At 43.3% G+C, this 109,283-nt stretch overlaps 3 protein-coding genes across 4 annotated transcripts in view; 2 read left to right on the plus strand and 1 right to left on the minus strand.

The window, feature by feature from the left end:
* Positions 1-3,860, plus strand: part of LOC150022771 (uncharacterized protein C2orf72-like) — a 7,121-nt gene extending 3,261 nt beyond the window's left edge. The window contains exons 2-3 of the mRNA XM_090269323.1: positions 1-91; positions 3,659-3,860. The exon at positions 1-91 is cut by the window's left edge and continues 23 nt beyond it. Of these exons, the coding sequence (XP_090125449.1) occupies positions 1-91; positions 3,659-3,798 (231 nt within the window). The 3' untranslated portion in view covers positions 3,799-3,860. The remainder of the gene's footprint in view (positions 92-3,658) is intronic.
* An 8,270-nt stretch (positions 3,861-12,130) lies between these two features.
* On the plus strand, positions 12,131-92,106 carry PSMD1 (proteasome 26S subunit, non-ATPase 1). Its single transcript, XM_090284934.1, has 25 exons — positions 12,131-12,209; positions 16,074-16,117; positions 16,560-16,633; positions 16,817-16,986; positions 19,938-20,143; positions 22,110-22,253; positions 23,404-23,630; positions 28,971-29,031; positions 29,929-30,057; positions 32,507-32,595; positions 33,061-33,139; positions 33,642-33,815; positions 35,422-35,533; positions 36,093-36,289; positions 37,482-37,577; positions 38,627-38,691; positions 70,294-70,408; positions 73,841-73,957; positions 76,936-77,038; positions 81,078-81,247; positions 83,079-83,171; positions 84,813-84,899; positions 85,416-85,562; positions 89,897-90,067; positions 92,066-92,106. Exons 1-24 carry the CDS (start codon positions 12,194-12,196, stop codon positions 90,041-90,043), a joined length of 2,862 nt encoding a protein of 953 aa, XP_090141060.1. The 5' UTR covers positions 12,131-12,193; the 3' UTR covers positions 90,044-90,067; positions 92,066-92,106.
* HTR2B (5-hydroxytryptamine receptor 2B) lies at positions 42,625-57,833 on the minus strand. Of its 2 annotated transcripts, XM_090269336.1 has the most exons (4): positions 57,756-57,833; positions 56,230-56,834; positions 46,547-46,747; positions 42,625-43,823 (listed from the first exon to the last, which is right to left on the minus strand). In XM_090269336.1, exons 2-4 carry the CDS (start codon positions 56,576-56,578, stop codon positions 42,952-42,954), a joined length of 1,422 nt encoding a protein of 473 aa, XP_090125462.1. In that variant the 5' UTR covers positions 56,579-56,834; positions 57,756-57,833; the 3' UTR covers positions 42,625-42,951. The 2 variants fall into 2 exon arrangements, with proteins under 2 accessions (XP_090125462.1, XP_090125470.1); XM_090269344.1 differs by lacking the exon at positions 46,547-46,747.
* Positions 92,107-109,283: the final 17,177 nt, after the last annotated feature.

Genomic DNA, 109,283 nt, shown 5'->3' on the forward strand with positions numbered 1-109,283 from the left:
AGCCTCCCAGAGCTGTTGGCGTGCTTCTCCTGGGGTCCCTGGAGCCGGAGGAAGGACCCATATGCCACCTCCCCCAGTGGCCCAGCTCAGGGTGAGTGTGTTGCTTCCTGGCCTCCTGGCCTCTGAGAGCCGGGTGCTTGTGATTATGGGAGCGGTCACCTGCACAGGGACCGTACGTAGGGAGAGAGAGGGCCAACATCCGTGGAGCCTGGCCGTGTGTGCAGGGTGTGGGTGGGCAGTGTGAGGTGCCCCTGCCACCAGGAGCCGGCACACAGGCTCGGTCAGCAGAGCTCTAGCACCAGGAGTGTCCACCTAGTGAAGGCGGTGTGGGCAGGGCTGTCCCACAGCTGTAGGCCATGTGCGCGGTGAGGCACGTGGAGCCAGACGCATGGGCTCCCTGAGCAAGTGACGTCTCAGTGGGGGTCGGGGATTTTCTTCTGCAGAAATGGGAAGATAGGCGGGGGGAGTGTCATGGACAAGGAAAGGCTCGACAGCATAACGCCATGCTCAGAAAAGGGACCCCCTCACGAGTGCCAGGGGTGAGGTGCAGGAGGAGACTGGTGAGGTCCGAGGCTGAAGCGGAGCGTTGGGACCAACGGGGACCGTGGGGACTCGAGGCTCAGGAGTAGTGAGCCCCTGGCGATTTCTGAGCAAGGGTGTGGAGACCAGGGGTATGTTCAGAGATGTGATTGGACTGAAGGAGCAGAGAGCCACCAGAGGCAGAGCCCAGCTAGGAAGGAACTGCATTGTCCCAGGTGGGACATCAAGCAGCCTGGACCCAAGGGGGACAGTGTTGGAATGGAGAAGGAGGAGCGCGCCAGCCCGGGAGCCATATCTGGGGTAGAATCATCAGGCTGCTAAATGGAAGCGGGGGAGAAGGAAAAGGGGAAGACAGCGGGGTCCGCAGAAGCACCCTGTAGACTGAGTGTGTTGGGACCCAGATAGGACTTACAGTCATTTGCTGCCTAACCACGAGGACGTGCTCCGAGAAATGCAGAGTCAGGGGATTTTATCGCTGTGCGCTTACGTAGCCTAGGTGGTCTAGCCTGCTGCTCACCGGGGCTGTGTGGGACGGCCCGTTGCTCCCGGCCTTCGAGCCTGTACAGCACACTGCTCTACAGAACGACACGAGATTAAATCAAGCACCAGAGCAAATGGTGCGAGTAGAAAGAGTACAGTCTAAAATAACAACAAGCCCTGGCTCAGTGGATTGAGCACTGGCCTGCAAACCAAAGGGTCGCTGGTTCGATTCCCAGTCAGGGCACAGGCCTGGGTTGCGGGCCAGGTCCCCAGTTGGGGGTGCCTGAGAGGCAACCACACAGTGATGTTTCTCGCCCTCTCTTTCTCCCTCCCTTCCCCTCTCTCTAAAAATAAATAAATAAAAAGATCTTTAAAAAAATAAATAACAATAAAAAGGATAGTAAATATATAAACCAGTAACATAGTCGTCTATTACCATTATCAAGTGTTATGTACTGTACATTCCTGTGTGCTGCACTTTTATATTCCCGGCAGCCAGTAGGTCTGTTTGCAGCCACATCACCACCAGGCCGTAGGAGCTTTTCAGCTCCATTATAATCTCATGGGAATGCCATCGTGTACGCAGTCCATCGCTGACCGAAACATCGTTATGGGGTGCATGACTGTCCTCAGGGGAGCAGGTTGTAACCAGTTGAATGTACATGACCCCACCCCCAAAGTGGACTGAACAGTATATATATAGCTTTTTTATAGAAACAGTGAGTAGTGCTTTTAAATGAACTTCCATTCATCCCTTTAAAAAAAAAAATCACTAGTTGATATTATCAGTCTTCTATTTACGAATAACAAATTGCCACCAAATTAGCCTCTTAAAACAACACCCGTATATCCCCTCACCCTTTCCGAGGGTCAGGAGCCTGGGCCCAGCTAAGCTAAGCCTTCCGTTCAGGGCCTCGCAAAGCTGCCTGAAGGTGGGCCGGGCTGCCTTTCTTTCTGGAGCCTGGATCCTCCTTGAAGCTCACGCGGTTGTTGGCTGAATTCATTTGTTTGCCGCTGAGGTCCCTGCCTTCTTGCTGGCTCTCACCCCCAAGAGGCCCGCAGTTCCCTCCTTTCACAGACCGGTGCTCCTGCAATTGGGAGGGACTGTCCAGGCTCCCGTAAGGTAACAAACACGGAGTGACGCTCCATCACCTTTGTCATACAAGGTGCTCGAGTGAAGGGAGGGACTCTCCTATCATATGCACAGATGTCACCCCCCACCCCACTCTAGGGAAAGGATTATGCAGGATGAGTATCCATCCCAAGGGGTGAGAATTTTTGAGGCCATCTTAGAATTCTACCCATCACAGTTGAAGGCTCAGCAAATACAAACGGAAAGACACAAATATTAAAAAATTATTCACTTAATTCCATCACTCAACAGTAAATACAAATCCATATTGGGAATAGACAGTTCTGACCAACTATCTGTCTATATCTTCTTGTACTATTTAAATTTTAATAAATTTGCTTCTGTGTAGTGTATAAATCATCTGCATCAGATATTTAAAATATTTAATTGCAAAAATGTTAACTTCAATCTCTCCATCATCATTTTGGATGTATCTGCCAACTAAAGGAAAATAAATCAAGGGAATAAAATAATATTATGTAAATCTGAACTTCCCTCTGTAGCATATTACAAATTGCTTAATCTCCTATAGAACTGAATGTATTGAAATGCAAATCGCATTAGTAGACTATACATAGGCATTTATAATATAAGTAATAATATGTAATTATACATACAAACATTTATACATACGTTTTTGGAATCTGCTTTCTTCATCAGTAATGTATTGTGACTGTGCAGTATTCCATGGCAATAATTATGTGTCAGCAACATCTTTTATCTTTTTTTGAGGTAATTATAGATTCACACGCACTTGTAAGAAATCATACAAAGAGATCCTGAGTACACTTCCCCCAGTTTCCCCCAATGGTAACCTCTTGCAAAACTATAGGATAATAATCAGAGCCCAGATATTGACATTGAAAGAATCCACAGAGCTTATTCAGATTTCCCCAGTTTCAGTTGTGGTTGTGGGCGTGTGCGTGCGTGTGTGTGGGTGTGTGCGTCTTTAGCTCCGTGGAACTTCAGACGTCATTTCGAATGCCTGAATCCCATTGTGTGGGGGAGCCACTTCGTTCATCCGGCCCCTTTGTTGGACTTCGAATCAGTTAGGATGTAACTGATTTCACTTACAAAGAAACTGAAACTAGCGTAAGCAGCAAAGGCTTCGTTATCTCACCTAAAAGAACCTAGAGGTGGATTCTGGGGCCCAGTGACCCCAGCAAAGACTCAGGTTCTTTCCTTCTCTCTGCTGGTGGCAGGGGGCATGGGGGGGGGGTTGCTGGCGGGGGCATCCTCGTGTTGTTCCATCTTTACTCTGGTAGCAAAATGACTGCTGCAGCATTTCCACTAATAATTCCTAATTGTTTCCTTAGGATAAAAATCCTAGAAGTGGAATTGCCGGGTCAAAGGATATGTACATTTTTAAGGCTTTTGATAGGTATTTTGTTGCTGCTGTTTTGTTAAGTAGATTGTCGCCAGAGCCAGTTTCCTCCGGTTTGTCCCTAGCTTGCTTGCTGCTACACTTGCCCTTCTGATGCAGTGATCCCCTCTCTGGTGTCCCAGGTAACTTCCAGGAGCCTGAGGAGGAGCTGGCGCTGACGGTCATGCTTCCCAATGGAGACTGTGAGGATCCTGGAAAGTCAACGGGAGCGTGTGATGGAGCCGTCCACCGTCCTGCTGAGCGCGCGGGAGACCCGAGATGAAGTCCAGACCCCTGGGCTGCCCCAGCTCCGACCTGCAGACGGAGGGCGGGCTCCTCATCACTGAGTCCCCAGGCCCCCGTGTTGGCACTGGGGTGGCCCTCACTACGAAGCCCCCACCTTCCAGGGGGCTGCCGCCCAGACAGTCTACCGGCAAGGCAGCGGGACTTCCGAAGTGAAGCCGGACCTAGGCAAACGGGTCATCTGGGAGCTTGCCCCCGACCCCAGGTTTGGTCACACTGGTCACAGTGAGGTTGATCTTTCTCTCTGTGCCTTGGTGCCTCTGTGCCATTGAGACAGGAGGCTGACCACTTGGAGCCCTATGGTGCAGTGACACCCCACGCCCGTGTCTGCGTGCACGAGAACCCGTCATTTCAAGGGCAGCTGGAAAGAACTCTGGACCAGAAGGCAGCAGATTTGGGGGCAGGGTGGCCTTGGGCTCGTCACTCATCCAGTGGTCAGGGTACCCCACCCCCAGCCCAGGCAGCACTAGAAATGTGTGTGTGTGTTTGTGTTGGGAGGGTCAATGTGACCGTGGGGTGCCCCTGGCATTTAGTGGGCACCCCACATTACGTAAGACAAACTGCAACAGCATAGATCTGCTCCCCTCAAAATGCCAATCATGGCACCTTAGAGAAACTCTCAGTGACCCCATCTCTCCTCCCTGTCAAATTCTAGGATGATTTCCCCCAGAGCAGAGAGGGCTGGGCTTCCTGGGACCTTTGCTCCTGAGCAAGCCAGAATAAAAACCACGCTGTCCCCTGGGCCAGAGGGGCCAGAGTCAAGATGGCCCGTGTGCTGCTGGCCCCGGACAGAAACAGCCTTACACACCCGTGAGAGGAAAGGCCCCTTTTTCTTCCTCGTGTTGATGCTGACTCTCTGTTTGCCAAGCCTTTTGAGAGTAAGGATGCTGGGAACTGGCCACAGCACCAAACAGAAGGAAAGTTTGGTTGTGGATTTATACAAGGGCATAGGACTTGCTCACAATCTCAGGTCCTAACCCAAGGTCAAGGCCAACCCAGCCCAAAAGTGCTCAGTGCCTGAATCCTTTTTTTTTCTCCTGTGAGTCAGACAGGATCAGCGATGTTCCCTTAAAAGCCAGCAAGGCAATATGTTCACTCTGAGAGGAAATTCTTCATTACCTCCCTGGTCTTTCTCGCCTGCCCTGGAGAAAGCCAGTCTCTGGAATGGCAAGGACAGCTCCTGATTTTTCCTAGTAGGAAGTACTGTCTACGGGAAGCAGCTAAATTCGTTCGTTCACGCATGATTCACTCAGGAGACATGCGATTGTGCCTACTATGTGCCCCTCGTTCCGCCAGGGGCTGCATGACTGCCCTGGGGTACTTCTGCTCTCTCGGTGACGGTGGAACGGGAAAGCTTCTGTGGCTGAGGGGTGATGTTAGAGAGGACCCCTTCATGCTCTGTGCCTCAGTTTATTCTCTACCCCAGGGACCCTGATCCCTGTTGGTGTGAGAGTGGGCAGGACGGCAACTTATTTGCAGTGGGTTGATAGCATCTGTCATTTTAAAACTGCAGAGCTATCTCCCCGATACAAGGACCCAGCTGACTTCCTTCTGCGCAAGAATGAACTCAAGGCATTACTGTTGATTTTATTTTAAAATAGGGGGACTGGTATCGCTGGAGCTGCTGTATTTTTCTATGTATCCATTACTTTCTTTGTAATGACTTGATTAGAATTTTATTATTTGGTGGGGGGCTGGGAGCTTTTCTTAAGTTAGAAAATCATCTAAGGCAGAAGTTACAAGGCAGCAGCCTCAGCTGTATTTAAAAACTTACGAGTTCGTGGACAATATTTGAAATTTAGGAGATTGCACATTAAAAAAGCTCCCTTTCTGGGTGGAGGATGGGGTGCGCCTTCACCTCCATTTTGCTGTAGTTTCACCCTCCCCTACACCCCTGGGCCCCTCTCGCATGCCCAGCCCCCCTCCCACTGCACTTCACTTATATACGCCCCCTGCCTGGTCCTGGTGGGCATTTGAGGGCACAAGCCTCTGGTACAAAGGGTGGTTTACACGTGTTTTTATTACCTTCAGTATTTGCTGTGAATAGTTGAAAAGAGAAGGTCTTTCTTGACTGAGATTTTGGTTCTGCCTCCCAACTGATCAAGACAGGACTGCGGTCCCTCCAGGCCCACCTTGGCTTCCGTGAGACGTGGCTAAGGGAGGCACCATCCTTTAGAAATAGTCTAGTTGGTCTTTTCTAGCAGAGAGAAGAGTTAGGTGCTGGGAGGGGCCTTGGGGGGGGGTCTCCCCTCTGAGGACTATTCCAAGGCCTGAAAGTTGGGGTGGGCTCGTCTGAGAGTGGACGCTGCACATTAGGTGAGAGGTACCAGCAGCCATTGGCGAGGGGCCTCCGGTCAGGTGGTAGTCTGGGTTCTTGGGTACTAATCTTTCTAATGTGGCGGTTGTATTGCTTCTGACTTGAGTTGATAATTCCTTAGAGCTGATAAAGCCCAACAGTACCTCATTGCTGTCTAAGCGAAAACAGATGGATCTTCCCCTTTATTCTCTTGGGGTGTTCCCTGCAGGAGCCTCGGGAGACCAGCACCTGGGCAAATGGTGGGAACCTCCCACAGTTTGGCCTGAAAGTTCCCCCCGGCCCTGCCCTGAGTGACGTCTCTCCACAACTTTGTCAGCTGGGGTTGGAAAGTAAATATTTGAAAAGAGATTTTTTAAAAGATACTACTTAGCGTGGCATTTAATAGGGGGTGTATGTTGGTGTGTGCACACGTTCATGTTTAATGAGATAAAATGGCCTTAACTGAGCCTCAGGCCTTTTGTAATTTTTGTGTCAGCTTCTTTCCTCTCCAAGTATTCGTCTGCAGGACTAGCCACACGAGAGGAGTTCCTAGGTTGTCCAACCAAAACCGAGGCAAACCTGCCAAGGGGCCCAGGGCTGAGCCCCCCAAACTGTGATCTCAGCAAACCCCAGACAGAGAGCCAGGACCCCGCGCCACTGGGGAAGGTGGTGACAGCCACATTCACCCGAAAGCAGCCTCCTTCGGAGTGGAGCAGAACCACGCTGCAGCCCGGCTCCCCGTGGTCCGGAGGCCTGTGCTTTGTCCTGTTCGGGCAGCAGACGCAGCCAGCTCAGTGGGGGGCGCTGGCTGTTTCGGACCCAAGCGCTGCGTGGCACCCCCAGACTGGTTCTGTGATTTAGTGGATCAGGGATTGAGACGGACATAGAATTTGGCCTGGGCAACCAGCCCTTGTATAATCTTGGGGTGTAAGGGAAATGGGGTACAAGACAGAGTGGACGACCAGCATCCTGAGGGAACCCTCAGGTGCCTTTGGTCCGCGAGCCTGAGCCCTGCGGTTGCCTTGTACCTGGGCTGCCTCGTTGGCAGCAGAGGCAGTGCCTTCCCCGCCAGGCCGGGCCATGAGCCACAGGGGCCAGGCGTGAGTTAGCTCAAGTCCAAACGCAGGCTGGGCACTGGGGCTACTCTGGAGCCTGCCTGGCTTCCTCCCTGAACTCCCTAGCCCCAGCCAGGATACCTGCTGCAAATGCAGACCCCAGCCTGCCTGTCCGTTGAGCCGTGACATTCAGAGACCCTCAGGTAGCAGTTCAGACATTAAGTCTTAAGTCAAGCTTGTTGCCGGCCCGCTCTGTCCTTATCTGGAGTAATTAAGCACTTAGCTCAGTCCTTGTGACCAAGCCCTCATTTTGAGTCCTGGTTGTAGAAACTGGGGCTCTGTCTTGTCACCCCGAGCTCCTTCTCTCTCTCACTGGCTCCCGAGGTCTTCTCAGAGCAGGGCATTGCCTCGGATCATTAACCCAACCCCAGACTCCTCTCGCCTTGACCACCTACCATCCCCCGTACATTGTCTGCTCCAGAAGTCCTGGCTGCCAGGACAGCCACTCCCCGTCCCTTGCTCCCTGGCAGGAGTGGGTCTCACTTTCAGCCCTGCACCTGGTCTTGTCTGGGTATGTGTCAGCACCGAAGAGCAGGCCAGACGGAGAAGCAGGCCGAAGGGCCAGGCCTGAGTGGGAGGTCAGAGGGAACAGGACCTCGGGTGCGTCTAGACCAGCCCTGCCCCAGGGAAATTCAGCGTCAGCACATGGAGCTTCAGGTGTCCTAGCGGCCACATCGGAAAAACAAAAGAAACAGGTGAAACTAACTTCAATAATACATTTTATTTAGCTCAATAGGTCCCATATAATATTGTTTCATCTGTAAATAAAAAAAAAAAAAATCAATGAGACATTTGTATCTTTGAAATCCTGGGAGAATTTATACCCACGGCCCAATTCAGAGATCCAGTTTTTATCCAGAATGCTTGGTCTATCTTTAGATTTTGTTCAATTTACAGTTGAGAAAATAGATTCACATCCTCAATTTGTTTCAAATATACTTAAAAGTTTTCCTAGAACTTGATGAGGTATCAGTATTTGCATTGCAATGAAATAAAATTACACTTAAACTCAGTTCCTGGGTTCTGTAAGCCGCATTTCAAGCGCTCCATAGCGCACCTGTGGCTAGTGGCGAGGGGATGGGACAGTGCCCTGCCTTGGGTGTTCCTTGTGGCTCCTTCCTCCCCTGGCCACTTACCTAGACCTGGCTAGTCATCCCAGACCCTGGGCAAGGAGATGACAGGGGCTTCCAGGATCAACTCATTCAGGGCAAACCTTTGGTTGCCTGAGATAGGATTTTCCTTCCTGGGCACCCTCCTCAGAGGGAGGAAAGTCAGCGCCCCCAGTGGCTTCTGGGGTCTCCTGGTGCCTCAGGGCACCCAGGCCAATTCCAGCCCCAGCCCGGCGTTTCCCTCCCACCAAGCACCCACCCGCAGGAGGGGTGCCCAGGTTACCGGCTGCATTTCACATTTCTGCTCCCAGCAATAAATGCTTTTACTCGAAAAGCCCGCGACGTGTGCTGTACTGGAAGCAACCACCAGCCTTGAGGCCAGTCCCAGTGACAAAAGACCTGAAGTTTATTGAGCACCGCTCTACCATGTTTCCCCGAAAATAAGACAGGGTCTTATATTAATTTTTGCTCCTGAAGACGCGCTAGGTCTTATTTTCAGGGCATGTCTTATTTTTCCGTGAACAAGAATTCACATTTATTGTTGAACAAAAAAAAATCAACATTCATTAATATACTGTAGTCATAACCAGCCGAACTCTGAATTCCATCAAGAATTTGGGGGGAGCTGTAGCCACGACTGCCGCTAGGTCTTATTTTCCGGGGAAGCCTTATATTTCTAAGCTTGAAAAAAATTGCACTAGGTCTGATTTTCGCGGGATGTCTTATTTCCGGGGAAACAGGGTATGCCAGACCCTTGAAGAGAGCACACCCCTCACAGCAGCCTTGCCAGGTAGGCGGCCCCGCCCCCCGTGGCAGGGCTCGGTGACATCCCCCCACCCCACCCCCGCCACAGCGCTGCTAAGTGGCAGAGCAGGGCTTTCGTTTGGTGTCGCCTGGCTCCGAAGCCTGCTCTTTCCACCTCTCCACGCTGTAGCTCCGAAAACCATCAAGCCCGATTCCTGGCGGTTGGGCCGCGCCTTCCTAAGACCCAGGATTTCCACGTCGAGAGGCCAGGAGCGCTATGCCCACTAGAGGGCGCCGCGCGCAGGTCCCGGAGACGCTCGGCCAAAGCTCGGTAGTGAATCCCGTCCACGGCGCGCGCGGGCCGAGAGCGCACCTGCCGGCGGTTCCCTCTCGTCCCCCTTACACGGGGCCCGGCCACGCCCGTACCTGCGTGAGCCCACAGCCGTCCTCGTCTGGGCTCTGAGACGTTTTGTGTCACTTCTGAAATTGGAGGGAGGTAGTTGTTTATAAACACGGCACTCGGTAAGAATTACCACGTCCTAAATCTTCTCTGAAAATAAATAGAGCTTGTTTTAGTCTTGGAGGGGGCTGGGGTTTCAGAGACATAGGTCTGATTTCTAGCCTTGTGTCAACTAACTGACCGTGTCATCCAACAAACATTTATTGAGCACTGTCATGTGCCTGACACTGTGCTAGTTACTATAGAGGACACTGAGATGAATAGGATGTGGCCGTGCCCTTGAGTACTTGCTTGTTCAGTTGGGACATGGGCAAAGAGACATGACTATAGCTGTAGTGGGGAAAAGGCTGTAAGGGGACACATGGCAGAGTAGTCAAGGAAGGCTTCCTGGAGGAGGTGCTGCTTGAGTGCAACTCAAGACGAGTCACGTTAGACAGAGGTGAGGAGGAGAGAGCCTTGAAGACAGAAGGAAGAGCAGGTACCAAGGTCAGAGACAAGGCACATAGCCTCATGGCTGCTCTGGAAGTCACAGTGGTTCTGGGTAGCTGGAGGTTGGCATGCCAGGGCAGAGGGTTGGGGCATAAAGCTGGAGGGTAAGCAGGATTGGAAAAGAGAGTCCTTGTCTTCCTTGTTTCCGATAGTGCTTCTGGCTGGCTGTGAAGAATGGACTGGAGAATTGTGAGATAATAGAAAGGAAGTCAAGGCTGTTGGAAGCTGGGAAAGAAGAGGGGGAGGCGACCAGTGAGTAATGGAGTGACACAGGAACTGCGCTGGTGTGAGAGATGTTAGGGAGACCAGATCTGATGCAGATCAGATGAAGGGTGCCTCCCAGGGTCTTGCTTCAGTAGCTGATGGATGCCCTTCACCACACTGAGATCAAGGCAGGAGACATGTGGGGGAGGGTGGGAGGCACGGACTGGTGTGTGCAGCTTTGAGGTCATTAAGGAGCATCAAGCACACAGGTCTGGTAGGTGCGTGAGTCTAGCGCTTCCGAGAGAGGGCGAGGCTGCAGGGGTGCATTTTCAGAGCCCCCACCTTGTTCATAGCAATCGAAAGCATCGCTCTCTCGCGGGAAGGACAGGGGGTGGGAAGACAGCTGTGGACAGAAACACGGAAGGATGAAGCATAAGAGCAGAGCTCAAGACGGAGCTGAGGGTTTCAAGGAGCAGAGGCAGTGGTCAGAGTCGCGTTTGGAAACGATTGCTTAGAGTGCAGAACGGGATGGGGGGGGGGCTGCCATCCAGGTGGGAGAGCAGCGTCCCTAGATGCCTGTTGCAATTCACCATCCTGCGGAGCTAGCAATTTCTTACTCTCCTTTGCTCATTTCCATTACCTGTTGGCATCTGTTTGTGGTTCCTCTAGGAGTTTGGGGAACATGAGTGTCTATGTGAGGGATTGGCCCAAGTGCCTCTTTAAAATGATTCTCCCAAACATTCAATCTATTTAAAAGGAAGTGCCTTTCAACCCAAGCTATGGGGGTCTTCAAAATGGTTTAATAATTATATTTAATATATTTTAAAAACCATAGTTTAAGTTTTTTTTTTTTTTTAAATTCACACATACACTCAAATGTGATCTACACCAAGTTTTAATTCAACCACAAAACACTGGGTTGTGCCGCTAGGTTACAGTGTTTTGAGAAATAAGCATTAGTAATTGCTGTCCAATTAAAGTGAAAGGCTAGTGGCTTAAAAATGCCATCATTTGTCACTAATATTTGTCAACGCTTTCTTAGTACTATTGAAGTAAATGGCTACTGAAGCTGGTATAAGACTGCACACAGCGAACACAATCGCCTTCTCAAATGTCTAAAGATAATTAAAAATCAAGAACCCGTTGTTATGGGGGAAGAGAGGAACAGGGCAGATGGAAAGCAAAAACGGAAGGCTTTGTTTTCCCTTTTGGAACACTTTTCAGAAAAAGTGTGTATCTTTTTATGGTTACAATTTTTCAAACTATGTAAACGCACAGTATTAACTATTCCAAATGGAAATTAAAAACTTCCAGTGTTCAACTTTATAATAATGAATAATAAATAATAAGGGCATTTCTTTGAGGACGTTTTTTGAAGGCGGGCTCTGCTTTTTAAATTTTTTTCTTTTTAATGAACACTTTTTAAAGAAAACGCTCTTTGCCAGTCCTTAACGCCCAAAACCTTGGCTAGGAGGGCACTGCAACGAGACCTCCCACGCAGCAGGAGGCGCTGCGCGCACCGCTCGCACTTCCGCTCAACGTCCTTTCTCAGCAATGGCGGGTGACGGTGCGGGGGGCCTCTTTCTAGGGGTGTCTAGAAAGAAGCCTGACTCCAGGTGCTGGTCAGTGTCCCCACTGCGTGCAAGCTCTAACCTCGAGGAGGGTTAAACAAAACAGGGAGCTCTCTGTGCATCCTTCCGCGCGGGCCAGGGCGGCGGTGGCGGCGCGGAAGACGCAGGCCAGGGGCGAACTCGTGCTGGGCGGCAGGCCGGGCGGTGGGCAGCCTCGGGTCAGGCGGGGTCCTGGGCGAGAAGTGAGCCGGCGGCCGGAGGAGGCGACTGACTGAGCAGCGCACCCGGGCAGTGAGAAGGCGCGGCGGAGCCAGCGGGTCCTGAGCTGACAGATCCACTGCGGCACCGGGCGGCCAGCGACCGGGCGAGCGAGTGCGAGGCGCAGCCATGATCACTTCGGCCGGTGAGGGCGACCACAGCGGGCTCCGAGAGGGAGGAGCCGCCGCGCCGGCTTTTAGCTGAGTCAGGGCCGGTGACTGGGCACCTCCCGGCGGAGCGCCGGCCTGTGCGGCCGCTTCGCTGCCCAAAGCCCACTCGCGAGCCGGGGGCTGGCAGTGTGGTCGGGCCTCTCTGCGGGCCCCGCGACCCCCTCGGGCTGGGGAGGGTCGCGCCAGGTCGCCCCCCTCGTCCTCTCTCCCGCCACACCCCCGCGCCCCGACCCTGGGCCCTGCTCCGGGCGTGAGAGTCTTATCTAATCCTGAGCGTCCCGAGTGGCCCACGTGGGGCCGGCGGACCCCAGTCCTCACTGGCGGGCGGGTGGGATGGGAGGACCCTCCGTGCGGCCGGGCAGCGCGGCGGTCTAGCCCCTGCGCAGAGCCTCCTGGAGCGAAACCCGAAATTAGACTCGAGGCGGGGGCGGCCCCGGGTCTCCCGCAAGGGCGTTCAGTTAAGCACCCAGAGGGACTCCGTGCTGGGGGGAGACCGCCGTGGCGTTTTGAGGCCAGGTGGTCGCTCAATAGCACCCAGCGTCGGAGAGGGAACTCCCAGGTGGGCGGAGCGGGTACCCGCCCGTCGCGTGTGTGGACGCGCGCGATGCCGCCGGCAACGGGGTCCGCCGCGGAAATCGGGTTTCCGTGGGGGCACTTCAACGCCGTCGCTGCAGACCGACCTGCTCAGAGCCGTCCGCGGCCTCGGGGCGTCTTCCCTCGCCGGCCGGCATCCCCCGTCCTCGCCCTGCTGTCCTCCGCGCTCCGCCCCTTGCCCCGCGCGTGTTCCGTTGCGAACCGCCGGCGATCCGAAGACGGTGACTTGTACTGGGAAGGCGCTCAGAGCCCGATGTTCACGAGGGTTGCTTCGAGAAATCGGTGGAGATGCCGGGGGTCCCTGAGGCACTCGCAGAGGCGCGAGGCGCCGCCCTCGTCCGCAGAACTAGACGTCTGTCTCCAGGAGGTGCGCGCGGCGGGGACACGAGTGAGAGTAGAAGGAGGGGCGCTCCCAGTCGGCGCTCCCTGAGGATGAAGTAGGCTCTGAGCGCCGTGGCGCTGCGGGCGAAGGCCCCGCTCCGTCCGTGTCTGCCCCCTGCCCCTGCCTCGGCCCCAGCAGAGCCTCAGCCCTTGCCTGGCGCCGTGATGGCCCGAAGACTTGGTTTTCCCACCATTACCTCCGTACAGCCCATTTTTAATATCGGTCACCCGAGGTGAGAGAGAAACGCATCGGCTGCCTCCTGTGCGCACCCCAGTCCGGGAGCGAACCGCAGCCTTTGGTCCGCGGGCTGGTGCCCCCCAGCCGGGGCCGCGCAGTCCGTCCTTGGAGTCAGGGTTCTTGGTAACACGAGTCGCGTGACGTTGTCCCTGTGCCCAGAGCCCTCCGGTGCTCGACGTGGGGTTTCCGGTCAAACCCACGCTCCGAACCCAAGGCCTGCGGAGGCGATTTCTGCAGCGCCCTGTGCCCCCTGCTCCCCACTCGCTTCTGCCGCCTCCTGTGCGGGGCGCGGGTGGCTCGCTGCTCTCGTTTCCCCTCCGCAGCTCGGTCTTCCGTGTCGGCTCGGATGGCCGTCCCTCCGGGGCGTTCCCCCAGAGCAGGCCGCCTGCCGCCTGCCCCCTCCCCCGCAGCGTCCCCTCCCTGCGTCACAGCTCTGGCTGCTCTGCGTGTGTGCCGGCCTGATGACTGCCTTTCCCGCTGGCGGACTTCGGGGCGGGAGACATGGTTTGCAGAATTCTTAGAACGTTGCCCAGCAGACGGTCTTGAATGAAGAAATCGGCCGCCCCAGTGTTCCACGTGGAGGCTGACAGAGCATTGGGGGGTGTGATACCAAGAACTTGACCCCTGGACTGCGGCAGGAGGGAGGGTTTTCAGCCCCCCCCCCCCAGACTGGTGATAGTACAGGGTGTGTGTGTTGCATTTACTGGGGGGCCCATCAGCTTGGCTCCCGCCCTTTGGTGGGTTATTCGCAGGCCTGTCGCTCCGGTTGATTCAGGACCTGTCCCTGGTGCTGGTGCGGGATGGGTTGCTTCTTCGGTCACTCGTCCCCCGGGCACTGAGAACACAGCAGTGGACAAGGGTGACGTTTTTCAAGACGCCTGACGGAGACAGCGGGTCGGGGGAGAGAGAAGAGGGGCTTGCTGGGGGACACGTGAGGCTGGGGGACACGACGGTCTCCTCTCCTCTCCCCCCCTCAGCCCAGAGGCAACCATTTTAAACCTCGAGCTGTTGCTTTTGGAACATAGCTCCATGTTTCTAAATAATATACAAATTTGCTATAAACTGATGCAACAATTGCAGATAATACCTGCTGGTTTCCTGTTAGGAGATTTTTTAGCGTCCTTAACCATTTTCCTTACCTGCCCCCCACCGCCGTCTAAAGGAGAGTGCCGTTTCGTTTTTAAAATGGGCAATATTCGTGGGTGGAGCGTAGAGGATTGGAATTGGTTGTGTTCCGTGGACAGTGGCTTCGTTTCTAAGCCAGCACAGCTGTGTACCAAATTACCAAAAGCGAAAAACAAACGGGAAGGTATAGAAAGATCTATCACCTCTTTTGGTAAAAGCACCTCAGAACACGTTATTGGTTGGTCATAGGTCATGGGGTAGCCTTTTAGTGTCTCGATGAAGTCCTCTATATGATCGGTTCACATTTAAAGCGTTTCGTTTATCAGCTGTTCCCCATCACAAGTTTGCGATCCCCCCTCCCCCACTGCTTGCATTCTTTAATCTGTCTTCTTTCGGGGCGTCAGTTCAGCCTTCTGGGCTTGCCACACCCACGCAGAGGCCCGGACGCCCTCCTCTGCGCTTCTGCCTTCGGTAGCGGTGCGCCCTGGCCAGCCGGCACCGGGGCCTCGGCCCGTCTGCTGCGCCCGCGTCCTCCCGGACGGCTCTCAGCACCGCTGCGGCTGTGCGGCAAGCCTGCCTTTAGCAATTAGAGATGGTTATATTTCCTAAGTAAAGCCGCCTTGACACTTTGTAATCAAATCACAATTTCAACTGAGTGTTCCAGAATGATTTTAACCCACATGGTATCTGAGAGGCAGTTTGCTTTCCTTTGAGGTCTAAGGACAGTTTCAGTTGGTTTTTTTCTTTCAATAGTCCCTTTGACATATGACTATATTTTAAGGTGCATTTTGGACAGTTGTTTGCATTACTCTCCAGTGTTAGCGCTAACAACTCAAGGTCATATGGGAGACACTGTACTTGGGTACTTAAAGTCAGAGTAAGTGAGATTGCCCATCATTTAACAAAACCTAGGCTCCTTGTGATACAGAGGTGACACCTTTATATAGGCATCTTGAAATAATTAAAATGTTTTACCCTGATGTGTTGGTGACTAAATACTCCCTTCTTTTGTATATAATTATATAATAGTTGATGTGTTTTGTGAATAATTTTATTCTGAAATTGTAAGGGAAAGTTTCCCGTTTTGGTCAGTAAATTAGGTCTTTGATTTTCAAACTAGAGCGCATCAGTATCACCAGGAAGGCCTGTGGCCCCATTGTTGGACCCCATCCCCTCAATGTCTGATTCAGTAGATCTGGGATGGGGCCAAAAATCAACATTTTTAGCCAACTCCCAAGTAATGCTAGTGCTATTGGTCCAGGGATCACACTTTGAAAACCAATGAATGAGGCAAACAATGTGATATATGTAATGTTAAGAAGGTTCGATAACAGTTAATTCTTAAATGTTAAATATAAATCTTTACAGTTCTAAAGAAAAATTACTCCTTTAGTGAAGTCACCCTTCAAAAAATACTTATTTTTCCAACTAGCATATATTTTTGACTAAGTTTCTCTCTTAGCATATATTTTATAATCATGATACACCTTTTGTCTTACAGCTGGAATTATTTCTCTCCTGGATGAAGAAGAACCACAGCTTAAGGTATGAGTGAAAGAAAATGTACCTGGGCGTAGAACAAATACTGTAAAGCTCTTTGAATATAGTGTTATCTGTATACCCGCCGTCATTTAAAGTAGCCGTCCTGCCCAGACTATGCCCAGTCTTTGAAATCGAGCCCCAGAGGACAGTGTTCCGAGAACAGCAGTCGGTTTTACCTGGAGTTTAACAGAGCGAAGGCAGGTAAACCTCAGTGTGGCCCCGGAACACCCCCACCCCTCCGTTTATCAACAGCACAAAAAATTGTTTTATTCTCTGTGAACTGAAGAGAAAATATGTCAGTCGGCAAATTTTTATATTTGTCGTAGATTAAAGGTTTTTTTAGTTAAATAGGACAATTTTGCCATTGATTTGTTGGAAACTATTTTTTAAGGAAGTAGAATGGTGAGTCTGTCTCAAAATTGAGTTTTTGTTTTATCTTCTACAGGAATTTGCACTACACAAATTGAATGCAGTTGTCAATGACTTCTGGGCAGAAATTTCTGAGTCTGTAGACAAAATGTAAGAAATAACTTTATTTCTATAAATTGGGATGAAGTAGATCAACTTATCTATAGATGTGGGTCTTGTGGTTTATAAATTCATTTATAAATTTGCTGCTACTAAATTGTGGCTTGAATATTTAGACTTGGGATTTTAAAGGAAAACCAGGTTGAACTAGGCCTATGCTTCCTATTCTTTCAGAGAAGTTTTGTATGAAGATGAAGGTTTCCGGAGTCGGCAGTTTGCAGCCTTAGTGGCATCTAAAGTATTTTATCACCTGGGGGCTTTTGAGGAGTCTCTGAATTATGCACTTGGAGCAGGTGACCTCTTCAATGTCAATGATAACTCTGAATATGTGGAGACTATTATAGGTAATTATCTTCCATCTGCTAAAGCTTTAATCTTATCAGCTTCTTTCTTGCTCTAGTACATATAACTATTTTTTCCTCAATTATTTTTTGATGTTGTCAAATTTTATTTTAATTGGAAGTTTATAATCTTTCTACAACAGTTTTATGCAGGCTGAATTTTTAGATCTAATCTCCAATTCTGTGCTTTATTATTTTTTGTCGTAATAAACAGCATTAATAACTAATATTGAAGACAACTCACAAAATATTTTAATAATGAATCTAAGAAATGATTCAAAAACAGTTAATTTAATCAACGCTGAGCCACACCATCCAGGGCCAGATAGTTTTAGAGAATCAACCATAAATATCATTTCAAACTAGAGCACTTTCCTTACATAAGTAAGAAGTGAGGAGTTACACTTACATCTTTTTTCTTATTTGAAGGATTTTATTGATGAAAATTTTTTCCAACAGTGGTCTGCAAGTGCCTGCAATGCTGTCATTTTACAAATCTAGCTTTTAGACAGAACTGTCGGCCTGTATGGGACTGCGAGGTGGTAGATGCCTTCCCTGTCTCTAAACATTATCATCTTCTCTTGTAGAAAGTGAGTGTTCATCAGCAGACGAGTCTGTTTACTTTTCTTTATGTGGAAGTTTCATAGAGACTTAAAACGGATTTTTTTTCTTTTTTTTTTAATGGCAAAGGGATTTGTGAGAGGAGATACAAAATAAAAATTGGGAAAGGCTTCCTATTGTCTTAATATCATAGACAGTATACCCAGAAATTCAAGACTAGTACATCTTCTCCCAGTTACAATAAGACTTCTGCTGGGAATGATTCTGGAATATAGTTATAACATAAACCCTACTACTGAGGGACAGCACAGATTTAAAACTGGGATGTATATTTTTTTTCTCTCAGTTATAATCTAAGGAAAACTCCCTAAATTCTATGTTTCTGAGGTTCCTCTTTAATGGGGTAGGGGTAATGTTTTCTCCCTTCACTGTATTTGGTTCAGACAGCTTACATTAGGGTCTGGTAAAGATATTCTGCAACCACAATTATTTAAGGTCTACTTTGTGACTGCCACTTTGTTCTTATTAACTGTACCTGAACCTGTATAGTTTACCTGAATGGACCATTCATTATGAAAGTCCTTTGCTTCCCCCAAAATATAGATCCATTAACATGGATCATTGGTGGACAGCAATTCTTTATGCCGGTTCAAATAATTTCTGTCTCCTGGAGCTGTAGTTTCCAACTTTCTTGTGCGCTTTCTTCTCTTTAAAGGAGACAGTGACAATCCAATGAGCCATAGAGATGATGCTATTATGTATGTCATCCACAATGGGTGGCTGTTAGTCTTCCATATGAAGGTGGAAGAGGTTTAGGGAAATTTCCTTTTTTGTTTTTCCCTAAAAAGTTTTAAAGTGCGATTGCAAAGTAGTATAAATTGGAAACAGATTTAAGTGTTTCTCATCAAGTGTGCGGTTGGCACCCTTCAAGTATGTGGCCTCTCCTCCCCTTTCACCCAAATCGTTGTGAATGTGAAAGTCAGACTGTGCACATGCACCATTGCATGGATATGTACTTATTTATTTGTTTAATCCTCACCTGATGACACTTTCTTCACTGCTTTTAGAGGAATGGAGAAAGAGGAATCGATGTGAGAAGCATCGATGGGTTGCCTCCTCTGTGCACCTGGACCGGGGATCGAACCTGCAACCTAGGCATGTACCCTGACCGGGAATGGAATCCACAGCCTTTTGGCTACGGGATGACGCTCCAACCAACTGAGCCACACTGGCCAGGGCACATTGCATGAGTTTTTAGACTCCTGGGTGGCGGGGTATGAAGAGCTTCCACCCACCTCACGTTGAGACAGTGACTGTTTCAGCTGACGTGCTGCGATTACTGGGAAGATTTTTGGAAATCTTTGTAATTGCGTGTGCCACACTTCGGGTTATTTCACCATTATTTATAAAGGTGTTTTAGATACAGTCCCTTCTCTCAGGGAGCTAATAGTTTCATTAATGTGAAGAAGTCTTAGTAATTTATTGCCATGGGATAATTGCTTTTTAAAAAGCAATTAATTGATTATTTTAAATTGCTGACGGTATTACAGATGTCTTCCGTTTTCCCTCTGCTTGCTCCCCTCCACCCAGCCCTCAGCCACCGCACCCCACTCCCTGGCCTTCACCACATTGTTGTCTGTGTCCATGGGTTCTGCATGTATGTTCTTCGGCTGATTCCTTCCAGTCCCCTCCCCCTCCCCTCTGAGATCCTCAGTCTGTTCCATGTATGCATGCCTCTGGTTTTATTTTGTTCTTCCGTTTAGTTTTTAATATTCTCAGTAAGTGTGCGTCTTTTGAAAGTGAAACAGCAACTATTGTAGCCAGCTCTGTTGAATAAGCAGCTCAGTCAAGTTGAGGGCCGTCAAACCTCAGTTCTCAAATGTGTCTCATCTCGAACCATTCTTGGCCAAGTTGTTCACAGAAAAAACGTCTTGGTTGTCGAACAAAACTAAAGTTCTCGACCTGCCAACCCTTGCGTGCCGACACCTGTATGATCGGTCATGCATCTCTCAGGCAACAAAGGAGAGAATGCGTGGGTGTGCGTGTAATTCGGTTTTCAGACAAATTGCTTTTCCAACAGCCTTCTGAAACGAATTAAGTTTGAGAACTGAGGTTTCACTGTAATAAAATTTTGGTCAAAATAAAGTAACAAGATAGAAATTTGTCAATAATATCAGCCTCATTGGAATTCGTGTGTAGCCCTCCAGTGTAACTGGTATGAAGGGAACGATATTAAATTGAATGTCTAACTTCTAGCATTTAAAATTTTTGAAATATGCTTTGTGCTCTATAATCATTCCTTAAGTTTTTGTGATGACAAGTGTTCACATTGTCCTTTCTGGTAGTTTGGCCCAATTCACAGGATGATCAGAGTTATTTTATTTTCGCCGTAGCAAAATGCATTGATCACTACACCAAACAGTGTGTGGAAAATGCAGATTTGCCTGAAGGAGAAAAGAAACCCATCGACCAGAGGCTGGAAGGCATTGTGAACAAAATGTTCCAGCGGTGTCTGGACGACCACAAGTACAAGCAGGCCGTTGGCATCGCGCTGGAGACGCGGAGGCTGGACGTCTTTGAGAAGACCATCCTGGAGTCGGTAGGCAGATGGTGCGGCTTTCGAGGCCGTTTTTGATAGGGAACCAGTGAGGCAGATTATTAAAACTGAAAATTTCATAGGTAGTGAAAAGAAAATACCAAGGTGCTCTTTTGCCTAATGTTTTATTTTTACAATTTACGTAAGCACCTCGTCTGTGTTTTGTGTTCGTTGTATATCTGCTTTTATCTTACTGTATTTATACCTTCGAAGTCTTGCATGGGGAAGTTGAGTTAATTGTCCTGCCCTTTCTAAGAAGACTGTATTAATAAGCTGCTATATTATTGTATTTATTATGGCTAAAACTACAAACTGGATTCCTGTTTTGGGAGTATTTGGCAGTGGTTATGACCATTGGAAGTCACCAGCCAAAGTGTTAGGAAGGCGTAAGACTGAGTTAGGTGGACCCTGATCTGCGTGCCCACTCGACATCTTTCCCCATGAGGCAGCTCTCTGCGCTCCAGCCATTTTGACCTCCTCTCAGCTTCTGGATGTGCCCTGCCTTGTTCCCCTTCCCAGAAATACTGTCTCTGCCAAAATTATTTTCCTTTTTTTTTTAACCTGCTTTATTCCTATTTAAGATGCAGAATTCAGTTCAATTGTCACTTGTTTACAGATCCTTCCATCAGTCCCTGCCACCCATCCTCTCCTCAACCCCTACTGCAAAGACTAGATCCAAGTCTTTGGTTAATCTGTTGGAGCCCCGTATTTTTTTTCATAGGGTTTACCACTGTGATAATTAATTAATTGTATTATTAGGTAGTTGTAACATCTGCCCTTACCACCAATTATAACCGCCATAAGAACAGGTACTTTGTGCCTTGTTCGCCACTATGTCCCCAAAGCCCAAGGCAGTGTTGAGTAGCAGTGGTGACATTGATTTAAATGAGTAAATGAATGAACCGCCTAATGTGATAGAATGGCCCTTGTTTTACTGTTTCATTTTTGTGTAGAGCCTCTCCTTGTCTTCATGTGAATAGAATGAAAACACTTGTTTTCATTCGTTTGACAAATCTTTTTGGGGGTGCCTACTATGTGCCAGATTGTATTCTAGGCACTGGAGATACAATACCTACAAAGTTCCTGCCCATATGGAACAATCCATTGGAGGACTAGGCAGCCAGGCAGATAATTACCATGTAAGGTAAAGGGGTGATAAATGTTTAAAAAAGAATAAAGCAGAGTAAGAAATGCCTCTTACTTTACATCGCAGTGTATGCCTTCATGTAGCTGTAACGTGGCTTAAGAAACAAGATCTGCTTTTACTACTGGTAGTGGAACTGATATTTTTAAATTGTGTTTCATTCAAAAAAATGCTGGTCTATTAAATTGATTTCATGAGATACTGATGGGTCACATCCTACTATTTGAGAAATACCCCTATAGCTCTTCAGTATGCTTATTTATGTTGAAGGACTTTTTATAGGTTGCTGTCTCAAATGTTGGTTATGCTTTGGAGAACCATAAGGAAAATGTACAGAGTCTCGGATTGAAATTGCCATGAGCCAGATTTGGCAGCACTCAAACCTTGAGTACTCAGAGCTCAAGCACAGTTTTATCCCATATGTTCCTGGCCAGAGAGTAGAAGCAGGAAGTCATAAAGGACTCGTGGCAAGATTGGAGGCAGAAAGACTTCAGCAGACACAGTTGAAAACCACAGCTACTCAGTATGTGCACAGTTAGTTACATGTATCTTTTTAGCATAGCATACTGTGCTCACAGAGTCCTAGATGTCCCTGGATGACTATTGTATATTCAGTTGTTTTCAATCCATTTTTTCACGAAGACAGGGAAATATGTAATTTCCTTTTAAGATTTATTAAAATGTTTAAAGTTTTTATTGTTTACAAGAGTTTAAATCTTTGGCTGCCTAGCGTGACTAAAGAATATAGATTAAATAATTGATTTTTAAATAAACATGATGCTTCAGTAATCAGATAATGATGTGTCTTTAAATTATTTCTTTCAGAATGATGTCTCAGGAATGCTAGCTTATAGCCTCAAGCTCTGCATGTCTTTAATGCAAAATAAACAGTTTCGGAATAAAGTACTAAGAGTTCTAGTTAAAATCTACATGAATTTGGAGAAACCTGATTTTATCAATGTTTGTCAGGTAATTACATTATATTACTTTACACGGTACTGCCGGGCTGTGCCTCACCTCCTTACATACTACTGCGTCTTATAGCATCACATTACTGTAATGGTGTCATACATGTCCCTCAGCTCACCTTCCCCACAGCCCTGAGAAGGTAAGGTATGGAGTTTATGTTCCTTTTTACCTGTAAGAAACCGAATCTCACAAAACTAAAAGCTTATTTTGTTATGATTTATTCTTTCTGTGTATTCTTTTTTCATTTGAAAAATAATCCGAGTATGTAAGGAAATTTTGGAAATGTAGAAGGTTAAAAATGTAGAAGAAAACATAAAAATTGTATGTTACGTCATTTTAAAAAGAATTTCAAGTGCAAAAATTATCTTTGGTTTCATTACCCAACAGAACCAAAACATTTGGGTGTATTTTCTTTATCTCTTTTCACGTATGAATTTGCTTGCATGTTGTAAAAACATTTTGTCAGTGCTGAAGCTACACCCCCGTACCCCCCTCCTCCTCCCCCTCCCGCCGCCTTGATTATGCGGTAGTCATTCCGTGGGTGTACTTGGCCTTACTCAGCGTTGCCCTGTTACTTACCACTTAATTTGCTTCCCTTACTTCCTGTTCTTAATTCCTACTAACTTGGATTATGTGTTCATTTTAAAATTGAGTTTGCTACTGAAGAGAACAAGAAAATTTAATTCTTAAAAGAAAAGTTCTAACATTATTGGATAATTTTATTAAAACATTTGGCAGATGATAAGAGTAGTTAGAACAATGCTTCAAGATTGTCATTTTAGTGCATCTTGTCCTGGCCGCACAGTACAAGGTGTGTTAAATGACTAACTGAGCACTTACATGTAAATTACGAATAAGATTTAAAGAAGCCGCGATTCAGTCACCAGCTGGTAACTGAATGCTGTGCTGCTAACTGCCAGCCATGATAATAGGAGCTGTGAGTATAATTTGTATGGATTTCCTTGTGGAAGGCAGATTCCATTTCCTGGTGCCAGGATCAGAAGTGGAGTGCTAGACTAGATGGTTAGTCTGCCCCAGCTTTCCTGTCCTGGCATTTTAAGGTTTCCTGTATGTTGACTGTTTGTCCCTCTAAGTATCTTATAAACAAAGTTTCTAATTATTATGTAATTGTTCTTTATCTGCATTTCAGTGCTTGATTTTCTTAGATGATCCCCAGGCTGTGAGTGATATCTTAGAAAAACTGGTGAAAGAAGACAACCTCCTGATGGCTTATCAGATTTGTTTCGATTTGTATGAAAGTGCCAGCCAGCAGTTTTTGTCATCTGTAATCCAGAATCTTCGAACTGTCGGCACCCCTATTGCTTCTGTGCCTGGATCCACCAATACCGGTACTGTTCCGGGATCAGAGAAGGACAGGTACAAGTGTCTTTCATAGGCTGTGCAGTCTTACGAAGGCTGCTGTTCTGCTTTGCACTGTACTAGGCACATTAAGGAAAACCAAAGAAATGGACCCTTCTGGAAAGAAGAAAAAGAGATTTTCTGACAGAGAGGGCCTGCCGTCTAATTGAGATTTAAGTTAGATATTTGGAAATAAGATATTCTCAGCTTTTTGTGCTTCCATTAAAACTAAATATATGTATGTCTTAGGCTGATACAGAATTAGATTTTATTTTTCTATATTTTGGTACACATTTAGGTGACTTAACTAAAAATGTTTAACTTAAGTGTGTCTTTGTTGTGTCTGCTTATTTTCCTTTTGAAGTTGTCCGCATTAGCAGTGAGAGTTATCCTTATGAAATCTAAAGACATTTCATATAAAATTGTAAGTCTTGTGAGTGGCCTCCGAGGCTGTACCTGGTCTGTCCTCTCCATTATCCTCCTTGCTACTTTCTTCCTAAGCGCCTTCAGGTCTCACTGGCCTTCTTACTGGTCCTCAAGACACTAAAAATATTCCTGCCTCAGGAAGGTTTTCTTGAACTTTAGTTTTTAGTATTTGTTTTCTTCCTTTTATTTTCCTTCTTTGGGGCCTCTTGTTCTATGTAAGTTTTATTTTCTTTGCCCATCTTCTGTGTTTGTCACTTTTGAGTCATTTTCTGCTCTTTGATTTTTTCTTTTAATTGAATAGTAATTTAAATACAGTAAAATGCAAACATCTCAATTATATAGTTCAGTGAATTCTGGCAATATAAACACTCAGGTGACCGTCACTTCTATTATCTTCCCAGAAACTTCCCTTCTGCTCTTCCAGGTCAGTTCCCTACCCCTGAGGCACCCACTGTTTTGATTTCTATCACCATAGATTAGCTTTGCCAGTTCTTGAACCACAGTTTGTTTATGCTTTTTTTTTTTTTTTAAGATTTTATTTATTTATTTTCGGAGAGAGGAAAAGAGGGAGTGAAACATCAGTGTGCTAGAGAAACATCACTTGGTTGCCTCTCACACACCCCCAACTGGGGACCTGGCCTGCAACCCAGGCATGTCATGTGCTCTGACAGGGAATTGAACCGGTGACCCTTCAGTTCACAGGCCAGCACTCAATCCACTGAGCCTCACCAGCCAGGGCGGTTTATTTATTTTTATCCTGATGAACATTTGGGTTATTTCTGGTTACTGGCTTTTAAGAACAAGGCTCTATGGACATTCTTATACAAGTGTTTTTGTGGACAGTTGTTTCTATTCCTCTGAGAGAAATACCTAGGATCACAGGGTGTATGTGTAACTTGGTAAGACTGTTCCAAACTGTTTCAACGTTGTTGCTCATTTTATCCTTCCTACTGCAGTGTTTGAGCATTCCAGTTGTTCTGCATCTCTGCCAACATTACATGCTGTCGTTCTTTTTAATATTACTTATTCCAGTGGTATAAAGTACTGCTTGTTGTGCTGTTAATACAAGTCATTTACCAGATACTGTTATGAATATTTTCTTCCAGTCTTTGGCTTATCTTTTCATTTTATTAGTGGTATCTTGATAAGCAGTTTTTATTTTTTGATAATCTAGTTTTCCATTTGGGGATCCAATCTAAGAAATTTTTTGCCCAAATCATAGTTGCAAAGATGTTCTGCTATGTTTTCTTCTACAAACTACACTTCTAGACCTTACGTTTCTGCCTGTGGTAGATCTCGGCTTAATTCTTTGTATATAGTGTGAAGTCAGAGTAAATGGTCGGTGTAAATATGTGGGGGTCTAGTTCCAGCACCAGTTGTTTGAAGGACTGATCTTTTCCCTCTTGAAGCCTTTGGAGCCTTTGACAAAAATCAGTCTACTGTGTGTACTGACTTTTCTATTTTTCAGTGATCTATTTGTCTATCCTGATATCAGTGTTACAGTATGTTTATTACTAGAGATTATGGTAAGTCTTAAATTAGGTAGTGGGAAACCTATAGTTAGGACTTTCCCCCCCAAGATTATTTTGGCTATTTTAGGCCTTTTGCATTTCTGTAAGTCAGGGGTAATTCATATGGGGATTATGTTGAATCTCTTCAATTTGGAGCAAACTGAAACCCTACCTGTATTGAGTCTTAAAATCCATAAACACGGCACTCGCCTTCATTATTTAGGTTCTCTTTAGTGTTTCTCAGCACTGCTCTGTAGAGTACAGTGCAGAGATTGTGCATGCATTTCCTTAAATTTATTCCTAAGTATTTTATGTTCTTAAAGCTATTGTAGGTGGTATGTTTAAAGTTCAATTTACAATTATTTGTTAGTATGTAAAAATACGATTCATTTTTGTATATTAATCTTGAATTCCACATCCCTGCTTAAATCACTTAATAGGTCTAGTGAAATTTTTTTATAGGTCCTTTCATAGAATTTTCAGCATAGGAATCCTGTCATCTGAAACTAGAAATTTTACTTCTCCCTTAATAACTTTTATACCTTTTTCCCCTTGTTTTTCTGCATTGGCCGAATTTCCAAAACGTTATTATAGATAGATGTGATGAGAGGGAACATCTTTACTTTATTCCTGATCTTAGGGGGACAGCGTTTAGTTTGTTTCTTTTAGATTTAAATTTTTTTCTTTTCTCCTTTTTTAAAAAATGTTTTGTTGATTACGCTGTTAACAGTTGTCCCAATTTCTTTTCCCTTTGCTCCCCTCCACCCAGTGACCCCCTCAGTCCATGTCCATGGGTCGTACATATAAGCTCTTCTCTACATTGCCCTGTCTACTCTGCACCCTCCTACTGCACTTCTTAATCCCTGCACCATTTCCCCCTTTCTCCCCCTTTTCCCCTTTCAGCTGACACCCCCCTCCACATGCTCCCCTACCTATGACTCTGTTCCCGCCCTGGGTTTTTTCTTAGTTTGTTTTTGTTTATTTTTTAGCTTCTGTTGATAGTTGTGAGTTGTCATTTTAATGTTCAGTTTTGATTTTTTTCTTAAATAAGTCCCTTTAACATTTCTTGTAATAATGGCTTGGTGATGGTGAACTCCTTCAGCTTTACCTTGTCTGGGAAGCACTTTAACTGCCCTTCCATCCTAAATGATAGCTTTGCTGGATAGAGTAATCTTGGTTGTAGGTCCTTGCTTTTCATCACCTTGAATATCTCTTACCAGTCCCTGCTTGCCTGCAAAGTTTCTTTTGAGAAATCAGCTGACAGTTCTTATGGGAACTCCTTCATAGGTAATGTTCTGCTTTCCTCTTGCTGCTTTTAAGATTCTCTCTTTACCTTTAAGCCTTAGCATTTTAATTATGATGTGTCTTGGTGTGGTTCTCTTTGGGTCTAGCTTGTTTGAGACTCTGTGTGCTTCCTGGACTTGTGTATACATTTCCTTCCCCAAATTAAGCAAGTTTTCCTTCATTATTTTTTCACAGACATTTTCAATTTCTTGCTCTTCCTTTTCTCCTCCTTGCAACCCTATGATTCGATGTTGGCATGTTTGAAGTCCCAGAAGTTTCAAAGCCCCTCCTCATTTTTTTCAGTTCTTGTTTCCTCCTTCTGTACTGGTTGATTGTTTCTTTCTTCTTTATGTTCTGATTCATTGATTTGAGCCCTGGTTTCCTTTCCTTCACCTCTAGTTCCATGTGGATTTTCCTTCATTTCACTTAGTATAGCCTTCATTTCTTCCCTGTCATGCTTAACTTTTCTGTCAAGTCTGTGAGCATCTTCATCAGCAAAGCTTTGAAATCTGCATCTGTGAGGTTGGCTCTCTCCTCTTTGCTTAGTTCCATCACTGGAACCTTGATCTGTTCCCTCTTTTGAGCCATGCTCTGTTTCCTCATATTGACAGCTTTCTGTGTTTGCCTCCGTGTCACAGGTAGAACTGCCACGCCTGTTAATGTCAGGGGCGGAGCCTTAGGGATTGTCTCCGCGGCGCTGCGTGGGGGGAGGGTCCGAGGGAACAGAGCCGCTTGCTCGGCACTCACCGCTTTTCCAAGCCCTTCTCCCTCTTCCCGCACTAAACAAGCGGCCTGTCCTGTCGCGGGCCCTGCAGCGTCGGCCTCCGCCCAGCCCCGCTGGCCTTCACCGTCAGGGGCAGTGCGGCTCTGTCCTCCCCGGCGCTGGGACCGTGGGCTGCGCCGCCTGCTCTGGGGCTCGGAGCGCTCCCCAGTTTCAGGTGTACGACTGCGCTTTCTACCATGGCTTCTGCTGCTGCGCCTCCTGCGCCCCTGCCCCGCTGCCCCCCTGCCCGCGGCCCCCGCCGCCGCCGTGCACCTCGTTCTCTCCTCCCGGCTCCGCCCCTCCTGCCTTTCTGGTTGAATATTTATTTTGCTGAACTTTGAACTTCCCTGTAGCTCCTATTTTCTGGATTTCCTGGGGTTCTTTTAGTTTCGAAGTGGTTGTAAATTCCTCCTTAGTCGTGATGGAGACGCAGCGCGCCTGTCTGTGCCTCGGTCCCGGCCGGAGTCTTCTGTCTCCTTGTTTTCTTTGCTCTCGTGTTCCCTCTGAATTAATCTTCATTTCTGAAGTGATCATCTTTCCTCTCTCATCTCTGATTTTTTCCTAGGTCTTTTAAATTTCTGAGTTGTTACCATTCTGATGTGTCATATTCTTCTGAGGCTTTAAGTGTCTTTTACCTCCTCTGAGAATTGTTTTAATACTTTATGGGATTTTGCTTTGATCCTTTCTGTGGCTTATCTTCCTTGAAGTTAGTTTTCCTAAATTCTTACAAAGGAGGCTCATTGAAGCTGGTTTTTGTCACTTCACTGCCCTCTAGAACTGCCTTTTCTACTGTGTTGTGGAGAACAGTACTCAACAAATGGCGCCTTATGTTCCGGGCTCTCCTTGCTCTGTTTCCTTTCCCGCTTTTATCTGGGCTTTCTTTTTCCTTTGTTTTTTCCTTTTTAATTTGGATTCTATACTCAGCGTGGCCTCCTCCAAGGTTAGTGCTTTGACCTAGAAGAGAGTTTGGGCTGGTGAGTTTTAAGGGTTGTTGCCACCCAACTGCTTGACTTCAAACTAGGGGTGTAGCTGTTGATGCTGTATCCCCACCTGGCTGTGTTCTGGGAATTTGGGGGGTATCTTGTCCCCTGGTTTTGTTGTATTTGTTACTCATGCATTTTGCTAACCTAGTTAGTTGCTTTGTGTATTCTTATGAATATATTTGGAGGAAATTCTATAACTGGACCACCTTCGTCTGATAAGAATTATTTCTGTTAGCTGCAATATTTATGAAGTGATTACTGTAGACATTTTTTCCTTGTAAAATATTTAATTTGAACGTGGTTCAGATCTGCATTTTGATAACATATCATCCACACATACTGTTCAGGGAAGATTTATCAAATTAGTAACCGTGGGTTCTTTTCATTTCAGTGAGTCAATGGAAACAGAAGAAAAAACCGGTGGTGCGCCCGCAGGAAAGACACCGGAAGCGGTCAGTGTGCTTTGTGGAGCTGAGGCTGCTGTTTAACCTGCAGTCCCACAGTACATTGTGAATTATTTTACAGTGTTACATACCTGTTTTTATGGAGGTTTATTATTAGGTTTGATACAAAAGTCATTTTCTAAAAATGGATTTTCTATAAAAAGTAGAAGTTTAAAGACTGATTCCAGAAAACACTTACTTAGATGAAATTAAATCTTAAGATTCTTACTAAAGAATGAAATCTACTCAGAATAACTCTGAATTGCCTGTCACAGGGAGAGAAAAAAAGTATGGTCTCTATATAAAGGGCAACTTCTCACAGAAGAGAGCAGTATAATTGTCTTCGTTCTCTTTAGTATTCATGGTGTAAAGAAGAGTTGACTAAGTATTAGAGCAGCAGTATCAATGGAGATAAATTCTTCCTTCATCAGGACTTTGGTCTCTGTTGCTCATATATAAGCTTCAGTTGTTCTTCACCTGGATGAACAGTTTTGTTGATGGCTTGGTAGTTCATGAGATCATATAGATATGTTCGTTAGAGGTTCTTCCGATTTTCTCAGTTTGGATTAGGCAGTTCCTCACTTAAAGTATAAAACTGACTCTAATAAAAGTTTTTCTTAAATATTATCAGTGATTAGTTATTCCTTTACAGCTTGTTTATTTTTAATATTAAAATATTTTATATTTGGAAGCTAGTTCAGAATGAGTTGTATTCTTTCATCAAGCTAGTATCATATCTCCATGGCATCTAATAAATAAATTATACATGAGTTTTCTAGATCCTGCTATTAAAATATGAGTGTTGTATGTATGAACTATGAATTTCACTGATTTTAGCTGTTAAAGTTAGTGTAGTAAATTTTAGTAATACATGAATTTTCATTCTTTGTTTATTTGTTTTGGCAGAGTCCAGAGCCCAAGGATCAGACTTTGAAAATGATTAAAATTTTAAGTGGTGAAATGGCTATTGAGTTACATCTGCAGTTTTTAATACGAAATAATAACACAGATCTCATGATTCTAAAAAACACAAAGGTAGGAAATTCATATATAATAAAGCTTTTTAAAAGTGTTTCTTGTTGAATATAAGTACTTAAGTTTATTTCTTATTGAATTCTTTGTAGCATTTTATTCCTGATTAAGGAAATAAGTTTCTGTAAAAATAACAATGGGAAAAACTGTTAAACTTGTTGAAGAAGAAAGAGTTAATATTGAGTTCCTGTTTTTGTGTTAATCTGTCATTGGGAAGCTTAGTGGATTTGTTTGTTTTTTTTATTTTCTTCTGCTGACTTCTTTTAAAATACGTATTTTATTGATTATGCTATTACAATTGTCTCAATTTTTCTCCCTTTTCCCCCTCTGCCTGGTACCCCCCCCTTCCCTCCAGCAATCTTCCCCCTTAGTTCACGATCATGGGTCATGCATATGAGTTCTTTGGCTTCTCCCTTTCCTATATTATTCTTAACTTCCCCGCGTTGATTTTGTACGAGGCAGTTATGCTTCTTGGTCCCTCTACCATTTCCCCATTTCTCCCGCTTCCCCCTCCCAGCTGATAATCCTCGAAATGATCCCCATACCTATGATTCTGTTCCTGCTCTGGTTGTTTGCTTACTTTTTTAGATTCAGTTGCTAAGAGTTGTTTGTTGCCATTTTAATGTTCACAGTTTTGATCTCTTTTTCTTAAATAAATCCCTTTAACATTCCATGTAATAATGGCTTGGTGAGGATGAATTCTTTTAGCTTTACCTTGTCTGGGAAGCACTTTATCTGCCCTTCCATTCTAAGTGATAGCTTTGCTGGATAGAGTAGTCTTGGTTGTAGGTCCTTGCTTTTCATCACATTGAATATTTCTTGCCAGTCCCTTCTTGCCTGCAAAGTTTCTTTTGAGACATTAGTTAATAGTCTGTCTTATGGGAACTCCTTTGTAGTTAACTGCTTTTCTCTTATTGCTTTTAAGATTCTCTTTATCTTTCTTTTTTTAATTTAATCTTTATTGTATATTTTTCCATTTCTATTTAGTCCCCTTATACCTCCCTTCCCCCATCTCTCTTTATCTTTAAATTTGACATTTTAGTTATAATGTGTCTTGGTGTGATCCTCTTTGGGACCAACTTGTTTGGGACTCTCTGCTTCTTAGACTTGGTATGTCTATTTCCTTCACCAGATTAGGGAAGATTTCTTTCATTATTTTTTCAAATAAGTTTTCAATTTCTTGGTCTTCCTCTTCTCCTTCTGGCACCCCTATGATTCGGATGTTGGTACATTTGGAAATGTCCTAGAGAGTCCTTACACTATCCTTGCTTTTTAATATTTTTTCTTCTTTTTGCTGTTCTGGTTAAATGCTTATTTCTTTCTTACGTTCCAATCCCAGCTTCCTCCACCATATGTGAGTGCAGTACCGTCTGTTCAGCCACCGTCTCTCTGCGCCTCTCCACCTGTGTCCACAACCCTGCCCCTCCTGCCCGTCTGGGTGAATGTGGCTTTTTTACATCCTTGGTTGTTGGACTTCTTACAGCTCTATTTTTTGTCAGTTCTGGGTGTTATTTGTTTTGAGATCTAGTTGTAATCCTTCTGTGGTTGCACAAGGTGAAGCATGTCTCCCTGTCCCTCCATCTTGACCAGAAGTCCTTTAGCTAACTTTTTGTCTTAATACATACATGTAGCATTTGGACAAATAGCACTCTCAGTACATTGATATAGTTTGTCTGGTTTCCCACTGATTTTAAGCTTGTGAACAGAGGTTCTTATCATTGTAACTCCTGTTGGGATACTGATCACAACAATTATTAACATTAATTTTAATTGTTGAACAGGTAGTATATTTACCTGCTTCAAAAAAATGTTTGATTATGAAAAGATATATAGCACAAAAAATCTTCCTTCCCTCTTATTTACCCAGTACCTTTTTCCTAGTCATTTTTTTTTAATTTGTACACTATTCCATTGCTAAACAGTTGTTTGATTGAAGCATATGTAATAATGCTTCTCCAAACTTTTAATACAATTTTACGAATGACAGAAAGACACAGAATTACATAATTAGCTGTTACGACAATTGTTTGAAACTAAGCCTTATAATACAGTCTTATTTAAAAATACACAGCTACTTTGCTATCTGCCTGAGGCGCGGTGCCCAAAGAGGCTCAGCAGTGCTCCTCCAGGTACACAGCACCCTGAGGACCTTGGGCTTGGAGAAATGGCGAGTTAAACTGTTCAGAAACCAAAAACTAAAATATCTGCAGCCTAAATTAACCTACCTAAACTCTTAATGACCTCAAGTTAAAACCACAAATAAAGCTCAATTTGACTTGCTTGTTTTTTATCTTTGTAATAAAGAAATAGCCAAGATCCATTACTTATGTATCAGTTCAGGTTATTCATGTTTTACCACAAAACAAGGACTCTGGTTGTGTGTTCATAGGTGAATACTTAAGAGTATGTGTGAATTCTCTGCCAGTGATAAAAATCTTCTTGTTTTTGTAAGGATGCAGTACGGAATTCTGTATGTCACACAGCAACTGTTATAGCAAACTCTTTTATGCATTGTGGGACTACCAGCGACCAGTTTCTTAGGTAAATATACTTGAAAGTTTCCACTTTGTACAACCATCTTTAACAGTCTCTGCTCACATTGTTATATGGATGTGGAGAACTTCCCCTGCCTGCCAGTCCTGAGTTTTTAATTTTATTTTTGTTATTTTATTTTATTTTTATTGCGTATGTCTACTTGTTTTAAGGCAAAATTAATTCTCTTCATATTTGGTTTGAATATCAGCTTTTGAGTGAAATTATTAAGCTCAGAAATTTAATACAGTTCTGCTTTTGTTCATAGTGGATTTACATATTATGCATTTTTTAAAGTCCTCAAAATATTAAGAACAACTTATGAGGTAAAATACAATCAGCAGTAATTTGAGATCCATCAAGTGAAATGATTTGTTATATTTCAAGGTAAATTTTTAATGCTTTGACTTTAGTACTTTAAAAAGCTTTATGGAATTTGTTTCAATAGTATTGCTTAATTTTCTTTTCTTACAGAGATAACTTGGAATGGTTGGCCAGAGCCACTAACTGGGCAAAATTTACAGCTACAGCCAGTTTGGGTGTAATTCACAAGGTAATATAACCGATCAGTGTGAAGAGGCATCAGAACAGAGCTATTTTTCTGAAGTTAATAAAAAATGAAAGTTTACTATAATTCATTGACAGGTCCATTTTGTTAAAGCTGTCCTCTTATAGGTAAGGATAAAGTAATATATTAAAGTACGTATATATGTGCTTATTTTTAATAAAAGGTAGAAGTCCTTTTCCTGTGAAGACTCTCTGAGCCATTTCTCAAAGGATGAGCTGAAATAAGTCATTTGCTTCGCCTGAGATGAATTGGGGAAATGTTATAAAACAAGGGGAAAAGGGAAGCACTTGTTTCTAACTAAGCAGGAGGTGACTTGAGTCTCCTAAAGGCTCTTCTCTTGTTCCAGTGATAAAGTTGTATGAGAGCCCCACCTCCTCCTCCTCTTCCAGCGAGTGGACATGCTGGAGAAAAGCAATACTCATAGAAGATGTTAGGTCTTCTTTTTGCTGTCTCTTACTGACACCTTTGTTGTGGCTCCAATTTACAGGGTCATGAGAAAGAAGCATTACAGTTAATGGCAACCTATCTCCCCAAGGACACCTCTCCAGGATCGGCCTATCAGGAAGGTGGCGGTCTCTATGCATTAGGTCTCATTCACGCCAATCATGGCGGTGATATAATTGACTATCTGCTTAACCAGCTTAAGAATGCCAGCAACGATGTAAGTGTTAGAACGGAACACTAGATTTCCATTAGTTAAGAGTTCAGGAGAACATTATACTTGCCAGATTTAGTGAATAGAAATTTTGTTATATTTGGGAACTCGCAAAACAATACTGTTCTCATAGAATTTTTTTCCTAAAAGATAATTTCCTTTCCTTCTCTTTAAGCTAAAATGATGCTTCTCAATCCTTTAAATCGGGTAACAAGCAAAATAAAGTACTTGGTATTTGCAAAATACACATTGCATTCCTACGTTTTATAGTCTTGTAATGTTATAAGTGACCTTAGTGATTATTTAGTCTAATTCTATCATTTTAGAGGAAACCAAGGCCCAAAGAAATTGCATATACTCTCTTGGCAACCAGAACTTTTGCTTGTTTTGATCTTTGGTAAGTTTTAAAATGTAAACTCTTGGAAAAACTTTCGTAGCCCTATCTTATTTTAACATACCGTGAAATAGGGCTTTGGACTCCAACATTTATGTTCCAATAGGCTTTTAGGGAAGTAGCTGAGTCAGCCAAAAGACCTTCATCCTACTTCAGTGAAAAGGTTCGAGGCCAATAGAAACCTCTGTCCCGGCTAGTAAGCCCCCAGCCACAGGTCTTATCTGCATTTCCGCATACCTTTACCTCATTTCCTCTGGTCTCAGGTAAAAACTTCCTTATCAGGCAAGGCTTTTGGTTGCCAGCAACCCACCTCTGAGTAACTTAAGCAAGGAGTTTATTGGAAGTAGCTTCTGTAATCAAAGGAGAAGCTGATGGACCACTTCTCCCCAAGGTTAAGAGCCAGGGCAGTCCTAGGGATTTCGATAACAGGCACTAATGGAATTTCCTCTTCAGGCCCTACTGGCAGGATGAGTGAGCTGAATGTGTTTGGTCCTTGGGTCATTCCACTTAAGGAAGATTAAAATTCCAGAGGCGCGTCCGGCCTCTCTTGGGTCGTAGGCCAACACCTTGGCTAGAGGAAGGTGGCAGCTCCTTAAATGACAGTCCCACCAGAACTAATCAGTGAGGGAGGAGTATTCTTCAAGCAAGATTGGGGTGCTGTCACCAACAAAAGGATACCGTGCACTCAGAAATGACAGATGACCAACTGTCCTTCAAGTTGGGACCAACTTTTGCTCTTGATTTCATTTTCTCCCGCTTTATTCACAACCATGTTCCACTGGAAACATCTCCCTGCTCTTCAGCCACCCTCTCTGCTGCCTCCCCTGGAGCCCAGAAGCATGTGCAGGCCTCGCCTGTCCTGACAGCGTCCCTGGCACTCGCTTCTTCCCCTCGGTTGCTGTCATCTTCCTCCTCATCTTCCTGCAGGGAGAGCTGTGGTCTCTCGCCCCTTTTCTTTCCTTTTATTCAATTCTCAACTCTTGCATCAGCAAGCACCACTCTTTTTTTCTTTCTTTTCTTTCTTTCTTTCTTTTAACGCTTCTTTTGAAAGCGAAATTGCCAAGGTTACCACTGGCCTACTGATTATCAATCCTTTGATCCTTCTAACTAGGCTCACTGCTCTCCATATTTAATATTAAAACATCCTTTGAAATTAGAACAAAAGCTTGGATTTTAAGTACATGTACCAAATCAATGGCGGCCATGCTTTCTCCCCAGATCGTCCGACATGGTGGCAGTCTGGGCCTTGGTTTGGCTGCCATGGGGACCGCACGCCAGGATGTGTATGATTTGCTAAAAACAAACCTTTATCAGGATGATGCTGTGACAGGTAATAAGTGATTCTTTCTAAAGATGACAAATTTTAGGATTACTTATGTAACTGTAATATTTACTACCCACCTATCATTTATAGCCTCTTAAACATCTAATGGATTTCTCTACTTGAAGAGGGAGTGGGTTTTTTCCCAATTGTCATACTTATAAAAACATGTTTTGTGATATACAGGCTTTAAAAAATGGTATATTCTGTGCATCTCTTTATATAACTGACTTCTGTAAATAGAAATTTATTAGTGGCTTACTTGTATCATGGGGCTATCCATACTACTTGGTGATAATGTAGAAAAAACGTCATAATGACTCCTTTGAAATTAACACAGGATTCTATGGCGCCTCCAGTCAAGATTTAAAAGGAGAACAGCTATAAATATATGGATGTACTTGCACAGAAAATACCCTCCTTTTTATCAGATGGTTTGAAAAAATGCTTTCAGAAGCTAATGGTTGTTTGGATAGTTGAGGCTAATATGCCACTTCCAATAGTATATGTTTTATTGAGTTTACAGACATGACCCTTATTCTTTATTATTTTCCTTTTTACTCAATAGGGGAAGCAGCTGGCCTGGCCCTAGGTTTGGTTATGTTGGGCTCTAAAAATGCCCAGGCTATTGAGGACATGGTCGGCTATGCACAAGAAACTCAACATGAGAAGATTCTGCGTGGTCTTGCAGTGGGCATTGCACTAGTAATGTATGGGAGGATGGAAGAGGCTGATGCTCTCATTGAATCTCTGTGCCGTGATAAGGTGAATTACACATTATTGATCTTCTTCTCCCTGTACTCCGTACTTCCAGTTATCGCCACCATTTATAAAACACTTAGTAGCTTCATTGGAAAAGATCTCTGTTCTCCTCAGAATAGCTAGCTACATTTGTTGATAAAACTTTTCACAAGATACTTAAAACCTAACAAAATTTAGAAAAGAAAAGCACTGATTGAAAAATGTGAATAGGAGTAATTTGAGGATTTTAAATGTAATGAGGACTTCAGATCAGTGATTTTCAGATAAGGAGATTCAGAAAAGTTTTTGAAATTTACAAGTTGATTTTTTTTGGAAATAGTGTTTTTGGAATGATTTCATAATCATTTAATAAGATATAGTTTTTTCATAAAAAAATAGTGCCAGCTATGGCTGGTGTGGCTCAGTGGATTGAGTACCGGCCTGTGAACCAAAGGGTCACCGGTTCGATTCCCAGTCAGGGCACATGCCTGGGGTGTGGGCCAGATCCCCAGTCAGGGGCACGCAAGAGGCAACCACACGTTCACGTTTCTCTCCCTCTCTTTCTCCTTCCCTACCCCTCTTTCTATAAATAAATAAAATCTTTAAGAAAAAAATAGTGCTAATCTGTATTTACTTATTTGGATGAGGTTTTTTTCCATTGCCTTTTGTTTACTTTTTATAGTTGTATTGGTTATTATAAGTAGTCAGTGGTAGTAATGTCCTCTATAATCTGATTTAAAAACCCACTGCTATAACCTACTCATAAACTACTAATTATTTATTCAGCTATCAGACCTCTATATCTCTTCCACTCAGTGTTCAGGGCCCAAGAATTAATTAAATGATAAAGCAAAAGCAAGTTAGAATGTAGAATAGAAGCAAGCTTCTTTGTTGTTCGATTGATAAATGGAAGTTGAGTGTAACAGGGCAATAGGTATTGATATTGAGTGTATACTTCCTGAAATGTGTGAGGCAGGACAGGCATATTGCACAGAATGTTGGGAATTGCAAGTCATTAGTTCCTCTCATGTTAGTCGTATTTCCCCATTCATTTAGAAAATATCAACCACAAAAGAGTTCTTAAGTTCTGTCTTTTTTTATTTGTTTGTTTTAACCTAAAATGAACTCTCCCAGTGCATGCAACTGTGCCCTTTAGTCTGTAGAAGTGACTGTTTGCAATGGTAAGTTGATGACTGATGTTGAATTTTTTTCTTAGGACCCGATTCTTCGACGATCTGGAATGTATACCGTAGCCATGGCTTACTGTGGCTCAGGTAACAACAAAGCTATCCGACGCCTGCTACACGTTGCTGTAAGTACTGTGGCCTTTGTTGGGGATAGGGTGGAGGGGAAAACTTGCAGACGGGCCCTAAGTATTTAGGCGAGTGCAGCCCCCACGCCCACATGACAGCTCCCTGTGGTTTCAGGTTCAGGTTCTCATTCATAGGGCACGGCAGCCATAGCCTAGTGCCAGGGGCACTTAGCTTTTCACAGGGATGTGGCACGGGATAACAGTACGTCAGTGTGCACGAAGGAGCAAAGTCACTCGGGTGCAGCTTCGGAAAGCCTACTGCAGGGGTCGCCGTCCCTGTAAGAGACGAGACCACGGGGGGTTGTGCAGCCACCCGAGGACTGGGCAATCTAAGAACAATAGGAGCTTCTTTCTACAGCCTGTGAAGTTCGCTTTCAGGTGCCCCCAAGGGACATGGTCTGTTCCAAGAGCCTTTTCCTTACCTGTGTGAGGTAAGCCAGTGCCCGTGTTTTCCAAGAGCCTTCGTCCACTCAGTCCCCCTAAACCAGATACAGCTTATCCACAATAAATGCCGTGGCCTGTACCGCAGTGGGCTTTCCACGCGCGCCTTTGCTCAGTAGGTTTCTACCCTGCGGTGCTGGGAGAGGGTAAGCCCAGGGCATCCTCCCTGGCGGCGAGGGTTAAACTGTCACTGACTCCTTCCCGTGTTATTTATATTCCACAGGACTTATTTGTAATTTACCCTTTATCCGTGCAGAATGTGGTACATTCTAAACACTGGTATTTTGCATGAACCTTAGGACATAAGATTTTGAAAATAGCATTGAAGGAACAGTTAGATTTTCAGTGTAGCTCACAGAAGCCACAATGCAGCTGAAACAGTCTTTCTTAGAAGTGGCCCTGAATCTTAATTATCACTGAGTTTTAAAACTTCTAAGCCCTGAAATGAAGACATTCTCAGATGAGTTTCTGAATTAGAGAGAGACATTCTAATAAAGGAATAACATACTAATGAGGTCTAATTTACCTTTGAATGATGTGGGCCTCATACCGGTTTTCTCTGGTAATGAGATACATGGTGCAATGGAATCCTTTAAATTTTTTCCTAGGTAAGCGATGTTAATGACGACGTCAGAAGGGCAGCAGTAGAATCACTTGGGTTCATTCTATTCAGGTAATAATTTCGAACTTCCAATTCTATTTATATGTCATTTTTTCTTATAATAAGTAACTAAACAGAAGCTCAAATATCTGAGGAATAAGTAGATCTAGGTTCATCTGAGTGAGGACCATTTAACAGTAAGATTAGTACCCTTCACCTGAAAAAGAAGCACGTATAAGTATGTCCTGTGATTCTGACAACCTATTTGAGGAATAATAGAATGACTATTATTTCTCTTTATTCATAATGTTTCTGCTCACCAGTTTTTAAGTCTGGGTAGCACCTTCGTACTCCGCTTTCCATGTATATTGGTCATTCAGATGAGATGCTCTCTCTTACATGGGTTTGTAGCACTCTTAGAAGATTTTCATGAAAATAAAAGGTAATAGGCTTTGTTTAAATGCAGAAGGGCAGAAAATTTGCAGTTATTAAGATATTACTTTGGACTTGAGGATTTGGAGATACCCTTGGCAGTAGAGTATAGCTGTGATTAAGTGGACACACTCTGAATCCTGTATTGAATCCTGCTCTGCCACTCATTAGCGGAGCAACTTCTGGCTTGTATCTTAGCCTCCTAGAGCCTCAGATTCCTTGGCTGTGAAATGGGTATGTATTAGTACTTATTTGAGAACAGTGGTTTTTGATAATTATCTAAAGCCTTTAGGACAGATTCTGGCAATTGTAAGTGATGTTTAAATGTGTGTTAGTGGTCGTTTGAGCAGTGTTTGTAGATGCAGTAGAACTTCTCCCAGTAGTTCTCATGGTCTGCTTGGCGCCGATCTCCAATACCACTGTTTGTTTTAACTTAAAATACAATAAAGAGAAATTTAAAGTACTTCTCAGGCTTTATTTGGACACTGCTTGTTATAGCTTATTTGTGATGAAATTATACCATAACAAAATTTTACAAGGTCCATGTTAGATGAGTCAAGTGTCTCATGTTCTTTTAATGTCCGGTATAAATTTTCAGCCGTGAGTTCCTGGGAGTGAGCCTTTCTTGTAAGGCTTATGGCATAACTCAGCAAACACTTACTGAACGTCTGTCCGCGTGGATGATGATAGGATCTTCTCCCTTATGTCCCAGAGGGGAAGCCATCCAGTGGCTGCAGGCTAGAAAACACTTTCTTCCTGTTGTGGATAAAACCGTTGAGTAACACAGCAGGGCCCAGACCCGTGTGGCACGCTGGCTGGTCTCTCGTTGTGCCGGTCAGTTTTGTTGAATGGGGTTGCCCACCAAGTATCAGTGTTCATCCTGTTCTCCGCTGACCCCCGTTTGTGCGCCTGGCTCACAGAGGCACCAGCGTGCCTCCACCCCACTCTGAGGACGAAGTGGTACGCAGGGCTGCTGGCCTGTGCCCCCAGAGCAGGGTGTGTGCTTGGTCGCTTGTTGTTTCTTTGCACATCAGGCCACGTGGCAGGTGTTCCCTGACTGCTCTTCTAAGATCTGACAAAACCTGTGTAGGTTTAGCCAGGCTACGTTTTTCCAAAAGACCTGCAACACACTGCACAATTTTAACTTTTCAAATCCTCTTTCTTGAAAAGGTTCTTTCTGAACTCCGGCATATTTTATTCAGCCACTTACAGTCCTTTGTGTACCTTTGCCATTTTCGGTTTTTCCTCAGATTCCATAATGACGTTGACGGGTTCTGAGATCTCAGGCAGGAGGGTCATTCAGCGGAGGGACTGGAACTCGTTTGAGCAGCCCTTCTAGTCACCTGCTTTGCATTTTGATCCGTCTTCACATTACTTGCTATCTTTCTGGTCTAAAAGTCATTCTTCTGAGAGAAAGCTGGAAGAATTAAAACGGAAGTTGAATGCTGTGTTCCTTGTCACCTTCCGTCCATCACTCTAGCCAAGCTGTGGCCCTCACCTTCCCATATGTTTGCTCTGGGGTTAGACACAGTTGAAAAGCCAAAAACAAGTGATCTTATTACTGCCAGCCAGAGAGGTTTGGATTTTTAAAAAGTATTTTAGCAGGGAACTAGGTCATTTGAGTATGGGAAGTATATCTTCCAGGTGTGCTCTTAGCAACAGTTGACTTACATAAAGAATCCTACTCATGATAGTCTCTTTGTTTCTTGTCGGCTGTTAATTCTCCCGAGAGGGACTTTATATTCATGTTGTGTAAATCAGTGACCTAATGTGCAGATTCTGCCACAGAGGAGGTTGATAAGATCATTGAAAACTTTCTCATTTCTTTTTTAGCCTGATTGATCTTTGCTCTCAAACGAACAAAGTTCACTTTGCCCTTGTAGTTCCGGTAGCTCACACAGGCGCTAAGTTCCCAGTGTCAGCAGCAGGTGTCTCCCACGAGCTGCTTTTAGGCTTTGCTGAGATCCCCTAGGTTAGCCAGGTCCAGCTGATGAGGTGTTTGTGTGCTCATTGTGTGTGTGTGTGTGTGTGTGTGTGTGTGTGTGTGTGTGTGTGTGTGTGTTTAAAGCACATACACAAATTTGGAGTCAATATAGAGCATGTGAGAAGGTGGTCCTTTTACTCTGGATTGTCTTGTCTAGGGGTAGATCTTACAGTGTGACTGCTGTTTCTAGTATTTAGATTTCCAGAAACAATTATAGATGCCTTCCGACACATAAGATACAGTTTGAAATGCTATTAGTGATATCTGGAAGCTTAATCTTACAACATTTGGCAAGACTATATATATTTATGTGTGTATATATATATTTAGAATATAAATACTAACGTACCAAATCCATCATATTAGAGACTGGAATCAAAACTGAGAAGAATGGGGTTTTTGTATTGTTTTGTTTTTTAGCAACAAATTATTTTGCCTCTTATTTGAGATAGCCTACCCTTAATGCCGCTGAAAAATCTTAGACTGGTGGGGACAAAAGCTTTAGTGACTTAGGAATTAAATTTGCTGGATACACTCTTTCTGACAGATGATGTAGAGCCTCTAAGATCTATGTATTAGAACCAGGTTGTAGGAAAGGACTCTGCCGTTTGGAGGATACATACCTGGCTTACTTAGGCCGAGCTTCTCAATAGCCAACATATTTCTCAAAGTAGTTTCCTTAAACTGAGTTGCATGAGCGGGGGAGCAACAGGACAGTAGAGTCAGGCGCCAGAATGGGTCGGCCCGAGAAGGGAGAGCTGGGATATGGGCTGTCTTCACTGCAGACCCCCTCAGCCTCGGTTTACGAGATGAGCATAAAAATAACATAACAAAAGTAGAAAGGATTGTCTGCCGTTTACGGAGTTCCCACATGTACTCATCCTCATGGGGACCCTGCACAGGTATAACAGATGAGGAAACTGAGGTGCAGAGAAACTCACTCTTGTAAATGCAGTCAGTTAGCTAGTCAGTGATGCATAATGGATTTATTCCCAAAATGAAATAATGAGAGGTTAAATTTAAAAACTTTGTGCCTGAGGTTCAACCAGCTCTTTGGTCAAGCTTTGGCAGCATGATCTCAGTTTAGGAGACCATTCCGGGTTGTTCCTGGGTTGGGGTGACAGCTCCAGTGCTAAGACCCTGTTATTTTCTGGGATACACACCTACTGTCCTCCCTACCCCTGCCGTCAAGGCAGTTTCCTGGTCAAAGCGAGGTTGTGACTACATCTGACGGGCCCAGACTGTGGGTGGCAGTCTCATCTCCAGACGGGGTCTTAATTTTATATACTCGTTGTTTGTTAGTCCTCGGGCTTTGAAGGTGTTGAAGACAAGGGTGATGCTTGTTCCTTTTATTTCCTTCGGAGCAGAGCTTTGCACACAAGTAGGAACTAAATGAATTCTTAAGACATTTTTTTAAGCCTGAAATTTATTGATTTATTTAATTTTATTTCATGTGAATACCTTAACATTTAACCAGAGTTCTTGGTTATTTTAATTTGCAGCTGTACAAAATGATTTTTTTTAAAGGTTTTATGTATTTTTAGAGAGAGGAGAAGGGGAGGAGAAATAGAGGGAGAGACACATTGGTGTGAAAAAGAAACATCAATAGCTTTCCTCTTGCATGCTCCCCGACTGGGGACCGAACCCATGTGACCTGACCAGAAATTGAACCAGCAACCTTTTGCTCTGTGGGATGATGTCAAACACACTGAGCCACACCAGGCAGGGCCAAAATTATTTTTTTCACTGAGTAGCAGTGTCTAAATAAAGAAAATTGGATAATCTTAATACATAACTCTTAGTTCAAAGAGATGATATGGTAAATGACTTAAGTTCTTTATATAATTCTTAGTACATTTATATCTGCTTCATCATCCTCCTCATCATTGTATTTGATGAAAACTGTGCCATATCTTCTACACAGAACTCACTTGCTCTTCAGTTTTGTCACCTTCGTTTTCAGTGAGAAGAAGTGTGTCTAGTGGAACAGTGGAACTTCGGAGCCTCATTGGGCTCTGGTACGCGGCAGGGTTAATCCCATTTCGCATTCCATGTTTTTTGAAAAACTTAGAGTTCTCTGCCATTGGATTCCGGAAGATATTACTGGAATATTTTCTAAGCGTTTTTACTGGTTTTGTAGCCCTGTAATTGCAGGTGATGTATCGGCCAAACGCATCCCTAAATGTCTTGTTGAAGAGAGTGTAGACCAAAGGATTCACTCCTGAGGAAACATAGCCTATCCACACAAATATCTCCAGGAGCATTTTGAGAGTAGTCTGGTTGCAAGAATCACATAAAACTAAAGTTATGTTTGTAATGAAAAAGGGGCACCACATAAGCAAAAAGAGGAGAAACACAATCCCTAGAACCTTTGAGGCTCTCTGTTCATTGGAAATGGTCTGCAATGACTTTTTTCCAACTGTGGACATTCTTCGCATAAGTGTGTCACCGCTTAAGTTGGGCAGAGTTCTGCCCTTGTTAGAATCACCTAGCATTGCCACCTTTTCAGGTGAGGAGCAAGGTGTTTCATTCCTTTGGAAAACTGTGGACACAGTCAGCCACGTGAGGCGTTGAGATGGCTTGTTTCTGACCAAGTACACTTTCTTCTGTAACGCATGGATGGTGAGAAAGTAGGTGACAATCATGATCGCCAGAGGTGTGAAGAAGGCAGCCAGTGAGCCAAAGAGCATGAACGTGCCGAACCGGGCCTTTGTCAGCTCACAGGTGATGTTACTTGGGTCATTCACATCCGTTTCTATCCCTTTGATGGGGACTGGAACAGCGATGCCTGAGGAAGAGGAAGTGAGATAAACTTCAGATCATTTTATGGCCTTTGATTTTTAAGTCCTTTCAGAGCTGATTTTAGTGACCTTACATGGTTAGTGTATTGTAATTACTGGTATCCACAGTGCAGAATTTGTCAGAGCACTTCATCAATGGAACATTTGACAAATAGAACCTAAGTGAGTAAGTCTGCTGTTTTTAAGCAGAGACTGGTTAGTGATTTCAGGTTTATAATTAAAGCTTCCCTTAGAAAAACAATAAATAAACACAGACACACTCCAAAAAAGAACATTTGCAGTTCTAGACTGTATGGTTCTTCAGGACAGAGACTATGTATTTGTCGCCAGATGTCACCTCAACTCCAACACACACTGAGTGCCCAGCAGGTTTTTATGGATGAATGAATAGTTATCTACCTCGTTATAAAAGGGGGGGGGGGCTTCCCTAAAGCTATAATATGTTCATGAAATAGTAGAAACTGTCTTCATTTATTCTCCTTTTCTCATGATCTACTTTTGTTTGTTGATCTGTCCCAGGTTAAGGAAAAGGAATTCAGAAGAGAAGCTGCTTTTATCTTAATATTCAGTGTAGTTTGTCTATCTAAGAGACTTCACAGTGTGTTTATGTGATACCTTAATTCTGAGTCAATATGTTATCTTTGATGTTACACAGTTTCATTTAACAGATATTTTTATCTTTTGATGTTTGTGAGTGTCTTTTAATCTTTTACTTCTTAGGAGTTCATTGTTTTTAAAAAATGCTACTTAAAACTTTGAGAGTATGTGAATCATGAAATTTATTTTCAGGATTGAGTTCCTCTAGCAAATATGAAAGAAACATTCCTCATGCTGATTTTCTAATACTTTAAATACCATAAAGTAAATATTTAAATATGATCTTGCTTGGTGAAGTAGCTTATTAGGAAGACAAGTAACACAAATGTTAGCCTAAACCGTTTCCTTTTGAAACAGAAGATATTTAAAAATAAGTCTGAATTTACTCTTTAGAAACCTCTAGAATCCTTGTGTTGTTTTAAGAATCTAAAAGTATCTCCCTTGAGTGTAAAGATTTTTTCTTACTCATTTTTGTAGTCTTTTTTTTTTTTTTTTTTTTCCCCTGTGTGGTTGCCTCTCACTCGCGCCCCCAACTGGGGACCTGACGTGCAACCTAGTCATGTGCCCCTAGCTGGGAATCGAACCAGTGACACTTGGCTAACAAGCCGATGCTCAATCCACTGAGCCATAGCAGCCAGGGTTCATTTTTGTAGTCTTAGTGGCTAGCACATCATAGGTAGTCAATAAAAATTTGATCAGTTTATAGATTCGTGTTATCCAGCCTTAACTGAGGTACCACATCTACCAACAGGCTCTTTATATATTGGCTTGATCATACTTCACAGTTTCAAATGTTTTAATTCTTAAGAATCCACTTCTCCTATTTCTTCCTGCCGCTGCCTATCCTCCCCACCCCACCGTCACACACACCCCTCACCCTGTCTCTTTTCCTCTTCCTCACTGCAGCGGATTTACCACAAAGCTGCGGGTCATTTGACATGAACTACTTGAGGTTTCCTCCTGTTCACTTTAAATGTCGGTAATTCTCCCGATTATCTCCCATGCTGCTTCCCGGGCTCCTGTCTGGGAGGGCCTCTTCAGCTCCTCTGCCCCTCACACCAGCCTTTTCTCGCCAGTTGTAAATTTCTCCGTTCTGAATAGACTGTTCCTTGACCCTGCTTTCTTCCCAAGCCAGAGTAATAACACTCCTCACTTTGACCTCCAGCCTTTTCAGGAGGTTTGGCCCTGATATCCTTGTCTCATGAATGTAAAGGTCAATTTCACTGTCTTGCCTTTTTGCCCTAGTGTTCTTGTTCTGCTTAGAGAGAAGGCAGTCGTATGTTTTTCTTTCTTTCCTTTTGGCATTCTAGGGCTCAATTTTTTTTTTCCCTCTTTGAATGTTTTATACCTTGAAGAAGTGAATCTGCTCACCAGACTACGAATGATCATAGTAATTGTTGTGAATCTGTTTGTTTTTCCGAGATCAACTTACAAGACGTTTGAGTTACTTATACTCTACTTCATGCTAAGATACTATATCATAGCAGGTATCTTTGCACATAAAGATGGGCACATGGGCATAAAACAGTTTAGAAGAAACATTTCTGTAAATCATTTCTGAACATCATTTGCATCACTTAAAGCTTCTAATTAAACATATTTAAAACACTTAAGCAGGACATTTACTGCCTCTAGTGTGTATACATGTTTCCTTCCAAGATGGATTTATGATCTTTGATACCTACACACAAAATGCTTGGATTGTCTTTTCTTTTTTCCTACTTATTTTCTTAGATGTTGTTTTAATATCATTTTGGGATTCTGTATGCTACCTAGACCTTAATGCTCTATTACCAAATGGGAAAGCTGGTTTTAGACTTACCCATCCTGCATGTCAGAATCAAAGCAGGATGATATGATATCTCAGTAAACATGAAGATGGTTTTTTCTGAGAATATGAACTTTTCTGCTATTTCACACTTTTTGCTGATAGTATGATTTAGAAGCTAGATGATGAATCAGTCATGGCATAGGAGCTTGTGTTGACATGTCAGTAGGCTGCCTTGACTTCTTGTGCTGCGCTCCATGGCCACCAGGCCTGGAATTCTCCTAGCCCAGTGGAAGCAAAGGCTGTGTACCCGCCCCAAACCCTGACGTTCCGTTCCCCACATACCTATTGAAATTAACCACACCACTGTAATCTTGATGAATGCTGTAGCTCGTGAGTTATATTGATTGGCCTGGATTGGCTTTTTGATGGCTATATAACGATCCACTGAAATGGCACAGAGATGCATAATAGATGCAGTAGAAAAAAGAACATCAAGAAATAACCAGGCAGGGCATAGAACAAGTGGGAGGGGCCACATGGCCTCTGAAAGAAAGAAACACAAAACAAAAACATTTCTTCTGCAAAATGGCAACCTTCAATCTGAATTTTTTTTTTCAAAGTACTACATATTTTTTTAACCTTTTTGTTAGTTATATGAAATTTAATGACTTAAACTCCACAAGATAATGTTTAACTCATATAATGGAATCAATATTAAATATATTTCTATAGATGGTACCTTCTAAATACATTTTTTGTTTCTATAATTACAACCCTTTTCTAAATCAACAACTTAGCATTATTTTGACCTTTGCTCTTCTGTCTGTTCCTTTTGGGATCTTTTAAAAATGTATGCAGTGATCACCGTGGCTGGGTTGCTCAGGTGTTAGAGTTTGTTCCAGGACGCCAGGGCTGTGGGTTTTACCGCTGGCCAGGGCACATACAGGAACCAACCAATGGATGCAGACATAAGTGGAACAGCACATTGGTGTTTGTCTCTCTCCCTGCCACCTCTCTCCTTTCTCTCAAATCAATAAATTTTTAAAAAAATTTTTTTAATTTACGCAATGTTGCACCTGGAACTAAACCTTGCTATTCAAATAAAATTTATCTTTAAGCTGTTATTATATAAGAAAACCTTCTGCCATATGGAGAAAGCAGTATAATGTTGCAAAAAGAGTATTAGAATGAAATTCTCGGTGAGGTCTGGGATTTGGGCTCACTTTTTGCAATAACTAGCAGCACGAACCTTGATTATAGCAAATCTCATTTGGTGAAATAACTAAGTGAAATTATTTGTTTTCTTTTTGACAGAAATAGTTCTTGAATAAAGTTCGTAACAGGAATGGCTTCAGGTTATCCTGAGGAAAAGGGATTGTTATCTTTCCATATCCCATCATTCACTCCAGGCTCTGGACAAAATAAGTGATACAGACTTTCGATTTAAAAGGAACATTTCAAGATTAGACATAATACTTAATTTATTTAACAAACTTTTTTTTTTTTTAAACTGTATACTTCATACAGTCTTAAACACTTTAGGGATATTAACTTTTTTAAAACTTTTAAGTTTTTGGATATGGTATTGGATATTCTACGTAACTTTCCAATTAATTTACTTAGACAAGTATCCACACATATAGGGATTTGATAACATTATGCATTATACCCACTACATACATTTTTTTAAATTTAATTAAATTTTATTTATTTATTTCTAGAGAATGGGGAATGGAGGGAGAAAGAGAGGGAGAGAAACATCGATAGGTTGCTTATCAGACACACCCCTACCAGGGACCTCACCTGCAACCCAGGCATGTGCTCGGACCAGGAACCAAACCGGCGACCTTTCTATTTGCGGGTCCGTACCCAACCGACTGAGCCACACCAGTCGGGACCCCAATACATGCAGTTTTGTAGTTTCAAAACTAAAATTTATTTTAGGTTGTTTCCCTAAAATATTTCCGTTAGAATCCATTTTACCAAAACACACACTTACAGAGAGACTTTGGAAATTGCTCTTACTCCAGTATAGAATAAATGTCATGTATGAGATTATCTAAATCTTTTTGCCAGTTTGTCATATGCCCCCTGACAAAATGTGGACTGCTTTTTTTCTCTGGTTTTTACAAGTGTATCTAACCTTGACAGGCATAAAATGACTGGGGTAATTGGAAGAAGACCAAGGTAACATCTCAGCATTTCAGAGCATCAACAGACCCTTCCACTGTAAACTGTGTAAATTCATGAAGCCTGTGGGTAGAGGCAGGTCAGCATCCCAGACAAAAAACAGACGAACAGGAACCATACTTTAGAAAAAGTTTTATAGACTTGAATTTTTTTTTTCTTTCCAAAAATTAAATAGGATTTCAGTGAAAAATATTTGGATAGTTCACAAAAAAGATAGCAAGGCTCACAAATCCACTTTTTGGTGCCTTCTGTTTCCAGAGTTGGTATGTGGCATTCTTAATAGGAATATTAAAATATTTTTTCTGAGAAACAGCATAACAAAATCAGTATGAATTTTTGTTCAGAAAGGATAAATTATTGCTTGGTACTTGATTCCGTGTTCAGCAGCTTCTTTAAAAAGGTTTAAAGCATCAGGGGGAAGGAGTAATTCGTACTTCTCAGTAAATTACTACAATCATATTATTCCGACCTCACTGACTGGGGGTGGGGATGAGACGGAGGTGATGAATGGTGGTCACTGAGCCGGAAGGGACCTTCGAGACTATGTTAGTGATTTTGCAGATGAGTACATTTAGGCACAGGCTAAGCCTTTGAATGTGAGAGGAAGCATTTATTCATGAAACTTGAAATTTTTCTTTCAAACCTTGCTGCTTAAAGTGTGCTCTTAAGATCAGCAAGGATCAGCATAACCCTCGAACTTGTTAGTACTGCAGGTTCTTGGGCCTCATCCCGGACTGCTGAATCAGATACCTGGGTGATGTGTATGCAAATTAGTGTCTGAGAAGCACTGCTTTAGGAGACTTTCCGGAATGGCTGTGTCTGGCTTGGTACTTACTAATGCAGTACAGGCACTCAGTGCCTCAGACAGGAACTTTGGCGAAACCACTCAAAATAAAGAATGTCAGAGAAATCTGTGTGTAGAAAGAATCTAATCAATTAAATTTTCTCCCCTTTAGCTGTCGTATTCGGATTTTCTGTTAGTGGGAAGGGAGCTCGGACAGTCAGAGGTGGCAGCGTTTGACCTGAGCTTAAGCAAACCAGTGGTCTGTTTATGGCGGAGAGTTCTGCAGTGGAAACCGCTTAAAGTGAAGCTGCGTTCTGAACAGCCCTAAAGTTCTACACTTAGGCCTGAGCAGGAAGTAGAAAAATGCTCCAGTCTAGAGCTACACCCAGAGATAGTGATCATAGTTAAGGATTGTAAAAGGCAAATAGTTAATGTCATATCTTAGGCTTCCTTTCTTTAAGTGCATGCTTTCTCTGTATCTTTCTAAATGGATTGTTAATAATTTAAACTGGCCTAATTAGGTATTCTAATTATGAATTATATAAATATTTTAGGTTAAGATCTGGAAAATTCTAGTCATAAATCTGTAGCCATGAGCAGGAAGCCACAATAGAACTCTCGTATGGAAAGTGCATGTCTCTGGAATTCGTCTGTCTGACCCACACATTCCTCATCGTGGGCTAAGAGGGGAAAGCTCTTTGGTGCTGCCTTACTTTCTTTCCATCAAGATGAATTTATTTTATAACTCCAATTTTGGAACAGGAAGTGGGTATTAAAATCAGTTCAGATCACTAGAATTTTGTTGAGTGAATGCTTTCCTGTTGATAACAATAGAAGTACAGTATTGAGACATGGTAGAAAATTTCCTTAAAAAAAAAAGAGACTGAGGTTTAGGATTAAGAGAGATGGCTCTTTAGGATTAAGCTTTTGATTCCAAGTTTGATGAAATATTTGTGAATAGACTTTATGAAACTAGCATAAAAGGAACAGATGACTACATTAAATTAATAGAAATGTTTTATTAAAAAAAAAGGCTTATCTAATTGTCTAAATAGATTCAGGTTATCTAAGAGTTTATACAAATTATAAAAACAATTCTAGACATTCTCAGTTCATAAAGGGACTTTTCTTAGTCCAGATACTTTTGTTCTAAAAGTATCTTTCCAGTGATGTAGTATTAATTTCATAGGCTCAAAGTAAGAAAGATTGGCTTACTATTCAGAATAGCTGAAAGGTGCAGCTGGTATGTAAGGTAGGTTAACTATTCCACAACTTTGTTGTTTTTATTAGGAGTTTTACTTTGTTTTAAGGATTTATGTCATTTATGTATTGTGATGTATTATGTCCAGCTTATTTCCATAAGAACTTACTATTTAAAATGGAACCGTTGCAGATTTACATAGAAAGAAAAGTGTATCTAAGAGGCAGTCTGTGGGAAGGAAGTTATTAGATACTTGAACTAAAGGACTGCTGTCCTGGAGCTCTTAAGTTTGACTTTTTCATTAAACTTAAGTCAGAAGGGAAATCATTTAAACTCTACAGCATTTGTTGTGCTATGAAAGGAAGCACACAAAATTTTCACCTCTTTCCCCCACCCACTTCCAAATTCAAACTCAGAGAAGAATTTAATTTCAGTAAGGTTTGAATAATGACGTTTCTATGGGTGCCTGAAATAGTTACAAATTGATAATCGCAGAGGCAAAACAAGTCTTAGATGAGTCTTAGTTTACAGACAGTTCATTATATAAAAATTAGTAGCATAGGAAGCATTTCTCGGAGCCTTTTGAGATCTTGCTCCCAAGTATATCCTCTCTTTGGCTGAGATAAATTTGTGTAAAATTTTTTTAAAAATTAGTAACACAAGTGTTTTGTTTTTTAAAATGGAAACCTGTCTGCTTTAAATGCAACCACGCCAAAGGGGTGGTACAACTGCCATTCAGTTATGTAAGTTTCTATTTGTCTCCCAGACAAGCAAGGTGCGGCAGCCTCGTGTGCGTGGGCCTGGGTCTGTAGCTTCCTCAGAAAAAGAGTTCTGGTAATCATCTCAAAAATGTATACACGTATTGGTTCAGACCCGGTTACAGCATTCTGTATCATTTAATAATGAAATATAACTTTAAAAAATACTGGACTCTGCCTTTGTCCCTTGTCCCTAGAGAAGGTTCTATGGCCCTCTTGTTATTTAAAATAGAAATGCTGGCTATTTGCCAAATATGACATTTTTGGCTGAAATAATTTCTCATTACTTGAGAAAGTAGAGTAATAGAGATTAAGAGTGTGAATTCTAGTCAGTTCTCCTGGGTTCAAATCATGTCTATTATTTATTTTTGTGTCCTCTTTTATAAACTGGGGGCGATATTATTTGTATAGGGTTGCTTTGAGAATTAAATGCAATGATACATGTAAAGTGTTTAAAACAATGTCAGGCATAGAGAAAGCACTGAATAAATGTGCTGTTACTGTTTGACAGACATTAACCAGCTAGCCCGGTCGTTAAAACACTCCTGCTTAGAAACACTAAACTGTACCATCAGTATAAGATCAGTATGTTTATCCAGTTGAACTTAAAACTGTACCTCAGAACAAGGGCATGAGAAAATGTTTAACTTTTAATTTGTCGTGAAAATATGCCTTTTACTAAAGTTGAGTTTAACTTTCTGTAAATGGCACAGAAACATAAATAATAAATATGCATTGCCGTGCCCGTTTTGTTTGGTTGGTTGGTTGCTTTGTAAATGGTGTAAAAACCTGAATTTTTTAAACCAGAAACTGATTTTTAACAAACCAAAATAGTTTCTTGATGATATTGACTCATTTTATCTGAAGGCTGCTTACCCTTTGGGTAAGTTTTTAATTTGGAAAGCTGAGTTATATCATTAGTTTAGAAAGTCATTTACATTAATCTATAAACTGGGCATAAGATAATTCCCTTCCGAGGATTTAAAAGACTATTTTTAAAGCCACTCCTAAAGGGCTGTGCCTGTAGAGTTCATAGAGGCCGATAGTTCATGAACAGACTGGAGCAGGTCAAACCATATATAGTCCTGATGTTCGAAAAGGACATAGCTTTCAAGTATACATTTTCTAATCTGAGAAGTTTTTATGTTTCTATCTTTACAGAAAAGAGAGGCGTAGATAAGTGCTTTAATTTTTATTATGCTACTTTTGAGCATATGAAATACTCTGGGGGTGGCTGTCAGATGTGATAGTGCTTTAAATGTTTCAAGTGATTTAATACTTAAGAAAATTTATTCTTGGTCTTTAAAATTTCCGCTTTCCAAAAAGCAATGCGTTTAATTGCTTTGCTCCTTCATTTTAGAATTGGGTACAGCAGCATTTCACTGCATAAATGAATAATTGATTTTTTTAAGTTTTACTACTAGACATCTGTTTCATCTCTGTTCAGACACACATCTAAACTAAACCACATGTTTAAGTATATAAACCCTTTTGCATGCTGTACTAACATAATATTTTCCAGTTATTAGTGCCTGTAGTGTCTGGGCCCTACTTGACAATTTCACAGGATACCTGCAATGCAAGATCTAGCATACGCACATCATAGACACGGTGATTGAACTTTGATGTGTTACTGACTTTTCTAAGCCAACACAGGAGGCCAGGATTCAAAGCCTGGGTGTCTAGCTTCAAACCCCCATCTGTTAGCCATTTTATATACCCTCGTTCAGCTGTACCACAAATAACTGTTTCAATTCATAGATCATGAGACAGGATTAAAATTTAAGATATAGAAAAACTAATAATGACCAGTAAATGACTAATTGAGGTATATTGTCTCTTTACAGTTCAAATTATTTATTTAATGAGGAAAAGAAAAATTTAGAGAAATTCTTATACTATGAATATCCTTTCCTTTTTTTTTTTTTTTTTTTTTTTTTTTAATATTGGCACAGGATGTTCTGTTTTCCTTTGTCCTACACAAGTATTTCTGATGTAGGCACTTTTAAGACTTAAACTGTAAGATACTAATTTATAATTGTGGATTTCAGGAATTATAGGCAAGACAGTCAGAAACTAGAATTGTATGGTAAAGGTTAAGTCCGCCCCCCAGAGGAGAAGTGACGGAAGAGGTGACAGAGCACGACCGATCTGGAGACCCTGCAATGCCGGGAGTCATAATCGCGGTCTAATAAAAGTTCAGACTATATAATCAGATGTTCTGCGAATCATTGGTGGGATAAAATATTCTTCAATATAAGAGCCACCATTTAAAAATCAGTGTTCTCCTTTTTTAAAAAACAATTTTATTAGAATATTAGCTAAGATAAAGTTTCGATGTTGCTTTAATTGAATTTCTCTGAGATAACTAAAATCACTCATCACTCATAGTGGTAGTTAACTTTTTATGTTTATGGAACTAGAGGTAACTTTGCTTATATAGACTTCAGAAGTTCTGAGAACTATCATCTCTAATGAGAAAAAACACATGGAATTGTTCCTGCCATTTAATGTTAGAAACTCTTATAAATGCATTAATTTAGAAAGTCTTACTATACCTTAACCTGTAAAAGACTGTCAAAAAATCTTAGTATTTGAAGTCAGGTCTCTATTTATAATACGTGCAATTCCCAACTTATGGACACATTCTTTTGAAGCTTTTTAGAGGTCAGCATGCATTTTTTCATACACTTTCTCATAGAAATACAACATTTTAAATAATGAATGAATGCAATAATGTTTTAAATAGTGGTTAAGTTCCCAAGTTAGTTCATTTTTAAGAAATCTAACCCTACTGTACAGCTTAATTACTGATAGTAAAAGTGTTTGGGGCTATGAAATATTTTATTTTGTAATTTAAAATTAATATTTGAAAGAATATAATGTGATTAAAAATACATATACGATTTAGAACATAAATAGAAAGATGTTCCACATATGTTACAGTATGTTGGGTTTCCTGCTAACTTTTATTACTAAGAATATCTTGGACTCCAAAACTTTAATATAAACTTAATTTTCAGCTGCTTGATACCTACTGCAGTATTTTCCTATGGAATACTTGGAATTATCTCTCTTACCTGTTTTTGTGTTTTGTTTGTCCCTCCACTTTAATACAATGGAGCTTTACCTTTGCAGATCCCTTAACTATTTAGCTGAGAACTTGTCACTATCTACCACAGTATTTTAAGTACAGTATATGTTTGGTATTTATGGACTCATGGATTTTAAAGTTAAAATTCACTTCTACATAACTCATTCAATCTCGTTTGTTTAACATAACATGACGATTAAATTTTATGACAGTATGAGATGAGCATTTTAACATTTTCTGTATCCCTAACAAAGCACAGCCTAAGGAGTATGACTTTACACGTTAAGTGCTGTTGTGTATGTGGGGATGAAAGCTTGAATCCAGTACCTGTACAGTCTTTACTAAATATGCATAAATGTTCCTACATAATCCTCGCTTACTGTATTTCTTTTAAACTTTTGAGAATTAAGATTATTTAGGTTTTTCTTTAGCGTAAGTTTTATTTTTCATGGTTGCATGTAGCACTAGATTATTCAAAAGATTTTAAATTTATAAAAGGAAGGAGGATAGCTAGAAAGACAGTATGAGGGATTAGTGAATATTAAAATGGTAGAACCTTATTCACTGCTTGCTCTACCACAGAATTTAAAGCCTGGGTAAATGTTGACTTAGAATGGGAAGATTCAGCCTGTCACCATTCGATTATATTTGGGGGGGTCATGTGCTTAATTTTAGATATCTTTCTATAATTATAAAACTCTTTAACATTTCAACCTGAATATGTTAGTTTGAGTGGCAGTTTTCCTTCACCTTCTAAATGCATTATAGTTAAATAAATTTTACTTATATAACCTGAAATTTTTCTTTTTTTAATCATCACCTGAGCATATGTTTAATGACTTGAGAGGAAGAGAGGGAGGGAACAAACATTGATGTGAGGCAGAAACATTGATCGGTTGCCTCTCGTACCCGCCTCAACTGGGCATCAAACCCAGGATTGAACCTGCAGCCCTTTTGGTATATGGATGGTGCTCCAACCACCTGAGCCACCTGGCTGGGCAACCTGAAATAATTTTATCTTCACCATATAAGCATAATTCCAAGAAGCCCTATTCTCTTAGAATTATTTTTCTTAAGCATTTAATGGATGGAATATAAGTTTACACCAAGCACTAAATAAGTTAAATATCCTCTTAGTGCTGATTCTTAGGAGTCCTCATAATTCATCAGCAGAATTATTTGTGTTTACTCAAATTTTATAACTGGAGATGATATACATCAGTCAGAAACTACTTATATCATTTTAATACCATCTTTTTATTATAACCTAAATTTTCAATATCAGACTACATTTTTTACTGTAATAACTCAGGTATTGGTCACTTATTTTAATAACTTAGAGGTCTGATTTCTTTTACATATATTGAGGACATGGATGGTCAGAAATTATAAAAATTAAATGCTTGGGTCATCTATCGGGACACTGAGCCAAACCATTTCCTTCGACAACTATAAACATTTTTTCTTAACATGACTCATGTGTGAGAATTGTGTTTTAAGTCTAAAGTTCACAAACCATAAAAAGACACAACAAGAATTATTAGAATAATTCTAATTCTCAATTGGAATTTAATGATTTAAATTGAAACCTAGTGATTCAAAGACCTTATCATTAACAATTAACCCAGAACATAACTGTTACACAAGTGTCCTATCTATGACTTTGTCAAGGGGGAAGAAAGTATTTATAATGGGAAAGTTGAAGTATATGTCAATTCTTCACTATAATTTTTTACTTTATGTATGCAGAATCAATGAATATTGCTAATTTGGATGGCTTGAAATTATTTTATTAGATGACTAAGGAGGGACTAGAATCATTTCTAAGAAATTTTCTGCTCTTTAAAACTACCATAGAAAATGATGAAAAATGAACTGTTTACTCACTGTATGTTTAAATAATCCACGCCCATCTTTAAAAATTAAATAAGTATTCATTTCTCTAGTCGTATCTCATAGTTCTGTGATGTGATGGCAGGAACAAAGTGAAATACTTACCAAACATGATTGTCGAGAGGGCAATCGGCATCACAAACAATCCCACCAGCAAATCAGCGACTGCCAGGGACATTAGGAAATAATTGGTCGCATACTGCAGCTTCTTCTCCAGCGCGACAGCCAGAATGACAAGGATGTTCCCGCCAATCGTGGGGATTATCACCATGAGTATCAGAAGAGCTGCCCAGCGCGGTTTGCTGCCCTGCTCCTCGGCGGTCTGTTTCATTTCCTCTGGCATCAGTCCTGCCTGTGGTCCAGACCAGTTAGAAGAGATTAAGGGACCAAATGAGCTCTGCAGAGCGTGCGCAGGGGCTGTGCCGCGTCCGGATGCTCTGTCCGAGAAGGCCATGCACTGTTTTTCTGTGACCTGCTCCGATCCAGACAGCGGTCAGCATGGCCAGCAGCTAAGCTGGTCGTCTGCTTTTTTAAGGCATTGTACCCATGCCAAATACTCGAAGCCGAAGTTGACTCCTTCCTTTAAAATCAATTTCAGGTTCTCTAACATGAGAACCCACATGCATCTGTCCATGTCTGTAGGTGAGGCCCAAGTGTTAGTATCCTGCAGAGGCTCGGATTTCAGAAGCCTTCGTGAAAGAAACCAATAGCTGTGGGGAAAAAGCTCATTTATTAGTTTTTCTCTTTTTTCTATAGTGGTAGAGTTGTGTTTAAATTTGGATGTCAAAGCGGTCCCTCAGATATAAAATATGTGGATTGCACTTTATTTTCCAAAAAATCAGAAGGACACTTGGTCTTAGCAGCCTCTCCCTTCCCTCAGTGGTACGGTCTCCTGTGCATTTGTGGCAGTGCAGCTGGCTCTCACAAACCTGTTCCTGACGTTTCGGGGGTCGCAGTAAAGAGCTGCTTGTTACCTTTACTTCACAGTAGGTGCAGAAGAATAGAAACGTCAGGGCACTAAATAGTTCTGAGTTGAACCGTTTGGTGCACTTTTTGGTGCACAGTAGCCTACACACCTAGAAACTCTCAGCCCGCCTGAAGTCTAAATAAATGATTTACCAGCTAGGGATTTTCTTTGTAGCTGTGCTGTTCCTTTGTTTTGTTTTTTCTCCTGACCAGGTTTATCTTAATACTCATATAAATGCCATCTTCATAAAGCATTTTAGGATTTCTTTAGTTGGAGAGAAGAAAAACAAAACAATAGGTATTACTAATTCCAGATAATTGTTTTCAGTAATTTCATCTTTCTAAGAAAGCTTGTTTCCGCAACAGATATTTTCCAAATTTATCACTTTATGCCACATGTGAACCAGTTTTTCATTTGTTTTGTTTCTTTTAAATAATAAATTTTTCCTAAACTTTCCTGGTTTCCTTGGAGAGAAGGGGAAGCTAAGAGGAATAAATTAAACCATTTATTCATAAAACCTACAAATTTCATATTAAAAATTTCCACTTTAACATTGATAAATTTTTCAGTTTGATTTTTAAACTACTGAATAGAATGAAAGCTATAGTAGCAAAATTTTTGAAGGAAAAAATAGATTAACTACATCCACTTGGTAAGTGCTTACCTCTTGTTTGTCCATCTCCCTGATCTGCTCAGACCGTCTTGCTTCTGTGACTAAAGACCTCCTCCCAGTGACTCAGTCTGAGCGTCCAGCACTGGCGCTTGGAAATAATGAAACTAATGTGTGGCATAGCTGTAAGCATGCCAGGGAGGCTGTTTCCCCTTTGATATATTCATTTCTAAAGAGTAGCAGCATTCATTAGAATTCATAAAGCCGCCAGTGAAGTATGTGGAACCCGTTCATGACCCTTATTCAAGTTATATTAAGAGCTCTCCTTGATATTTGGGGAATTGTAATAAACTCTGTATCGTTTTAGCTTGAGATAGTTTTGTTTTGGATTAACCCTGAGCTGTTTTTCCCATTTGAGAAAAAATAACAATCTAGAGAATCTACGGTCTTCATTCTGTGAAGAGTCTGCCCTGTGATCCGTATTACGGCTTCCAGAGTTCTAATTTCTAGTAGTGAAACAAGATTCTTACTCGGCTTTTGATGCCTTTGCTGTGGGACATAATTTGCTCTGGTTGCAACCTTATATAGAAGAGCACAGGGAGGTCTGGATTCTACACGTATACGTAGGTTTTAGCAGAAATCTTTTTATTGCTTATCTTTAAACAAATGGCCTCTGAATTTGAGAGTTGGTTCATTGGTTTCTCTTTTCTTTCCCTCACAATATGTTGGGGAAAGTATACAATATGTAATAAATATATATTTCTGCTTTATTTCAGAAGAAATCTTAACAGCTGTTATCGAAGTTTTCTCTAAACTGCGAGACTAAATTAGTACTGGAACTTCAACATTTTCAGTTTCCTTTTTAAAAGGTCATCATAAATCACTTGTATTTTAAAATGATTTAATTACTTCTAGATCAGCAGTAGCATTTGTATGCTTTTTCCTGTTTCAAATTTATATTTCTTAGCATGTGTGAAAGTTATTGGAAAATGCTTAGTTCATTTTAGTTCTGCTGAGCACTTGAGGTTTTATTTAATATTCGCTGTTTCTTTTTTTAACTCAAAATTCAATATTTTAGGAAAGAATATTTGCTATGAATTTGGGGTAAAAGCAAATAAAATAATACTCAAGAACAATCAGATGGGTTTAATGTGCCAGAATTTTTCTTTAGGAATATGAAAATATTTTAAAATACTGCTTTATTATGAAATCACACTTTGGCATCCTTGCTAATGCAGGCAGAGAGGGGTCTGCAGAACAAATCACAGCACCATTATATTCCCTGAAAAGATTTGTATGAAAAGCCTTCATTGCTTTGTGATAAAAGAAGTTTTTAATACTCATTGTAAAAATACTAACCATTATTATTGTAATACTTTGTCAGTACTAACCCCCTCACACACTTAAAAAAAGTATCTTAAAGTAGTTAAAATGTGTACTTGGATTATTTTTATTTTGAGTTTTTAAATTAGTTTAATGGGTAAGGAACTTAATAACTAGTTAGAGTGACTACTTATTTGGCAACCTCCAGTTAGTAGAAGCATGACTGAGAATCAGAAAGAAGGCTAAATAATAAAAAATAAAGAAAAGGGGAAACAAATATCTCAGTCGGCAAATAAGTAAACTGCTCTACAACCTCATTCATATTAAATAGAAGGCAACTTGTAAGTCCCTCCTCCAGATCTTTTTGCTCTATACACACACAAAAAAACTGTCTCTTCCCCTCTTCAATGAAAATAACATTTGCACGTGGTGGTAACACTGAGCGGTACAAAAGAATGTCCAGTGATGGATTCACTTCTGAGGTAATTTTAACACACACATTTCCCTGCCTGCTCCAGAGTAGAGTAGCAAATTAAAAATTAGACAAGCATTTTGCTTATAGCCAACAGTGTCGACTGAAGAAACAGGAATTAAAAAGTATAGGTGTGTAGGTCTACTTAGAATAGACTTAAAGCTCACATATAACTCAGCCTTCACAACTACATGTGATGTAATTGATGTCATAGTGGTGACTCCTACATTTTTAAAGAAAAGATTAAATCATCTTTATTCAGCTCTGTTTTAGGTGGCAGGAATATGTAGCATGCATTTGTAAAAAGATTTCCTTCCAAAATGATATAAAAGTATGATTCTTAAAGGTAGAGTGACATTTCAAATACATGAAAATTTCATTTGTGTAGAATTTCTCATTTACCAAGAATTCCAAATAAATTCTGATTAAAGAAGCTTAAAGGTGAGATTCAGACTGTAATTTGACCATAACCAAAAAACCTAATTGGTGCATTTTTTCTGAAATAATTAATTTTGCCCTGACCGGTGTGACTCAGTGAGTTGAGCATTGTCCTGCAAACCGAAAAGCCAGCAGTTCAATTCCCAGTCAGGGCACCTGCCTACATTGTGGGCCAGGTCCTCAGTTGGGGGTGTGCAAGGGGCAACTGATCCATGTTTCCCTCTCTTTCTCCCTCTCTTCCCCTCTCTCTAAAAATAAGTGAATAAAAATTTTTTTTAATTTAAAATAAAGTAAAATAAAATACTGAATTTTATCCCTGATGCCTTTTTTAATTTATTGAACAAATTCTAATTTTGACTTAAAAGGGCAGTCTGATGTCTTTTCCAGGCCTAGGAGAACAACTTAAGTACCAGCCAAGGACATTTCTTACCTCTCAGTCATACTATCTGTCAAACACAAACTATTAAGGAATTTTAACAATATGCTGATTTTGTCCATTACATATTCAGTCATTCTGTGTATTTGTTGAGTTCCATTTGCTTGTGGAGATAAAGTGATGAACAAGATAAACATTTTCTACCCTTATGTAATTTATAATCTAATGTGGATATAAACAAGTATATTGATAATTATGCAAACATGGTAGAGCTAAGACTAGCTCACTTCAGCAGGGCCTGCATTTTGGCTTTATTTTTCTTTATGTTTTATTCCTTTCTTGTTCATTCTTTTTGACAAGATCAGTGAGAGAGCTAAAACTAAGAGTAGCTATTCCAAATTTAATCTGTTCTCCTTAGACTCCTTCACTCACTCTCTGCCGGTGACTGAATTTACCTCTTGTTTTAATGAAAAACTTAGACCAGTCAGAAAGCTCTGTCTTGTTTCACCTTCTCTTCTCAAAATGTCTTTATTTTATTCATCCGGTCTTTGGAATTATGTCGTCATTCCTCTTTTCCAAACTAACCTTCATTTAATTTTTTTGATCTGACCTCGTTATTATATTCTTTGCAATCCTGCTGAATTAAGGTATCTTCCTTTTCACATGTAGAATCCACGCCTTGAATATTGTTTCTTAGCTCTAACTTCTTTCTTGCAGACATGTTCTGATTTCCAGTTAATAAAAAATAAAACCTTTCCTTATCCCTTAAGTCTCTTCCCTTCACTTTCAAACTCGTTTAAAGAATTTCCTGTCCTTTTAGCACCCAAGTCTGTAACCCTTACAATCAGATCGTTATCCCCAACATTCTGCTAAAACAACTGGGAAAGTCACTGAGTAACACCGCTCATTGATTTTGTGCAATAGCACTCCTGACTAAGCTTTTCCCCTTAAAACTTGTGTCTTTTCTTGGCTTCAAAAACACCCCATCCTGGTCCTTTGCTTTTCTTACAGAATCTTTTCTAAATCTTATTCTACCCTCTTAATATGCAGAGTCCCCTCAGTTTCCTGCCCTCTGTTGACTTCACCTCCTTCTTCATTTTCCTCTTCCATTCACTCTTATGGCGTGGTTTCCGTCCATTTGTCGAACAAAGTTTGTAAGACACCTGTTCTAGGCTAATGGCTATTATTCCGCGGTCATGAAATGAGACAGGTAACATACCTAAGGGTTAAGCGAGCACAGACAAACCAGCTTCTGAGTTTTAACTTCTGCATCTGTAAAAAGAGGTGATAGGACAGCCTTCTCTGCCTACTTCGCCTGCACCATTTGACCCAGTTGATCATTTCCCTTCCCTAAAATAGTTTCTTCTTTTGGCTTCCCTAGACTCCACACTATTGGATTTTCTCTTGCCTTTTACTGACTGTTCCTTCTTAGTCTCCTTTACTTGTCCTCTTACATCTCCTCGGCTCTTAGTATTGGGGCTCCTCTGAGACTCGATTCTGGACCTCTTCTCCCCTCTGTCTGTACATAGTGATCTCGTACACATCTATGGCTCTATATACTATCTGTGTGCTGTAATTCCCAAATTTGTATCTCTAGTCTGGACCTTTCCTTCAAATTCCAGACTCTTAGGTTCAGTGATCTACTTAGCATTTCTATTAGATATCTTTAATAAAAAAAATCTCAAACCCAAAATGTTCAAAACTGAACTTCTGCTCTTTCCCTCTAAATCTGCTCTATTGCTTGCTTGCTTTCTTAAAGGTTTTATTTATTTATTTTTAGAGAGAGGGGAAGGGAGGGAGGGAAACAGCAATGTGTGGTTGCGTCTCCCACAGCCCCCAACTGGGGACCTGGCCCACACCCCAAGCATGTGCCCTGACTGGGAATCGAACCGGCGACCCTTTGGGTTGCAGGCCGGCGCTCAGTCCACTGAACCACACCAGCCAGGGCTCTGTTGGTTTCTTTATGTTAGTTAAACGTAGTTGCATCCTTCCAGTCTCTTTGTCTTGCACCCTACATTTTATCCATCAGGAAGTCTTGTTTGTTCTACATACATTTTATATATATATATATATGTGAAATTCAAACTTTTTCCCCCACATTCACTACTAACACCTTATCCAAGTCACCGTCATATCTTGACTGGTTTTCTGAGATAGCCTCATATCTGATCTTCTTTCTTCTACCTTGCCCTCTGTTTTCAATCAAGTAGCCAAATGACCCTTTTTAAACAAGTCAGATCATATGTTCCTTTGCTCAGAATCCTCTGGTGGCCCCCGATTTCGCTCATAGTAAAAGGCAGCGTTTCTGGAAAGCCCTGTGTGACCTGGCTCCATCTGCAGCTGCTCCGCCGCCTTCACTGCACTCAAACCACTGACCTCCTTGCGTCCCTCAAGCGTGCCAAGCGCGGTCCCCGCATGAGACCGCTGTATGCGCTGTTTTCTCTACCTCAGCAATTTTCAACCTTTTTCATCTCATGGTACGCATAAACTAATTACTAAAATTCTGCAGCACACCAAAAATATATGTTTTGCCAATCTGACCCCCCCCCCAAAATAGTGTAATCTTGATTCATTCACACCAGAGAGCTCTTATAGCGTTGGCTGTTGTAATATTTTTTTGACAACCTAAGGGAAAAGAGGTCAGTACCCGTGACTAAATAGTCAGGTATTGCATGTTTTAAAAATTGTTGTGGCACACTTGGAAATCATTGCTCCCCGTAATATACGCCTCCTCCAGATAGCCACGTGGCTGGCCCGCTTCCCCAGGGCCTTTCTGTCTTTGCTTCAGCGCCGCCTTATCAGTGAGGCGTGCCCTGATGACCCTAATCAATGCCCCAATCAATGCTGCGGTGTGCCCGCCTCCCCTGGCTCTCCCAGCACCCTGATTGACTCCCTGTTTTTGCTCTCCTTAGTACTTCACCTTTTTACTTACTTTATCGTTCACTTATTTATCTTCTGTCCCTACTAGAGTGTCCCTTTGTCATGTTCATTCACTGATCTCTGAGTTTATTCCACTTGGAGTTTGGGAGCTTCTATTCTTCCAACAAAATTTGGGAATGTTTTGACCATTGTTTCTTCTGACGTTCTTTCTGCCCCTCCCCACCCCACTTTTCTCCCTCCGGGACCCCCAGTGCGCACGTGTTGGTGTGCTTGAAGGGGTCTGGGTGTTAATAATGCTGTACTTTGTAGCACCAATTTTTTTTTATTGCTTTTCTATTACAGGTGTCCCATTTTCCCCCCATCGCTCTCCCCTGCCCCGCCCACCTCCCCCCTCTCCCACAGTCAGTCCCCAACCCTGTCGTCCACGTCCCTGGGTCATGTATACTAGTTCCTTGAATATAAGCATTATGTAAGCATAAACCAATCTCTTTGATCCAGGGTTGTGATAGGAGCCATCACGGTACGGAGTGGTCGCAGATCTGTGTCTGCTTTTAAAATTCTCTGGCCCCTCTCAACCTCTGGCTGTCACTTCCCTCGTCCTTTTTCGGCTGCCCCCTGTCAGCATATTCAGTAACCCCTATAAAATAGGGGCTATAAGTGCCGACCTCATTGTTCTGAAGTTGAAGAGAATGCCCAGCACACTAAGCCAGGCTCTCGAAAGCATTCAAACTCCAGCAGTTTTCCCTGCGCATTGATACAGCTCCTTTTATTTGCCGTGGGCTGAAGACCCAGTGAACCTGTAAACCAAAACTGTGGGTATAACACCCATAGGCCCGGGGAAGGCTAAGGTGGGGAAGTGCAAGGCCTCTGACCGCCACTGCCAGCCGCCAGCCCCAGGAAGGGCTGACTGAGTGAGCGGTGCCACATGCCAGAGCTCGTGGTTCCCTGTGGGCATCTCCCATGTGTGTCTGCTGTGCCCGGGGCTTGAGGGGGGGCTTCTCAATTCCCCGGCCGCACGTGGAACAGTGTGAGGTATGTTGCAGAGGCCAAAGACTTACTGACTGCATGCCTAGTCTGTGTGGTTGCATGTTAGATGCCCGGTCAAGGCACATGCCGAGGTTGCCGGCTTGGTCCCTGTCTGGGCGTGTGTGAGAGGCAGCCCGTCCGTGTTTCTCTGTCACATGGATGTTTCTCTTCCTCCCTCTCTCCTTCCCTTCCCCTGTCTCCAAAATCCATGAGCATGTCCTCCTGTGAGGATTTTTTTTAAAAGGCTTACTGATTATAACTTTGAATATTACAGATTTCTCCAGAAATGCTGTCTGAAATTTTTTTTTATTACTAATTTTAGAGGGATGGGGGTGGGTGGAGAGAAACATCTGTTTGTTGTTCCATTTATTTATATATTCATTAGTTGATTCTTGTATGTGCCCTGACCGGGGATTAAACCCTCAACCTATGCATATTGGGGTGACGCTCTAATCAACAGAGCTACCCAGCCAGGGCCTATCTGAGCTTTTTAAGAGCCATGTTTGATATGGTGAGATAGCAATTTCTTGTATAACTTATGAATTTAATTTCTCTTTGAGATATTCCCTCCCCTGATTTATGTGACAGAAAGAAATTAATCTGTTTGTAAATATACTAAAAGCTTGTCTAAAACTATACTAATTTTTTAGTTTTTCTAAAGTCCAATAAGTGATTTTTTTAAAGAGGAAATATGAAGGTAAGACAAAATTTTTAAAGTTTAGGGCAGGCTCTGTGTGGCTTTGTTCTTCTTGTGGTACTTTACATGTGATAGATATTCAGCAGGTACTGAACTGATAAAGGAAAAAACTAAAGTAAATGTAGCTTAGGAAATGGAGTTTCATGGAACAAAAGTATGTTTGGGAAACAAACAAAACTGTTTTCTTCTATCTTAGTTATTTTCCCGATAATGGATCTTTTATATTGTGATGAAAACAATTCAAAAAAGTATATCCCACCTTTTAACCTCTAATGGTATTCACTGTAAAAAAATAAAATAGCCAAAAAATAAAAGAGAATAGAAAGAGTTGCCTGAATTTCCACAATATGTAGCTCCATTGTTGAAAACAGATCCAGCTAGCAAATTTGTAATTGTCTGAGTAAATATACTTTTAAACTCAGTATATCAAAACATAATAAGTATGTGAAAAACTAACTCAGACATCACACATTTTGTGCTAATAAAACGGTTTCCCAGGTATTGAGTCTTTTGCCCTCCACCTCTCCTCACCCAATAAGAAAAATCCACTGTTTTTCCTGTGACTTAGCCATGTTTAGAGTTTATTTTTCTAAATATGTGTACAGAGACATAGAAATGAGCTTTTATTGATGATCAGGGATTAGTCATTTAAATGTGTATTTAACAAATGTTCAAGTGCTAATTAATCCAAGGGTATTATAACAGACTATAGGAATTACTTTGTGATATTATCTAAGAGATGAATGTTTATATAGAAAAGTAAGATTTAAGGAGTATCAGAATTAAAGACTTGGTCTATTTTCTTTTAATTTGTAGGTATCTGTCCATCTCTCCCCTTATGTTGCCTCTCTCTTCCTTCACCTCCTTGCATTTTGTTGAGGAAACCAGGTCATTATTACTGTCGAGTTTTCCCACAGTGTGGTTTTTGCTGATTGCATCCCTATGTATAATATAATGTGTGTTTTGGTCTTCTTTATTTTCTGTAAATTGGTACGTGGTTGGTTCAGTTTTTCTCTCTTCTCTCTCTGTAGGGGCAGGACATAAGGTCTAGTTGTTTGTCATTTTATGAGGTTAGCAGTCATTGATAATTGTGCTGAGGCTCATTACTTTATTCCAGGTTGCAAAACGGTGATGATATTTTATCATGTACTCATTTATTAACCGTTACTTTTTTAAAATTATATATATGTGCACTATATGCATGTATTTGTTTGGATAAAGATTAATGGGCGGTTTTGCTTTCAGTAAATGTTTGCATTCCTGTCATTGCTTAGAAAGATTCTTTTGTCCTTTTAGAGCTACCTCATGAAAAATTGAAGTAAACAAAGAACATTATGGTTTTATGTACTCTTGAGATTGAATATCTAAGCTAATTTATTAAAGAATATGTCATTCCTTGTCTTAACACTTCCCTAAAGTATGTGTCAGAGTTGGAGCTGTTTTCAACTGAGAAACTTTCAAGACTTTTATGCGCTTTTGAGTTTATAGCCCTCACAACCTATTTTAGCCCTGGTGGTAATCAACGCGGTAAAGCCCTGCATTAAGCTCCCAGTGCTTATGTTCCCAGGCGAAATTTTTCCTAGGTCTCATGAAATTGTTAACACCCTGTTATAAGTATAATATTTTTTTAACAAGCGGGGGTCATAAAATAAATGAAGTTTTAAGACACACTTAAGATGAGCTATTTGCTGTGAGTTCATTCGCTCTAGAATGTCCTGCACTTGCTTAGAGGCAAGGGGATCAGTATTCTGTGCTCCATTAGCTCCCTAACAGGCTAGTGAGAAAGTCTGGGGGTCAGAGCCCCGGATGGAAACAAGAGTCCTAACTACAGCACGCTGGTCGCCAAATGCCTGGTTCTGACCCGAAGACAATTGCCGCTTATGCACCTAGATTTCAGCGGTGATGGTACGGTGTTATACGATACCAGACCGCCAGCTCTCCCCAGCAGGAATAAAGTAAAGCAGGTATCGGTTTATGGGGAGAACAATTAAAGCTTAGAGAGTTTAGCGATTGCCACTCTGTTGATAAATGGCTACGCTGGAATTGGTATCCCGGTCTTCCTAATTCCGAGCCCATGTTCTCCCTACCACAGAAAAACTGAAGACAAGAAAGAAAAGAGGCAGAAGGATGATTTAAGGAATCACTGTATTATTTCCAGTGAGAGATGACTGGGGCTTGAAGCAGGCAATGGAAGCAGAAACAAGATTTAAGGGTTTCGGTCATCAGATTAGATGTGGGGAGTGAGGGCATAAAGCGATTGAAGCTGTGAGTTTTCTGGGCGCACAGATGAATGGTCACGGTGGGCGAGGCGATATAAGGGAGACGCGCTCTTTATTCCTCCTATTCTGTGTGTTGATGGCGGTGTTTGCGGTGTATTCAGTTACTGGAATCCAGTAGGTACTTTGAAATTTAGAATGCGGCTCAGATTATTTGGAACCTGTTGTTGGGAGGGCGTACAGGGAAGTGAGGGGGTGTATATTCCCAATGCCTGTGTCATTGTGTTAGTCACGTGGCACTTGCCTAATGAGCTATGAATTTATCATTCTACCCAGGGACCGTTCCGAGGTTTACGGCCTCACTGAATCCCCGCAGTGATGGACTCAGGGTGCTTAGAATGGGGTTCCTGCCTACATAGGTGTCCTGCTGTACTTCTGCTTCTCTAGTGAAGATAAATTAGGGGGAAAAGACACCATATTCTTGAAAGCTTTCTGATTTGTGAATATGATTTAACATTGAGGTTGCAGGAAATATTCACTAAAGAAACCGTTACTGGCCAATGTGCTGAAAGAACAGAATTCGTATGCACAGTCGTGGTCGGATGATGTGGCAGTGACATGTGCGCACGCCTGTGCACAGTCCTGCTCTGGGGGGCGTTGTGCAAGCACTAACGTTGCCAAGGGTGACTGTTAGCTACGAGCCAGGAAACTGTATTGAAACTGCAAATCAGAACTTAGTTACCCACTCCAGTGTGTATTTTATTTTTTTAAAGCAGGCCTTCCCTAGACCTATACGTGGTCTCCCTACTGGGAACTTCAAAGCACATAAAATTAAAAGACACTCAGCCCTTATGAAGTTAACACTCACAGGGACTTGTTAACTCTACCTTCTTTTGATTATTTAGCTGAATTATAAACTTAAGGGGGAAGGGAACAGTGATGGTCTTGATATTTTTTCCAACCATTAGGCCTTGAACCTAGTGGGAAATACTTGTTGCTTGAGTCTCTAAATATATTTCTATTCTGTCTCCCTTTGTCTTTTACTAAGTATTAAAATAAAAATGATTTTATCTTTAGTGTACCTAGCACTGCTAATAATTTATGGAAATATCGAAGATAGTCTCTGCTCTTGGCTCTTGAGACTTGTGCAGTCTTGAATAGTATTTGTAATTAATTAGACAAGAATGCTTGAGTTTGTCAGATAATTTGAGTATCACATTATGGACAGAGCTTTAAGTTCTTAGCCTAACAGGAGTGGAAAATACTATTTAAATGCTGGTGCTATCAACTACAAGTTACAGAATAACTCTCTTTGGTGTACTATCACTTTAAATTTCATCTTTATTTCAAAGGAATATTTCTCATTGAAGCCATAGAATTTACTTTGTAAAGTGGAGCTGACCTTATGGAACTTCTAGTTCCATTCCTTTCTTGAGAAGAAAGGGACCCCAGAGTGTTTGGTTAATTGAACCTTATCTTAATTATCCCAGCTATTTATAGACAAAAACAGAAACTTGAACATGGGTGTTTGACTCCGTGGCTTCTTCCTCTTATATAACTTATTATTTACCTCAGCGTGCATATGTTATTAGCATATGTTGAGTTATTTGCTCATTTGTTTAACATATCCCTGCAAAACAGTCAAGAAAAGTTATCTCTAATTACAGAGAAGAAAATATAAATGACTTCCCTAATGTTCTATGCTAAGAAATCGGCAAAGTTAAGGCTAGAACCCAGATCGTCCACCTGGTAATAGATTGCTTTTTTCACAACACTAAACTGTTTTTCCATATTGTTGCCATTAGTATTGTCTCCAGATTATTCATACTAGGAAACTTAGTCAGACTGAGAACACGTTTAAGAAAGAGTGATGGACTCTTTTGTAGGGGGTAATAATCCAACCTTCCCTTATAGCAGAATTGCACTTCTATAGACAGCTTTCAGAACTTGGCTCTGCTCCTTTGAAAGTTGAAATTTACTACTCACCAGAGTTTGGGGCTAGAGAACAATTCCAGCACTAAATTATAGGCTTGAATTGGTCTATAGGTAATAACTGCTTTCATTCACAATGGGATAGTCTTTTTTTTTTAATTCATTGAAATGTAATATATGGATAGTTTTTATAAACATCTTATTGAAGAGTAACACATGACATGTACACCTGAAAACGTGCCCGTAATCATTAGCCTACAACCTGGTGAATTTTCACAATGAACATGCCTCTGTGACCAGCACCTAGTGTGGGGTCATTACCAGCCTCCCATAAACTCTCCTTACACTTTTTTTCTAGTCGTTCCCACCTGTCGTTACCCACCTCAAGGGTAACCCCTACCACAGGACAGTCTTTTAAAGGTCAGATACGTCATTGGTCAGGGCTGTTTCGTTTCTTTTCTTTGTCATAAACATATAAGAGGATGACAAAAGGACAATTGCTTTATTCTTATCAACACAAAAGTTATTGCTAAAGTAAAAAAGAAATCAAAGTTTCCTCCCTACCAAGGCTAATTTATCAGTTTAGTATTCAGCCAGAGTAACGCGGGGAGATTGAAATCATTCATGCAGCTTTGGAAACGCCCTGGAATCTCTACAGATGACTTTTGTCTCATGAAACAAAACCCGGAGTGTGCAGGGAATGTAAGGACGGATACAGAGAGTGTGCACCGGGCCCCCGTGGTCATTCTCAGCTGTGGGGGAGGGGCACAGGGAATGACCGTGGTTCTGTAACATGGAGCTGTGGTTGAGGACTCACTGACACTTTCCTCTTTCTTTGTATGTATTTTCTGAATATTGAACACAGATTTCTAATATCAATCATTAAAATTCTGTAGATTTTTAATTCTGCAATTTGTTAATTATAACTGTTGTTTCCCATAACTTTAAAAAAATTGGTGCCCAAACCAAAAGATCACAGGTTCAATTCCCGGTCAGGGCCCAGACCTAAGTGGCAGGTTCTGTCCCAGGTCAGGGCACGTACGGGAGGTAACTGATTAGTGTTTCTCTCACGTGGGCGTTTCTCTCCCTCTCCTTCTACCCTGCCTTCTCCTCTCTCTAAAATCAATAAAGATACCCTCGGGTGAGGGCTTCTTTTAATTGGTTGAAGTTCTCTCACCCTGATGTGAAATATGTTACGTCTGACTCTGCCTTCACTTTCTGTTTCTTACCAGGACCCCCGAACAGTGCCCCAGCGTCGTTTCACTGTTGTCCGAGAGCTACAATCCCCACGTGCGCTACGGAGCCGCCATGGCCCTGGGCATCTGCTGCGCCGGCACTGGGAACAAGGTAAAGCCCGGGGCCCGTGGGCCCGTTCTCTCCTGGCGCCGGCCTGTTTTTCTTCCCAGAGGAGTTTGTGCAACGGCTGTACAGATGCCAGCGCGGTGTGACCTGTGAGGCCTAACGTGCCGCACGGCGCTTCCCAGAAGCTCCTTACTTCACCGCGCTGGGCGACCCGGCGCACGCAGGGACCAGCCACCGCATTGTGTGGGGGGCTGTCCTGAAAAAATCCTGTTTGTTGCCTTTTTAAAGCATGGATTACTTTTTTAAAAAGAAGAAGATAAAGGTTTTTGGTTTTTTTTCTTTAAAAAACTACTTCTGGTCATTTCACATGGTTATTTTACATGTTTAATTTGCAGAATTAGTATGGTGGGTATCAAGGTTCTCCTCTGAGGGCACCCAAATCAATTTAGTTTGATTCCTTTGGTTTGGTTTCGTTTGATCATTTTAACTGCTATTTTCCTGTTTTCTCCTCATGAACTTAACGGATAACCTGATATTTGTTAAGCTCTCAGAAGTGACAGAGAGCTGGGTTAGGCAAGTTGATGATTTGAAAACATAAAATTCATCATGAGATTCATAAAGAAATGCACTATTGCTTAAATAACAAGCATTTTTGATTCACAGCAATAACATAATCAGATTTACCTTTTATAGGATATATGCACACACCTCAGTGATCTTTTAACAAGAGGTGTGTGTGCGTACATTTAGCTCCACTGTGTGTATGTGTGCGTGCATTTAGCTCCGTTATGTGTGTGTGTGCGCACGCGCGCATAGGTCAGAGGAAATGAGTCACTTTCTTTATCATTGTTCAAACTAAAATGAAACAAAGCATAGTTTTGTTTCATTTTACTCTAAAAGGAGTATCAGTATTAGATACAAATAGCTACTAATTACATAAAACATAATTGAAGCCAGGAATTAAAATAGACATTGTACTACATGTATCAGGAATCGTGTAAAAACATATCCAATATTCTCATTCTGTCTCCTTACCCTCTTTTATTTTTTATTTTTCTTATCACTCCCTGACATATTTTTACACTTATTTTATTTAGTGTCTGTCTCCTCTCCACGGAAATGTGAAGTCCCTGGGAAGTGTGTGCACTGCTATAATCTGAAGTCAGACATGACACGTAGTGGACTTTCAGCAAATGTTTGTCAGACAAATGATAAAGGGAATATTTAAGGGTCTGGTGGTGAACAAGTTGGGCATGGTCTCTGCCTTGAGCTTTATTTTTTAAATGTTTTCATTTCTTCTGGGTGAGAAATTCTTGCATGAGAATGTATCTTCACTTTTATTAGAGATGTCATTGGGTATATGAAATGCAGTTTATAGAAATTGGCCTTCATATAGTTGGATGTTTTACCAAGTGTTCCCCCCTCAGGTCTTTAGTAGACATTTATGTCAGGCCTCATAAGTTATATGTAAATTAGATTTTTTTTCCCTCTCCAGATTATTCTAAACTTAATATCTAGGAGCAAATGTTCTTTGAGACGCAGCATCTGACAAGTTAATTCAATGAAAGATTTTTATTACTCATACTAAACAAGTCTGCTTTATTTCTAGAATGTTTGTATAATCTGCATATCAATAACAATCTGAAGTCTGATGCTTTGATTATTTTTGTTTCTTAGAAACCTGAATCATCTGTTTATTCTAAAATATATCTTTGATGTTATATCACATACCTCAAAGGCCAAGTTAGTGTCTTTTAACTTGTAAGTTGGAGATTGCATTGCATTCTTGTCATGACTACTTCATAAAAAATATTAACAGTATGAGTAATGTTTAAAAACCTGACTCCCCTGCACAGTGTAATTACACTTTAATGAAGTGGAGAGGAAAAAACACTTAGCTGGTATGTGTAAAATCTGTTCATAGCTCTGATTTTTATAAACAAATAAACACAGTCATGTACCACATAACAGCATTGAGGTCCCATGAGATTATAACGGCCCTGGCCGGTGGCTCAGTGGTTGGAGCGTTGTCCCTACACCAAAAGGTTACAGGTTGGATTCCCAATCAGGACGCACACCTGGGTTGCAGGTTTGATTTCCCCCATTGGGGCGTGTATGGGTGGCAACTGACCCTCACATCGATGTTTGTTTCCCTATCCCTCAGGTCCTCCCTCCCACCCACCACCCCTCTAAAATCAATTAATGTGTCCTTGAGTGAAGTTTTTTTTCAAGGTTTTAATGGAGCTGAAAAATTCCTGTCGCCTAGCAGTGTTGTAACCATGGTAACATTGGTTCATGCACCACATTACTCGTGTGTTCATGGTGATGCTGGTGTTAGACAAACCTGCTGCACTGCCAGTCGTATAAAAGTATAGACGTACAACTACAGTAGCGGGCCACACCACCTAGGCTTATGTAAATGCACTCCATGTGTTTGCACAGTGACAGCTATTCATTTCTCAGAACATATCCCCAGCATTAAGTGGCACGTGACTGTAAATCCACATTGTTAATGTTCTGCAGGGAGTTATGTTATAAGTTATATGGGACAAGCATTCTTGGTCAAGTACCATGGAAAAATGCTAGGAAAAACGAAGGTTCCAGTGGTTTCCTTAATGAGCCTTTCCGGAGCTTTTGTACATTCTAGAGCCTTTGATATGCTGTATACATTTGACTCTACGAGAGGAGGTAATATAGAGTATGCAGGAACTCCCACTTAATCAAGGAATCCTTTTGTCATAGTACTGACCCCATTCTGAAGGTGTGATGTTGAGGGAATCCTGGTAAATAGTTTGGAAAATCCCATTACATGTGGTCTTGTCAAGTGTAACTGAAATCAGTCCTAGTACTATTTGATTTAATCTTTTTACTGTTCTCGCAAGTAAAATCATTCTTTGGGGATGAGGACTTTGTTTTTGTTTCAATTTAGTTTTTTAAGTTTGGTCTTTAAAAATTTTCTAGGACATTATTATACCCTGATATTTGAAGGAAGCTAGATATTGAATATAGGTTTTGGAGTCAGACTGACCTGAATTTACTGCTTATGTGATTTTGGGAAAATTACTTACCTTTCTAACTCTCAGTTTCTTTGTTTATAAAGATTATTTTGAGTTGCTATTGTTTTGTTTATGTTTTATTTTAGGATTAAGAGAATTATACAGGATAACATGTATAAAATACCACTCTGCCTGGAAACTAATAGGTGCTTATCAAACTAATGTCATTTCCTTTTTCTTTTTGACCTCCTTTACCTCAAGGCAGGAGGACGCCTGTTCTTCGAGTTTCCTTTTCACACCCATCAAGTATATTGAAACTTACAGGAAGTGTACGTAGTTCTAAACTATTGCAGCCAGTTCGTCTTAAATTAACTTGTTATTACAGTGTCAGGTGAACATATGGACCTCAAAATGGCAGTAAATAATTTGAAAACAGTTATATCAACTTTATTTAAGGTTGTTGTTTTTTTAATATTTCCAGGAAGCAATTAACTTGCTAGAACCAATGACAAACGACCCCGTGAACTACGTGAGGCAAGGGGCCCTCATCGCTTCGGCGCTCGTCATGATCCAGCAGACAGAGGTCACGTGTCCAAAGGTGAGCGGGCCCCGCAGGGCGCTGCAGTGCGGGCGGCTCGGGCTCTTCTCTGGTCACTTGCGTTCTCTCGGGGACACTTTTCCTCACATGGTGAACAGGGACCTCACAGGAAGTAAAGTGGTAGGAGAATGGGAGAACTTTAACTATATAATCCTTTCTAAATGCATTTTTTTACAGATTTATGGTCACTTTGTGGATTCAACTATATAATCATACTTGAAAAATTAGAACTCATGGGTTGAAATCATAAAAATCAACTTTTAATTTTTGCCTCCTGCTGTCCTTTAAAATTTATTCAGTGGGATGACTTGTTCCTCTGACAGAGAACACAAACTCGGGCAGTCCATGGCTTTTTTGATCCATCCTTCAGTTTCAGTTTAGAAATGGCTACATCTAGATTCTGTTCGAATGTCATTGCCCTCTTGGGCAGGGTTTCAGATGACTGCAGGACGTTTTTCTTTTTCTCTTGACCCATATCTCTCCAAAGAAATGCTCCTGCGTGTGTGCCCTTCCTGTAGGTGGGGGTATAACAGGCTCTCAGCAGCTTTGACCGCTCCTCCCTTTGTCTCTCTCGTCCTCTCTCCTTCTCTGCCAGCCCCGCTCCCTCCCCCTTCCCTTCTTCCTGTCCCCGGTCTTTTCTCTCTCGCTAGTGCCTCGGTCTCTGGCCTCTTACTGTCAGTGCACGGTGACCACTGACCGTGTTAAGTTCTCCAGGTGGGCCCTCTGAAGCCCATTTTGTTGAGAAACAGGAAATGCATAGATCTTATTTACATGTACTAAAATCACCATGTTTGGTACATAGTACATAGATGCGATCGCTTGTGCGGTGCTCTCAGATCTTGTAATTCTTCACTTAAAGTTAGCGCAGTGAGCAGCCTTGTGTCAATTATGTATTGACAGCGGGAGGAGAGAACATTGGCATTCTGCCATCTGCTCCGTCAGCAAGTGGACAGTGTCCTCCCTTTCAGCAGCGTAAATTGTTTTGGGGTGGGGATGGGTGGAAGAGAAAATTTTTCAGAACTCATCGATTATTCATTCTCATTTTATAGAATTTTATTTAATAGATTTCAGTTTCTAAGTAGTTGCTATCATTTTTGTTTTCTTTATTCACTGTTTCTCTTTGTCAAAATCATTTTTAAGTCTTCCAAAAATTGGATTATTGCAAAGATAGAATCAATCTTCTCATCCTGTTTTAATTATTGTCTTCTAGAACATAAACATTTCTTAGATGCCACATTTTTTTCTGGTTTTCGTTTTAAATATAGCAGTTCGACTATGAGTAGCTTTTACACCTTTGATTTTTGCTGATCTTTATCAGTTGGAGGTTATCCATCTGAGTACTATCATTAAAGAAGGAAGCTGAGACCGTGGAATATACCTGCCCTGATTGTAATGTACAGATACTCATTCACTTCAGCCTCACCTGTCGGTTTCACATTATTTGTATTGTGAACAAGATAATGTTTTATCATCTTCCCACATAGGATTTCACTGATTTCACAGGCGTGAGCTCTGCAACCACAATGGCAGTATCTTTGGGATAGGGATGGCGTAGGGTAGACTGTGTAATTTGAGAAAACATGCAACTATTTATTCTAATAAATAAAACTTTTATATTTACAAAAAGTAAAAAATACAGCAGTTTAAATAGTGGGGTTTTTTTGTTTGTTTTTTAGTAGTTCTATAAAATATTATTGAACCAAATCTTAGTGGATATGAATACATGGGGCACGCTTCCATCTTCAGGTTGTATCAGAATCTTAGGTATTAAGAATGTGGAACCACAGTTGCAGCTGGGGGCCTTGCCTCTAATATAAACTCAGAGGAGGAAGTCAAGGCCGTACTCCCACAGACTACAAAAGCAAAACTGTACGACAGTGTAAAAACCAAACCTTTCAGGAAACACTATCCCTTAGAGTGACTTGGTACTCAGTTTATGGATTCTTAAAAGTTCTATTTCATTGTTTTCTATTAAGCAGAAAAGTGATAAAATAGTTTTGTGGACTGTAGTTGCTGTCATCTCTTTCATCTGAAAATTGCTAATAAGGCAACATTAACATTTTTTTGCGGTGGTATGAACATTTTGCTGAAAAAGAGAAAGCTGTTAATAAGCTTGAAGTCTAAAGGCTGCAGAGTCCTAGTTACAAGGTTGTAAACCTGTCCATGAAATAAAACAGAAACACCTCAAAATCAAAGTTCAAGGGTCAATTTCATCAAAACTATTGCCCCATCCTCAGAAGGATCAAAACAGGACATTTCTCAGATATCTTGTGAGATGTACAATGGAAATTTCCAAAGGGAATGCTTTTATGTGCTCAGGACATAGATCACGTCCTTTTACAGAATGCTGTCCTGACACGTAGCTCTACACATTGTGTTCTTGGTGTAAGTAACTCCAGTACACATTTGCTTTTCCTCTGCCAGTTCTTTGCTCGCCCACTCTCAGAGACATAGACCCAGCAACGTGCGTACCCCCTAGGTGAGTAAGCACTCAATTTAGAAAGCGTTTAGACCAGACGCTCAGGACCGTTTATCTATATATAAACCTCACTCAACTTCACTCAAGGGTAGTTTAGTGTAAGGTAGACCCTAAGGACCGTGCTATTAAGTCTGTAAGGTTGATGGTGAACAGAACAGCTGTAATTCCCAGTGCAATGAAGGCCTTACTGTTCCCGTGAACGCCTGCTAACAGTGATGCCACGTGAAATTGTATTCCGCATTCTTTGGAGCCTGAATCTTCTGCTGTGGAAGGAGGGTTGAAGGCCGAACTGATGCTCCCCCACGAGAAGAGTCGTAACACCATGATTTCCACCACGGAACTGTGTTGCTTTCAAATACGGTCCATATCCCTCTCCTCGAATGTTGTGGAATTCATCACTCTAGTTCATTACCAGTTGAGCAACCGATTTTCTCTGCTCTGAAATGACACAGCAAATGAATAGCTAGTCTGTAATTCTCTTTTTTGTTTGTTTCTTTAGGTGAATCAGTTCAGACAACTGTATTCCAAGGTCATCAATGATAAACATGATGACGTCATGGCCAAGTTTGGCGCTATTCTGGCCCAGGGAATACTGGATGCAGGTAAATGTTTTCAAATATTCCAGATTTATTTACCTGTTTACACTAAATCTGGTAAAATAGCTGTATGATGTGGTAGAAATTGAGTCTGGGGTAAATTATCCCTGGAGAAAAATTGGAGCCTGCAGTCCATAGCAATAATTTCGTACGGTGCCTGCTGTGAGGGTCTGAATCCGGTGCCCGTCCAGCACTAGCCCTATAACCTGGGAAGTTACTGCTCTCTGTTTCTGCTGTCTTGTCCTGTGAAGTCTGGCTCGTGGTGTTGTCAGAATTTAAAATGCATGTGAAGCAGTTAGAACAGTGCTTTTCACTTAGTAAAGTGCTCAGGGAACGCTATGCCATCAGGCTCCTGAATTCACACTTGTCACGGCTACAGAGTGGACTTGGGGTTCCTTTGACATGTTCTCTGTCACTATTGGCGACATCTCGGTGGGGCATGAGAGAATGGGCGTGCCTGTTTCATCGTACAGGGTGCGATTCTGTTTCTTACTGTACCTTAGCCGTGCAGAATGTAATTTTTTACTTAACCTTTGCTAATTTGAAAGATGAAGAATAGTGACTCAGGGATTTCATAGTAGTTCTATCATCGGATAAACATTTCCTCAAAGTTATTAGCCATCTCTGCTTCTTCCCATAAAAGCACTGTTAGCCATCTTATTCCGGTCCCTCTTTTCTTGATCAACTATGAATGTGTGGCTATAGTTTTTAGTGAAGGAGAGTGTGGCCTTTTCAGATTGGCTACTTTTGATAATAAGTTTTTTACTAGGATTTGGGAGTAACATTTTACTATTTTACAACCTTTTTCTCCTTCTAGCTGCCCTCTTTTGAACTTTGTGGTTTTAGACTACAGTTCTATACTTGTCCATTTAGTAAACTACAGTGTTTGCTGGTTTCTACTGTATCAGAGGTTTTGTTAGAGTCGGGGGAGGACAATTCTATGTATTAGCTTTATCCTGCTGTCTTTACTAGAAGCCTTCTCTCTTCCCCTCCTTCCTTCTTCTTCCAGCCCCTCTCCTGCCGCTTCTTTGTGTCTATTTGATTTGTCATGAACCAGTCAAATATGATGCTTTCGCTCTTTCTCTTTATTTATAATGGTTTCTGCCTTTGGTGTTTTAGTGTTTAATACATAAAAGTCTGTACTGTCATGTTCACTGTTAGGAGCATAAAATTATTCTCTTACCCCTTTTTACTTTGTCACTATCCTGTCCTACAAAGCTGGGCTGCAGCTGCATTGGAAAAAGTTGTGTCCTGTGGTTTTTCTCTTGGAAGTGCGTGGTCATAGAGAAAGTCTGGGGAGGACAACGTCAAAGGAATGAGTGAAGTCGTTAGTACTCACTCAGTGATTTGGTCTGTTCAGGGAGAAAAACAAAATTAAAGTTTACGATTGAAGTTTCTAGAACTGTGTAAATGCTATCAATAGGGTAAACTTTCCCTTCTTTTATAGTTAGGACAAGAAGCTAATTTAGTTTCTAAGTCTGAAGAAAAGGCACTTTAGCTTCAAAGTTAGATCAAGTTCACATTCTCTGCGAAGCCTGTCCTACCTCTTCTCTCCCACCCAGCCTTCGCCCTGGGTTAGGTACCATGTTCTCAGTCTGCATTCCCCGTAGTACCCCGGTGTATTAGAGCTTTTCTCATACTCCTGTGCCCCGTTTTAATTATCCTAGTTCTGTCTTTTTCTCTAGACTGGAGGCGCCTTGAGATTTTTTTTCGTTCTTTTCTTCAGTATTTTGTTCAAAATTCTCAGGATATAATAAGCATTTGGAGAATTTGGGGGTTAGAGTAGGGAAGGGTACAGCAGACAATAAATACACATATATCATTCCTGTTGGAAAAACAAAATTAAAGTATACCTGTTTTCTTTCTTCAGATAAAATCTTAAATATCTGTGGTGGCGTGTTAAGAAAATCTAGATTATTTGGTTGGAGAGAAGCACCCTGACTCTTGTAAAAACTTGACGTGCTTTTTGGGTTAGCAAAGTCGGTGCTCACTTCCTGACCCCAGGCAAACGCGAAGGCATCTGTGAGATCCTGAGGGTTAGGGATGTGAGGTGTAAGTCCCCGGGATCCAGAATTGCAATTCAGATTAGGATGGTGACTGGGCACAGGCAAGCCCCTTTATTTTTTTAAGAAAAAAATATATATATATATTTTATGTATTAATTTTAGAGAGTCAGAGAAGCAGGACGGTGGAGGGGTGGGGCATTGATTGGGGACCTGGCCCGCAGCCCAGCATGGGCCCTTACTAGAAATCAGACCAGCAACCTTTCCGTTCTCAGGCCGTCACTGCGCCACACCAGCCAGGGCGACAAGTCCCATTTTTATAGGCTGTATTATATGAACTAAAAGATTCGTGCCTCAGAGTTCTGAGGTTCAGCTCCAACAACGTTACCATACAGACCAGAGGCTGCAACATCGCAGCCATAGGCCAAATCTGACTTAAACGTGTTTTGTCTGCCTAGCAACTTTGCAACATTTTGGATAAAAGCCGGTTCAAGTCTTTTAAAAAACAATTACCTAGGACCCTGGATTTACACCTCTAGTAGCAGGTTCTCTTTAAATAGGACCTGAGCTTTTCAGTTTGCTTCAGTTCTTACCGCTTCCAGCCCAGGCTTTCTCATTGATTTTCCTGACTGGTCCCTAAAGGCATCCAGTTTGCAGCCCCTGGCAGCTCCCTATAATCTCAGTGTTCCAAAAGCCCAGTAAAGACCCAGCGGTCTAACTCATGCTTGAGTCTCAGCTCTTGTTCACTAGCTTTCAGACTTCCTTTGTACTCCTTCAGGGAATAGAGGTAGGGCACAGAACAGGTCGGGTTCCAAGCCACATACCCTCTCTACAGCCCAGACTGCTGAGTAACTAAAATTAGCTCTGATTTCTTTTCTTTTTCCTTCCTTCCTTCCTTCCTTCCTTCCTTCCTTCCTTCCTTCCTTCCTTCCTTCCTTCCTTCCTTTTCTTTCTTTCTTTCTTTCTGGCATTGTGCTTTCTCAAAAGTTTATTCAATTGAATCAAGAATTGGAAATTAAAAATTTCTTTGGTTAGTTGTAGTGCTATAGTTCCAGTGCTCAAGTTCAAACCCTCATTTCGCCAGTGGAGAAAAAGATTTTTAGAGAGAAAGTGGGCCCTGGCCAGGTAGCTCATTTGGTTAGTGCATCGTCCCAGTACACCAAGGTTGCAGGTTCAATCCTCGGTCAGGGCACATACAAGAAACCACCAATGAATACATAACTAAATAAGTGGAACAACAAAGCCATGCTCTCTGTCTCTGTCTCTGTCTCTCTCTTCCCCCCCTTCTTCTTCCATTCCCCTCCCTTTCTCTCCTTCCCCCTTCCTCTCCCTCCCTCCTTCCTTTCTCTCGCTCTAAAATCAACAAATTTTAAAAAATAGAGGGAATGTAATTCGTTCAGTGTCATAAATCTAGTTAATATTGGAGCTGCCTACATTTAGATGTGACTAAAGCAGGAAAAGTAAAACTAAGCAAATAGCATCTACCTCTTGCCTCTTTGCTATTGCTTGCAAATATATGTGTTAAAATTTTACTTTTTAAAATTTTTTTAAACTTATTTATTGATTTTAGAAAGAAAGGGAGAAACATTGATTTGTTGGTCCACCCATTTATGCACTCATTGGTTGCTCCTGTATGTGCCCTGACTGGGGATTGAACCTGTAACCTTGGTGCATCAGGATGATGCTCCAACTGAGCTACCCAGCCAGGGTCTTTACTTTTTATTAGTACATTAAAAGGAATGTATAGTACAGATTAATATTTAACTTAGCATACCATTTTGATACTCTTCAAGCTTAGTTTTTTAAAAATGCCTGCTCTATAGAAAGGTCTAGATTTACCCTGAGTCCAGTTAAAATACAGCACTCCCAGTTTTGGAGACCCTAGATACAGCTCAATGGCTGACTAATTCCAGCAACGTCATATTAGATTTCATAAACTATACTCTTAAAGTAGTCACCAAATGCTTCCATAGTGCAGTACTTAAAAGTCTTCATTATTGCCCTGTTGGATTCATGTTCATGGTGTCTCTCTTTTTCCACAGGTGGTCACAATGTCACAATCTCCTTGCAGTCCAGAACTGGGCACACCCATATGCCTTCAGTGGTTGGCGTCCTTGTCTTTACCCAGTTCTGGTTCTGGTTTCCTCTTTCACACTTCCTGTCATTGGCTTATACCCCTACCTGTGTCATTGGCCTTAACAAGGACCTAAAGGTATGTATGTGAGACCTCAGTGTTATCATGTATCTTCTCCACCGTATTCTGTTTCTCATCCACTCAAGAGTGTTTTCATGAAATTTTAATAATGAGTCAGCATCCCATCGATAAAGTACTTCCCCTTTAAACTGAGACATCACCTTATGAGTGGAAGTTTTGAAAAATCAGGTCTTCTTATTAACTTTGTAACCTTAGGTCAGTCCATTGAGAGGGAATGGTGAGAGAAGAGGCAAAATATAAAATATGAGAAGACTTTATGGATTACTCTGATGAACTTTATTTACCACTAAAAACCTGGGAGCTGCTGAGGGATTTCATGCAAATAAATAATAGGATGGGGATTGCATTCTAGAAACATCATTTTGGTATCACTGGAAATCTTGTTACAATGGTATTGCAACAACCTGGGCAAGGAAGGAAGAGGACCTAAACTAAATCTTAATAAGGAATGAAGGTTTCAGACAAGGACACGTTTCAGATTTATTTGGTGCTGGGGAAGAACAAAACAGGAGGATGTCCCTTTGGTATTGGCAGAAAACAAGACCAACAGTGAGGACCCCGGGAGTCTGACAGAAGCTAGTCACTTACGTCAAGGACTTAATGTCATACCTCCCCTATCATACCGTCCCTTTTATTTATTTTTTAATCATTTTTTGTTGCTTTTTAGAGAGAGAGGAAGGTAGAGAGAGAAACACTGATGTGAGAGAAATATCAGTTGGTTTTCTTCTTGTGTGCACCCCAGCCGTCCAACCAACTGAGCCACACCGCCCAGGGCCTTCGTTTTGTTTCTTTTGTTTTTCTTAATTGGGCTTGTGCTTAGGTCTTCTCCAGTCCTGTGGCTCTTCCATCCTCTGAGGCTTTTTGACTTTTAAATAACTCTTAAATCTGGTCATCATGATTATTAAAATGTTCTATTAAGTTTTCAGAGTGGAGGTGAGGAGCAGTGGGAAAAAATGGGACAACTTTAATAGAAAAACAATAAATAAATAAATATTTTAAAAATATGCAGAAAAAAATTGTTTAAGTTTTCAGAGGAAAAATTCTAGGCAAAAAAAATGACTGATAAAGATTGATTTGTTCAGCAAATTATTATTTAAGCGTTTTGGTATTAAAGTATTCACATGTGTAAATATTGAGCAGTCTTAGCTCTCAAATCAAGAATCTTTTGGTTTCCCGATCCCTAACCTTTAACATTGGGGTTAAAAATCTCATAGAATCTTTAAGGACTTTTTCCTCTGGCCCACAGCTTGATCTGTGTTTCCATTCTTTACAGTGAAAGTGGTGTGGAAAGACAAGATTTCTTGTCCTAGTATATATGATGCTTTGGCCATTCTTCATCAATGTGAACTGGGTAAAACAGAAAAATTCAGGCAAGAGAACTTTAAACCTAGTCATATAAGCAACATGAAGCTGATTTTTCCATTAGGCTCCTGTTAGACTCCTGTGAGGAGTGATTATAGTGTGGAAACTGTTTGCAAAAGAGGTAATAGTTGATCCTGATGCCCACACGATGCGTGGGACTTAACGCACTGAGCAGGGTGCGTGGTCAGTGCAGGTGAGATAAGGGGTTGCCTGTTCAAAGGCACAGAAAGAGGACTTCAGGAACCCGAGGGAACTGCAGGGAGCTCTGTAAGGCACCTCAAAACTGACCACTGGGAGAAAACAAACGCCTTTCAGGGAGGAGGAGTTGGTAACATAATTGAGCAGCACTGTCATTGAACATGTAGCCTGGATCCCTTTGCATTTGTGTGCTTGTTAAGAGCGTATAATACTTAAATCTTGATTTTGATTATTTTAATGGAGGAGGGGAATTCTTTTATTTCTTCAGATGCCGAAAGTTCAGTATAAATCAAACTGTAAACCATCTACATTTGCGTACCCTGCCCCTCTGGAAGTACCAAAAGAAAAAGAAAAGGAAAAGGTAGGTTCTTTCTTCCTTTGCACAGCATGTGTACTTAGATACAGGAGCTACTTAGTGTTTTACTTGGGTTTGTTTTAAATATTTTAAATTAAATATTTTTTAGTAATACGGTAAAATCTGACATTACACAAGAGTATAGTAGTCTCTATATCGAGGTTCGCTTATCGCGGCCTCACTGTATCACAGGATTTGTAAAAATATTATACCTAATTATTTATCACGGATTTTTTGCTGTATCGCAGGATTTAGCGGTACTGTATACGTGTGTTGTTAAAGTTACGCAGGTCTAAGAGTGTAGAATTATTATGTAGGGTTCCTATTTCGCGGGGGGTTCTAGAACATAATACCCGTGATAAGTGAGGGAATCCTGTATGAAGTAAAAGCCCCTTTTCTCTCCTGATCATTCAACTGCCATGTTGCAGGAATCACAATTTGTGAATTCTTCCAAATGTTTTCTCTATATGTATCAATACTCCATACCACAAATAGAATTATTTTCTACTGTTTTGCCTCTTGTTGTTTTCACTTAAACAGTTTCTTTTTAAAACTTTCAGTGTATATGGATTGTATTTTTTCCAAAGCTGCAAAGCCATCTTTTTATGTATACACCATTATTTATCTTATCAGTTCCCTATCTGGTGGACATTTAAGGTTATTTCTAATTCATCACTTACAGATGAAACTGGAACAAGAGTCTTCATACATGTGTATTTTCGCACTTGTACAAGTATATCTGTAGGTTAGGATCTTAGATGTGGAATTGCTTGATCAAAAGTAATGCACATTATTTTTATAGGCATTAACTAAATTTCCTTTCTAAATGGATATAATCAGTTTGTACTCGTACCAACAGTGTATGAGGACACTCACTGATACGGGTTAAATCAAACTAGGGCAATTAGAGAGTTGCACTTGCCCCTGAAGTTTTCTCGGTATAATTACCCCTTATGATACCTTATGTTTAGGAAAATGGTTCTTTCTCTCAAGATAATGTTCCATATTAGCCAGTTCTTGGTTATTTCCTGTGATTTATTTCATACGTAGGGATAATTATATAATTGACCTAATTTGAGGGTGATGGGTGATGAGTATCTTTTGATGACAACATCTTGTTTCATCAGACCATCTGGGTCTGAAACAAAGTCAGTTTAAACCGATACTGCCCAGCCTTTCACAGTCCTGGTTTCACCTCTGATTTCAGCTTGACCCAGCGATCACTCACCCACTGTACGTTACCACTGTAGGGCATCTGTCTAGTCCAGTAAGAGCATCTTTACAACCAAATTGGGAGGAAACTTAGGTTTTCCAGTGCTTTTCCTGCGAAGTAATAAAAGGTACAGCACCCAAATCTCTTCTCTCAGAAGCTCATTATAGCAAATCCACATCCAAAGTAAGTTGCAGGTAAAAAAAAAAAAATGAGAGTTATATTGGACACCAGCCTCCAGGAAGTAAAGCTTCTCCCGATGACCGTAGTAGTAATTATGTGAATAAATGTCCTGCTTTGTTGTTTCTCAATTATCTTGTTCTTTATGATACTTACTGTCAGAAAACTGAGTAGTATTGTAGGGCGGAGTTATCTTTGTACTTGTATTTGTATGTAGATAAGGGGTCACAATGATTTTCCCTGTTCACTTCCTCTAGGTTTCTACGGCTGTGTTATCTATTACTGCCAAGGCTAAAAAGAAGGAGAAAGAAAAAGAAAAAAAAGAAGAGGAGAAAATGGAAGTGGTAGGTATAACTTGGTGGTCATATGAGTGGACTTATCTGTCTCTCTGTGGTCTAGACTCTCCCTTAGTTAAACATTATTATCCCTTGCTCTTGGCTTCCTTTAAATAATTATACTGTTCCATGTGTAAAGACTCACATAATTTTAATTGGTAGAGACTTTAGAAATTACATCCATTCGTGGGAAGAATACAGTATTTCATACTACAAATCAGGAATGAGTTCTTGGAGGAAATGACAACTAAAATGGGTCATTTATTAAATAGTCCCTTTTTGTTCTAATTTCTGCTGATATAAAAAGCTTCTCATCCCTTTAAACCAAGTTAAATGTCATTCCTACCCCCAAGCAGAGTTACCCTCTCTCTCCTCTGAGTCTGGTATTACTGCAGTTGTACCTCTATTCTATCTAATTCTAACAACCTTGTGCACCTAATAGTTGCATAGGAAATTTATCAGACATCATTTAGAGATATGGAACAGAAGTGAACCTTTATTGGGCTACTTTTACACATTTTCTAGGATGAGGCAGAGAAAAAAGAAGAAAAAGAAAAGAAAAAAGAACCTGAGCCAAACTTCCAGCTACTGGATAACCCTGCCCGAGTGATGCCTGCCCAGCTGAAGGTTCTGACTATGCCAGAGACCTGTAGATACCAGCCTTTCAAACCAGTAAGTTACTGATGGCCCTTAGCTCCTATAACCCAAGGGACATTAATTCATAGGACAATGTAGTAGAAAAGGATAGATCTCCAAAGCTTTGGAGAAAGCTCTTCAGCCTAATAAATTTCTTCAGCGAAAGAGAACATTTCCTTTTCCATATAGATAATTCTTTGTGTAACCCTGTAAATATCCTTCCTCTACCAGAGCCTTATACCATGGAAGTTCCTAATACAGGATAGTGATTAGGAGCATAGACTCTGGAGCCAGACATCCTGAGTTTGAATTCTGATTCTGCCACTTAGAGCTTCTGTGACCTTAGGTCAGGTACTAAACCTCTCCGCCTCAGTTTCCTCTCCTTAAAGTAATCATCATCATTCCGAACTCTTAGGAATGTGGCAAAGATTAAACAAAGCAATGCAGTTAATGTGAGGACTCAGAGCATTGAATCTTATAAAAGGATTGTTATGCCATTTAATTGATTCTAAGGCAGAATGTTTCATGTTAAAAACAAATGATCAGAATGAACATAATAAAGTCTTTATTTTCCATGTTCTTATATCTAGAAAACTAGAGAGCCATTAGTAGACACATTTAATACATCCAGATCCTGGACAGAAATGTCATAGATGAGATTTCTAGTTCCTTATAGAAAAGTAAACCTATTTTCATCAACACGAAGGTGGTCCCCGATGGTGGGGGGTAGGAAGCAACTCTTATGTACAGTTAGGAGCCAGGCCTTACCTGACTGTATTATCAGCTGGAAGAGACAAGGGCAGAGAATGGAACGTGGCTGATTTAGTGACGAAGAACTGGGGTTGGGCCAAAGTGAGTGTGTTCCAGCGCCGCCGTTCCTTAACTGTGTGGCTGAGACAGGTCATTTACTCTCTTCATCTTTCACTTTCCTCCTCTGTGATATTGGAATGGTGATGCGACCTACCTCCTAAAAATGTCGTAAAGATAAGTGGATTGTTGCAGGTAAAACGCCTGAAACAACATCTGGCACATAGTAAATCCTCAGTAAACGTTACTTGGACCAGATGACAAGTCACCAGACATCTCTAAATAGCAGGCAATCAGGCCAGGAGGGAGAGAATAGCTTGAAGATCTCCTCCCACCCCGTTAACCTTGCATTACTAGCACCTAAAACTACTTGGCCTGTAGTGTTGAAGGAATAAATTGATGGTACCACCATTGGACACTGTCTAATCTGCAGCCCAGTTCATCTAAGTGGCATGTTTAAAGAGAGCGTATTCAAACAGCATCGAGAAACTGTTCTTGACAGTTAAAGGGGCATATATCCAGAACAGATATAGTATACAACTAGTGAATACTTAACACACCCAAGACACCCAGTGTTTTCAGCAGTTTTGAAGAATTAAAGACAGCAAAGTAGCCCTGACCGGTGTGGCTCAGTGTTACCAGTTCAGTTCCCGGTCAGGGCACACGCCTGGGTTGCAGGCCTGGTCCCTGGTTGGGGGGCGTATAAAAGGCAACCGATTGATGTGTCTCTCCCTCTCTTCCTCCCTTCCCCTCTCTCTAAAAATAAATAAATAAAATGGGGTTTTTAAAGGCTGCAAAGTATACATACTCAATGTTGTGAGGCTGTAAGAGGAAACTAGTATGTCTCAGAAATTAAAGGATCATTGAGCCTTTGCTCAGAGGAAGTCAGAGGAAGTTGCAACAGGACAAGGAACTCAACAAGCAGCTTGTTCATTTGTGAGTGAGAAGACGGCCTCTGTGCAAGCATAGAATGGAGGCTGAGGACGGGCTGCCGGCTGCCAGGCTGACTGTTGGGGTTGTGCTTCAGCAAAGACTGGGGACACTGGCCCCAGGCGCTGAGGAAAACCCCTGTCCAGGCCTTAGCTGACCCCTGAGCTACCTGAGTAGAGACGTCAGTGATCATATATGACAGAAAATACAGACTTCGTAGAAGTAGTTCAGAAAAATCACAAAACAAACAACATACCCTAGAGATGGGATCTGATTTCTAGAGTTGCCACATTATATTATTTAAATGTTCAGTTTTCTTCAAAAAATTACAAGACAGAGGCAAAGAAACAAAATGCACAGAGAAGAAAATAATTGATAGAAAGTGTCTCTGAGGAAACCTAGAATTAATAGGCAGACTGAGTCAGCTATTTAAAATGTGTTTAAAGAACTAAAGGACCCATGTCTACAAAACCAAAAGAAGGCATGAGAATAATTCTCAAATCAGGACTGTCAGGAAAGAGATAGAAGTTATTAAAAAAATAATCAGAATTCTGGAGTTGAACAATAAAGCAACTGAAATGAAAAATTCACTAGAATTCAGTAGCTTATTTAAGCAGAGTTGAGCTAATTGAGGAACAGCTCCAAAAAAAGGATGAAGAAACGTGAACAGGGCCTCAGACCTGTGGGACACATCAGGAATACCAACACTCACAGAATGGCATAATGTCCCAAAAAGAGAGGAAAGGATAAACGAATATTTGAAGAAATCATGGCTGAAAACTTCCCAAATTCTATGAATAACATGAATCTGCATGTCCAAGACACTCAGTGAATCCGAGTTTGATTAAACTCAAAGAGCCGCACACATAGACACATCACGATCAAATTGTTGAAAGACCGGGACTCCTGAGAGCCGCCGGGGAGAAGCATCCTGTCATGGGCCAGGGTCTTCAGTAAGACGGCAGCTGGTTTGTCACCAGTGACCGTGGGGGCCAGGAAGCAGTAGGATGACACAGTCACAGCGCTAAGAGAAGACTCTTGAGTCAAGAATTCTGTATCCTACAGTTATTCCTCAGAAGTGAAGGCGAAATAAAGACATTCCCAGATAAAAACTAAGAGAGTTTGTTACTAGGCTAAACCATGTAGCTATAAAAAGTTCTTTCCATGCGTTGATTATATTGCAAGATTTTAGTTGGATTATTTCATTGAACTTGGCATAACATAGTGCAGTTATCACCGGGAGCCTTACATTTCCAAACTGTAGGACACCCTTTTGTGAACGTGGGTACTTTCTTCCGTTTAGTAGAACATTCCTTTCCTTCTGGTGCTTCAGGAGGTTTGAGTTAACTCGTAGGCCTGTGCACCCTGGCTGTGCTGGGATGAATATTGGTAGTAAAGGTAGGGTCCATTCATAAAATGCCTCCTCTTCAAAAAAGGGAACTTTTTAAGGACAGAAGTTCTAGATTAACGCGCATTGATCTGTGTGTGTGTTGAGAAAAGGAAGATGGTTTAGAAACTCATGAAGGCACACCAACCAGTTTGATAGCGTGGCAGGGCAGAGTTGATGGGTCAGAAATCAGATTAGGTTGGACTGCAGAGATGCTTATACATATGCGAATCATCTAACTAATGTTCTTGTGCTTCTCTTCCCCCGAGTAATGTGCTTTGGTAGAGGTATGTTTTTTCCAGATGTGCCTTGCCACTGTTGGCTGATTTAATTACAGGGAGCAGCTTTCCGTTTCCTTTCACACAGGCAAGCAAACAGGATAAGATTAGCACGCCAGAGTGTGGAGTGTGAACCTGCCTTCTGCCGATACGTGGGGGAGAGGCTCCGTAAGCTCTCCGTTGTACAGCGCCAGGGTTTGTTGATTAAAGTGGAAAGCACTCAGACAGGTGTTGTGTTTATGTTGTCTCATCGCTCTGAAACTGCTGGAGAAAAATTGGCTTTTCGTTTGAGATTGTCTCTTGTGCCCAGAATAGTGATTTTCTCACAAATAATAAAGTCTCCGTTAGAGTAGTGTGGCTTCTCCAACTTCAGTGTGCATACAGGTCGCCTGGGGAGCTTGTGAAAGTGCAGGCTCTTAGGTGCAGGATAGGGCCAGGCTTTATGCGTTTCTAGTAAGCTCCCAAGCACGGAATAACGACGCTCCTGGTCCCGGGGCACAGCTGGGCAGCGAGGCGTGGGGCTAGGCTATGGTGTTAGAATGCTGTAAACATTCTCGTCCTGGGAAGCACTGTTCGTAATTTAGGACGCATTATCATATAGAACAGTACCACTTATTCTACCACCCAGAGCCGCGGGGCTAAGTTTGCAAATGCTCCTTGTAGATTACAGTTCCCTTTACCCTTTGTGGGGCCCGTTGACACGCCAGCCGCGGGCTCACCTGGAAGAACAGGTCAGGAAGCCCGTCCCCGCCTCTTGCAGCTGAACAGTGTGCTCGAGTCAGCAGGGCGGCACCCCACAGGCAGACGCCGCCCAGGGCTCCCGGCCCCCCACGGAAGTGCCGCTTGGTCCCGGCGCCTCGCTCAGTGCGGGCCGTCTCAGGGTGCCATGTCACACGCGTGCACCCCGGATTCCGGGGCAGTCGGGAAGGTGAGGGGCTTGTGCCGCTTCATCCCCGCTCTGTTGACAGCTCTCCATCGGAGGCATCATCATTCTGAAGGACACCAGTGAAGACGTGGAGGAGCTCGTGGAGCCTGTGGCAGCCCATGGCCCGAAAATCGAGGAGGAGGAACAAGAGCCGGAACCCCCAGAACCGTTCGAGTACATCGACGATTAAGGACCACAGGTGTGTGTGAAGATGGTATGTCAAGGGAAGTCTGTTAGCCCTTCACAGGCGTCTCATGTGGGGACATCAGCTCGCTTTTCCCTTTCTGTTATGCTCACTCCGTTTACCTGAACGGGATTAAAACTCCCCCCTCCCTTTTTTGACCTCTTCTTGCCATTGTAACCCCGAAATTCTTTTCCTTTCTACTTTGATTCTACCCTGTAGTGAGCTACCATTGCTGCTGGAGTAGCCAGTCTGCACACTGATGTGTAGACCCGTGGGGAGGTGGAGAGCTTGCTGCAGAATGTAAATCTGCTCAGTGCTTCTTTTGTCGAAAAGGCCTTGCTTCCTGGTCACCCCAAAGGAAGTCGGCTGACTGGCAGTCTGCTCCGCAGTGGAGTTGGTGTCCGTTCTGGTGTGTGCCCCTTGTAGATTAGTTCGTTGTGTGGGCCCGCGCTGGCCCGGAGATGACACTTTGAGTAGGGCGGGTCTGGGCTTTTCACTGGTTCTCTTCGTTTCCTTTGGCGATACTTTTGACACTAAAAGCCTCAACATTCATTTATGCAGTGAAACTGTTGAACTTCTAATGTATATAAGACACGGTGCACATGGGTGCTTTGGAGTCAATTATACTATAACAAAGCTTTGTCCTGTTGAAAAAGATTATGATGATGATGATGATGATGATGATGCCAGTGTTGTAACAATATTGAAAGGGGTGCTCTTCAGATGCAGAAGATTGGATTAATCTAATTTCAAAAAATTGTCATTCATATTCCCCCCATTTTTTTGAATGCTCATCACATATTTGAAGACACATGTAAGTATATAATCAGTCCTTGCTGGTGCGGCTCATGGGTTGGGCACCATCCCGCAGATGGAAAGATCGCTGGTTCGATTCCCAGTCAGGGCACAGGTCTGGGTTGCAGGCTGGTCCCCCGTTGGGGGCCTGTGAGAGGCAACTGATGGATGTTTCTCTGCCTCTCTTTCTCCCTCCCTTCTCCTCTCACTCAAAAAAATAAAATCTTTTTTTTAAGTGTTTAAAATAAATAAATAAAATGTATAATTAAGGCTCCCTAATTCTACCCTAATATCAGTGCATAGTCAGACAAATATGAATTTATTCAACTCTTTAAAGAAAGAACACTATTTACTTATTTTCATTTTTAGCAAGAACGGAAGGGAGGGAGAAAGGAAGAAGAAACATCACTGTGTGGTTGCCTCTCACACACCCCCAACTTGGGGACCTGGCCTACAACCCAGGCACATGCCGTTACCGGGAATTGAACCAGAGATCCTTTGGTTTGCAGGCCAGTGCTCAATCCACTGAGCCAGACCAGCCAGGGCAATTTTTTACAAAAGAAAAATACATTGAAATGTAAAGTTGCAAATCTAGCACCATGAGTGTCATATACTGACTAGCAATTAATGAAAGCTTTTACAGGAATGTTATATAGAGATATAGGTATCGATATAGATATTAAGGCAGAAACCCTACTGTTATAGTAGGAAAATATTTTCAAGCCTCTGATAGACAGTTTGGACCTTAGAGAGAGGGGGGTTTATACTGACTTCTTGCTCTCTAAATTTGCCCTTGGAAATTCTCTTTCTGAGAATTTCTCTTTTCAGGAAACCTTGGTGGTTTCCTAGGCCTTCCCAGCCAGCACGGGACGTATTACTGCCTTGAGCGCTCAGTCTCTGCGGAACTGACTCGCGCTAGGCAGCCCCACTCTCCCAGGCCCCTTACTGAAAACCCCTGGGTAAGTAAGTCTTCCAGGGCGGTTATTACAAGATGGCTTAGACGTTCTCAGTGGGAAATTAGATTCTTGTTAGTTTTCGAAAGGATAAAATATTCGAATAGTCCAACAGAAGGTAGAGAACTGGAGTCTGTCTTAGCGGAAACTGGCATATATATTAGGACCACATAGGCAGGGTTAGGGCTAGTTTTAGACTTCAACAGCGAGTTATTTAAAAGAAAAGAAAAAATGTTTTAAAATACTGGCCCAGCTTCCCTTCCCTTCTGCTCTTCCCCAGGATCTCATCGCGCATCTGAAGAAGGTTGTCCGGGCTCCTGTTGGCAGGGCCTGTGCGAGGTTCACGCTGAGACCCGCCCTTCACCGCATGTGTCATCGCCTCCGCGCTGGCCGCAGCTCCTCGCCTCCACGGCCGTGGTCGGAGAGAAGATGCATGACTGTTCCGTGTACTCTTTCACAGAACTTGGTTTTCAAATAAACGTGCTAAAATCTCCAGACGGACAAGGATGTTTTTGTTCATTTTTCAGCCTGAATTTTAAACAAATGGGTCTAATACCCTTCCGCACATACACCATGAAATGCCTACGCCCAAAGGGCTAAGTCCTTGATTGAAGTCCCTTTAATGATCTGAGGGAATGTAATCTGTTCAGGCAGTTTTTTTATTAAGCTTTGCTTATTGTTTCCTGCTTTTGACCTTGTTAAGGACAATGGATATAAATTATTTACTTTCATTTAGCTGCAGAATCTGATAATGTGGTCTTTTTTTCTACCTCCTTTTCCACCTCTCGTGTTTTTTTTTAATTGAGGTATAATTTAAATGTAATAAAAGGCAGAAATTTGAAGTGCATACAATGTGATGAGTTTTGACAAGTGCACGTTTGATCTCTATATCACGAGGCCTTTCTTGGGTGCTGAGCTTTTAAAACAAGCAGGCACAGTTGTAATTCTGACGACTACCCCTTCTAGTGTTCTTGGCATGTGAACGGATCTCTCCGGGTTTACTGGGCTGTGGCAGTAAGAGCTAGATAGTGTGCGTGTCGGGAGAGGGTACAGGGATTTGTGTCTTGGTCTTCAATCATATATAAGCAGGTAGTTTCTAACATTTATACGTGAATGGTGGTTTGCTCCAACCTTGCTTCTTTTGCTTCTTAATTTAGGACATAGCCTGTTGAGTCTGAAAAACAAAATTATTAGAGGGAACAAACTCTTGGGTAGGTCACCCTAATACATGCACCTCCCACAGCTTTATGGTTAGGTCCAGGTCTGAAGGTCAGTGGTCCCAAAGGGTGGCTCACGCATTGCTTAATTTCATTGTGTCCCCTCCTTGGTAAATTCCCTGTTTCCTCAATAGCAGATGATTCTATAAAAGACATTATCTCATTTCCTAGACGCTTAAATTAGCTGTATCCTTCCTGTTCAAGCTCCTAACAGTGCTTGCATTTCAGACAGTTATCTCTTAACATTTCCCTTAATATACGAAATGTTTAAAAAACAGAAGTCTCTCAGTGACGTCACTTTCCAAAATTGAGTAGTCTGGGAGAGGCGGTACCTTCACTGGCCTGGGGCCAAATTTCACAAATTTCTTCCAGGATAAGCGACTAAACTCCAGGGAGCAGGCAATAATAGTTCCTGGTGCGCAGTGCAACTTAGAAGTTATATTTTGGTCTTAATCCCGAGGTTCTAGCTTTTAAAAACACAAGCTATAAAATGAAATGGCCACTTGGGTCAGATCATGATGACACTTTCTAAAGGGTTTTTCCCCTAGATTTCCTAGGATACGCATAGCACTGGGAGAACCAAGAAGCAAAGAAAGCCGAGGTGAAACAGGACGGGGTGAGTGAAATAAGTCATGTGCTCTTGTGTCCCTGGCAAGTCTTTCCTGCTGTCCCTGACCTTCCCCTTTGTTTAACAGATGGAATAAATGTTTAACTGAGCATTTCCTTGTGCAGGAATCCTTGGGCTATTTGGCGGGTCCCACACCCTCTGACTCCCTTCTCAGGATTTGGCCTTGGATTTTTTCATTCTGCCCATTCTCCAGTTAATTTCGCCCATCCCACATGTTCATTCACTGCCTTTGTGCTGATGACCCCCCAATCCACATCCATCCCATGCCTATCATCTGAACTGGCATGCACCCCTACCCACTGGGCACCCCCTCCCAGGCAGGGCTAACAGTTGATCCAAAGCACATGCAGCCTCCTCTTTCTCCCTGGGGCTGATGACTCCGCCTCCACCGGGGGTCCACGCCAGAAACCCAGGCTTCCCCCTTGACTCCTCTCAAATCTCTCCCCGGCTCGCCCACCCTCCCCCGCCGTTCACTGCCCCTAGTGCAAGCACTTAATTTCCTCCCTCTAGACTTGGCCCACTGTAATCCAGTCTCCAAAATTGATCTTTTTAAAATGCACGCCATGTTAAGTCTCCTGCTTCCAGACCTCGCCGTGGTGGCTTGTCGCGTCGTGCCCGAATACGGCAGTGTGTGCGCACAGCTGTTAGCAGACTGGCTGCTGCCCAGCTCCCCTGCGTCCCCTCTCTTCGCTCTTCTCCCACCGCCTCCGAGGATTCGGGCTTTCGGTCGCCTCCCAGCCTTTGCACGTGTCGCTCCCTCTTTCTGAGACACAGTCAAGCCTCGATTCTCAAATGTCTCCCATCGCGGACAGTTCAGTTCTCTGCCCAACAACCCTTTCATGCTGCTACTGTAGGACCAGTCCCAGGTTTCTCAGGCGTGATTCGGTTTTTCGAACAGCTTTCCGGAACAAACTTAAGTCCAAGAACCGAGGTTCTACTGCACCCTCCACTCCCACCCTCTCCAGGTCTTTAGGTCTCAATTTATAGAGACTTCCTCCAAGAAACACCGCCCACCCCGCTTCCTTTCTGCTTTCCCAGCACCCAGTGTTGCCCCTGTAAGTCCCAGCGCCGTGTTATTGCCACCAGTGAGCGCAGAGAGCGTCAGTCCCTGAGCACAGAAGTACTGATGACTTCCTCTGTCGGACCTGCCTTCCTCGGGGATCTAAGTGTCTTCCTGTTCCTCTTTGGCATGGACTAAAGCCTCAGCTGAGGACGCGTTTCCATCGGTTTTACTCTTTGGGGACCCTGGCTTTTCTTGGTGTGCATAGGCAAGATGGTGTCTGAAATCTAACTGGCCGAAGATAGAAAGGCATGAGCTTGGACAGGGAAGGTTTTATGACCCAGACACCCCCCCCCCCACCCTCGCCCCAACACCCTTATCTTCATCATAAAGGAAGCACCACCTTCACTTTCTACCCAAAATCCTGTAGGAGGTCCTTAGCTTGATTGTTTCTCAAGCTCTGGTTCCTTTTCTACCCTCTCATTTTTTACAAGTAAAAGCTTAAGGGCCCTTCTAAGCCGAAGTGCTGAAGGGGAAGATAGTGGGCTTCGATTCAGATCCCAATCTTGTTCCTTAGCAGTGTCCTCGTTTATGCGGAGAAGATGATGTCCACCTCAAAGCTGTTGCGGGGATTACATGAGAAGGGCTAACCGTCCGTGCTTACCATGTGCCCCCCTGCCTATTCCTTACAGCTTCCCCACGAGGTGGGTGCTGCTGTCTTGAGATCATCCGTGTTAAAGACCCTGACACTTCAGTGGGCGTTCACAGCATTTTATCTGAAGCAGAGTGGTCCGGCCTGACCCCTCATTCTGCACAGGAGGACAGAGCGAAGTGACCTGCTCAACTTCAAGAGCCACTTTTACAGTTGCGTTTCAGTTCATCTTCTCATTAAGCTGGTCTCTGGGCTTGTCTGATCCAAACGGGCAACGGACAAGGCAAATAGCCCTTTATTTACCTGTCCTGTGTCAGCGCTCTGCTGCAGGCTGGCGTCTTCCTCCGTACTCCTAAGCCAGTATGGCTTTTCAGAGGGGGACTGTCAACAGAAACGGTATTTTCCACTCCCCCGCTGCCGGCAGGCATGTCCCATCCGTGTGCTGTGACGGTGCAGGTCCTTCGGTGCACGCACTCAGTGCTTTCCAAATCATATTTATTTATAATGAAATTGCATCTGGGAGATTCACCTTCAAAGATCTTGGCCATTACTCAGAGCTGGGACTTGGCAGAGAGTTGGACCGAGAGAAAGAATTTCCCATCCAGTAGTATTCCCATGACCTCTGACTTGTGCCATGAGTTCTCAGAAGCCCTGATTCATGTTCAAAAGATTTAAGAGGTTTATAAGCCTCCAAGGCTTTCTGCTTATGCTGGGTATGAACTAGCCTTTCCAAAATAAGGCTGGGTGACAGGCCAGTCCCTAAGAAAGTTCCTCCCTTTGTTCCTGCCTGAGAAGCCGGGGGATGGCATTCACTTACACGTCACTGTCAGGACCAGGAATCAGTCCCCTCCTAGCAGCCCTCAGGCACATGGGACACATGGTTGCCAAGGCAATTCGTTGTTTTCCAGTGGTTTCCTATGTGTGTAGGATTTTTGTCTTCCAGCCAGTGTATAAAGAAGCTCCTTAACAGCAAGCCCCAAAGTAAGCCCCAAAGTCCCTGCCACCATGTTGGATAAATAACGCCTCTTGGTTTCAGAGTAAATAATTGCTGTAGCTTGGGGAGTCTGCTGATGCCCTGGGTCCTGAGTGACTTTTCTCCATGGCACTTACATGTTTGTTTATTGTCTGTCTCCCCCTATTAGCATGTAAGCTACACGGGTACAAGGGGACAGTTTTTGATGACTGCTGTATTCCTCGTGTCTACAGCAGTTCCTGGCTCATTGTAGGCATTCAGTAAGTATTGGATGGATGGAAGGATGGACAGATGCTAGTACCAAACATTCACTTAGCTCCTGTGTGCTAGACACTATGTTGACTACTTTATTCACATTACCATTTTAAATCTTCAGAATTCTGATGTGAGGTAAATATTATTATCCCCATTTTACAAAAAGCAAGGCTCAGGAAGGGTAAGGGTACACAGTAATGCAGGTCATGCTGACTACAAAACCTGCTGCTTTTCGTTTTTGTTTATGTTTCTATGGTAGCCACTATGGTAGTGATTCAACAGATCTGGACTCCAGCTCAGAAGTACAGCAACTTTAGGCCCTGGACAGGTAGCTCAGTTGATTAGAGCATCATTCCAGTACATCAAGGTCGAGGGTTTGATCCCAGGGCAGGGCAAATAGAAAAAACCACCAATGAGAGTGTGAAGGGTAGAACAACAAATCGATGTCTGTCTGTCACTCTCTCTAAAGTCAATAAATAAAAAATATATTTAAAAAAAAAAAAAGCCCCGGCTGGTGTGGCTCAGTGGGTTGAGCACCGGCCTGCAAACTGAAAGGTCACTGGTTCGATTCCCAGTCAGGGCACATGCCTGGGTTGCAGGCCAGGTCCCCAGTTGGGAGTGTGCGAGAGGCAACTGACGTATGATTCACTGGCAAGTCGAAGTCTCCCTCTCCTCCCTTCCTTCCCCTCTCTCTGAAAATAAAATCTTTTTAAAAAGAAAGAAAGAAAGGAAAGGAAATCCAACAAGTAACCGACGTTCAGATGCCTCCAGTACAGATGGCCCTGAGCCCACACTGAGGAACACTGTCCCACACAACGCTGCTTCCAGAAGACCGAGTCCCCTGGCCACTTAGATGGGTGTGGATACAGGGATAGGAAGGACCCCAGGTGCCATCCAAAGCACAGCCATCAGCAAGAGCCCTCCTTAGAGGAAGGATGCCTCACCACCAATGGAGTGTGAACACACCCATCCCCAAGAGGGAGGCATTTCACACCCTGGGGGCATTCTGGGTTTCCACAGTGACCGGGGAACCAAACTGGCCTCCCTGGTGGGAGCCCGCCACACCAGACACCGTGTCGTGTGTGGCTGGGGGAAGGCCGGTCCTGGTCTAGTTCAGAACTTGACCAAGAGCTGGCCATCATGTGGAACGACTCAGTCGCCACCACCACGCACCTGCACTGGTCTCAGCAGCTGCCGAAGGCCACTGCACCAGGCTTGTTTATGTCTTCGGGGTGGACAGCCAAGCACTTAAGGGGAAAACATGCAGATGTTATTTTTTAATAAATTGCTTTCCTTTTATTTCTTTTTATTACAGTTAGGGCGTTATAATGATTATGTTTGAATTATGTGGGTAAGTGTATTACCTGGGAGCTTCATTTTAGGATAGAAAAGAGGATATTACAAAACATGTTATTAAAGGGGGTGTCTGGGAAGGCGGAGACCCAGCACTCAGTGGAGAAGCCCCTCGGAGGCCTCGCTGCCTGCTCCTTCCGGCTGTTGGCTGCCTCTGCCCTATAAGGCCATGTGAGGCCTGAGCAGGCAGGGAAAATGAATGGGCTCCCCTCCCTGGCGCCGGCAGTTCTCACAGCCTCCCAGGGGAGCGCCCCTCCCATGGCTGGGCTTCACTGTGCCCCTGGCCCCTGAGGGGTCCCTGATTAGAAGATCAGGGGCAAGCAGACTTTCAAATGCAAGAAAGGACCATCACCTGTCTACAGCTCCTGTTACATCCCTCTAGACAAGTGTACACAGATTTTCCATAGTACAGAGGGTTTAGAAAATGTGAGTCAGGACAGACCAGAGAGCTCCAAGGGCTCTTGGGAGCAGGATGAAGGGCAGGGAGGGAAAATTGTCCTTTGTCTTGGCCTTTTCCCCAGATGTGTTCTGAGTTTGGCACTTCTGGTGGAGCAGGCAAAAGGCCTGTCTGGGCGGTTGTGTGGCCAACAGCTGGCCTGGCCTGAGACCCAGACAGCTCAGGCACAAAGGCCTTGGTGTCCAGACCAAGACCCGGACACTGCGGGGGCAGGGCCACCATAGTGGCCCTGGGGGACCCCCTGGAAGCAGCAGTGGGTCAGTCAGCACCCCTGCCTCCCCCCGAGGGCCAGGGTCAGCGTCCTGATGCTCCCAGGACCCGTCTCCTGGCTTCACCTCTTAGACCCAGCACTAGATGCGTGATGCCTTTGGCCCGGCCTCTCACACGGAGCGCTCAGCCCAGGAAGTGCTGCTCAGCAGACACGCGTGGCTCATCCAGGCAGATGCCAGCTGCTGCTCGGTCTTTCTCCCCGTGCCCGTCTATATAGAGACTCAGCTCCCCCTTCAAGGGCCCCACCCAAGAACCACCCCCCACCAATAATGTGAAGGTGGCATGACAAGCTCGGAGGGGCTGCATCAGTGTGTATTATTGGGTTGGCCAAAAAGTCCGTACGGTTTTTTCCTATATAATAAAAGACACGTTTTTCACTTTCACCAATAACTTGATTGATTTGGATGTTTTGAGTATGTCATCTATTTCCCATGTGGTATAAAGCTGATTATTTTCAGTTAATGTCATGATTTGATCACTATCAACTTCGACTGGTCTACCCGACTGTGGAGCATCGTCCAGTGAGAAATCTCCTGCACGAAACTTCCTAAACCCCTTCTGACACGTTCCATCGGGCACGGCACCTTCTCCACACACGGCACAGATCTTTTTTTTTTCTTTTTTTTTTTTTTGTGTTTCAGTTATGTTTTTTACCTTCCTGGAAATAATAAAGCATAATATGCCAAAAAATGTTGCATATTTTCTTCCACCTTTAATATTAAAATGGCTACACAAAAATTCGCCAATTTTGATAAGTTTTTTTAAAAGTATGTTTTATTGATTATGTTGTTACAGTAGTTCCAATTTTCCCCCCTTTGCTCCCCTCCACCCAGTACCCCTCTTCCCTCCAGCAATCCCTCCCCCCTTAGTTCATGACCATGGGTCGTGCATGTCAGTTCTTTGGCTTCACCCTTTCCTATATTATTCTTAACTTCCCCCTGTCTATTTTGTACCAACCGATTAGGCTTCTTAGTCCCTGCACCATATCCCCATTTCTCCCCCTTCTCCCTCCCCACTGATAACCCTCCAAAGGATCCCCATACCTATGATTCTGTTTCTATTCTGGTTTGCTTAGTTGGATTTTATTTTTATTTTTTTTGATTCAGTTGTTGATAGTTGTGAGTTTGTTGTCATTTTAGTGTTCATAGTTTTGATCTTCTTTTTCTTAAGTAAGTCCCTTTGACATTTCATACAATAATGGCTTGGTGATGATGAACTCTTTTAACTTTACCTTGTCTGGGAAGCTCTTTATCTGCCCTTCCATTCCAAATGATAGCTTTGCTGGATAGAGTAGTCTTGGTTGTGGGTTGATTTTCATCACATTCAATACTGCTTGCCAGTCCCTTCCTAACTGCAAAGTGTCCTCTAAGAAATCAGCTGATAGTCCTATAGGCACCCTCCTGTAGGAACTCTCTGCCTCTCTCTTGCTGCCCCCAGGACTCTGTCTTTATCTTTCACCTTTGGCATCTCAATCATGATGCGTCCTGGTGTGGTCCCCTCTGGGTCCAGCTTGCCTGGGACCCTCCATGCTTCCCGGACCTGTATGTTCATCTCCTTCACAAAATTTGGGAAGTTTTTCTCAGTTTTTTCAGTTCTTGCTTCCTCATTAAGCACTGGTTGACTGCTTTTTCTTCCTTTGTTCCAAATCATTGATTTGAACCCCAGTTTCCTTCCCTTCACCATTGGCTTTTTGTGGATTTTCCTTTGTTTCACTTAGCATAGCCTGCGCTTCTTCTCTTATGCATTTGCCGTACTCAAGAATATCTGTCAAGCCTGTGAGCATCTTTATCATCAGTGTTTTGAATTCTGCATCTGTTAGGTTGGCTATCTCCTCATCTCTTAGTTCTCCCACTGGAACCTTGATCCATTCCCCCTTTTGGGCCATACTTCTCTGTCTCCTCATTCTGACAGGCTCCTGTATTTGTTTGCCTCTGTGTCCCAGGTAGAGCTGTCACTCCTGTTACGCTGTAAGGGGCGGAGCCTTAGGGATTCGTCAGTACAAGGCGACCTATTTCACCACGTTGTGGTGCTGTATGTGGGGGAGGGGTCTGAGAGGGAACAATGCCACCTGCCCAGCACTTGCCCCTTTTCAAGGCACCTCTCCCACTTCCGCACCAGACTGGTGCCCCTCTAGTTGCTGTCCTGGCCGTTGTTCCCAGAGTGGGTGGGTCTGCGGACGTTCTAGGACTGTGGAGACCCTTTAAACAAGCAGACTCTGCTGAGACCAGCAGTTTCTGCCTCCACCCCACCCCCACGGGTTTGCACAGTCAGAAGCTATGAGGCTTGATTTTCCCCAGTGCTGGGACTGTGAGCTTCAAGGTCTGGTGAGGAGCTGGGAACGCTCCCCAGGTGTCCCTCTTGACTTTTTAAAATGTGTGACTGTGCTTTCTGCTGGCCTGCTGCTGCCGCTGCTGCCACCACCACACCGTGTCCTCTCCGCCCCTGCTCCACCCCTCCTACCTGCCTAGATGAGTATTTCTTCTTTATATCTTTGTTTGCTGGACTTCCATGCTGTTTGATTTTCTTGAACTTCTGGTTGTTTCTAGTTTTGAGGTAGTTGTATTCCTTCTTAGTTGTGGAGGGAGATGCAGCGTGTCTCTCTATGCCTCCATCTTGGCCGGAAGACCCATAAGTTTTTTAAATGCACGCTGATATGACAGCTGTCACAATACAATCTAACAAAATTGTCTCGAATGAAGTTACAGACAACTAAGCACTACTAGAGCCATCATAGGGAAAAAAAACCAAAGTTTTGGTCAACCCAATGGACTGGACCACAGGTCTTTGAATAATCAAAGTGACAGCAGCTTAAATAGGACAGATGTTTGTTTCTCTGCGTTCAGTCTGCAGGTAGTTAGCGCAGGGCTGGCCTGGTGCCTTGTGCCAGGGACCCCCTCTCCTATCTTGTTCCTATCCTGGACCAACCATCTCGGTGCTGGGGCTGCAAATCCTCAGGGAAGGGGTGACTTCACTTTATCTACCACAAACATCTGAGCCTGGAGAAGAAGCTGCTACACTGAACGCTGCTCCAACATCTCTGCCTGCTTCGGCACCTCCCCCAGATCTTGGCTGGCGCTCCTGGGACCTAGTCCCCACGTGGACTCACAGTTGGGACGCAGGAGGGAGTCGAAGAGCTGGAGGCTGGGGCACGCAGCCTGTAGGGGTCCAGACTCTTCCTTGCTTAGGAGCTTTTACTCCATACATGTGCAAGTGTTTTAGAAAACCAAGGGCTGGGTGCAACTTCCCGGGGAAGCACTGGAATCAGACATGGGGTCCCCAGACTCCAGGGAGGATCCTGCCAGGGGACGTTAGTTCCGCAGACCACCCACTGGCTGCTCTGGGCTCACAAGGTCCAGGCGCCCCAGCCACAGTGAGAAATGATTTTCAGGCCCAGCCCCAGACAGACAAGAGGTGCAGAGAACGGGGGTTCGTCCCTGGAGCCCCACCTCCAGCCCTGTCTGACCGAGGCGGGCTCCACCTCTGACCTCCCTGTGATGTGAGCCAGCAAAGTCCCTTTGAGTTTAAGCTGTTTTAAGAGGAGTTTCTGTCCTAGCCTGAATCTGTAGGAGTTGAGACCAGAGGGAAGGAGAGGGCAGGGGTGGAGGGAGCTTGGGGAGGAAGGCGGAGGGCGGCCTGGGCGGCTGTGCCCGAGGCCGCTGCTTTCTTTCTTCCCAGGGTGGGGGCTGGGGGCGGGCAGGGATGGGGGTGGACTGGGGGCCAGTGATGGGAGGAAAACAGGGACGCCAAGGCCCCCGGGTGGGGCCCGTCTCCGCTCCGGAGCGCGGGTGATTTCTGGGAACCTGCCCGTGCCCTGAGCACCGCTGGGCTGGCGCCGCCCCAGTCCCTGTTCCTGGAAGTGACCGTCAGCGGCAGACGGGGGTGCGTCTGGGGGTGGCCGAAGCCGAGTTTCCCCCCGGCGGGGCCCAGGCCGGATTAGGACGGCTGCTGCCTTAAGACTCTACCCAAGGCCCCCGGCTGATCCCATCTTTCCCAGGGCGGAGGTCACATCAGTGACCCCCACGCCCAAGATTCGGGTCACTGGGTGGAAACTCCGCTGGCCCCGGCTCATTCCTTTTGGGGGCGGAGCGGCCGCGCCTCCACTTGCCCCCCACCCCCTGCCCTGCCCCCGAGCTCACTGGGCTGGGGCGTCTGGGCAGCTTCCTCGGGCAGCGCGTCCCGCTGCAAGATTTATCTCCTGCGGGGCGCCAGTCCCGGGGGAGGCGCGCCCCCGCGCGCGCCCGGAGCCTACTCTGTCCGGTGGGGCTGTCCCTGTGGCCCGGAGCTCCGGGCGCTCTCCCCGACACCTTCAGTCCAGTGGGGTGCACACTTGGAGCTGCCACCCCAACCCCCCAGGTCGCTGCGCCCACCCGACTTTCTGCCAGGGCAGGCCTGGGTGGGACCAGAGCATCTGCTTGTCTAAGGTCCCAGGGGACGCGGCTGCAGCCCGTCGAGGGCCACCCTTGGAAAGGCCCTGGCAGACCTTCCAAATTCTCTTTTCACCCCCCATAGTTTCACTTTTGGTTTCGTGCGTCAGTAAAAGGCTTCATCCTAGGGGCGGAAGGATCTCTCCATCTTAGCCTTGACCTCGGGTTCAGCTGAGCTCACGGGTCTTTCATTATTGGTGGGGAGAAGAGAAAAAACGGGAGATTCAATGTTACTACGTACCCCTTCTATTATGATGAGTTATTCTTTTTATTGTTAAGATCAATCACCTATTTATTTGGTAGCCCACTTGTCACTTTGTCTCACATACCCTCCTTAGTCCATTAGTAGGCCCCACGAAGAATCCAATGAATAATAATGTGCTCTTGGTCTGGGGCAGGGAGACGGGTCCTGACACTGACAGCAACGAGGGTCGGACATGCTCAGCGGCTCACAGAAATCCCGTCTGAGGGCAGGGACAGCCACGCCACTCGAGGTGTTGTGTGTGTGCCATGTTCGCTGTATGTTTTTAAACCTGCTTAGCCACTAGCGACATTCCTCACTAAAAGTCTGAAGCGTCTGTGTCCAGGAACACCCCTGACGGGAGTCCCGGTGCAAGTATACTTGCTTTGAAATGTTTTAGATCCAGATTTGTTCTTCTGGAAGTTCACTGTGAGGCCTGGATCTTTTTGTTAGCCTCATCCAAACCACAGAACGACTGGGAGCTGTGATGTGACTCACATTCCTGGGAAAGGGCAAGGACAGCATTCGAGTGCTGGTCTCTGCCACGTTCAGGCCCCCCTGGGTTCCTGCCCACTGACAACTCCCTCGGGGGTGTATTCCCAGCATGTGCTCTCCTTCTAAGAAATCAAGCAGCCTTTTCCTCTAACTCTATTGCGGACTTGGGGCCAGGAAGACAGATGGATCTGCATCCCCCACACGTCATGAGTTCGGGGCAGTGACCAAAACTTTTCTGGAAGGAAATTGTTTTTCCTAAGCAGCATCTTGCAGTAGGTCATCTTCTGATTTGTGCCTCCTATTTCAGTACGTTCCTTGTCCAACCTGCTGATTAAATCCAGACCGTGCGCATGCTCAGAGGCATGTTCTTGGGCTGAGGTCCCCATGCAGGGGCTCTGAGACGGGCCCAGTCCAGCTGGCTGCCAGGCTTGTCTGCGTAGGTCAGCCTTACAGGGCTTAATTAGGGGGCTTTACCCTCTCGTCTAACTCAGGGTGCTGTTTTCCTGTTCCCTCTCTTTGGGGACTTGGACGCCCTTCCTCTGCTTTCATCTCAGCTTTTGGCACTTCAGTAGAGACAGCGGCCAGGCGGTGAGTTGCCTGTTACAGCTGCAAAGATGACTTCATTCACGAGCTGGGTAGCCCGGCAGAGATGCCCCCGCCGCAAGGAGCAGGAGGGCTTGGGCTGAGGAAGACTCAGATCCGTCTGTCCGTGAGTGCAGAGCTCAGGCAGTCCCTTTGACGTCCAGCGCGAGGCTGGTTAGCTCCCCTGAAGTGCCCTGTGTGTCCCACGAATTAAATTTGGTGTCACGTCTTCCCCAGAAGCCATATCTTGATAATCCTAGAATTTGAGTGATGGATTTATGCAAATTCATTAAATGATTCTCTCTTCTTTTGCCGACGTTCAAAATTTTCATAATTAAACATTTTCGAATGTCATCTTGGGCCCACTGGCAGTTTGGGAAAATTGAAGTAGTCAAGCAAGAACATCCCATTTAGGGCCAACGGGGTGCTGGCCGAGTCTTTAGCACTGGGAAGGTGAGGTAGCAGGTTCAGTGCACTGCCCTGAACTCATGGAACAGACAAGAGCAGAGATAACTTGGGTAGCACCCAGGTGAAGCTTCAGACCTAGACAGTTTAAAAAATATATGTTTATTGACTTTGGGGGGAGGACACCAATGTGAAAAAGATCTATTGGTTGCCTCCCATATGCATCTCGACCAGGGATCAAAGCCGCGACCTAGTTACGTGTCCTGACTGGGAGCTGAGCCCTCAACCTTTTGGCATATGGGACAATGCTCCAACTGAGACACACCAGCCAGGGCGGACCTAACCAGTTTTGCCTTGGTGACAAACGTATTCTTTGTACTCACTCCAGGTTAAATGGGTTAAGTATATTGAGTGGGCAGTGAGCCTTACCCAAGTCACACAAGGAAAGGTAGTTCCTTTCAGTAAACCACTTCCCAGAACAAAACGGGGTGAGGGGATTTTTTTAACCATCACTGTTTTCCACGAGCACGAGGCTCAGACAAAGTACAACACTGCTAATCTGTAAAGCCATGAAAACATTATCCACACTGTAGATGGGGTGTGAGAATTAAAATTATCTGTGTAATTCCTTATCACAATGTTTGGCACACACAGTTGCCATGTTTGGCAAATATTATACAGGGCAATATAATATTCTGTATGCAAAGAAAAGTAAGGCAACCTTTGGGATATACTTATACCAAAACTTATCTGAAATGAAAACTTAACTGGGTATCCTATATTTTGTTTGGCAACTCCAGGACTCAGTGAGTTGACAATAAATGTGAACTTTTATTATCATGGACAGGAAGATTATTTTCAATATCTATTACTAGACAGGATGTCTCCTCCTGCTAAATACAGCTTTTCTTTGAAGACAATCTCGGAAGAGCTCAGCGGGGCTGGTGGCTCGGGAGATGGCGGCCACAGGCAGGCTCACCCCCACCTTCTCAGTGCCGCCTTCCCTGTCTGCACCTTCTCGGATGCAACGGAGATGGAAACAGGGACGTGGAAGACGGAGGCTCCCACCGCAGAGTCTCACCGTCCGGAAGGGAAGGATTTTCGCCATCTCTAGCCACCTCCCAGCCTCCAGCCCAGAGCTGGGCGACTTCAGTTCAAAACCAGCACGTGCAAGGAGCGGTAAGATTTGCGCTCCAGTTTTTTATTTCTAAAATCCAAATACGACGCGTGTGTGGGGTGAGGGGAATTTCCTCTAACATCCCTGGAAATTGCTTTAGTGGGATAGAACCCTGATGCCTGGAGCTTTAAGGCAGATCTTGGGCGACACTTTTGGTTCCACAGTGGTCCTGGGGCACTCCAATGGGAATGACGACGCCCACCTTTTTCCCTGCGATGCAACGAGCCCCTGCGGTTAGCTGGGAACATGGCCAGGCGCGACATCTGCGGGAAAGGACGCGGGCTGAGCGGCGGAGGGTCGAGTCGGAGGCGCGGACGCGCAGCGGGCGACCTCCAGCGGACAGCCCCGCTTCACTCCCGTCCCCAAGAAAGTCCGCCTCCGAAGTTCCCCAAGCCCCCTCTTTTCCTCCCAGAATGCTCCGCGCCGGCCGCGTTCCGGGATTGGCTGCACGTCCCCACGTGACGTCGCGCTGGCGGCAGCGGTTGCCAGGGCGACGGCTGGAGAAGTGGCGGCCGAGCGAGGAGGGCGCGGGTCCCTGGGGCAGAGCAGCAGGTAAGCACGCCCCCTGGTGCGGCTGGGCCACCCCTGAGCCCGCCGTGCCCCGGGCGGGACGATCGGCGGGTGGGGCCCGAGGGCCGCGGCTCTGCCGGGAGGAAAACCCCAACGCGCCAGCTTGGCAGCCGCTGCAACATACCTCCGCTTCTTGCCTGCGGTCCTGGGCCCTCACCGCGGCGTGGGCCCGAGGCCGCCGCCCGGACGTTCCGAGGACAGGCCCACCTGCTTCCCGCCAGTAGTCCCTGATCTTTGCTGCGGTGGGCCCCACTTGGAGGGGATCCCCAAGTCCTCCAGCTGGGGAGCGGCGGCGCGAGCGGGCGGCCTGGGACTCCTTGATCCACCCCCTCCGTTATCTCCATCAGCTAATCCCTACCGTCCCAGGCATCCCGGTTAGGTCCAGGTTTTATCCAGTCTCGGCAAAAACTGGGCGCTTGCTGTGCAGAGTTCCCTTCCATAGCCTTCCCCTTAGTCACAAGCCCTATTATATAAAAATTCAGAAGCTGCCACTACAGCCCTCAAAAGTGAAGTTTTCTCTAGTTTCTGCATAAAACGGAGCAGTGGTTCTCAAACTTGAATGTGCATGAAAGTCATCCAGAGAGCTTGTTTAAAAGGATTTGGGTGAGCCCTGGCTGCTGTGGCTCAGTGGGTTGAGCATCAGCCTGCGAGCCGAGTGTCGCTGGTTCGATTCCTAGTCAGGGCACGTGACTAGGTTGCACGTTGGGTCGGCAGTTGGGGGCGTGTGAGAGGCAACCACACAGTGATGTTTCTCTCCCTCTCTTTCTCCTTTCCCCTCTCTCTAAAAATAAACAAATTTAAAAAATAAAACGATTTGGGGGCATCGGACCTGCTGTGCTAGGCATTCCCATTTGCACAAGCATCACACGTGATTCTGACTCAGGTGGCCCGTACTTCGGGTCACGCTGTAGAGCGGTTAAGATGGGTCTGGATTGAAATTCCCGCTTTGTCACTCACGGGCTGAGTATCGGGAGCACATCTACCCCCTGAGCCTCAGTTGCCTCATCTATAAAAAGGAGAATATAAATCATATTTACCTCTGGTTTATTGTGAAAATTAAATGTGAAGCTTTTTGCACATTGCCATGCAGTAAACCCTCAATAAATGAATCTATTGTAATTTAAAAGTTTAGAGAAATGTTTCTAATATCTAAGAATGTCAAGAATAATGGAATACCCAACAGTGGCTCACCTTCACTGACCGAAGGTCACGGCCGAAGCCTGTTCATCAATGGTCACAAAGAGCTTCTCTGAGGAAGTGCTGTTTATTAAGTACAGGGGTTTGCCAGGTGAAGAAAGAGATGGGGAAACTATTAACAGGTAGTGAGAACTATACGTGCAAAGGCCCTGAGGGAGGAAGGAGCTCAAAGTCTCAAAAATAACAGTTTTCATGTTCCAGGGCCTTCAAAAATGCTTTTTCCTCTGCTTGGGCTTCAGTTATTTGTTAAACGTCTTGGGGACCTATCACACCAACCAGGCACTAAGCTAGTTTCTGGAGATACGAAATTTAAGTACAGCTTCCTGCCTTGGTAAACATGGTGATGAGTATAACAGTAGAGGCAGAGGTAGGGTACAGAGGTACCCCAAAGGAGAGAGAATTGCCTTGATGGGGATGGCAGAGGAGGGGCTCATGGAAGACTTCCTAAAGGACGTCAAATCTGGGCGTAGTTAGTATGGCGAGTCAGGTTTGCCCATGAGGTGGGGGCAGTTCATCAATAAGAGGGCTTGGAAAGAGCGTGTTGTTTGGGGGGATGGCTGGGAGTTCACTGTTGGGGGAGCCTCATGTGGGTCAGTGGTAGAAGGAAGCAGGGACAGGGTGTGGTGGTCCAGAGAAAGGCTGGAGGGGTAGGTGGTCCTCAAACGGTAGCTGTCTTTCTCCTCGCACCTTGGGGCTCTGGCAGGCCTGGAGGGGGCAGGTGGGGCCCCTGTCCTCCCTGCTCCTTGTTGCTACTTCCAGATCGCTGTCCCCCTCCTTTGAAGTACATGCCATGGGCTTTCCCATGTGCCACCCCTCCTTGAGGCAGTCACCTGCTGGGGGCACCTGTCACCTGTTGAAGGCTATGGCCTTTGGCTCCCTGTCTGCCTCTCCCCCTCCTCAGCTTCGTGTTTGATTTTGGCATCCTGGCCGCACAGACGTCTCTATCCTCCTTCCTTTTAGGCGTCTTGCCCTCCATCGTCCTCACCTGCGCCCTGTGTGGTCATGAACTCTTCATTACTGCAGCACCTCCCAGACTGATTTCGAGTGCCCACCCCACTCCCTGACCACCACCGCACTTTAATGTGCCCTCCTGAGCTCGTCTTTGTCCTCATTACTTTTTCACTGGCTTACAGCCCCCTTATGCACCTCCTCTCCCCACTTCCTAACGGAGCTTACCTTCGATGCTCCATCACTGTCATACCTGTTTCCTCTTTTCCGTCATCTGGAAAAACTTCACACTGATTAACCTAACTCAGACATGGATGGCAGCTGGAGAAAACTGAAAAGCGTGCAGACTTTTTGTCAATGTTTAATATTTTTACTTGGAGGCGGAGTGAGGGATTAGTGACTATGTTTGTTTAAATCAGATTAATTCTAACGTCTAGTCTTCTTAAAGTAAATCAATTGACTTTACCATTAAACTCTATTCTGTTAGCCCTGGCTGGTATGGCTCAATGGATTGAGCACTAGCCTACAAACCAAAGGGTCATGGGTTCGATTCCCAGTCAGGGCACATGCCTGGGTTGTGGGCCAGGTCCCCAGTTGGGGGCGTGTGAGAGGCAGCCACACATTGATGTTTCTCTCCTTCTCTCTCTCTCCTTC

Source organism: Furipterus horrens, unplaced genomic scaffold (assembly GCF_987537825.1).
Source record: "Furipterus horrens unplaced genomic scaffold, mFurHor1.1.pri manual_scaffold_1, whole genome shotgun sequence".
In the NCBI taxonomy this organism is placed as follows: Eukaryota; Metazoa; Chordata; class Mammalia; order Chiroptera; family Furipteridae; genus Furipterus; species Furipterus horrens.

Coding starts and splice junctions, on each gene's coding strand:
- PSMD1 (XM_090284934.1), top strand. Junction 20,144..22,109: donor AGAAGACCATCCTGGAGTCG/GTAGGCAGATGG, acceptor TATTTCTTTCAG/AATGATGTCTCAGGAATGCT. Junction 29,032..29,928: donor CAGGAAAGACACCGGAAGCG/GTCAGTGTGCTT, acceptor TTGTTTTGGCAG/AGTCCAGAGCCCAAGGATCA.
- HTR2B (XM_090269336.1), bottom strand. CDS start 56,578: ATGGCCTTCTCGGACAGAGCATCCGGACGCGGCACAGCCCCTGCGCAC. Junction 46,748..56,229: donor CCTCTCGACAATCATGTTTG/GTAAGTATTTCA, acceptor TCTTTCTTTCAG/AGGCCATGTGGCCCCTCCCA. Junction 43,824..46,546: donor GGTGTGGTTAATTTCAATAG/GTATGTGGGGAA, acceptor CCTCTTCCTCAG/GCATCGCTGTTCCAGTCCCC.